This window comes from Erpetoichthys calabaricus, chromosome 5 (assembly GCF_900747795.2).
Source record: "Erpetoichthys calabaricus chromosome 5, fErpCal1.3, whole genome shotgun sequence".
Lineage (NCBI taxonomy): Eukaryota > Metazoa > Chordata > Cladistia > Polypteriformes > Polypteridae > Erpetoichthys > Erpetoichthys calabaricus.
The window spans coordinates 143,179,187-143,323,365 of NC_041398.2; the positions used below are offsets into that span (position 1 = coordinate 143,179,187).

At 39.0% G+C, this 144,179-nt stretch overlaps 1 protein-coding gene across 1 annotated transcript; it reads left to right on the forward strand.

Annotated features, from left to right (window-relative positions):
• Positions 1-350: 350 nt before the first annotated feature.
• si:ch211-197n1.2 (EF-hand calcium-binding domain-containing protein 6) lies at positions 351-117,255 on the forward strand. The gene is made up of 18 exons (XM_028802110.2): positions 351-955; positions 15,494-15,603; positions 30,196-30,296; positions 30,394-30,471; positions 31,746-31,919; positions 35,411-35,548; positions 41,220-41,353; positions 44,353-44,495; positions 51,609-51,802; positions 53,286-53,393; positions 58,996-59,061; positions 61,493-61,603; positions 100,869-101,007; positions 104,004-104,128; positions 110,160-110,403; positions 112,243-112,415; positions 113,852-114,020; positions 116,946-117,255. Exons 1-18 carry the CDS (start codon positions 622-624, stop codon positions 117,183-117,185), a joined length of 2,781 nt encoding a protein of 926 aa, XP_028657943.2. The 5' UTR covers positions 351-621; the 3' UTR covers positions 117,186-117,255.
• Positions 117,256-144,179: the final 26,924 nt, after the last annotated feature.

The following is a 144,179-nucleotide window of genomic DNA, read 5'->3' on the forward strand; positions in this document are numbered from 1 at the left end:
AACCTACTCAAAACGCTTTACATAGACAGCGGGGTCCAATTCAACCATCATCAGCGTGTAGCTTTCAGGACAAAACACCTCTATCTATCTATCTATCTATCTATCTATCTATCTATCTATCTATCTATCTATCTATCTATCTATCTATCTATCTATCTATCTATCTATCTATCTATCTGTTTTGTGCTGTCTGTCTTCCTGTCTAGTGCGCTCCGCAAGTCCAGTAGTTTTCAGTCAGTGGCGGAGTTTGCTGGCCGGCATCAGTGTCCCCATTCTTGAAAGACTTGTAATAGCGGAGCTGCATTCAAAGGGACGAAGCGTATGCAGTTGTCCCTGGCAACGGCTCGTATAGAGCAGAAGTGGAACTTGTCAACACGAGGCTGCACAGGCAGTGACCGCGGCCAGGAGCAGGAAAATTCCTCGGACATCGGCGACACTGTTAAATATTTAGTAAAAGGTGGCAAAATCTGAGCGTTGACATTCACAATAGTTTATATGGGAAAGACTTCTGAATGAGTGACAACTATAGGATTAAAAAGAACGTTTTCAGTTAAATTCTACTGGATTAAAAACTTAAAATAAAAACTTCTCAACATCTACTAAACTCGCAGTGTCTTTGATATGTCTACCGCTGGGATGTCACCAGTCGCATCTGGCCGACTGCCAGTTATTCAACACCCACTGTCAAGACTCGGGGATCCTGGGACCATCTCCCTGAGAGGCTTCTCCAGAGACAGCTTCGGGAAACCTTTAGATGAGGAGAACCAGCACGGGAGACCGCTGGCCCACGAGGAGAAACTGGGCCATTCAAGCAGGCAACAGACCTCCAGGAACTACAAGTCGCTGCCGGAACCAGAGAGGGGAGTCCCGACCACCCCACCACCTCATCACATTCCCCCTGGAGTAGAAGTAACACCGGCCGTCGACTCCAGTAAAACTAGGCTTCCTATATTCGGTAGGATAAGTGAAATAGAATTCTATTCATTCTATCCATTCTAATCTATCTATCTATCTATCTATCTATCTATCTATCTATCTATCTATCTATCTATCTATCTATCTATCTATCTATGAAATGTTGCAACGCCCATAAATCTGAAACTATTTTAATTAAAATTCTACATTGTTGTCCCACAAACGTATTTTCTTTACTGATCTCATTTACTGTCTTCACCCATCTAGACTCTTAAACAAAGTTGTAAAATGGCACTTCACTTGGTTGTGTGGTTCTTCACACAGATAAACAACCGTTTCATTCTATAAAGTGCTCTTTTTATATTAAGTTGGTTCGTTGGGCTTTGTAAAGGTTTCTAATATGTGAAACAATAAGAAATGTTTAATGTATGGTATAGCGGCAAAGCAGGATACAGCAGATCAAGTAAACGTGAACTTAGCCTTTGTCTTTGTATATAGCAATAGTTCTTTTAAAGTCAAGAACCCGTGATATTTTATAAATCTGCTATTACCAATTCATGGTCTAAAATACTAAAGCATCTCACCGTAACCTTCATGTGGACGATTCTTTTGTGGTTCCCCTATTGCATTGCTCTGTTGAACCGCTCTCGCACCTTTATTTTTAAGAGTGTAGTAGTTTTAGGAGAAAAGCAAGGCCACTAAAGAATCTCTTGGCTGCAGAGCCTACCTGAACGTCTACGGCGAAAGGAAAATTGTGCAAACAGTGCCTATAGGCGGGACGACAGTCCATCCCAAATGCACGCATTCTGAGACGAACCAAATTTAGAGGCGGCCGGTAAGCGTTTTTTATGTGGTGTGTGTGCGTGTGCGCATGCAATGGGGCTGGGGTGGAGCCTACTGTGACAGCACTGTGTGCAAGGCAGGACACCGCGTTCGACAGGACGATTGTACATAGCAAGGCCTACAGATGCAAACGTAAACGCAATCATTTTGCGCTTAAAAGCTGACGAAATTATACAGTAACCATCTTTGTTACATATCGTGCGTGGTGCTTTTCTCATAGGTATAGTCTACACTTTCCCATTTGTGCTTTCTTTTCAAACTCTGGCAATATGGTGTTATTCTCCATGTGTCTGGTGGGTTTTCTCTTGGTACCTCAGATTATTTGTATAACTGAATATAAACGTGTTGTTAGCGTACTTGGCTACGGATTGAATCACCGCAGTCTCACTATAACCAATTTTTATCTTAACATTACTCTTAAAAATACGCGTTCATTGATGGCACTTTACTGGGTTATGTGGTTCCCCATAAAACCGTTGCTTGACTAAGAACCATTTAATTCTGGGAAGGATTCTTTGCATATATGAAATTGGTTCTTTGGGCTTGGACAAAATTCGAAATATGTTCCCAAAACAGTAATGTTTAACGTAGAGGCAACCTAGAATTTGTATCACAAATCTGTAATCATCAGTTCATGGTCATTTTTTGAACATGTTACAGATTTAAATAAATATAAGTTCTTTCTGGAACCTTTATACATGTGGTTCGTTTTGGGGACAAAAATGGTTCTCCAGTAGCACCGCTCAGAAGAACCTGTGTGGCACTTTTGGGAGCGTAGAGTCATCGGAATGCACTCTGGTCTCGCGCGACTTTAAAATCTAATAAATGAATGGGAGGATGTGATGGAAGAAAACAGTGCATAGACTGATGTTTACCTTTGGTTGATGAGCTTTAAAAGCAAGTCTTTCCTCGTCCACGAGGTATGCCAAGTCAGCCAAAATAATTTACAAACTATTTCTTTAAATTACATTTTTATTTGTACTCCCTTTGGTAAGATTTAGGTGTACTTTTTAATTTAATCAGAATGCCGCTGCCAGATAATAATAATCGAATTCATATTTACAGTTTTGAAAGCGATAAAGCGGTGCACCGGCAATTCTTTTGTAAATGAAGCGATAGCTCAAATGCAGTTGCCAGGTTAAAACAGGAAAGAAAACAAACTAAGGGTAGATATTTGGCAATGACTAACGAGCTATCTTAAAAAATCTTTATATAACACGTTTCAGCACCACAAACAGCGCATGAACATCCTCGATTTCCCAAACCTTTTTAAGTCTTCACAAATGCCTCCGTTTCACCGGACCGGTTTGTTTTCGGCTTTCGATGTGTGCTTGTTCGCTAAGTTACTGCTAAGCGTTATATTCAAATGCCAGAGACGAAGGCGTTCTATTAGATATTTAATCAGTGGCAGCAACGGTCGGGCTTTTCTAGCTGATTTTTTTTTTTAAATTCGGATTATTGTAATTTAGATCCATTAACACAGATCAAGGAATTTCCAGAGTTTTCTGTCTTTACATAAGCGTGTTTTTCTTAAAATATTCAGCATTTTCAAAAAGTTAAAGGCAGCAGAGTTTGGATTATTATTTAACCCGTTCATATCTAATTTTCTTTCACAAATCAAAGAGTAATAACCTAGATGACAGTGCTTTCTTTAACATTTCTGTGAAATTTTACTTGCCCTGAAATTGTATGTATATTGCCATCGGTATTAAACCTATGATAACAGACCTCTTAAATTCCAAGATTCCTAATGGCGTATGTCAGTAACCAATAACCCACAATCTATCCGTGATAAGAAGCAGATCATCAGTCCTTTACTTCACCATATCAGAATAAACAATGTGCCCACCACGGTTCTTGAATGGAATTTTATGGTTCAATTACTGGGTTGCATGGTTCCTCGTAGAACTATGGCTTAACCAAGCACCATTTCCTTCTGGTAAGGGATATTTGTTTATGAAGATGGTTCTTTGGGTTTTGAAAAACTTTCTAATATGTAGAAAAAAACCCTGAAATCTTTCATGTCTGTTCAGCTGCCTGGCAGGATAGTAACACATTAAGAAAACCTTTTTGTTTTATTGTATGAAGCAAGAGTCCTGTTGAAATCATGGCCCACTGGTATCTCACAAATCTGTTACCGTCTCTTAATGGTTATTTACTGTATGGAGCCAGTTACAGATTTAAATAAATAAAGGTTCTTTCTGTAACCTTCATGTGGATGGGTCTTTAAGAACCCAAAATGGCCCCCCTATGACATTGCTCTGAAGAACCACTCAGGTGCCTTTACTTTTAAGGGCGGAGTGGTGGCTCTGAGGCTAGGGATCTGCACTGGTATTTGGAAGGTTGCTGGTTCAAATCCAATAAATGGCAATAGGAACTCTGCTCTGTTGGGCCCTTGAGCAAGGCCCTTAACCTGCAATTGCTGAGAGCTTTGAATAGTGAGAAAAGCACTTTATAGATGCAAAGAATTATTAAGGGTGTACCTTCTAATTTCATTTATCCAGTACAATGTTGTTGAGTGCTTGTGCCTAGTCCAGCAGTAAAAGGTGTAAGGCAGGATCAAACATCAACCATCCCAGGGCTCTGTCCTTAAGACACCCACTCTGCACCATTTTGAATTTTCCAATCAGCATCACTGCACCTTTGTGTAGATTGTAGAACATAACTGAATATACAGCAGGACATTTACAGGAACATGCAAAGAACGTCCAAAAATTACAAAGAACTCATTCCGGTTGGGAAATAATGTAACATCCAAGCATGGTTGCAGTTACCACAGGCTCCATTTTCAGAGTAATTTTAAATGTATTGTTACTATTTATTGACATTTCTGGTGTGCAAGTATTGTACTGATCCTTGTAAGGGCAGTCATCCACCAATACAGTCCATAGAAGTGTAAACACATAATGGCAATGAACTTAATTGAACTGGATAATAGTTACCTGTCAAAAACCACTAAAAACCAGAGGCCATGTTAAAAACAGAAGTTGTCTTTTTTGACAGCCCATTAACAATTCATATTATAGTAATCAATATCCCGGAATATATAGAATATATTATTCTGGTAATTTTATAGAATAGATTATGCAGTTACAAATAACATCCCTACCCTTAACCAAAGGCAACAGAATTACCAAAGTCATGCTTATGAGAAAAAATATATATATATTTTTTGGTATTTTAATTTTATTAACAAATTCATGCATGCTGTCCTTTACTCTTTGACCATAATCTAATCTTCTGAAATATCAACTGACCAGGAAACAGAGACAGAGCTGGAGGTAGCAGAGTTAAAGATGCTAAGATTTGCACTGGGGGTGACGAGGATGGATAGGATTAGGAATGAGTACATTAGAGTGTCAGCTGAAATTGGACGGATGGGAGACAAAGTCAGAGAGGCGAGATTGCGTTGGTTTGGACATGTGCAGAGGAGAGATGCTGGGTATATTGGGAGAAGGATGCTAAGGATAGAGCTGCCAGGGAAGAGGAAAAGAGGAAGGCCTAAGCAAAGGTTTATGGATGTGGTGAGAGAGGACATGCAGGTGATGGGTGTAACAGAACAAGATACAGAAGACAGAAAGATATAGAAGAAGATGATCCGCTGTGGTGACCCCTAACGGGAGCAGCCGATAAAAGAAGATTTAAAAACTCGAACGTATAGTTTTCTGAAACCAATGTCTTTTTGAAGGCCTTTATACAAAAGAGGTCCAGGTGGCAGTGTAGGAAGCTTTTTATTTTTCTTTAACAATTATGGGAGAAAAAAAAATCTATATTAATTAGGTTTCTTTGAAAGCTTCCCATGATTTTTGTAGGAAGGGTTCGTGCAGACAGATAACTCTGAAAAGCCAGGAAAGGTTGGGGAAGTCAAGAAAGGTTGGGGTACCACCATGGTAGCCCTGTTTAATAATAACTGAAAAGACAGCCGCAAACAGCTCAAAAAAAAACCCCAAAAAGTTAAATTGTTAGTTTCTCTGACAGTGGCATTTCACAGTAGGAGCTCAACCATCTGGAATCGTTAGTTTGACATCTGATGCCACCCTCCTATATTCTGAGGACTGGGAGGGGTGGAGTTTCATGCACAGAGAACGTTTGGACATTATTTTTTGGCTGTGCAGGAGGAAGGACAACATAAGGTTCGTGTCAGCGCCCTCTGTCATTCCGGAGTGGTATTGCTTACCTCATTAGGGCCAGGAAGATGGTTTCCAGACACGCAAGTGTGACACTCTGTATTTCGTATGGTACTCTTGTTACCCTTGTGGTGCTTAACTAATATCATAATAAACACTGAAAACACAGGTCAGAAACTGAATGGACTTTTAGACTCTGCTGAAGGAAATTTTTTCCTGCATTGTGGTTACTTAATTAAAATTATAAGGGTATGTTGCTTGCAGCAACCCCTTCCCCTTAATTATAGAAGAGCTATTGTTCAATCGTTGTTGATGGATGTGATGGTAGACCTCATTGAGTCTGCAGCTGCATGGATCTCCTGATAATGCATTAATGCAAAACAAGTGTTGGACCTGAATGATGCCCTGGTAGCAAGTGTAGCTGCAGTGGTAACATTGCCAGTGACACAAAGTCACCATCAGTAGTAAATGCAATGCCCCAATATAAAACATCTGGGAGTTAACTATTTCTGCACTATAAATGTAGGTAGTTTAGCTCTGGTGTCCCCCAAATCATTACATGGTAGCAGTGAAACTCATTAACTAACATATGACCCCCTGCTGCCCTTTACATTGGACAGGTAAGTGTAGTGTTGTGGGGGCTGCTGGGGATTTCCTGTTGCATTAAGCTGATGCTGGGGTCCAGGATTGTGGCAATACCTAGGGCGATTAGAGGGAGTCCTGGCAGTGATAGTAGTGGTTTTCAGATTCACAATTAATGTGAAATTTGGAGTTAATCAATGCACTTTTAAAGCAGAGCCTCAAGGAGTTCCATTAACAATGATTCCAAGGTGACAATCCTTTCTGGATTAGTTGAAAATCCAGTCAAGTCCTATATAAAGTGTGTCTTGTTGGCAAGCCTAAATAAATGAGCAACCATATCTGGACCCAAATTTAATTTTCATTTCCTTCTTGTTGTCCATTTCCATTTCTTTAATGTTCTGTTCTGTAAACTTGCTGGTGTTGTGTAGTGCTATATGATGGCGCCTGCTTTTAATGTGATCATATTGAACGTTGGATTTAATTAATGAATAACTGCCCTCTTCGGCTTGACTACTTTGGCCAAATACATTTTTCAGCTCTGTCATGTCTGTTCACTATCAGCCTACCATTTCTGTAGCTCAGAGGATCGGAGAAATAAATAGAAAAAAAGTGTGAAGATTGATATTAGTGAGTTACACAGCACACATTGAAGAAAGTCCAGTATGCTTAATTAGCAGAAGAAATGTCCTAATGTGTTTTAAGTCCCCAGTGTGATGATTAACAGAAGTGGTTCAAACCCATATAGAATAATACAAAAGATCACATGATCTCAGTGTGTACAATATTTACAGGGTATCAAACGTGCATAATTTTTGAAAAGCCCTAGAAAGCCATTTGCACTACAACATGTGAAAATATCCATCCATCCATCCATTTTCCAACCCGCTGAATCCAAACAGGGCCACGGGGGTCTGCTGGAGCCAATCCCAGCCAACACAGGGCACAAGGCAGGAACCAATCCCGGGCAGGGTGCCAACCCATCGCAGGACACACACAAACACACCCACACACCAAGCACACACTAGGGCCAATTTAGAATCGCCAATCCACCTAACCTGCATGTCTTTGGAGTGTGGGAGGAAACTGGAGCGCCCGGAGGAAACCGATGCAGACACGGGGAGAACATGCAAACTCCACGCAGGGAGGACCCGGGAATCGAACCCAGGTCCCCAGGTCATGTGAAAATATCCTCAAATAAATATATTTTCCAATAAGAAAAAATGTATGTATGTAAAATTAGCAGAATCACAACAGAGAAATAGTAACTGAATCATGACATTAAGCATTGTTTCTGACATAAGGAACAGTTTCCACCAATTATCAGCAAATGAACTGTTTTCAGAATCATGAAGTGTTTCATCTGCAGCGATGCTGGGCTTCTGAAATAACTGTCCTATAGATTGACAGTTGCAAAATTCAAAGGTGAGCCTATCCTCTCCTCAGGGACCTTCCACGTAGACCTGAATATTCCAAACCTGTGACTCCTTCTCTATTAAGTCACACTTACTGGCTTGTCACAGAGATGCAGCTGAAGTCTACAGCTCCACAAGTGGTCACCTCCAGGATGAACTCGGGTGGACTGCATATGTGGTCATAAACTTCCTCCCTCCTCTTATTTCTAGACTCTAAATGTTTTATTAGAAAGAGCTCAACTCGAAGCAGAGAAGCTGTTTCAAAAGTTTATTAACTCACTGTAGAATAACGTTCTTTAAACTATAGTTCTTAATGTACCAAAAGCAGAAGCAAAGCAAATTAGATGGCAGCTATTCTCACTAAAATGTTGTGTGTTTTGATATGCTTTGATATTAGGTGGCTCTTACATTCCTGTGTTGTGCTTCTAGCTGATAGGTCTTTGATTCAGTTTGGTACTCTGGATGAATGATGATGGAAGAGCAGACACAAGCAATTTCTCTCGGACACCAATATTTAAGCCAGGCTTTGTTCTTCCTTACTGTTCCTCTTGTACCAAAGGGATTTGTAGTTTAGGTGGAAACTCTTAACTCATGCTCTGTCCATGTGCCTCTGGAGTAACCTTGGCTTGGCATGACCGATGTTCTCAAACTTTCTACCAATCATTGTTCTAGATGTGGTCCAGGGCTGGGGAAAATGTATCACTTATCTTTTCTTCATCTGGAGCCTGTGCTAGTGTAGCTGCTCATGGGGTGTCAAGTTCTTTTCCACTGTCTTAACTGCTTCAGCTCAACATATTGTATAGCATTATTAGGGGGTTCTGCCTTGCTCGCCAACCCCCCTGCTCGCTTTGCTTGCCAGCCACTTCACGTCTCTGCCACTCGCGTTGTGAAGAGGGGGACTGAACGCACCCCAAGGAGATGCGTTCACTCCTCCGAAACCCCCTCTTTAATGGTGATACAATGGGAAACAAATATTTTGTTTTTGCCTCCCCTTTGCTCGATCAGCTGCTGGCTTGGTGCTGCTGCCGTGCCGTGTGATCTACATCTTGCACGACGCTTCAAACATTTAAAAGCCTGTACAGCAGCCGTCTTACTCTATGTCTTTTATGGTTAAATCTTTTGACACAAATTTTTGTCTCACGGGAGGTGAGTTCTTGATATTTTTTAGTTTAAAAAAACATTTAAAAACAGAATAAGAATCTGAAAATCTAACATCATCACATTAAAGTGTGATAAATTCTGAAAAGAATGATACCAAACATATACTGTATATGAAGGTTTTAAAATAAGCCAGTGTGGGAAATAGCCCGGACACAGACAGACGGACACCATGTTAAACTCCACCACACGTTTATTTACACGATATATAATGTCCAGTAAATGCACAACCCAGTGCCTCAGCACCAATCACCCCAATAGTCCAGACCTCTGTCCACAATATGCCTTCAGGCCGCCTCCTTCTGTCCTCTATCTCTCTCACTCTCAGACCTCATCCTCTTCCACCCGACTCCAGCCTTGATTGAAGGGAGGCAGCCCCTTTTATAGTTACCCGGGTGTGCTCCAGGTGGTTCCTGGCAATCTTCCGCTGACACGCCCCTGTGTGGCGAAGTGCCGGCTGTCTCTCCGGAAGCACTCCGGGTGTCTCTTTTTCTTCTTCCCCCTAGCACTTCCTGGTGTGGCAGAAGTGCTGGGGTCCCAAGTCCTCCAGGCATGGGGACGCCCCCTGGCAGTGACCACGGGCCCCTACAGGGTTGAGCTTCCAAGCCCTGTACCCGTGGCCCCCAATATAACCAGGGCGGTCGCCCCCTTGTGGTCCGGAGGAGGCATGAGCCTTCCTCCTGTCCTCCTGAGCATCCCGGCTGGGTACCACCCACTGCCGCGTGCCACACCAGATTTAAAGCGTGACAAAAAACATATATTTTAGGCTTAGGATTTTATATATACTCGTATATATAGAGTAGATTTATGCTAATGTAAGTGTGTTAAAATAAGTTTTTATTACTACAGACAATAATAATAATTGTTTACGTTTATTTAGCACTTTCCTCACTACTCAAAGTGCTTTACCTTGAGAGTGGAGATCAACTTTAGTCACCACCAATTTGCAGCACATACCTGAATGATGCGATGGCAGACAATTTGTGCCACATTAGCTATTAAGTGGTTAAGGGGAGAGAGAGAAAGATAGTCATTTAAAGACAGGGGATTATTAGAGATCAGAATGACCAGGCCATGTAGGGCAGTTTAGCCTGAACATCAGGATACACCCTACTCTTCACAAAGGAGGTCCAGGGATCTTTAATGACCACTGTGAGTCAGGACCTCAGTTTTACATCTCATTTTTACAGCACAGTGTTCCCATCAATGTACTGAGGCACTGGGATCCACACACAGGCCACAGGGTAAATGCCCCCCAGATATAAATGCATAATTTTTATTAATGAAATAAAAAATACAGTATATCATGTAAAACAGCACATCATATAATTGTTAAACGTCCATTCCCATATCAAGCAATTAGTAATCTAGCTTGGGTGATGAATTATGTTACTGCATTCCATTTTGCCCCACTCTGAATGCCATTATGCAATCATATTAGAACTGGATTCTGCAAAAAAATCAAATAAAAATAATTAATGTCTATATTACCTCCTCAGCAGCTGTATATACTTATACTGTCTGTCAAATATCCAGTTTATTTGGAAAATGTCTCATTTATATGTCATAAATTTAACTAAATAGCCATTGTTTTACTTATTGCATATGAAAAATATCCAGTTGATATGGCAAAGGTCTCACTTATACTTCAGGTTTGCTGGCTTGTTTTCTAAATTAATACTGTGAAGTTACACATAGCATTTTGCTTCATTCTTGGTTATAATAACATTGGAAAGTGGCAACGTGTTCCATGTTGGTTGGACATGCAAGTACAAATTTCAATACACTCTGTACATGTGACAACATCACCTTTATCTTCACCAAAATCTTCAACCTCTCCCTAACCCAGGCAGTCATTCTGTCCTGCCTAAAATCAGCCACAATCATTCCAGTGCCGAAGAAGTCTTCCACCACCAGCCTAAATGATTATTGCCCTGTGGCCCTCACTCCGGTAATCATGAAGTGCTTCGAGAGACAGGTTCTCCAGCACATCAAGGACTATCTCCCCCAAGACTTCGATCCCTACCAATTTGATATTGCGTGAACAGATCCACAGAAGATGCCATCGCCGTAGCTCTCCACTCTGTGCTGAGCCATCTAGAGCAGCAGCAGAGCTACGTCCGGATGCTGTTTGTGGATTGCAGCTCAGCATTTAATACAATCATTCCTGACATTTTCATCACCAAACTGGTCACTCTTGGCCTCCCCCCTCTCACATGTGTCTGGATAAAAGACTTTCTTACCAACCGGCTCCAGACTGTGAGACTCGGCCCCCACCACTCCTCCATTCGCATACTGAACACCGGTACCCCACAAGGCTGTGTGCTGAGCCCCCACCTGTACTGTCTCTACACCCGCAACTGCAGTCCGGCCCACAACAACAACCTCATCGTCAAGTTTGCTGACGACACCACAGTGGTCGGACTCATCTCAAAGGGAGACAAGGCAGCTTACAGAGAGGAGGTCCTAAAGCTGGCAGCCTGGTGTTCAGAGAACAATCTGGCTCTGAACACCAGGAAAACCAAGGAGTATCATTGTCGACTTCAGGAGGCACAGCACTGACTTAGCCCCTCTTTACATCAACAGCGAGTGTGTGGAGAGGGTCCATACCTTCCGGTTTCTCAGCATCCTTATCTCTGCTGACATCTCCCGGACAGACAACATCACAGCAGTCATCAAGAAGGCTCAGTAGCGGTTACACTTCCTGAGGGTCCTCAGAAAGCCTAACCTGGACTCCAACCTGCTACTGACCATCTACCGCTCGTCCATCAAGAGCCTGCTGACAAATTGTATCACAGTATGGTACGGCAGCTGCACCATGGCAGACAGGGAGAGGCTTCAGAGAGTAGTAAAGGCAGCACAGAAGAACATGAGCTGCCCTCTCCCCTCCCTGATAGACATTTACACCTCCCGCTGCCTCAGCAGAGCAAAAAACATCATCAAGGACAGCTCCCACCCTGGCTCTGATCTGTTTGACCTGTTGCCTTCAGGGAGGCGCTACAGGTGCATCACAACAAGGACAAACAGACTCAGGAACAGTTTTTTCCCAAAAGCCATAACCATTCTAAACTCACACATGCACTGACTACACAGTCTAACCCCCCAACCCCTGGACTTCCTTCTATCCATCAACTGTGCAATATACAATATCTAAATGGTACTGATAATAACTGTGCAATATCTGTATACTGTACAATATCATTATTCTCAGGGTCCAACATCCACTACTCACTGCACATGACCATCATTATTGTGCAATATTTAAATTATGTGCAATAACCCAATAGTGCAATAGTTATTATTCTTTCCATATGTATATAGCATCACAGAACTTTTTTGCAACTTCTTAGTAATTTGTACCATTTGTTTATTTACTTGTTGTGTTCTACATACAGTATATGTCTACACTGAAGGAGCTGCTTTTAATCTCATTGTACATGTGTATAGTGATAATAAAAGGCATTCTATTCTATTCTATTCTATTCACAACCACTATTACTAGATCTATTACTTCTAAAACACTGGGTGAAGCCTGCTATTGTTGGGGCCATGACCTGAATCCACTGACAGTGGCTTTACACAAAGCAAGCATCTACACCCAACAAGACAATCTATCATTTTCATTAGCACAGGAGAAAGGCTGCAGCCAACACCATCAACATGTTGCTAGAGACAGTTAAAAACTGGCAGGTGAAGATGCACCTAAAAAGGCAGCTCACATTTCCAGGCATGAGACTACCCTCAGACCAGATATTGTACCAATGTGAAAATGATAACCAGGTGACAAAGTACTTAAACATATATTTTACATATCCTCCAATAAAAATATTTTCCAATAAGAAAAAAATATATGTATGTAAAATTAGAAGAGTCACAACAGAGAAAGAGTAACTGAATCATGACATTAGGGATTGTTTAAGACCACAATTCCATAGCTCTATTAGTTTGGAATAGATTAACGATGGACACAAAGGATCCACATACTTCTACCAAAAATCCATCCATTAGATATCTTGTGGGTGGTTCAGTGGTAGCGCTGCTGCCTCGCAGTTAGGGGACCTGGGTTTGCTTCCCGGGTCCTCCCTGCGTGGAGTTTGCATGTTCTCCCCGTGTCTGTGTGGGTTTCCTCCGGGCGCTCTGGTTTCCTCCCACAGTCCAAAGACATGCAGGTTAGGTGGACTGGCGATTCTAAATTGTCCCTAGTGTGTGCTTGGTGTGTGGGTGTGTTTGTATGTGTCCCATGGTGGGTTGGCACCCTGCCCGGGATTGGTTCCCTGCCTTGTGCCCTGTGTTGGCTGGGATTGGCTCCAGCAGACCCCCGTGACCCTGAGTTTGGATTCAGCGGGTTGGAAAATGGATGGATGGATAGATATCTTGTTGCTCATTACCTCATTAATAGCTGGGCCAGATATTGTACTGATGTCGGGATCACGTAGGCAGGTGGTTTTGGTTGAGCTGACTGTGCCTTGGGAAGACTAGATGGAGGAGGCCAGTGTGAGGAAGAGAGGCATGTATGTAGACCAGGTGTTTGAGTGCTGCGGAAGTGCATGGAATGTGTGGTGTTTTTTTTAGACTAGAGTAGCTTGCAGAGGGTTTGCAGTTCATTCTCTCTCCAAGGCCTAGAGTCTATTGGGCATCTAAGACCTACACCAAAGGTCTATCATAACCATCACAGACTCTGCTGGAAGGTGCTCAGGATGGCTGTGTATCAGGAGAAGTGAGCTGCCAACTGGTAATGTTACTTGGACACAGGCTGGGCTTTGATCATCCCCAGTTAGGTCACCCTGGGTGAGGGTGTCTGATGCTGAAAAAAATAAAATACCCACACATCTGTTGTGTTAGTACTTAACATTATAGGCTGCATCAGTAATAGCAATGGGCATGAGCAAAGAGAGGTGGTGAAGGACTTTGTCAACCCAACATTACAAAGAACAAAGATTTGGTGGTGCGTGTTTGGCTTACCACAAGGAGGAAAGAAATATAGGCTGTTACAATCTCATAAATACTTCATATTCCATCTGTGCGGTGTAGCAGATTATATGGACATCACAAATATGCTGTGGAAACATAGCCAGAGAAAGCTCTTCTCTCTGAAATGTTTCAAGTCTTTAATTGTGTGAAAAGCTGCTGAGAATGTTCTGTCAGACAAGCGGAATCCCAGACTGATTCTGTACACTCTTGAGGAACTTGCACAAAAGAGAATGATGGCAAAACTACAGGCTTGAATACTTATTGACACATTGTTTTAGAGCATCTTTAGCTGTTGGCTTAATAGACCATGGAGGGCACTGCCAGAGTTCTTTTTTTGCCCTGTATCATGCGTCTTCACATTTCTTTATATTGTTATTATTGTTATCATTGTGTGTATATTCAGGGGTTTTGTACTTATGTAGTAGTTTGCAAATTTTTACTGTTATGCTCTATGTTTTATTCTATAGCAGGAGTAGTTGAATCCATCCATCCATCCATCCATTTTCCAACTCGCTGAATCCAAACACAGGGTCAATACTATCTATCTATCTATCTATCTATCTATCTATCTATCTATCTATCTATCTATCTATCTATCTATCTATCTATCTATCTATCTATCTATCTATCTATCTTTTATTCCATCAATATTTGATCAAGTTCACAGTTAACTGGTTATTAAGTTAAGGGCATTTGGCATCTTGGCGATGCCAGCTTTCTTTTAGAGGTAATGTGGCCATGTTATGTCAGCACACTGTAATCTTGTTGCCATGCTGCTCACATGATACACAAATGGCTGCCAACACCATAGTGCACTAATTCCTCATAAGTCTGAGCTCTGCTGTATGTCACGGCAGCTCCTAAAGTAAATGGGCGACTGGTGTGGTTTTCAGGCTGAATTACCAGCCCAAGAGGTTTCCTGCCTAAGCGTTCCTGTACAAATGCTTGTTTTTTTATTAACCTTATACAGATAACTATTGATTTCACATTACTGAATTTTATAATGTTAGATAAATTACCTCAAATTAAATGAGAAAATGATTGTTAGATACACCCTGAACCATCTGTAGTGCAACCCCAAAAAATCCTCTAATAATTCCTTAATTCTCACAGTGAGAAACACAAGTGCAGTGAGTCTGTGCTATGAAGAATTATTCAAAATAAATATTCACCAAGGACAGCATGGTAGTTTAGAGCCAAGGATGTTGGTTCCATTTACTTTCTGGTTTCCATATCTTTCCAGTTTGGTTTAGTGCATTACAGTACAATGGAAAGAACACTATTCCTTAATGGTATTTTATTGGGTTTTGTGGATCCCTCTATAAGTGTTGCTTGAAAAAACATTGCATTCTGAGAATATGTGAAATTGGTTCTCTGTCTATCTGTCACAATGGCAACTGTCAATTCCTTCACTGATAAAGAGAAAGAACCTCTGTTTTTGCTGCTGCTGCTATTTAAGGCCCCTTGAATCTCTTCATCCTGCAGGACAGCGTGCTGATTTAGGAAGCCGTGCTGAAAGCAGAGTGAGTCAAGCCAGTAGCAACGTCAGCAGTGTCTCCCGCCCAGGCACGCAGATGAGACTCGAGGTGGATGAGGTATGTTAGACTTTTTTACACACACTATTGATTCCATTTTGTTTTTGTTTTTTCTTGGACAATGAATCCAACCCAAGTATAACCCATCAGACATTCCATTTTGGGTGAATTTTGAAAATTACCACAAATTATATTGTGGAAATATTTAGAAGTAGTGACTTTTGATCCTGTTTTATTAGAGGAATGGTGTCCCATTCTGCCATTTTTCTACCTTGTACCCAATGCTTCAGGGACAGACCATTTATGCTGGTTTCAGAATAATTGAGTTTGAAAATTAAATGAAATGAATGAACAACTGCATTAATGTCAATATTGTGAATTTTGAGTATTTTGTCTTAAGCTGTACATTTATAAAGGACGTAAAAACAGTGAGTTAACACAAAACAAAATTAAAAATGGGAGAAATTTATGAGAAACCTTTTTTGAATAAAATAATGAATCAGTCAAAGGCAAATAAGTAAGTATCACACTGCCATGGGCAGAATACTTAAATCTTATTTCAGGTAAACACATTTGAAGGCTATATTAAATGTGCAAAATGCCCATGATATCAATAGAATTGTGTTATTAAACAGAGTAAAATAAAATATATTGAAGAATGCTAATGCATAAAATAAAAAATGTAATAACTAATACTTATAAATTATTTTCAACTAGTTTTGTTACACAGGTAATAGAATTAATTAAAAAATATTTAATATCTCTTTCCCTGTGTGTACCTTCAACGCCTCTCCTCTGTATCTCCATGTGCCTGAACCTCTATAGTCTGGTGGTCCCTCTGTGACGTGTGTTCCCATAAAGCCTGCCTCTCAGAATCTGTCATTTCAAGGTGCCCTGCTCGCCTCCTGTCTGTTTTTATGCCTCCCATCTTTGAAGGTGAATTTCACCAAGCTTCATCGCCTTTACTCCTCCTCATGTGTCTCACGCTCGCAATTCCTCTTTTCTTCGCATCACCAAAGCCAAACTGACCAATCAGATTACTTGAGGGACTGGACACCCACCCACACACACACACACACACACACATACGCACACACGCACATACACGCATGGACCTTAGCATTTTATTTAATAATAGACACTATTCAGCAAGAATATTTCTTTGATTTCAAGACCAAAAGTAGACTATGTCACTTCACTTTTAATGTATCCATCTAAGAACTTTTTAATATGGTTAATAAACTTATAGGGTCATGAAGCCAGAGTCTCACCAGACACTATTTGGCACAGATACAAGAAGGGGTCTTGTATGGAGTGCCTTTCAATCACAGGGCTTCATTTTATAAATAATGAAACTAATAATCCTCCTATTGGTATTTTTGGTTTGTTACTAGTTATCACAGTGGACTGATATTTAGCTATGTCAAAAAAAGTCAAATGTCTCATAATTTAAACATGTCGAAAGTCTTTACTATGTAACAAAAAACAGGAACTTTTAAAGCAGACACTAGATAGATAGATAGATAGATAGATAGATAGATAGATAGATAGATAGATAGATAGATAGATAGATAGATAGATAGATAGATAGATAGATAGATAGATAGATAGATAGATAGATAGATAGATAGATAGATAGATAGATAGATAGATACTTTATTAATCCCAAGGGGAAATTCACATACTCCAGCAGCAAAAAAATATTAAATTAAAGAGTAATAAAAATGCAGGTAAAAAACAGACAATAACTTGAATAATGTTCAACTTTTACCCCCCTTGGTGGAATTGAAGAGTCGCATAGTTTGGGGGAGGAATGATCTTCTCAGTCTGTCAGTGGAGCAGGACAGTGACAGCAGTCTGTCGCTGAAGCTGCTCCTCTGTCTGGAGATGACACTGTTTAGTGGATGCAGTGGATTCTCCATAATTGATAGGAGCCTGCTGAGTGCCCGTTGCTCTGCTATGGATGTCAAACTGTCCAGCTCTATGCCAACAATAGAGCCTGCCTTCCTCACCAGTTTGTCCAGGCGTGAGGCATCCTTCTTCTTAATGCTGCCTCCCCAGCACACCACTGCGTAGAAGAGGGCACTCGCCACAACCATCTGATAGAACATCTGCAGCATCTTACTGCAGATGTTGAAGGATGCCAGTCTTCTAAGGAAGTACAGGCGGCTCTGTCCTTTCTTGCACAGAGAATCAGTATTGGCAGTCCAGTCCAATTTATCGTCCAGCTGCACTCCCAGGTATTTATAGGTCTGTACCCTCTGCACACAGTCACCTCTGATGATCACGGGGTCTATGAGGGGCCTGGGTCTCCTAAAATCCACCACCAGTTCCTTGGTTTTGCTGGTGTTCAGGTGTAGGTGGTTTAAGTCGCACCATTTAACAAAGTCCTTGATGAGGTTTCTATACTCCTCCTCCTGCCCACTCCTGATGCAGCCCACGATAGCAGTGTCGTCAGCAAACTTTTGCACGTGGCAGGACTCCGAGTTATATTGGAAGTCCGATGTATATAGGCTGAACAGGACCGGAGAAAGTACAGTCCCCTGCGGCGCTCCTGTGTTGCTGACCACAATGTCAGATCTGCAATTCCCGAGACGCACATACTGAGGTCTGTTTGTAAGATAGTCCACGATCCATGCCACCAGGTATGAATCTACTCCCATCTCTGTCAGCTTGTCCCTAAGGAGCAGAGGTTGGATGGTGTTGAAGGCGCTAGAGAAGTCTAGAAACATAATTCTTACAGCGCCACTGCCTCTGTCCAAGTGGGAGAGGGATCGGTGTAGCATATAGATGATGGCATCCTCCGCTCCCACCTTCTCCTGGTATGCGAACTGCAGCGGGTCGAGGGTGTGTTGGACCTGTGGCCTCAGGTGGTGAAGCAGCAGCTGCTCCATGGTCTTCATCACATGTGATTTTAGAGCGACAGGCCGGAAGTCATTCAGCTCACCAGGACGTGATACCTTTGGGACTGGGGTGATGCAAGATGTTTTCCAAAGCCTCGGGACTCTCCCCTGTTCCAGGCTCAGGTTGAAGATGCGCTGTAGAGGACCCCCCAGCTCTGATGCACAGACCTTCAGCAGTCGTGGCGATACTCCATCTGGACCTGCTGCTTTGCTGGCATGAAGTTTCCTCAGCTCTCTGCTCACTTGCGCTGCTGTAATTGTGGGTGGGGTGTCTCTCCTATGCTGGTATCAGCAGAAGGATGTGTAGAGAGTGCAGTACTCCGAGGTGAGAGTGAGAGTGGGTTAGGGTGGTCAAACCTGTTAAAGAAGTTGTTCATTTGGTTTGCTCTCTTCACGTCTCTCTCGATGGTGGCACCCCGCTTCGAGCTGCAGCCAGTGATGATCTTCATCCCATCCCACACTTCCTTCATGCTGTTGTTCTGCAACTTCTGCTCCAGCTTTCTCCTGTACTGCTCCTTTGCCGCCCTGAGCTGGACTCGGAGTTCCTTCTGCACGCGCTTAAGCTCATGCTGATCACCGTCCTTAAAAGCCCTTTTTTCTGGTTCAAAAGGCCCTTGATGTCACTTGTAATCCATGGCTTGTTGTTAGCATAGCAGCGTACAGTTCTTACTGGAACTACAGTGTCCATACAGAAGTTGATGTAGTCAGTAGTGCAGTCAACAACCTCCTCAATGTTCTCACTATGTGATCCCTGCAGGATATCCCAGTCTGTAGTTCCAAAACATTGTCTCAGAGCATTCTCAGCCTCCGGGGTCCACTTCCTGAATGATCGTGTGGTTACAGGTAGGACTCTCACTTTTGGTTTGTAGTGAGGCTGAAGCAGAACCAGGTTATGATCTCCTTTCCCAAGCGCAGGCAGCGGGGTGGCGCTGTATGCGTCTTTAACGTTTGCATACAGTAAATCAATAGTCTTATTTCCCCGGGTGTTACAGTCCACATACTGAGAGAAGGCAGGTAATGTTTTGTCCAGCGTCACATGGTTAAAGTCTCCAGCGATTAGCACAAGTGCCTCAGGGTGCTGCGTTTGTAACTTAGCAACAGCAGAATGGATGATGTCACTCGCTGTCTCCACGTCCGCCCGAGGAGGAATGTATACAATAACAAAAATGACGTGTCCAAACTCTCTGGGCAAGTAATAGGGACGCAGACTTACGGCCAACAGTTCGATGTCCCTGCAGCAAGTGGAGATTTTGACTTTAACATGTCCAGAGTTACACCACCGTGTATTAACATAGAGAGTGAGTCCTCCTCCTTTGTGCTTCCCACAGGTACTTGCGTCTCTGTCCGCTCTAACTGTGCTAAACCCGGGTAGCTCCACATTAGCATCTGGGATGGTGTTAGTTAGCCATGTTTCGCAAAAGCACAACAAACTGCATTCTCTGTAGGTTCTGACATTTTTCACCAGCGCAGCCAGTTCGTCGATCTTATTTGAGATTGAGTTCACATTCCCCAGAATCACAGAAGGCACCGAAGGCTTAAAACGCCACTTTCTCGCAAGCCGCTTCATTTTTAGCTTAGTGCCCGCTCTGCTGCCACGATACCGCCTTCTTACCTCGTCAGGTAAATAGGGAACCACGGCGGCACTGGCATTTGTTCTCAGCGCTCGAAGTTGAGTACTTGAATAGGCGAGTCTCGGCGTGTAAAAATCCATGCCCACGTTGTAAAAGTAAGTGTGTCCAGGGAACAAATCCACATAAAATAAAGTGGTAGGAGTGATCAATAAATAAAAATAGAAAAATAAAAGTAGAAAAATGCACATACACATACAGTCATACACGGAGCTGCTGAAAAGGCTGCCACTCTCGGCGGCGCCGGATGTTAATTTACTATATACAGTATACTGTTAATGATAACAAGTACATGTTGTATCGTGTACCTTAGTTCGTGCAGCTACGCCCATTTTGCTATCCTATGATTAAAGAAATAATGAATGTATTAATAATTAATGCAATACTATAAGTAAGCATGATTTAATATATCAGGGTAGAGAGAGTACAAGGGAAAAAAACAACAGAATTTTTTTTGTATTTTACCTTAAAATTGTAAAAAAAAATTTCCTTAAATAAAAGACACTAATATTTACACTCCAAATTCTTCATTATTTTATATATTGTTTATTCATAGTTTATTATGGTGACTTTAAACTATTATTAAATAAGTCTTTATGGTGTTTTCCATCACCATACAAAGATAAATGCTCTATGGGATGAAATAATTAGTAATAAGCAAAAAAGAAGAATTTGTATTTGCATACAATTTTGCCCACTTACTCCTAAATTCATTTTGCATGCAATTTCACAACTGCAAAACACAAAAGTTTTTTTTTGGGTGGTGAAATGTAAGGAATATTGCTCACCAAAGGGTTATTCTACATTTAAAAACTGGTGTTTTCATTATGCGACATCTAATCTTAGCACCTTGAACATACACAGTTTAAATAAAATGTATTAGTAGTTTAATTATTATGGTCCATGCACTCTCACCTGTCTGGTGCACTAGCATACATTCATGATGCCAGTCCCCCTCATTTGTATTCAGTTTTCCCAAATCTGTAAGCTGTTCCCACATACCCAGGCCAATAGATCTGAGAGGCCCTTCAAAATGCTTGCAGGTTTGTGTTCTACAGCCAGGCCTCACTTTCCATGCTTTTGCACATAAAGATAAAGGATGCAGGTGACAGGGAAATATATGTGCCAAATGGAGCAGATTTCACATGGGGTGAAAGACCACTTTGCTAACCTTTTTTTTTATTGGACTTGATATACAGTGCTTTGTTATTGTGCAAGGCAAACTCAGAGTTTCAAGGCAAATTCCATTTCACACTTATGTTTTTGCTGATCATTGTTAATAACCAAACAGCCTTTTAAAATGCATATAAACAATTGTAATATTTAAAAATTTTGTAGTGTTTGGTGCAAACATTTAATTGTTGTCCTGTTTGTCCAGAAATGCTGAATTTGACAGGAATTCATACCATCAGGTTCCTTCTTATTTAATTTGATGAGGCTGTGACATGTTGGCCTTCATTGATGTTTTCCTAAGCAATATTCAAACTATAACATATTCAAATGCATTTAATCCAGTGGAGAGCTGGAATCTATCTGGGCATCATTCCTGTACAGTCCTGGACAGAGCACCAGTCCATGATAGTGTCCAAGCATTACCAATTAACCTATCCCAAACATTTCTGGGTATATTGGAGATAAACTGAAATGGGCACAGAGAGAACATTCAGACCCTACACAAGGAATGACTTGGCACAGAATCTGTTCCAGGGCGCTGGATCTGTGAGGCAGCTGTGCACAACCATGCTATGCTTAAAGTAATCTAACACAATGAAGTGAATATTTGTCATGAACAGAGATTAATATTAGGAATTTTGATTAAACTCACATTCAGAATTTAGGCAGAGATGAGGATAATAGTAGGAATAATTATTTATCTAAAATGAAACCATTATAGATGTCATTGGACATCTCAAAGGCGATATCCAGTACATTTTTTTACTTAGTGCAAGCTCTATAAAAATCTGCTTGAAATGTATTTATTCTTCTCTCCAGATAAAGATCAAATAAACTCCTTGTGTGCAGCTCACATGTAAACACAAGGGCTGCCATAATGTCACAAGCCAGCACATGTACACACATGCCTGTCAACAATGATTGTGTCCCCAGCAATGGCTGTAATGTGCAAGGAGACCAGTAACACGTAACACTCAAACAAAAAAAATAAATAAATAAATAAGAACTTCAAAAAGTAAAATAACTAGCTACAAATAAGAGTAAAAAATAAAAAGAACTAACCTAGAACCAGAAATTGATACCACAGAGTGGTGATTGGGAATAGAAGAGGGGGACAGGAAACACAGACAAGTAGAAGAGGGCTCATTGAGTTAAAAAGAGGTGACGTTAATAGGAACCAACCATGTAGTTCCACCTCATGCTTAATTTTATAAAGAGTCCATTTAACATGTTTCTTATACTAGAGCCGGTCAACCCATTAGAGGCGCCATTTATGAATGTTAAGGTGTGTGCTTTGGACACAAAGAGGGATGTCCCTCTGGGTCATCTACTCTCTAAATATAAAATCCTAAACCTAAAAGTGCAACGATTTTGTGCAACAATTTTATGTGACCTTTTTGTGTCATGTTTTTTGTCACACTTTAAATCGGGCTTATTTTAAAACCTACATATATATGTTTGGTATCATTCTTCTCCGTATTTATCGAACTTTAATGTGATGTTGTTAGATTTTCAGATTCTATTCTGTTTTTAAATTATAAACTAAAAAATATCAAGAACTCACGTCCAGCGAGCCAAGACTTTGTGCCAAGACATTTAGCCACGCCCGGAGCCAGAAATAAAAGACAAAGAGTAGGACAGCTGTTGTACAGGCTTTTAAATGTTCGAAGCGCTGTGCGAAACGCAGATCACTTGGCACGGCAGCAGCAGCAAGCCAGCAGCTGATCAGGCAAAGAGGAGGTAAAAAAAAACTGTACTTGTTTCCCATTATATCACCGTTTACGAAGGTTTTTTGGAGGAGCAACCACGTCTCCTTGGCATGCGTTCAGCACCCCCCTTCACAACGTGAGCGGCAGAGACGCAAAGTGGCTGGTGCGTAGCGCAGGCTAGGGGGGGTTGACGAGCGAACCCCTTATAAAAAATCATTTTTCTTTTGTACATTTACAGATTTTACTAATATTCTGGCTGCAACTGGGGGTTGGGCGGTGAAGGCGCCAGGGGGGCTTCCCCCCCAGTAAAAATATAATGATAATGTTCAAGGTATGTACACAAAGGCATGCATTCTCCAGACACCAAAGAGGAATGTCGTCAAAGTCTGATGATATTGAGTAGGCAATGTTTATGAAAGTAAACGTATGCATACTCTATACAGTAAGGGGCACACGCTCCTTGAAGCCTGCGGTATATGCTGTGATATATGGCCAGCAGTTTTTCCTGGCCAATACCCCCAAGCCGCCAGATGGGGCCCTCCCTGCAATATGGAGGTGCCCCGAATGCCAGCAGGACATCATGGGCATTGGAGTCTTTATTCACAGCACTGCTGGATATCATGGGGGCCGCCAAAGGACGCGGCAGGGAGGCTCAAGGACTTGTATTTTCCCTATAACCCGGAAGTACGTCCTAGTCACAGCGACAGAGGAAATGAAGTACTTCCGGGCTGAAGAAAAGGAGTTTTTACCCAACCCAGAAGTGTTATAAAGTCACATAGACTGAGGGACAGAAACACTTTCGGGTCAAGGACTGTAAAGGATTCTGGGAAAACCCCAGCGAACTGAGCTGAGTTGGGAGGAAGGGTGACTGAGCTGCTGGGAACTGTGGAGGATTATTGATTATTGTGATTGTATTGAGTATTATTGTGATTTATTTAAGTATAGTGGAGTGGATGTGCTTTGTGCACATTATTATTATAATAAAATCATTATTTGGACTTTTATCTGGTGTCTAATCTGAGGGTTCAAGAGGACGACAGCGCCCCCTATCTGTCACAATGCACAAAGGGGCGCCATTTGTGCTATTGAAAGGGCACTTGCTCCAGACACTGATGGGGGCAGACACACACACACACATCATCAAAGTCTAATAACACCGACTACCTTCTGTGGACAATGAGGGCAAATGCCCATCAACCCCTCCTAGGGCTCCAAATAGGCTTCAGCCAGCACTGTCCTATACCATGCATTTTGTTTACTTTGAGATATCAGGTTTGCAATTTTTTGTATTTTGACAGAATTACAATTTATAGATTGCTGTAACCTAAACAAATTTTAAAATGCCCACCTATCATCCTTGCTGTTCACCCCTTTGTCATTCTTGCACGTCCTTCCCCTGCTCTTTCCTGTGTCTTCCAGTCTTGATGTTTCATTCTGTGGTTGTATTCTATAGCATAGTGAGGTCTTTCTTTTAATTTTAATATGGTAGTGTACCTTTTCTTGTCCCTAGTGACTGGTAATGGCATGATATGAAACTGGCAGAGGATCAGAAAGCTGAACTACTTAGTGATTACATTGTAGGACTGTGAAACAAAAGACTCTGAGTTCAGTCCACAACTCTTGTCTCATTATGCAAACAAATCCCTTAACCTGACACTCTTAATTTGTGATTGTTAAGTCACTTGTGATAAAATAAACAAATGTAAAGTAAATATTTAAAAAAGCTGGCTTTCCTTGCAATTGTGTTATTGTTTAAAATGTCTTTCTTCTTATGAACTAGTTCATTTATGATAAGAAACATTAGCAATTCTTATACAAAAGAGTTGTATCAGTTAATCATGTTTTACAGGGCTTTGTCCAGAGCCAAATGTCTTAGCCTGGATTAGCACATGTATTCAATACCAGTTCATTTCAGGGCAGCCTCGTACTGTGCTGCAGGTGTCTGCTAAGGAAGCCCATCTTGAATTCTATAAGCCAGCACTGAAAAGAGATTTATATGATGCTGTCACTTCTATATCAAACTAAGACAGAAGGACGCGTGAGGGCTGTCAAAGGGATCCATTACTGTCTCACAAAGGAGTAAACACACAGATACAGTACACTGTATGTGAGGACATCACACAAAGAAGATTTTATGTCTGCGGAGATTTGTCTCACACTGGGAAGCCCTGACAATTGGTTGGTTTCAGTGTCCAACTGGGCAGCTAGTCAGATCTTAGCAATTTGAATCATCCATCTTATGGATTTAAGTTAACAGCACTTCAGAACATACTGAAAGAGTAGCAAATATGGAAAATATTAAATAATACTAAACACATTATAAATTATTGATTTAAAATCATAGCAAAGGAGAAATATATATCAAAGTTTTGTGTACTCCTTTTCAGCAGTATTTATTGTGAGTTAATGTTCATATCCACACTCCTACTGATACTGTTGCAAATCCAGTGATGGACTGGTCTATGCACTGCTGGCTTTGGATTCTTCCCCCAAAGGCCCTAAGAACACTTCATTGTATGTAGGTACGTACAGTATGTATGTCTGTATGCATTAACAATCATCATAATATCATCATTCCCAACTCTTGGTGATTTTGTAACAGTAAAAAACAATGGCACAGTTGTTAGTCATGCTCTCTTACATTCTTGATCTCTGGCTGGTCACTGTTCATGTAGATTTTATTATGTATTCTCTGAGTGGGGACTTTTTAAAATGCTTTCTTTTCTATATTCCTTTTAAGTAAACTAGGGGGCTTTGCCCCCTGCTCGCTGCACTTGCCAACCACCATACCCCCCCCCCCCAAAGCCAGTATTATGTGTCACTGTGAAGAGGGGGACTGAACGCACCCCAAGGGGATGTGGCCGCTCCTCTGAAACCCCGCGGAGGCGCGCAGGGGGTGTATATATACTGGTCGACACCTGGATGGGGGAGAAAAGTGGTGAAATCCTGGTCAGTAAAGAGCAGTCTAAGCAGGAGGATATGGCCACGTGAAAAGGGGAAGCTGATTGAGCTGGGACCCCGCAAAGGAGTGTTAGTCGGTGGTGCTATGGGGGCTAGTTCACCCCACTGAAAGCTCATGGAGTGGGATGAGCAGGGCAGGTGTGTGTCCCGAGGCCCCCCCCCCCCGAGGGATCTGAGGAGTGACTGTGGGAGTGCGAAAGGTGAAGGGAGGAGAGCCGACCTCGGATGGTCTGGCAGTGACGTCCGTAAGGAGGCCAAGACAGAGGTTGGCAGAAGGAGCTCGTGGCTGTGGGGTCTCTGCCGGCTGATGCAGCAATGGGTGAGCCGGGGAGAAAGAGAGACAGAGGTGGGCCAGACAGTAAAGGGAGAGAGATTGCATGGCAACTGCTGCATTTTTACCTCTGATTTTAAAGGATTTATTTATTGATGGTTTTTATCCTCACTGGACACTTGTTTTATGATGGATTTATTTATTGACACCTGATGCACTGCACTTTGGACTCTATTGTTTTAATAAAAGCACTTATGCGAAATATCCCCTGGCTTCATGTGAGATTTGTCCTCATTTTTCAGCTCATCTTGGTGACATTACCGACGGTATTGGGTTCAGAGCTTCTGGAAGGCATTAGGAGCATGGAGAGAACCCGCATTGTCACAAAGGCTATAACAGAATGTTAGGTTATATAGCACGATGTGTATTGTACAAATCCAAGGAGGTTATGCTCAACCATTATAATGCACTGATGAGTCCTCATCTGGAGAATTGCATGCAGTTTTTGTCTCCAGGCTACAAAAAGCACATAGCAGTGCTAGAAAAGGTCTAGAGAAGAGCAATATTAGGCTGATTCCAGGGCTACAGGGGTGAGTTATGAGGAAATATTAAAAGAGCAGAGCCTTATCAGTTAAAGCAAAATGAGATTAAGAGGTGACATGACTGAAGTGTTCATAATTCTAAAGGGAGTTAGTACAATGGATGGAGACTGTTACTTTAAAATGAGTTCATCAAGAACACTGGAACGCAGCTGCAAACTTGTTAAGAGTAAATTTCATGCAAACATTATCAGGTTTTTCTTCACACAGACATCCATAGGCACATGGAACAAGCTACCAAGTAGCATGGTAGACAGTAGGACTGTAGGGACTTTCAAAACTAGACTTGATGCTATTTTAGAGGAATTAATGAGATAGGCCTGGCAAGCTTTGTTGAGTTGACCTCATCTATTTTTTTCTAATGTTTTAATCTCTCAGTTGTGTTCTCTCCTACTCTCAGCAGTGAGCTCTTGCTGTAACTGATCCATAATCAGTTAGTAAAGTGTCCCAATTTGAAATTATACTGCAAAGTGAAATTAAGCGATCAGCATGCATAAAATTTGCACATTTGGACCCTGTTAATAATAGTTTTGCCAGTATAACCTATGGAAAATTGTTTACAAATAAACATTTTATGTTAAAATACTTGGTCCCTAAATAGATCTGCTTAATATTTTCAAAATTACTGTTATCACCTATTTTTTTAATTCATTTTGTGAACTTGTTTCTTCCAAAAACAGGATTTGGGGAAACTAAGCCTATCTTGGTAGAAAACTCCCATCTACCAGTATTGTATGACACATTTACATCTCTCTTGCGATGAGACGTGATCTTTGGAAGAGAGATCTTTTGAAGAGAAACACTTTCACATCCCGCGAGGCGGACAAGTCACGTCATACTTACAACCTTTGGAAGCAAATCCACACATACACATGCAGAGCAGGTTAGAGATAATGGAAGTAGGAAAATTCGAAAGTCTCAAGAAAATGAGAGTAAGGATTGCATTAGCGCAAACAAACAGAAAATATTACTGGGTGAAATAATGGAACAGCAAAAAGAGATCAAATAGTGTTTGAGGATGTCTGGGGAACAACAGAGATAAGGCAGTGAGACAAAAGAAAAACTGCTATACAGGCTTTTAAATGTTCAAAGCACCGCACAAAATGCAGATCACGCGGCACGGCAGCAGCAGCAAACCAGCAGCTGATAGAGCAAAGAGGAGGTAAAAAAAAAATAATATTTGTTTCCCATTGTATCAGAAGAAAGTCTGATGACATCATCAAAAACAGCAATTGAAAAGGAGCTCATGTTCTTAAGCTATGCTTTACTGCCAATTATCAGGACTTCAGTTTTGTTGCAGTTTACTTTTAAACAGTTACATTATATCCAGGTTTTAATTTTACTAAGGCAAGCTATGAGCTCAGAAAACGCTGATAAACTTTCACTGTTAATGCTGTAGTACTAGGATGTTGTACCGTGTTAGCCATTATGAATGTAGTGAGAAGTCAAGCAAAATTACACCTTTTATTGGCTAACTAAACAGATTACAATATGCAAGCATTCGAGGCAACTCAGGCCCCTTCTTCAGGCAAAATGTTTTTCAAGGAACATTACATCTTGTCTGAAGAATGGGCCTGAGTTGCCTCGAATGCTTGCATATTGTAATCTGTTTAGTTAGCCAATAAAAGGTGTAATTTTGCTTGACTTCTCACTACTGTTAATGCTGAAATAGATCTACTGTAAGTGTCGACCATATAAAAATGATAACTCGCTCCTAAGCTGTAGGTACACAATAGAGCAGAAGGCTGAAGACAGAACCTTAGGGAACTCCTTGTGTGACTGGTACTGAGCTGAACCTGCTAATACCAAGACTAACAAACTCTTGCCTCTCAGTCAGAAAAGACTTAACCACTGCAGGGCAGTGCCAGAGACACCCAGAATGTTCTCCATTGTGGACAGTAGAATATCATGCTTTACAGTATCAAATGCTCCAATAAGGTCTAAAAGAACTAATATACTGTTTTGCCTAGAGTCTGCTTCCATAAGCAATCATTAGACACCAGAAGTAGAACAGTTTCAGGAGCTGTTCTATGTTCTGAAAGCAGACTGAAAGGGGTCCATCAGCTTATTACAGGCTAAGTTACTAGTGAGCTAGGAGGCCATAACACAATACAGATGTTTAGACAGAAAAGGTAAGTGAGAGATGGGCTGAAAATTATTGAGATTGTCTGCATCAAGACCAGGCTTTTTTAATATTGAGTTACAGAAGTAACTAACTAGAAGAACTAAAGAACGCTACATATCCAATGAGAGATGAAGGCTGAATTCAAATAATTATGTATCACATCCAATGACATTGACAGCCCCAATGGTCGCAGTCACATAGCTATAGAAAGATGATAACAGATTATTTTTGTGATTCTTCTTAAATTCAAAAGTAAACCACAGGATTTGATCCCTCATAGTTGAAAGCTCAAAATAAACCCAAACACACACATGAACGTTAATATTATGACAGCAGACTTGGATGTTGCTCACTTTTGGGTTGCCTCTTCGAGACTTCACTTTTATTTATTTCTAGGCCTTTTAAAACTTATTGTTGTTTGACTTATCTGTCCCGTTTGAATAAGTTTTAATGTAATTATAAGAAGCCCCCTGTTTTGTTCTTGGGGCCAGGGATTTTAAACAGTTGGCTTTTCCCTTTAGAGTTTGTAAGCTTGGTCTTCTTTGAGGTTGAAGGCTGTAATCTGCTTAGGAGTTTTATGGCCAGACTTACTTTATGCATTAGAATATAAGGCTTTATTTTTTTAATTAAAGTCTTATTTTGAGTTTAATAAGGCCCACTTCATAACACCATCTGTAAGAATAATGATTTGGTGAGGTGGGTGTGGGGGTAGGTGTCCCAGGTGGATGGGGTGGGACCAGAATTAATAGATCTTGGCCAAAGAAAGAAAGAATAGGAAAACTTTTCATGATTTCCAAGGGGAAATTCACTTCAATATGGAACATTAAGTCTCTTTTCCCCCATTTTCTTTACAGTCTTCCTGTCTGCACAGAATACCTTGGCTATAACAGCACAAAAATGACATTCCCGACAATCTGATTTTTACACCATCCTACACTGTTGTCTTCATGAGCTGCATCTTCTCAGGCACCACACTGCTCTTAATTCAAGTCCTGCATCATTTTATTAACTTTTCCCACTGTGTGCTTTCTAGTTAGAGAGCAAATCATGACTGATAATTTTTGACGCATTATGTACAGAGTCTATATACTTCATTCACTTATTGTGCCAAACTTTATATTCTTTAGTATCTTTTAAAGTGGTTAATGTTATATTTTCTTTATATTCTTTCAACTGTTCATCTGGTTTACACCTTCAAACAATTTTGTTACTGTTTGTATTCATTAAACTGCTTCCACTTCACATACACACGCTGTCTCTCCCTCCCTCTCTTTCTATGACAGCTGGAACATTTGCTGCGAGAAAAGATGAAATCTGGAGGATTTTTCACCATGAGGCAGCTATTCAAAAACAATGACCCTGAAGGAAATGGGCAAGTGAGCAGGTAGGAGATCTGTGGATTGGGCAGGGGGGATACAAGTTGTTTACCTAAATGAAGTCACTCACATCTCTTATGTGGTCTCCTTGATGTGTCTTCCCAGGGATGTGCTGCTCATGATACTCACCAAGTTCTTGGGACGATTCATCAGCTCAAAGCAGTTCCAGCAATTACTGTTAAGGTATCTTTTTTAGTCTAACATTGTCATTAACTGTCATTCATAACATAAAAAGAGGTATCTTACTGGGATTGGCCTGTTTTTAATGTATTTTGTTGCCATATACTCTATTAATGACAAATTATTTTGTATTTATGGAGCATATTTCTTTGGAGTTAATACAGTATTTTGTATGACCCTAATAAATGACTGTTCCTGTAGATTTGACATTAATGGCTTCACCTGAATTTGTACAGAATCTTGAGTACAAAATGTATTAACTGGTCTTTATATAAGTTATATTCACCAGGAAATGAGGAAGGGAAACACTGGTGCGCAAACATTCAAAAACCATAGATACAGCAAGCAAGAAGATAACATATTTACATGGAGAAGATGGAAGAAGGTGCTAATGGCCTGAGATCATAGTAGACAGCAGCCATCTAACTATTAATATTTTCACATATTTAATGTCTTTTTCAGTATTGTGTGGCTTTTTTGTACTAACATCACACATAGACACCAGAGTAACACTTGAACCCTTTAATCTTGGGAGGCATCAGGCAGAAATGCTCGCCACTACACTATTATGCACCCCTGGGCCTTCCTAAACTTGGACAGTTACACTATCCTGTAGATGGGATGGTTGGCCCTTTCACTACCATCAGTACCACACACACAGAACTCCTTTCTCTCACCTTCTGTACATCTTCCACAGGTCCTTAAACTGGACTTCTGCCCACCAGTTGAGTGTTTGTCTCTAATCCCCCCCCAGCTCAAAATTCATAGGCCAGAAAAGGCTTTTAACTTTCATCCTGCAGTTACTTCTAGTGGCCCAGAATACCCTTTTAATCCTGAAGTCCATCCTTCTATAATTCCCATGACCATCCTGTGTATTCCTGCAGACCTGAGCCATAGTTCACATTTAAAGGAGTAGGCAACCACTGTTCATTATAACACACAGCTGGGTCCAATCATATGATAATGGGTCTCCCTGCTTACAGCTGTCGATCTGTAAGATGTGAGGCTGAAAACAAAAAGTCTGTTTACAAAGGCATTACTTTAGATGAGGTGTCACACATCCACAAGTTGCAGCCCTCAAAAGAATTGTACTTTCTCTTCTCCAAAATGACTCTCTCATCAAATGTTAATTTTTCATTGTACATGCAGTACTTTTCCCATTACTATTTTACATCCATATATGTTTCACAATGTACATAATGATAATGTGTACAGCTAATGCCAGTAACACACTGTGATTACACCTGTTTCATTTTTCTATTTCTGACCACTCCTAGGCTTCATCTGTCTGAGAAGACCATCATCAAATTTGAAGAGCTGTATGCAGCAGTCAGGGATCCAATCAGTGATGGAGCACCAACCTGGCTCAATCCTGTCCAAAGGCTAACTGAAAAGAACTTTATGACAGCTTCTCAAGTTCATGCCCAGTTAAAGGAGAAGGCGAAACAAAGGTAGTCAATTTGAATAAGACTGAAAATCCCATTTATTAAATATGAATGAAAATGTGTTTAGTGTGTAGCTTAATACAATGAAAAATTCTTAAATGCCTCACAATAACCCCGTGTAAGTAGTACCTTTTGATTTCCAGCTGAGGTGCCCTCTGGAGTTTGAAAGTTCTCCCCTTATTTAATTGGATATCCTCCAGAAATAATCCATTTTCTTCTTCATCCAGAAATTTTCTATTAAGTTGTGTGCCCAGCAATTGGCTCCTATCCTATCAAGGACTGGTGTGTTCCCGGAATCTGATACTCCCAGCTGTAGTTTCAGTGAATGAACAGATAGATACAGATCAAATGCATGCTACACCAATAGACAGACAAGCAGATATCACTGTGGACTTGGTCTGTTTCAACTGACAATGGACCCCCACAGGGTTATTTTTTTCATGAATGCTGCTGACTAGAGTTTTTGTGTTCCTCCCCTCAGTTGTCACTTGATCATAGTTCTATGATAATTTTAATGGACAAACATTGTTAGGTTCCATTTATGTTAATCAGGTTGGAACTTTGTTTTAGAGAATGTTTGACAGATCTGTATCTTTATGTATATGTATTGTCCTTTGGTACAATGTGCATACCAAGTGAAGAGCACTATACGAAAAGAAACTGAATTGAACTAAAGATGCACAAATTTCTCAGTTCCACACATGCATTTATTTTAAGTTCACGTCACACTACAAGTTCAGTTCCTCTTTGCTCATCATTGTTATAATAGCCAAAAATAAAAAAGTGTACAAGCAAGATTTGGGTTTTTCCAGATCAGGCTTGATCTCACCTCCTCTGGATACCTATCCAGTGCAGTCTGTGTTTTGCTAAATTATTGAAATATCAGGTTACTTTTCATGAGACCCAACATTGTTGGGTATGTTGACACACACAGCAAAATTTTTAAAAGTTGCATGTGCAAAATATGAATTGGGGCATCAAATTAATTTACAGATAACGTAAGTAAAATTCTGGTGACTGGAAATAATTGTCAACCACTAGGATAAGAATGGAGAAAGGCTTTGGAAGATAGAGGACTACAGATAAGTTGGGAAACAAACATAATATCTGAGGCTTAGTTATGGTCAGGTTTCAGAAGTTAGCATGCAGGGAGAGCTTTTGAAAAGTGTAACTTTAAATATCTAGGATGAGTGGTAGACCAAGATGGAGAATTGGATGCAGAGATCACCCACAGAGTGAAATGTGGATGGAACAATTGGAAGAAGATATCAGGAGAGCAATATGATCATAGAAGTAAGGTGAAGATTCAAAGTAAGGTTTTTAAGACTGTGGTAAGATAAGCAATGACGTATAGAGCTGAGACATGGGCAGTAAAGGGAGCACAGGAGAAGCTAGAAATGAAAAGGTTGAGATGGATGTGTGAAGTTACAAAAGGACAGAATAAGAAATAAGACAATGACAGGTACAACAAAAGTGGGAAAGATATCTAAAAAAGTACATTAAAGTAGCTTGAACTGGTATGGACATGTAATGAGGAGAGACGATGAATATGTTGGTAAAAGAGTGATGGAAATGGAAGTACAGAGAAGAAAAAGCCAGGGAGGGCAAAGCAGAGGTGGATGGATACAGTAAAAGAAAACCTGAAGGAAAACGGTTTGACTGGGGAGAAGGTTCAGAACCGACCTATTTGGAGAAGGTTGATTAATCACATTGAACCCACTCAGAATTGGGAAAAGATGAAGAGGAAGAAGAATTGTCAATCACTCCTAATGATTGTTTGCTAATGATAGTTACATGCAAGGATTGTAGAAGTTAATTTTGTGGTAATTTTATTAGAAATGTGTGGATACATGTTTATTAGATGTTATGTACAGTATTTTATTATGTTGCTGTGTTCTGAAACTTCCATAGCAAATATACTGTACAGTAATAATAATGTATTATGTGACTTCTCTGAAATTATCAGCGTTACTCCCAGATTTGGATTCTACCCTAATGCTGCAATAGAAAAAAAAAGAAAAGCTCTTTAAGAATTAGAGGATAAGAAGTTTGTACTTTGCAAAAAAAATGACTGTTAAAAACATTAAAAAATTAATGTTTTAAATTTGCAATAATAAATCCATGTATGATATCACACTAATTGTCTGTGGCCTACACATACATGTTGGGATGAACAGCCCAGAGAATCGGGTCACATTGGACATATCTGGAGCAGTTTACTTACTAACTCAGTCAGGGTTCAGTCCATTGTTACTACCACTTCATGAATTTGCTGCAAACAAAAATAAGTTCACCATTTTGCATTTACCACCTGCCAATGTTCATTGTGCCAACTCTTTAATCTTCCTGTGCTCAGGGATGTCTGAACAGCATCATAGGCCCCCAAGCAAAGTAGTGTGCTGTGGCCCCTGTTTTGATAGCAAAACAGAAATATACAGTACATAGGCATCAGAAACATTGTGGGCCACTATGCCCCTGGTGGCCACAGCCACTGCCCATTGTGCCCATACGTTAAGAGGGCCCTGCACTGTGCTCAGATTTTGGGGGCACAGCATTTCATTCATGGTCAGCAAAATTTAAAACAAAATGGAGAAATTTTGCCACACCCCAGACAAAGAAAAAAATTAGACACAGTGTGTAATGTTGTGTGCAGTACTGTATTTTTATTTCATTGTACCATTGTGTATAATAAATTTAAGGAAATACTATTGATGTTTCTGTCCAAGTGTTGTATCACCTCAAAGATCCTATATTGAGCAATAATGCATGTTATTAAGTATCTATCTATCTATCTATCTATCTATCTATCTATCTATCTATCTATCTATCTATCTATCTATCTATCTATCTATCTATCTATCTATCTATTTATTACAGAGAACTGGATAGACAGATAATGTGGCTGGTGATGAGGAACCAGTCAGAAGCAGGGAGAAATGTTTTGGGTACCACTGTGGTAACCCCTATTTATACAGAAAATAAAAAGGCTGAAAAGGGTGCTTAAGTGCACAACTATAAAGACACCAACGTAAGGTCAGAATTGTAGGCTCTCTCATTCTCTGCTCTCATTGGTCCGCATCTCTAGCTCTTACAGGACTCAGATCCAGGTCTGCTTAAAGATGCCACCTTCCCATTTGATACTTCAGCCAGAAGAGGCAGGAGCTGTTCTGGAAGTCGCAGTCGGGTGGAAGTACCCTGACTGGGTGCCATTGCTGGGCTGTGGAAAAGGGACAGGATACTATTAACAACAGTGCCCCCTCTCATCCCAGAGTGGTATTGCTTACCTCAGCTGAGCTTATCTATGGACCCCCAATGTACATGTGTGACAACAGATAGATATTTGATGTAGAGTACTAAATTCATATTTAAGGCACTATATTTAATGATAGATAACAAATGTTCTGCATTAGAGACACAGACTTGTTTTCAGTTAGAGTATGGCTGTATATGGTCCCTGGAAATATCACAGAAATTCATTATGTTTTATTTCCCTAAAGATTCCTGGAGCTTGGTGATTTGATTCCCCAGAAGAATCCTGGTGGAAGCAGCCGGATTGTAGCCCCTGAGTTCCAGAATATGTTAAATCAACTGGGCTTCTATTTGCAAGAGGAAGAATTTGAAAAACTCTGGAAAAGGTAGGTGGGAAAGAACATAATAGTCTACAATTAATCAGTGACTAAATCAAAATGTAGAAGAAGAGTGATGCTGTGAGGGTGTTGTGGTACCATGGTATCATAAATAAAAACAAATCACCATTTGTGTGATTTGTTTTTGTTTTGAGATTCTGTTTGATGTTTCTAAGTGACACTGCTTAAATCATATGGCTTTGTGTAAGTAGTGTGGTGTAAGAGATGGCAACTGATTTACCATAGCACACTTACATCATTTCTGTTATTACTCAAAATACTGCAGTCAAGTTGTTGGGAGTGATTTCATATCCAAGGATATCACAGAAATATACTGAACATTTGGCACATTGAAGCACATTCTCAAAACATGTGACCTTGAGAGGCAGGAGCTTGATGACATTTCTCACGGCCTGGAATATTACACCAGGTACACTTTAGAAAAATTTAGACGAGATATATGTGATCAAGGAATACTTTTGAGTTGAATTGTGGTGCACTCGGTGCATATTGAACTAGAGTGTATTTTATGAATGGCTAACTACATTTGAAAATCGTATTTGTCCGTCGTTCCCTGAGATCATTATAGAGTAAGTTTCTTAAAAAGTTCAGAGATACACTGGAGATGCTGTATGAATCTTCATTCACACAGGGCAGTATCACCTCAAGAAGAGATATTGGTGAAAGATGAAAGATTCTAATTTGAATGTTGAAGATAAAGTGTCTCGCTGGAAGATTAAATTTGGACCTTAATAATTCAACAGGTTCAAAGCCATTATCAATATTGATCTGTAAATGTCTCAATCTCTAAAGTCTTCCATTGATTGAATAGTGCATAGGTTAAAAAAAGGTTGAAATAAGTGATTATCGTGTTTAATTACATCAGAGAGGAGCTTCTTCACTTTAAATTGCATCCTAAATTGATCACTTATCTTTCATAAATTGTGAACCACTAGATTGCTGGTAAATTGTCAATAACTGTTATTGATCACATTTAAAAATGCATTGGTTTCATTTTTTAATAATAATATATTTTTAGGTTTACTCCATAACATTAGGCAGGTGATTTTAATGTTGTGGCTGATCAGTGTAGAGTTATTAGGATTTTATTGCTCTTGTCTCAAAGCAAAGTAGATATTTAGGTATGATATAATATTTTTGCTGCATCTGTGGGTACTTTTTCTTTCACGTTCACATGATAGCTAATTATAACTTAATAATTATAACTATTAATGATGAAGTTACAGGCAGCATTACCAGACTTTACCAGCTGTGGCCACAAGGTGGCGCACCAGCTCCCCAAACCTGAAACAGACAGATGGCTGGCAACACACACATTTTTTTTATACTGTTGTGGGAAACGTTTCCTAAGTATCCTATCTGCACAGCATATTACAAAGGTTGAATAAACAGCACAATAAAGCACTTTCTTTTTTTTCTCTCTTCCTCTTTTTGACTCCTTCCGCCTACACTCCTCTACCGGTAAGCTTCGTTCACCTCCTCCAGAGTCTGGCTTCCCAAATGAAGGCAGGCAACTCCTTTTATGGTGCACCTGGGAGTACCTGGAGCCCCCATGGAACCCAACAGGGCTTTGCCAAACTCCAATTCCCATGGAGCCCTGTGGGAATTCGAGGTGCTGCTGTAACCCAGGGGAGCTGCCCTCTAGTGCTCCAGGGAAGGCAGAGCTTTATGCACATCTGCTCCCCCAACCCTTCTTTTACAACAGTGTCCCAGGTAGGAAAGGGCCCTGGCCATTCGTCACACAGCTTATTTAAAAAAATCAACCTTAAATGATCTAAGGCAGAAATGAGAATATGACCTTTAAATTAGAATTTCAAATAATAAATGAAATTAAGCTATTGGCAAGATATCCTCTTCATCAATTTGTGCAAAGCATGGTGAAATGTGTATATAGCACTGATATATCCTAATTAAAATTATCAGAACAACATCCAGGACAAAATTAAAATATTATCAATGCCTGCCTTGGTAGGACATTTGTTTTGGAAGTCCCCTGCACTCAAATTATGATGGGCAAAGGCAGCATTATACTTACAATTACTCCAAATCCATCGACAGCATTATTTAGAGTAACCCCAGATGGGACAACATTCTGGCAAGAAAAATCTCACACTACGCTGCTCATTCATTGGCTTATTTTACTCAATCAGAAGGCTCCTTCCCCTCTATTTGCCAGTAGAAAAGTGATTTATTATTTTACTTAAAAGAACAGTTTTAAATCTTTTGAATTTGACTAGAATTAATTAATGCTCCACTAAAAAAATACCAAACAGGCCTCTTAAGCTTTTTGATGTCTTAACGTGCAGTAGCTACCTTAGTTGGATAGGAGTGAGGTGCAGATATTTGATTTGAAATTGAACATAAATGTATAAGAAGTGGCATTGATTGAATTATTTTTCGTTTTGCTCCCCGTTCATAATAATAGACATAGAAATGTATTTGGAATGTGTCAGCTGTTCAAGATGATATTTTTTTTGTATTTTTGCTTCTTTTTCAAAACATTTTAGTGTTTTGTTTCACTTTAATAATAACAATAATTTGCTAATTATTTTCAGCAAAAAACAAGAGAAGTACCAGTCACAGTGAGGAATTATGCAGGGGTATTGCTGTTGGTATAAAGGAGCCCCAGGAGCATTTTTTGATGCACTGCTGCTGAATAACTCATTGGTTGAAAGTTCTCACTGTTAGTGTGTCAGAGACAGAATGTGCAGCATTTTTCATAATGGCACTCAGTTTTGTTTTAATTCTCACTTTCGCTCCTACCTCCAGGAGGTCCAGAGTTTATCCCATAAATGAGCCTGCCCTTTTAATTAGATTGTTGATTCAGTGGGCCTTTCTTGAAGTGATGTTACCAGCACAGCATACAAAATCACACTGGCCATCACAAAGTTGTAGAAGATGTGAAGGATGTCACTACCCATAGTAAGGAAGAAGAACCTGCTCTGTGCTTTCTTTATATAGTTTCACTCTGTTCAGAGACTAGTCTAACCTGTCATTAATGTGGATCCCCAGTTATTGTAGGAGTGGACCACCTCTAGATCCACTCCTCGAATAGTGACCAGACATAGAGCTTCTTTGGTGCGGCGAAAGTCAATTACCAGTTCCTTGGTTTTACTGATATTAAAATGCAGGCAAATCTCAAACAATCTTCTCCACCTGACTCCTATGCTCATCTCATCCCCTTAATCAACACACCCCCATAAGTGCAGAATCATCTGAGAATTTCTGCAGGTGACTTGACCTGGTGTTATATTTATAGTCAGAGGTGTACAGAGTGAAGTGAAATGGAGACAGGACTGTTCTTTCTGGTGCTCCAGTCTTGCTGACATACGTATCAGAGACACAGTTCTTGAGTCTCAAACTGTGGTCTGCTGGACACCATAGGCTCCTTTACCTGCATATCTCTGAGTTTACCCTTTAACAGGGATGACCGGATGGTACTGAAAGCACTAGAGAAACAAAAAAAACAAAATGCTCACAGTGCTGCCAGCTTTGTCCAGGTGAGAATAAGCCTTGTGGAGCAGGCAGATAATTGCATCCTGCACTCCAATCTTTGTCCAATAGGCAAACTGCAGTGGGTCCGGGTGGTCATTCTGGTGTTTGTTTACTGGTTTATATTTCAATTTAACTGTACTGTTTATGTAATTAGTGTACAGCTCTCTAGCTTATAAGTTGAAGTGCAAACTGAAGAGAATTAATACAACACTGCTCATAATTTCATCCCCTCCACACACACAGACCAATTAAAAGTCACCAGTACTTTAAATCTAAATTAATTTTAAGTCAGTGTCAGAAAAATATGCTTGATTAATCTTTTGTGTCTATTTTTTCTCTTTGTGTGCCAATTTTTTATTCCACTTTGCTATAGCCTTTCATTGTTATTTCAGTAACATCTTTGTCAGGAAATATTAGTGAGGGGTTTGTGGATTTTTGGGTGCACTGGTGGGATGGAGACTATTCTCTTTTTGATGTTGTATTTTTCTTATCCTGTTGTTCTCCTTTTTTCTCTCTTTAAAAATAATAAAAACTAAGGGGCTTTGCCCCCTGCTTGCTTTGCTCGCCAATCCCCCTGCCTGCGCTACACGCCAGCAACTTCGTGTCTCTGCCGCTCCCAAACAAAATTTTTCATTCTCACAAATAGGCCTCTTCATTGGGAAGAAACACTACTTTTCCCTGATGGCAACATGAATCAGACGATCTACAATTCTCAGACTTAAAGTTTAAAGCCAAGCAATAGTTACATACTTCTGTCATATCACCTACGTCCATATATTCAATCTCTTTTTGCTTTTACCTTTTCGTCAATATCGCATTGAATTTTGATTCCGTGTTTGGAATTACATCGTGACAACGCAACATATAACTGCCCGTGAGTGAATATCGTTTCTTTATCTCTACATGAACTGTATCGGACAATAGCATTCACACAAATGAGAGATGATTGAACTGTGTGCATGGTTGTAAATGTTCTAGATGTGGGCAGGACTTTTCCAAATCTCTTTGCATAAAGTCTTTTCTCGTGGGGCTTGAAATTTTCTCTCACAGGATTTCACTTTCACCAAACAACCAATCTTTTAATTCTCGTGGATACGCCTCTTCATTGGGAAGAAACACTACTTTTCCCTGATGGCAACATGAGTTAGACAATCTACAAGTCTCCGACTTAAAGTTTAAGTCCAAACAATATATTCGATATCTTTTCACTGTTCTATTTTTTCACTGAGTAATAATTTCCATTTGTGCTAATGCGATCTTTACTATCGTTTTTTTTGAGACTTTCAAATTTTCGTACTTCCATTATCTCTAAACTCTCTAAACTGCTCTGCATGTGTATCGTGCCAATGTTTTTGAATTCTTTACGACATTCTATTTTGTCATCTACTCTTAGTCTTTTATTTCGAGCCCCGGCCATGGTTAAATCTCTTGGCACAAAGTCTCATCTCAAGGGACGTGAAAGTGTTTCTCTTCAAAAGATCATGTCTTGTTGTAGGATAAAAAGTCTCGTCTCCAAACATTTTTTTATTATAATAGCGAGAAATATTTACAAAAAATTAGCCAGTTAGTGTTTTATTTCTGATATATTCATATTGGATATACAATATGTGGTTGATAAGTAGTGCAGAATATTCTGATGGCCAGTTGTTAATGGAAACAGTGAGCTCTGATGAGCTGATGGAGAAACGTTTTGTTAAAACCTAAAGTAAAGTTATGGAAGAAAATGGATTAACCAAACACACAGAAGAAAGACTGGAGCCATACTTAAATTATATTAGTGTCTCTATTATTTGGTGGTTCTTTCTTTTCAAATGTGAACAGCATCTTTGGTTTGTACTTCTCAAATTGTCTCCAAATGGAAATGTTGTGTGTTGTGATCTGGAGTCCAAGGTATACAACATTGATTCTTAGGATTGCCATTTCAACTTCTAACTGTATCTATTATGCCTTCCTGTGCTCCAAGTGAAAGGAATATGTGAACAACTCTTAATTTGTAAAATAACTTGAGGTGGTCTTCATTATACAATTATACTTGAGGGCTGTTTTATTGACTTACTATTTTATGTTCAATACAACTTATTTTTGTATAGTGCTCTTCACTGAGTGCTATAGCCCCTATACTATTCTTCCTATACTAATTTCTAAATATATTTTCATTTAACAGATATGATAAAGAAGGACTCGGCATTATCAAGGGAGAAACCTTAATGAAGCAGCTTGGCATTGATTTTCGGAACAATTCTGCCACTCATTTTGCAAAACAAGATGAAAACTCAGATATCATGGAAAGCTTGATAAGTAAGAATGGAAACTATACTGCCTATAAGTTAGCGCTTTAGTTCCACAATACGCCTGAAAGTGAGAAATAAGTATCAACAATGCGATTTCCATTTATCTCTTCTATTATTGTGCTCTTTAAACTGTCTGTTCTGGTTACCACGTAGAGAGAGGCAAGGACCAACCCCAGATGATTTGCCAGTCAGTTACAGGGCAAATGTATACTTACTGTATAGTCTCCTGCAGCTTTGAGACAACAGCAATAAAACTCCTACACCTCCACACTGATCAGCCTCAACATTAAAACCACCTTCCTAATATTGTGTAGGTCCTCACTTGTGCTTCCAAAACAACTCTGACTCATCGAGGCATGGACTCCACAAGACCTCTGAAGGTGTCCTGTGGTGTCTGGCACCAAGATGTTAGAAGCAGATCATTTAAGTCCTATAAGTTGCGAGATGGGGCTTCCATGGATAAGACTTGTTTCTGCAGCACACTGCACAGAATCACAATCAAATTTAGATCTAAGGAATTTGGAAGCAAAGTCAATATCCTGAATTCTTTGTCATGTTCCTCAAACTATTCCTGAGCATTTTTGCAGCATGGCAGGGCACATTATCCTGCTGAAAGAGGCCACTGGCATCAGGGAATACTATTGCAATGAAGGGGTGTACGGGGTCTGCAACAATCTTTAGGTAGGTAGCACATGGCAAAGCAACATCCAAAGAATGCCAGGGCTGAAGGTTACCCAGCAGAACATTGCCCAAAGCATCACACCCCACAGGATTGCCATTTTGGAGATGCTTTGACCCAGCCCTCTAGCCATCACAATTTGTCCAAAGTCAAAGTCACTCAGATCCTTACACTTGCCCATTTTTTCTGCTTCCAACACATCACCTTAATGAACTGACTGGTCACTCACTGCCTAATATGTCCTACACCTTGACAGGTGCCACTGTAATGACATAATGAATGTTATTTGCATCACCTGTCAGTGGTTTTAATGTTGTGGCTGACCTTTGTATGCCACCCAGCTTTAGAATTATAATAAGCAATCAGTGATTCCTTCCATTCCCTGAACCTGGTTTCTTCAGTTCAGGGCTGTCATTACAGGAATTTATCCCAACATCTTCTGACACAAGGCAGGAACCTTCTATGGACAGGGAGCCAGTACAAACAATGCATGAATAGTAACTTTAATGACAATGTGAAGTAAATTATATTTTAGGCTTAATGTGAGTTAATGTCACAATGATTATCATTGCATTCTTATATTCTCATAAATTCCTTCAGTTTGCCCTTGTTTTGTTTGCAGGTCCTTCATGCATTGCTTTGCATTCTTTGTAAATTAATTATGAAGTGTACAAGGAGGGCATGGAATGAAGCAGAATACCTTGGCACACCACAGTTTTTTTTAACATTCAATGTGTTGTTTGCCAGTGTCAAAATAAACTGCTCAAAAAATTAAAGAAACACTTTTTAATCAGAGTATAGCATCAAGTCAATGAAACTTCTGGGATATTGATCTGGTCAGTTAAGTAGCAGAGGGGGTTGTTAATCAGTTTGAGCTGCTTTTGGTGTTAATGAATTAACAACAGGTGCACTAGTGGGGCAACAATTAGATGACCCCCAAAATAGGAATGGTTTAGCAGGTGGAGGCCACTGACATTTTTCCCCTCCTCATCTTTTCTGACTGTTTTTTCACTAGTTTTGCATTTGGCTGCAGTCAGTGTCACAACTGGTAGCATGAGGCGATACCTGGACCCTACAGAGGTTGCACAGGTAGTCCAATTTCTCCAGGATGACACATATGGCAGAAGGTTTGCTGTGTATCCCAACACAGTCTCAAGGGCATGGAAGAGATTCCAGGAGACAGGCAGTTACTCTAGGAGAGATGGACAGGGCTGTAGAAGGTCTTTAACCCATCAGCAGGACCAGAGGAACAGGATGAGCGCTGCCAGAGCCCTACAAAATGACCTCCAACAGGCCACTGGTGTGAATGTCTCTGACCAAACAATCAGAAATAGACTTCATGAGGGTGGCCTGAGGGCCCGACATCCTCTAGTGGGCCCTGTGCTCACTGCCCATCACCGTGGAGCTTGATTGGCATTTGCCATAGAAGTCTAGAATTGGCTGATCCACCACTGGTTCCCTGTCCTTTTCACAGATGAGATCAGGTTCACCCTGAGCACATGTGACAGACATGAAAGGGTCTGGAGAAGCTATGGAGAACGTTATGCTGCCTGTAACATCGTTCAGCTTGACTGGTTTGGTGGTGGGTCAGTGATGGTCTGGAGAGACATTTAATTTTTTTGTGCAGTATATAAATCCACCTCTAAAACAACAGTACTCACAGGAAGAAATAATAAAATGACAATGCAATAATGTCGATACCAGAATAGCATTTAATTTCTTAGAAAAAAAAATCTGATAAGAGCACAAATGATTCCTGACACCCTGATGTTTGAAGACAACATTACCTTTCACTGTCTTACCAAAACACTCCTTTATGAAACAAACTTACTTAAAATTACTTGCTGCAAAATCACCATTTCAGTGAGTGGAAGGATACGCACTGACATTGCATGTGAAGCCAGAACAAATATTTAGTAATGTCATGTGTTTAAAGGGAAGTGATGCTCTTAAAAGTTCATTCATATGAATTCTGCTGTTTAATTTTAGATCATCATCATGATATAATGTGAATTGCAGCAGGTTGAAGCAGTTGTCTTGATTTTATGAAGTCTTATGAGTTTAATTAAATCATCACAATACCAAACTACAAGATAATAAGCAGACCGATTCCATGTGTGTGCATGTACATTAAACCTTTGATTATGCTCTTTTACTTTATACTCATGTTTACCAATATTACTAGTAAATTAGGTGAGATAGAGCAACTGAGCTAATTGCAGTACTCAGTGCTTGTGCACAACCTTCTGCAATGGCTCCACTGGCCCATTTAATGTACATTTTGATCATTGCACCTATAATTGTTGTCCCTGTGCTGTTTCTCCCAGAACCAACAAGGACACTTTCAAAAGCAGAAGAAGAGCGGAAGGCCTCCATAACCATTGAAAAGTGGCTAAAGGACAAATTTCGAGAAGGTTTTCGAAGCATGAAGAAGGAGTTTGGAAAACTTGATCCAGGAAAAACTGACAAGGTAAATAGGACTGTATGAGGCATTTGCCCAATAGCCATCACTAATGGAGAGAGAGCAAGTTTTACACTCATTAAAATTGCTCAACATTCTTTTTGTGGCCATTGATAAATGTTGAGTATCTCACACTTGGAAGATGGGTGCAGTGATATTCCGTCCATCCATCTATTTTCCAACCCGCTATATTCCTAACTACAGGGTCAAGGGGGTCTGCTGGAGCCAATCCCAGCCAACACAGGGCACAAGGCAGGAACCAACCCACCACAGCAGTGATATTTCAGTTCTGATATTAATTGTAGTTTTAGTTTTTATTTTATTTTATAAAATTCATTTTTATTTCTTTCTAGTTTTCAGTGGAGTTAACAATTTTTATTTTTATTTAGTTCCGTGTTTAAAATTGTAGTTTTTATTTTATTTAGTTCTGTTTTTTTTACATAATATTAGTACATTTTTAATTTTTTTTCTGTTGCAAGACCACAAATGCTGGCCTACACACATTTCAATGCCAGTTATGTTTCAGTCAACAAAATACACTCACAGTTCACAATGCCGTTAAACACAGCAATGATCAAACAAATTAAGCGGTCTAATGAGTACAGTGACTAAGATCAAATGCTTCAACCCAAGAAACCAGTCTGTGCAAGTACGTTGCTGTTAAACTTTAAACAAGCATGCATTTCGAGAGATTTTTTCATGTTGCAACGACGTCCATTGCGCAGATAACCACACAGTGAAAATAGGCGCTTGACGGGTATCTGTAATGCAGGTGCACAGACAAGGTCCTCGGCCAGACTGTATGTTGACGATTTCTGCTGCCAGTACTGAAGCACTGACGTGCGGTGAGGTCCATGGCTAGTGAGGCACAGACTCCATCAGTGACAGATTTACAAATATACGAACCCAAAAGAGTAGCTTATTGACTATTCAATTGACAGCATGCACACTGACTGCTGGTTATGTTTCATATCTCATCAGCATTGTTTACACACACATAGGTAAGGTACATATTTGACTAAGAAAGAACGTTACATTTATAGTGGCGAGAGACAGCGGAGAGAGCGCATTTGCTCTGCACCCTCCATGTGTTCTACATTTGTCGTTGCAATTTCACAATTCAAACTCATTCGATACAAGTGAAAGCTATTGCATTGCCGCACCCACCACATGACAAACCAACTCAAGATCCAGATTAGGACCCAAGTGCGGCCATGCAATGGGTGGATAACAAGATAAACAAAAGAATATTTTATTTAAGGTCAAAATTTAGTTTTTAAAAATTTGATGTTTTTCTTAGTCTGTTCCCATTTTTTATAAAATTGAAAACCGTTTATGGTCTTTATTTGTAAATGAAGTCCATGCGCCTATTCTTTTCCACGAAAATCTCCGTCATTTTTTTGTAAAAGTCCTCATTTTTCTTTAGCTTTAAAAGTTTTAATCTTGCATTTTGGCAATAAGTCGAAATAACAAAAATAAACGGACCGCAGCGGTGCACTTGACTTTCTGATATCGCTAACTTATTGGCACCGAGAGTCTCTGCGTTGAACAGTAGCAACAAGCACCTGCTGGGCTTCAGTGCGGCACAGTATTATCTGTCTCAGCTTGTGCCTTTTTACTGTCGTCTTATGTCCTATCAGAAAGACTAAATATGTCACACACATTCATTAAAGATATTAGCCAGACTGTGGAAAGTCAGGTGTATAATAAACGTGCATGCAAACATTATACTGTATTGCCAACATACAGAGAGACAGCAATAAGCACGCGGCAATATGCATTAACCCAGCGTTGCTAGACAGCGCTGTCCAAGATAAGGCTCGGCTTGTCGCTGCCGTACCTTGCGTTTCTCCCCTGTATTTAATCAGGAAATGCGGAAATTCAGCGATTTTGACTATAAAAATGATCATAATTATTAGAATAATACAGCCCAGTGGACACATGCATTTTATGCAGGGCCGGATTTTCCTATAGGCTAACTAGGCTTCAGCCTAGGGCCTCAAGATCAAGAGGGGCCTACATTCAAATTGTTAGCAAAATTTTATTATCTCTCATGTAATTTACAAACTTAAAAATGGAAGGTGAAAGGGCCTCATAAGTGGAATAGCCTAGGGCCTCTTTTCATATAAATCCGGCCCTGATTTTATGTTATCATTATTAGTTTGGTTTTTTTTTTACTTTTCATGATGACAGGTGTGACCGCACGTCCCTGTATGAAGTGCAGTCTTGGTACCAGAGAAGTACCAGACTTTCACTAAGCATTGATCCAACTGGCCCTACACTGAAATTCCGATATTCTTTTCTTCTTCTCACACGCTACAATTGCTTTTATTATCATCTGCGCTGTAATTAAAGTATTTCTACACGTTACTTTTTCTCTTTCTACCCACAAACACTTGTGCAAAACTCGCCATCATCACCCACACGTGCTTACTGCTTCAAGCTGACAAACCAAATGTACACAACAAACAAACAACAGTCTTTTACGGAAGTTGCGTCACATGACTATGGTAAGCCTAAGGTACATAGTAAAATGCGCAACGTAACTGAAAACTCAGGGCGACCTACAAACAACCCCTCTGCACGACTGAACTGGATTGAACGAAAATGCGATTGCTATTTTTTTGTTTTATTCAATTTTCATTCTCGTTTTAGTTTGTTCACATATCACTAATTTTTATTTTTATTTAGTTTTAGTTTCTCTGTTTGCATTAATTTCAGTTCTCGTTCTTGTAAAACGAAGAACAATATTTTTAGTTCTAGTTCTCGTTTTCATTATGAAAATATCACTGGATGGGTGCACTTTAATTATAAAGGCAGCAGTAAGAGCTTACAGATAAATTGGTGTTGTACAGCAGTGAAGTGAAATCCCAAAAGACAGAAGAGATGAGATACCATTGGGCCATTAATATTTTTGATTTACTGTTTTTATATTTAGGGTGGTAGGTAGTATAGTGCTTAGGGTTCTAGGAGACGGTGCTTAATCCCAAGCCAGCCACTGTTGATATGTAGGTTCCCAATTATGCAAGTTACTGGCCCAGTATGAGTGAGTTGATTCTTGTCCCTATGATTGTTGTTTGGGATTAGGCATGTTCAGAATTTCAGATAGAGAAAGAGTGAAATGAAGAGTCCATATCAAAAGTTCAGCAATTTTTGAACACAATGTCAGGAGACAAGATCAAAGCATGGCCATGGGAGAATACATGAGGTGAATTGATTAAATGGTATAATAAGATCAATCCCAAGAAAAATGTGACTTCATTTGCAAAAGTGTAATTCTAGTAAAGAGCACAAAAAACTCTCACAAATTTAAAAAATTGTATTATTTCAGAAATTAGTCTTTATTTTATATAGTGACTTAAGCTGAATGTGTCATCACTTCTTAAGTTAGAGATCATGCGATATACAAACTGATCAGTCAGTCAGTCATTCAGTCTTCTTCTTCTTTCGGCTGCTCCCATTAGGGGTTGCCACAGCGGATCATCTTCTTCCATATCTTTCTGTCCTCTGCATCTTGTTCTGTTACACCCATCACCTGCATGTCCTCTCTCACCACATCCATAAACCTTCTCTTAGGCCTTCCTCTTTTTCTCTTCCCTGGCAGCTCTATCCTTAGTATCCTTCTCCCAATATACCCAGCATCTCTCCTCTGCACATGTCCAAACCAACGCAATCTCACCTCTCTGACTTTGTCTCCCAACCGTCCAACTTGAGCTGACCCTCTAATGTACTCATTTCTAATCCTATCCATCCTCGTCACACCCAGTATAAATCTTAGCATCTTTAACTCTGTTACCTCCAGCTCTGTCTCCTGCTTTCTGGTCAGTGCCACCGTCTCCAACCCATATAACATAGCTGGTCTCACTACCGTCCTGTAGACTTTCCCTTTCACTCTTGCTGATACCCGTCTGTCACAAATTACTCCTGACACTCTTTTCCACCCTTTCCACCCTGCCTGCACTCTCTTTTTCACCTCTCTTCCACACTCCCCATTACTCTGTACTGTTGATCTCAAGTATTTAAACTCATCCACCTTCGCCAACTCTACTCCCTGCATCCTCACCATTCCACTGACCTCCCTCTCATTTACACAAATGTATTCTATCTTGTTCCTACTGACCTTCATTCCTCTCCTCTCTAGAGCATATCTCCACCTCTCCAGGGCCTCCTCAACCTGCTCCCTACTATTGCTACAGATCACAATGTCATCAGCAAACATCATAGTCCATGGGGACTCCAGTCTAATCTCATCTGTCAACCTGTCCATCACCAATGCAAATAAGAAAGGGCTCAGAGCCAATCCCTGATGTAATCCCACCTCCAACTTGAATGCATCCGTCACTCCTACCGCAGACCTCACCACAGTCACACTTCCCTCGTACATATCCTATACAATTCTTATGTACTTCTCTGCCACTCCCGACTTCTTCATACAATACCACAGCTCCTCTCGAGACACCCTGTCATATGCTTTCTCCTGGTCCACAAAGACGCAATGCAACTCCTTCTGGCCTTCTCTAAACTTCTCCATCAACATCCTCAGAGCAAACAGTACATCTGTGGTGCTCTTTCTTGGCATGAAACCATACTGCTGCTCACTAATCATCACCTCACTTCTTAACCTAGCTTCCACTACTCTTTCTCATAACTTCATGCTGTGGCTCATCAACTTTATCCCCCTGTAGTTACTGCAGTCCTGCACATCCCCCTTATTCTTAAATATCGGCGCCAGTACACTTCTTCTCCACTCCTCAGGCATCTTCTCACTTTCCAAGATTTCATTAAACAATCTGGTTAAAAACTCCACTGCCATCTCTCCTAAACACCTCCATGCTTCCATAGGTATGTCATCTGGACCAACAGCCTTTCAATTTTTCATCCTCTTCATAGCTGTCCTTACTTCTTCTTTGCTAATCCGTTGCACATCCTGATTCACTATCTCCACATCATCCAACCTCTTCTCTCTCTCGTTCTCTTCATTCATCAGACTCTCAAAGTACTCTTTCCATCTGCTCAACACACTCTCCTAGCTTGTGAGTACGTTTCCATCTTTATCCTTAATCTCCCTAACCTGCTGCACATCTTTCCCAGCTTGGTCTCTCTGTCTAGCCAATCAGTACAGGTCCTTTTCTCCCTCCTTAGTGTCCAATCTCTCATACAACTCATCATATGCCTTTTCTTTAGCCTTCGCCTCCTCTCTCTTCACCTTGTGCCTTATCTCCTTGTACTCTTGTCTACTTTCTGCATCTCTCTGACTATCCCACTTCTTCTTTGCCATCCTCTTCCTCTGTATACTCTCCTGTATTTCCTCATTCCACCACCAGGTTTCCTTTTCCTCCTTCGTCTTTCCAGAGGTCATGCCAAGCACCCTTCTTGCTGTCACCCATACTACATCTGCTGTAGTTTCCCAGCTGTTTGGTAACTTTTCATTGCCACCCAGTGCCTGTCTCACCTCCTCCCTAAACTCAATCTTTCAGTCTTCCTTTTTCAACTTCCACCATTTGATCCTTGGCTTCTTCTTCTTGATCTCCAACATCATCCTACAGACCACCATCCTATGCTGTTTAACTACACTTTCCCCCGCCACCACTTTGCAGTCTTCAATCTCCTTCAGATCAACTCTTCTGCATAGGATGTAATCTACCTGTGTGCATCTTCCTCCACTCTTGTATATAACCCTATGTTCCTCCCTCTTCTTAAAATATGTATTCACAAGAACCATGTCCATCCTTTTGGCAAAATCCACTATCCTCTGACCTTCTTCATTCCTCTCCTTGACACCATACCTACCCATCACCACATCGTCTCCACTGTTCCCTTCAGCAACATGCCCATTGAAATCTGTTCCAATCACCACTTTCTGTCCCTTGGGTACACTGTTCATCACTTCATCCAACTCACTCCAGAAATATTCTTTCTCACCCATTGCACACCCATCTTGCGGAGCATATGCACTAACAACATTCATCATCACACCTTCAATTTCCAGCATCATAATCATTACTCTGCCTGACACTCTTTTCACCTCCAAAACACTCTTGACATACTGTTCCTTCAGAATAACTCCTACCCCATTTCTCCTCCCATCCACACCATGATAGAACAATTTGAATCCACCTCCAATCCACCTGGCCTTACTCCCCTTCCATTTAGTCTCTTGCATGCACAATATATCAACCTTGCTTCTCTCCATCATATCTGCTAACTCTCTCTCCTTACCAGTCATACTGCCAACATTCAAAGTTCCTACCCTCAGTTCCACTCTCTTTACTTTCCTCCTCTCCTCCTGCCTCCGGACAAGTCTCCCCCCTCTTCTTCTCCTTCTTCTTCTTCGGCCAACAGTAGCCCAATTTCCGCCAGCACCCTGTTGGCTAACAGTACTGGTGGTGGTCGTTGTTAACCTGGGGCTCAACCGATCCGGTATGGAAATTTGTATTGTTGGCCGCATATTTGACTTGGCAAAATTTTACACTGGACGCCCTTCCTGACGTAACCCTCCCCATTAATCCAGGCTTGGGACCGGCACGAAGAAACACACTGGTTTGTGCTTCACCTGTGGATTGGTTAGTCAGTCAGTCAGTCAGTAAACTGATCAATACAATAAAAAGACAACATGAAATCATGTAGATATTACGTACTGTAGATATTAAGGCAGATTTCATACTCAGAACTCTAGAGTTGCAGAACGTAAAGGCAATTTGAAAATTACATGGAAAACGCAACGGAACAAAGCTGACGCAACACAACATGTTTGCAATGGCTTATGGGTAGTTTGAACATGCATAGCACAGCACTCTGCCATTAGTCTTGTTGAAGCCAAAGTCAAATGAACAACAAATCAGGTGCTGGATTGCACCATTGTTGAACAATGCAACATAGTGTGATTTCTTTGAGCAGAGGGAGTGAAATTGGCTGAAACAGATAGATTCCAATTAAATTGAAAAAGTTAATTATTTTCATAGAAATTTAAAAACATGGCCATGTTAGCAAAAACTATACTTATTGTTGACCAAGATGCTTTCTAGTGGAAGGTGCCTTTATCACAAATACTAAAGTCTTTTTTTTTGCTCATTTAAAATCACTCTGAAGATTATTTTCCTCTTTTGTTTCTTTGTTAAAAAGGTGACACAGGAGCAGTTTTTATCTGTTTTGGAGGCCTTTGACTTACACATGAAAAAGGAGCACCTGGGACTTTTTTTGGCAAGATGTGGCCTGGAGAACAAACCAACAGTTAACTACGCTGAATTTCTTCAGAAGTTCCAAGATCGCAGTGAAAAGGGAATCACACACAATATTCTCTCCAACCCTAAACACAAGTGAGTGCCTTTGCCGAGTACTGTTGCTGTAAAGATTTACAAGAGAGGAAATTATGTTATTAACATTACACTTCCTGACAAAAAAATTAATTGCACCTAAACACCAATCAAGTTCACAAGAAGACAGGTGTATCAGGTCATCTTGGTAATATATGCGCATGATTACACAGTAGAACTGGCACTGTTAATTTGTCACTTACAGAATTAAAGTAACCATTAATGTATTGTTTCTATCATGGGCAGCTGAAAGCATCTACAATGGGGTGGGGGGGGCGGGGAAACGTTGTGGATGAGGAGGCTTGGTTTCTCATAGAGATTGCTGCAACTTAGCACACATTGAGGTATTTGGTAACATTATTGAGATGATTCAAAGGTGATTCATTCCAAGTTAATTTAATATTGCTTCAAAATCACAAAGTCATATTAGTACCAAGCTCTAAAATCATAAATGGATTTTAATAAATATCTTCAAAGAAGAAGCAGTAAAAGCTACAAATCAATTTTACTCATTCAAACACAACACCCTCAGTTGATCTGTTTCTACCATCATCTAAATAAAAGTGACTTGGCATAACACTGAGTGTTAATTGGTATTGTAAACTTGCCATGTTCAATGTGCAGGAGTGCAATGGCACAGGCTTTTTAAAAATATGCACATAATAACAAATATAGCCTCAACAGCTCATTTCAGCTTTATTATATTGCATACACAGTACAGTAACATTCTTGTTTATCCACACAAGAAACACACACCACCATGCTGCTACTTTGCTTGTCCAGTGCCCAAATCTTACTCCATAGGTTATATAAAATATAACATCACAAAATCTTACATTGGTTCCATTAAGTTGTGCCAGCCGAAAAATGAGCTGGCATCCCACATTCAAATCAGCAGCCACAGGGGAGCCTAGAAATACTCCAAGCCTGCCAAAGCTGCATTTGAATTCTAGTCTGGAAACAGCAAGTTTATAAGTCAGTGCTTATTGAAAAATTGTTTCTCATGAAATGTTTTTGTGGTCACTAAACATGAGTCTCATAAGCAAATTTCTTCAGTTACATTGGAGCCACAGAGAGTGTCAGTGTTGTAATTTGGTCTTCTTGCTCTCCACCACTGTATTATAGTACTTTATGCTCAAAAAAAGATTTTTGTGTTATTTGAGTAATGAATTTAAGAAAGTCTTGTACAAAGTTGTTTTCTATGGTATATTTAATTGTTGAGTTACATACAGTGTGTTATTGACAGGAATTAATATACAATTGATTACAAATTGAATGAGAAATGGCAGTTATCGTTACCTATTTAAATCATTAAGCACTTGAACAAGGATATCAGAATTTATTCAAGAGTACTGATATTCTGAATTTAGCACATAATATCTCTATTGCAAGACATGAATGAATGTCATCTGAAAAGAAAGATTTTGCTCCCCACGTGAAGCCACCACCTCACTGTTAAAAGAAATATTCTTGTCTGTTTTTCCAGATTTAACCAAGACGAGCAAAGTAACAGTGCCTCTACAGTAACAGCAATTGAAGCTCGATTGACAAACATGTTTCAGTCTGACTTTTTGTCTCTCTTAGCCACATTTCAGTAAGTATTCCGATATATAAGGTCAAAACAATGATAAATCAAAATGTGCTACTGGAATTAAATTTCACAGATGTTTTTACAGATTCTATAGCTAAAGTTTGTTTTACATCTGGAATGACCTCTGTGTGGTAGGATTTTCTCATTGTATTCACACAGGTTTCTCCAGATTTTCCCAATATCTTCCAACCTTCAAAGGTTTGCTTCAGGTTATTTGGTGACAAATTTCAGTAAAATGCATACAGAGTGAACTACAATGACACACCTAATCACAAAACTAATGTGGAGATTTTGTAATAGAAAAAAGAGAACTCAGAAAATGGAAGGATGTGTGAGTCCTGAAAAAGACAGCATGGTAAAGCTGCCCTAGTTTTTCTTCTAGAGAGATCGCAAGTTAGCAGTTTATATATCTGTTGTCCTTAGATTGATGTTTATTAGATAAAATCCATTATATATAATTATGGCATGATAACATAGTACTAAAGTTGTGTTACACCCTGGTCCTGGAATAGTGTAGTGGACAGCTGGCACTGCAACTATATGCAAACATAAACACAGGGAATTCTTATGTATTGAATATCCTTAGAGTCCACATCAGGCTTTATCCTATTTAAGGCCCAATGAACACACCCATCCAATGTGTGCTCAACAGTTGACATACATATCTAAGTCATTTTGAGTGTGTCAGATCCATTAAACATTGTATGTGCCCAGAATTGTCATTTAGATTTTTTCAGCCATTTTATGTAACAACTCACTTCAAACATGAAATCCACATCTCTTTTCTACAAATTCTCAGTAATGTGTTTGTTACAATGCAGGAATTCACTCTGTGGTGATACCAGCTAAGCACTGCTTGCCAGTCAAAAAATGGCAAACTTTGTGTTTTTATAGAAATTCTCTCACCTCAGAGAGCAATTAGAGGATTCCCACGAACCTACGGATGGGACAGCTGTTAGTCCGAGCTCTCTCCCAGACCTCCACTCCTACACACAACTATGGCACTAAACATGTTAAATGGAGGCAGCAAATGACAGGCTGGTGGTGGGTAAATGTGAGTTAAAATTGTAACATGACCACATTTTTGTCAATTATACATTTTGTCTATCATTTCTGTTTTGTGTAATCTGTGCCTTCTAAAGTGAAGTATGTTCTCGACCCAGATATAAGGATGGTGCCAGAGCAGGGTAATGGGATAATGTTTATGAATTAGCATGTCTGCTTTGATTCCTGGTAAGGGCAATAATAGTGCCCATCTAAAACAAGAAAAAGAAAAAGAAGGAAAAAAAAGAGTCGAAGTGTCTGCCGTAGCCATTGATAAAATTACTTCATAGACAAAGGTGTCAAGCATGACGAGGTTTGAGCTTTGGACAGGAATGTCAGGATCTTCTTAAATATTGTCATGAATTGTTTGCATTGTTATTTTTGTTGTTTTTAGGGCTGTGGATTATTTTTATCATTGTTTCTTTACACTACCATTATTTTATCATGACCTGGGGCCTCATGTATAACGCCGTGCGTAGAACTCACACTATAACATGGCGTAAGCACAAAAGCGGGATTGTGCGTACGCACAGAAAAATCCAGATGCAGGAATCTGTGCGCACGCATACTTTCACGTTCTTCCACTACATAAATCCTGATCAGCGTGAAAAGTAACGCACGTGCACGCGCCTTCTGTCTCGCCCCAACTCCTCCCAGAATTACGCCTCTTTGAATATGCAAATCAATATAAATAGCCTTCTGTGAAAAGACAATGGGAAAAGCACAGGGGAAAATATAAAGAATTTCAGCGAATACCAAGTGGAGGCAAAGGAAAAACGTACTATTTGTTGGTTTAAACAGTGGTATAATCAACAAAAGAAAGTTGATCGAGTGACAGAGTGTCGGAGAAACTCGAAAGATCTAAGTTCACAAAGTCGCACAGTGCCCGAAATAAAAAAGAAATCACATATCAAAGTCGCCGTGAAAAGGCGAGTCGTAGCCCACCGTCTGAGTGTCATATGAAAGCTTATTAGGGTACAGACAAAACAAATAGGCACACGGTGGGAAAAAAGCACGAAATGTCAACTTTAATCTCGAAATTTCCACTTTAACCACGTAGTTTATTTTGCCATTAAAGTAAAACATCATAAACTTCATCTTAAAATCGTTTATTTTACTAGTTTCTCAAGCAGCACGTTAAATGTTTTGTTCTGTATTTGATCTTCTATGTGCTCAATGTGTGTCAATCACTACGTGCTTCTGTTCTTTCTCTTTCTCCGACAGGACACAGAATCCATTACATTCGTGATATTACAGCTCTCTGAATAATTAAAACACTGAGATGTATATGTGATATCATTTTCATGATGATAGGAATGAAAGCATGTTATTAAACATGGGAACACGGTGGCGCAGTGATTGTTCATATCTCACGCAAGAGGCTTGCTGCACCATGTGCGACCTTCGATTAAATAATTTATTACAGAAGTACTGTCTCTTTCAAACGTACTAACCTCCAATTCCTCTCCAAACTTTTCTTTCTCCAAATGCCCAATCGCCACACAATCAGCTCTGTAATAGACGTTAAGCCATCTGTAAGCTTAGAACGCCGATTCTTCAAAACTTTTAAGGAACATCAAAATATCTTCGTAGTACATGTTTAATTATTATATCCTTCTATCTTTCCAGTGTCGCGTCAGTGCAAGAATACAACGCAATGCAGGAACAATCCGTGAACTAGCTAGCGCTGCGGCACCGTGTCCTCACATGTTTAATTATTAACAATACAGATTATTTAAATGAAGTTAAAGTTTTAGCTGTATAATATAATGAACATATTTTGCTGCATTTCATCTTAAAAATGATATCATCATATGTAAATACACGTTTCATAAAGTGGCGCAGGTTGTGCAATATTATAACTGTAGTGCAAGTTTACAGTGAGGTAATTGTACTTATAAGTACAAACAGTTCTACAAGGAGCACTTGATGGACTGATTGAGTGCGTTTAGAGTTCTTGGGATGAAACTTTTTCTAAACCGCGAAGTCCGTACAGGAAAGTCTCTGAAGCGTTTTGCCATGGCTCAGGCAGCGTCTGCTTCATGCTGTGTACCGATATTTCTCTTTCCGATCATCTGCTGCTGTGATTCACACTCAGATACAGTGATATAAATACTCCGAGTGGTGCAGTGAGAGTAATATGGAAAAAGATGATCCGCAGTGGCAACCCTTAACGGGAGCAGCAAAAAGAAGAAGAAGATGCAGTGACAGTAACAACGCTAAAGCAGTTCTGGTATTTGGAATACTATGGCTATTCCCTGGCCCATTATATTACTACAGGTTAATTACAATCAGATGCATTACACTAATAAACAATATGCGATTAGTTTCAGTGTATTTATAAAGCCGCGTCAGGAATGTGGATCTAAGAAAGAAAGGGTGATCACACATGAACAGTAGCACTGCTTTTGACGCTGGGTGCCGCTAGTCTGCAAAACCGAGCGGAGAAATTGCGTACGCCAAGGTATGAGTTACCGTGGAAATGTGCGTGGCTTTACGCCAAGTTTAGGTTTTGTACATCGCGATTTGAGCGTGGAAAGGTTCGTACGCAACATTTCTGTGCGTACGCACCGTTTATACATGAGGCCCCTGGTGTTATATTTATAGACAGAGGTGTACAGAGTAAAGAGAAAAGGTGACAGGACTGTTTCTTCTGGTGCCCCAGTGTTGCTCAACTGCGGTCAGCACGTCAGATAGTCCATTATCCCGGACACCACAGGCTCATTCATCTGCATATTTCTGAGATTACTACTTAACAGGGATGGAACAGGAGAAATCTGAAAGCATAATCTTCATCACGCTGCTGGCATTGTCCAGGAGAGAAGAAGCCTTGTGGAGCAGACAGAAAATTGTATCTTGCACTCCAATCTTTGTCCAATAGTAAAAACTGCAGTGGATTCAGGTGGTCTACCACAAGAGGACTCATACAGTCCAGGACTAGTCTCTTCAAGTTCTTCATGATGTCAGACGCAAATGCCACTGGTCTGAAGTCATTAGGTGAAGAGGTACCTGCATTCTTTGGAGCAGGAACAATTCACAACGCTTTCCAAAGCAGCAGCACTTTCTTGAATTTCAGAGACAGACTGAACAGGTGACAGAGGACACCAGCAAGCTGGTCACCACAAGCCTTAAGAACTTAAAAGGCACAGTTGCAAAGAAAATGTCATATCTGAAACTGGCAAATAAAAGCAGAAGGTTAAAATGGGCAAAATGACACTGACATTGGACAGAAGATGAGTGGAAAAGTGTATTATGCTCAACATCCTGGAGCCATATTATCTCTGTTGCAGATGACTCCGTTCTTTGGTGTGTTTTTAGTGCCGAATACAACTGCAGAACCTTTATGGTGTTTGTTTCTCAACCCACCTACTCAGATATCCTTATCATCCTATGCAGTTGCCCATCTGTGCCTTCCCCCTCTTTTTCTATCCTGGTTAGATCCTGACAGCTTTGCATGAATTCTTATGTTTTTTGACAATCTGCCACATGGCATAGCCTTCGTTCTGTAAAAATACACACAACAGACAGTATCTTGCAACCCAAGGGATCAGAATAACAGGTTTCTGCAGTGCTAACGCAATTTGAAAGGTTTCTCTAATAACCAATTACTATGTAATGACTAATTAAGAATATGCTAATGGGGTTTACCATTTGAACAGTAAAGGAATTGCGGCTGAATATGGGGCAGTAGCTGCGTTTTCCCAAAATTACCAAAGTTTAGCAGCTCTAGCATAAAAAATGGGATTCAACAATAGCCTGACGCTTTGAAATGATTTTAGTTAATTTAGTTATAATTCAAAGTAATACCATTCATACCAAAAAAAATGTTAAAATAGCAAAAATTAGAAAAGTTCTTGTTTAAGAGAAGTTCTGTTCAAAGCTTAAATCTTGTTACATTTCTAATCATTACAAATCACTTGTAAACGTTTCTGAACCATTTCAAAACAAAAAATTTCTAAGCTGAAAATGAGTCTTTTAAGCTCCTGTTTACTGGGACCTATTCTGAACAACAATTCAGTCAGTTATCACACTGTATCTCAGTTATAGCAAGAAAGTTCTATCTCATACTAACTTACAGGAGGAAAAGACTATACCATTGTCTATGACTATAAAAGGAATTTATATTCTATTGAAATTAAGCAAACACTAATATGAGTTTAACTCAAAGTTTTACCTTTCTAAGATTGGCTCTTACAGGGGCTTTATATAATAGATTAAAAATCAGTCATTTTAAGCACTGATAGCCATTAGCAACACTTGGCTGTATTTTAAAATCAATTTAATGGTATTTTAGTAAAAAAGGTATGAGTTTTTCTGAAATCTTGAAAAGTTCTGGGTGTGTTCAAACTTTTCACTGGTAGCATATATCAATATCTATATCTATATCAATGTCTTTAAATATAGGTAAATTCAGCGTATACAGTATGTGTGTGTTTATATTATCATTGTCACCTGGTTATTCCACATTATCTTGCTGACCCTTGATTTGTGTACTTTGGCTGTTATCGTAAAACATTAATGGAGAAACTGTTATTCTAATTGTTTCTTCTCTATCCTTTAGTAAAATTGACAAACTTGAAAGAGGTGTCATCAGCCAACCAGAATTCAGAGCGGCAATTGAAAGCAGGTAAGAGTAGCTGTCTGGCTGACTTTTAGTTTCATTACAGCATATTTAACATCCTACTGCTAGAGGAAAGGAATCTGAAATTATTTTAGCAGATTTTCTTTTGTCTGAGGGTAAGATCCCTGAGTGTGGGCCTGCTCCTGTAGAAACAGTAAGGGGCTGGAGGGAGGACTGCAGCCGGTGTAACTAGACACAGAGTGCTTTGCCTGATTTTTACAGTTCAGCATTGATTGACCGTCTTCTTAAATTATCTTGATAGAGATTTCAGTAGCTATTGTTTTCACGCCACAGCAGATTATGCCCCAAGTATAAATGTATAGGGGATGATAAAGAATGAAGTATCAAAACTGAGGTCTGCAATATTTATAACTCCATTGAAAAGATGTTGTCAGCCCCAGTCATCCTAAAGGATTAGATTATTGTCTATTGCAAGATTTAGGAGGTTCATTATCAGAAATATGTAATGAATGATAATGCTGATATCTGATGTAAAGATTCAAGGGCAAGTTGGATGAATACTGCTTTAGCCATTTCGTTAAGTAGCGTAGGAAAAAGTCTGGTAAAGGGACTGAAATTTCAACTGTTCAGTTTTTCAATGGTTTGAGATGTTTAGGCATCTCTTAAGAAGATTTGACCATATCTGGCATGATGTCATTGTGCATGTGTGTGTATGTTTGTGGTATGCATAACTTGTAAATTGATCAATGGATCACAATCAAATTTGATACTCCTTTGATAATTTGATAATTTTTTTCAAAATTGTTATATAGTGTAAAACATGAAGCAGGCAAGAGAAAGGTTTGGGGCACATCCATGACCTCATATAATGTAAATGCACGGAGGAAAGAGCAATAGTTTTACAAAGAAAGTGTTGACATCTTTTCAGGGGAGAGTCAGATGTAGAACTGATTCAAAGATGGCCAAACTGGCGGTCCTGTGTTTCCTCTTCAGAAATATGCTTGAAATAAAAGTTGTACAAAACTGAACAGTGTAATTAATTAATTTTATTTCAAGGAATTTCTGTGATTTCATTCACTGATCTGCTATCATTGAAGGAAATTGGAACACACTTGCACACCAATGTTACATTCATTATTCATACCGGTTATTCAACAAATAAAAATGGTTAATAATAAATTATCAGTCAGTCCGTTCATTTATTTTCTAACCTGCTTGTTCTAATTCAGAAATGCAGGAATGAGACAAAGCAATCATTTTAAATAAGCTATTCAGAAGAACAATTTACTGACATCATTAATCTCAGTTCCACACTTGGTGGAAGATGAGAGTAAGATGTGTGTGTCAAACATGACAAACGGACAGTTCTGTAATGTAATCAGCTGCACAGATTACTTTAAAATAGTTTTAAAGAGTTAAACACAAACACTTTGTCGTGTAGTAAGATTGGTTAATGACTGTTTAGGCTCACACATGTTAAGTTACGTTTAAAATGTTATTGGAATTTAATTCTGCTTTCATTGTGTTGCTTTCTGTACCTGTGATACTAATGATACATTTCAAAGATTGTGGCATTAAGAATTCCTCTTCATTACTGTGTCTGTCATCAGTGGGGGTCAAGTTGCTGTAGCTGCCAAAAGATGGAAGAGGGCAGCAGAGGAGAGAGAAAGCTGAGTGTCTAACGCTTAAAGCAGACTGGCATTTAAACTGATCCCTTAAACACACTTGCAAGTCATTTGTGTAGCTAAAATCATTCCAAACACTAGCATCATTTTCTAATCCAAATTTTACACGTATATTTATTTTTAATGAGAAGTTGAAAATAATTTTTTTCACAGAATATTGTTGCATGATGGCAAGCTTACAAGCGGCAGAAATAAATGTTTCATGATAGTAAAAATATTTGTGTTTTAGGCTTTAAATGGTTTATATTTCAGAGTAGAAGGGTACTGCATAGCATTTTCATGAGTTTCAATTAATAATAAATGAGCCACTTTACTCCTTTTCACCTTAAAGAAGTTAATTCTATGTGAGGTCAAATTTTAGAGAAAGCTTATCCTATTCAACAGATTCCTCATTGCAACAAACTGATGGTTTCATTTAGTTCAAACTAAACAAACTTGAGCTAAAATAAAATAACAAGGAACTACTACAGCTTTTGGATATAAGAATATGATACTAACTTTAACTTGTTTGCTGAGGGTCCCACATCTCTTTGTGATGCCTCCAAAGCACTAAATTCAGACATTTGATTGATAAGTTAGACTTTCTTTTCTTTTGGGTTGCTAAAGCTGTCAAAACCCCGATTAACCTCTGATATTCATGTGCACCCCTGCTGCTGCTCTTGAGGTCTGATACCACAACAAAGAGTTAAATGCCAGCATATGCTTACAGCATTGTGGCCAGCACTGCCCCAGACGTGAACTCGTGCAGCATGGACCTACTGACCACTGTCATTTATGTCTTGTCCCTCAAGGTTCAGCCTGGAAATCAGTGATGATGAGTTTGAGCTGCTGCTGGACAGAATTCCTTTGGATGAAGATGGAAACGTCATTTACCCACAGTTTATGGCTATATTTGATTCACGGTAAACTTTAAATTAGAATTAAAATACCAATTATCACATCATCATTATTATAATTATTGTAGCTGTTGGTTTTGATGCAGAGTAAATTGTATTTTATGCAGAATGGAAAAAATGTATCACATTAAGCATAAGAGTGAAAGTGCATTTGTAAGCAAAAAAATATCTGAATTGAATTATTTAGTTTATTTTTATATATTTATCCTTGCTATCATGAAAGAATATAATTTAATAACATAATTTTCATTTTAAAAATATTTAAACAAAAAATGTTTACATTTTTGTTTCTCTAGGGGCATGTATGATAGATAGATAGATAGATAGATAGATAGATAGATAGATAGATAGATAGATAGATAGATAGATAGATAGATAGATAGATAGATAGATAGATAGATAGATAGATAGATAGATAGTGTTTTCACTTTTACAATACGTAGCTTCTAGGAACAAGCTAGTTTAATGTCTGGTTACATTAGTTTAAAAAGCAATTAAAACCTTAGCCTTTTTAGAGAGTGTTCAGAATTTAACCTAACCATTTTTATAAACGTAGTTTGTAATTAAGTATTTGATTACACAATTAAACAAAAACAAAACAATAAAAATGAATCAAAATCTATAATATTGTTTTTACTGATGCCCATTTCACTTTGAGCAGGCAGCCATTCATGATGTAGAGGACTCAGATGTAAGTTAAGAAATAAAAGCTCCTGGTAGTTTTTTTTTAGGTTTTAAAAAAGCCATAGATTTCAATGTATGAGATGAATAACTAAAAATGGGAGAGATGTGTTTGAAGGAGCTGAAGGTTAATGTGATTAAATAAGTGTAAGGCAAATAGACGAGTGCAGAATCAGGAAAAATAAAACCAAGTTACAAACTTTTAAAACTAAACAGAAAATGCAAAAACATTGACGTAAATATGTCTAAAAAAACAAATAAACCAGAAAATACAGACAGATTGAAAAACTTAGTGTTAACTATTAAAGATCAACTTAAGTAAGTAGTACTTTAATATCAGAGCAAAGAACACTGCAACTGGTTGAGTCTACTATTTCACAATTGTTGTAATAGTGCTGTTATTGCTGCCATAAACCAAGCCCATAAAGGGAGTGAAGGCCTCACCATTAACAAAAAGCCAGGCCTGCCTCTACACAAGTCTGGGTCCTCTAGATAGGCCTCACCCCTGGCAGCCCATCCCCAAATGCCAAAGGTAGGCTTGCGGCCTATGTTGCCTTGTTTTGTGTATGGTATTTTCCCTATTTATGACAGCCATTGCACACCCAACCTACATGGAAGGGCGTCTCTCTCTCTATCTCTGTTTCTAAATTGCCTCTGAATCTTTCCCAAGATTTCCTCCATTTTTAATTCCCTACAAAGTTTTCTGGGGGAGTTTTTTCTTGTTTTCTTACAGAGTCAAGGCTGGGGGCCATCAAACTGGGCCTGTTAAAGCCCATTGATTCATTCCGTGTGTAATTGTGGATTATACAAAAAGTAAATAGTTGTTGTTGTTATTGTTGGCCTGCACATGTCAAAAATTAGGTCAACAATCAAACTATTACAATGTCCACAAAAGTAGGAGAGGAAAACCATAAATCTCTGGTCCAAGAAAAACTAAAGTTCCTTTATATTTAAAGACTTATTAAAGGTGATTCAAAAAAAGACAAGAAATGGAGGCCAAGGTGAGCCTCCATGCTCTTGAGACTGTGCTGGGAGACGCAGCATACCTTCTTGTGATGGCACGAATGGATGTTCCATCCTGAAGGAATTGCTCTACCTGTGCTACCTGAATCCTCTGCAGATTCTGCCTCGTGCTGCCAGTAGTGACATGGACACTAGCAAAATGAATTTTTTTATCTATCTATCTATCTATCTATCTATCTATCTATCTATCTATCTATCTATCTATCTATCTATCTATCTATCTATCTATCTATCTATCTGTCTGTCTGTCTGTCTGTCTGTCTGTCTGTCTGTCTGTCTGTCTGTCTGTCTGTCTATCTATCTATCTATCTATCTAGCTATCTATCTAGCTATCTATCTAAAATGAAAAACTATACAAGAATCAGTTGGCAAAAGTAAGGAGAGAGCAATTTTCTGTGGCTTACCACCTGTTGTCACTGACACTTTTCCCTCCTTATCTATTATGACTGTTTTTTCACTAGTTTTGCATTTGGCTACGGTCAGTATCACTACTGGAAGCATGAGGTGATACCTGGACCCTACAGTGTTTGCACAGGCAGTACAACTTCTCCAGGATGGCACATCAATATGTGCCATTGCCAGAAGGTTTGCTGCGTCTCCCAGCACAGTCTCAAGGGTATGGAGGAGCTTCCAGGAGAGCTGGGCAGGGCTGTAGAAGGTCCTTAACCCATCAGCAGGATCGGTATCTGCTCCTTTGGGCCAGGAGGAACAGGGTGAGCACTGCAGGAGCCCTACAAAATGACCTCCTGTAGGCCAGTGGTGTGAATGTCTCTGACCAAATAATCAGAAACAGACTTCATGAGGGTGGTGTGAGGGCCCAATGTCCTCTAGTGAGCCCTGTGCTTACTACCCGGCACCGTGAAGCTTGATTGGCATTTGCCATAGAATACCAGAATTGTTAGGTCCACCACTGGTGCCCTGTGCTTTTCACAGATGAGAGCAGGTTCACCCTGAGCACATGTGACAGACGTGAAAGGGTCTGGAGAAGCTGTGGAGAATGTTATGCTGCCTGTAACATCATTCAGCATGACCAGTTTGGTGGCATATCCATGGAGGGATGCACAGACCTCTACAGGCTAGACAACGGCACCTTGACTGCCATTAGGTACCAGAATGAAATTCATAGGACCCATTGTCAGACCCTGTGCTAGTGCAGTGAGTCGTGGGTTCCTCCTAGTGCACGTCAATGTCCGGTCTCATGTGGCGAGAGTATACAGGCAGTTCCTGGAGGATGAAGGAATTGACACCATTGACAAACCCCCACGTTCGCCTGACCTAAATCCAATTGAACACACCTGGGACATTATGTTTCAGTCCATCCGACACCACCAGGTTGCACCTGAGACTGTCCAGGAGCTCAGTGATGCCCTGGTCCAGATCTGGGAGGAGATCCCCAGGACACCATCTGTCATCTCATTAGGAGCATGCCCCGATGTTATCAGGCATACATACAAGTACATGGGGGCTGTACAAACCACTGAGTATGATTCTGAGTTGCTGCAATGAACTTTCGGCAAATTGGACTAGCCGGCTGCATCATTTTTTCACTTTGATTTTCAGGGTGTCTTTGAATTCTGCCCTCTGTAGGTTGATAATTTTCATTTCCATCAAATGATGTGGCATCCTTTTGTTCCTAATACATTACCCAGTCCATATCAATATAGATATCTAGAATGATTTTTTTTTTCCACATTGAGATCTGATGTGTTGTCAAAGTGTTCCTTTAATTTTTTGAGCCTTTTTTAGAATTAAGGCTATGGGGGAGCAGAGTGCTGCAGCATCAGGGGGCCTGTCCCCTTTGGCTCAAAATATATAGCTCAATCAAAATGGCATGACAAAAAGCAAACTAAGCTGGCCTTTTTAACAATTATATATATTCATATCTAATAAAGACAAAAACTGAATACAGTAATAGAAATAAAGAAGACACAATCATATTCAGAAACATTAAGCATAAAAGAGATTAAAAAGCACAAAATCAACAAATTCAATAACACAAAGAAAAGCCAGGAATAAGTAGAAGGCAAATAGATGAGGCCACACCATCACAACTATAATCAGGAGATGAGGCCAATATATACAGTATCCCCTCCACAACACCATTGGATCCACCTGGGTCCAAAGATATGTAGTATTTCTGAAACTAAAGCAAAAGTAAAGAGGCTATGATGTCTCAAATATGTAAATTGCACATATTTACATATTTCATAAAATATCTGAAACTTAAATTATCCTTCTAGCCATCTTCAAATCTGCGTAAACAAGTGCTGCTATCCTGGCCACATTATCTGTGATTCTATTAACCTCCTTAATGCGCATTTTGAACTTGTGAAACAAAAAAATGGAAATGGAAATGTGAATTTTGAAAAACCACTCAAAAATTGCAAAAATTTTAATATGCTCTCTTAATGTGGTTTTTCAGGCAATTTGACAAAGCAATGATTTAAAAAACTGCAATGGAAACAATTTCTTTGTATTTAGGTTGCATGACAAGACATAAAATTAGATTTTCAAATACCTGTGCAAATGTGATGTGGTGAATACAGCAGCATCATGAGCACTACCGAATGACCCAACACAAATGTCCCTGATCATTAATCTGTCATCAACAACCACCTACAGAAGAATAGATGTCCAGCCTTTCCTGTTAACATAATCCCGATACTCGTCACTTGGTGCACGAATATTTGACCCATCGATTGCACCATACATTTGAGGTATATTCTATGCCTCATAATTGCGTTGTTAAATCTGCCATGCCTCTTCCACGTCAGGTAAAGTGACGTATTGCTTCATTAGTTTGGAGCATATGGCCTGAAACACCCCATGCACTTCTCGGTTGGGACTGGTTTCCTTGTGTATGCTATGGCAGGGGACACAAGAGGGCCTGTTTTGTTGCATAATTCCATGAATGTTGTGCTGCGTATTCTAAAATGTTGTACTCACAGCTCCTCAATAAAATCACTGCAGATAATTTCAAAGAAATCCCAAAATATGTGGCCTCTGACAAGTATAGGGAGTTTGCCTTCCCTTTATTGTATTCACTCGCTCTTGTCCCCTTCTATTAAAAATGAACACGACGATTGTAGATGCGAGTGAAATAACAAGAACCAACATCCATCATATTGGTTGCCATTTTAAATTTCAGGTGATAAAACAAATGTTATTTGCATAAAATCACTCAGTGGAAACACAGGCAATTTGCATTTGCGTTTTATTGATTTTTCACAAGCATCATTTATATTTTTCGCATTACTGCAAAGGAAATGTGGCCATGAACTCACTCACTCACACACTAGAGGTTACAGCACAAACACTTTTGAAATGTGGAGAGAGATCATTGTATACACAGAGAAGACATACAAACTCCAAAAAGGAAGTCTGTGCTGAGGTTTGAAATCAGAACATTCTAATTGTGAGTTGCAACACTAAGCATTCTGCCATCATGTTTTCAAAAATTAAACAATTTTATTTCAATTATTAATGTACCTTTGTAAGTATTATTGTTTATATATTCACACAAGTCTTAGGCCATAAATAGGTGATTTACAGCAAATGATGAATTGAAATACAGCATTTAGACATTATTAAACCGTTTTTCAATGTACTTCAGTCTATATATATGATCAGATCCTAATTTAAATTTAGGTTCTTATGTAAACAGTATTTTTAGCACTATGTGAAGCATGGAGCACTTGATCAATGATCTTCCTCCACCACTAGTCCTACAGATTCAAAAATAAGGTTTATGAAATTTTGTGATAAAACCATCAGTGGAGTTGACATTTAGGCATTTGTGGCCGATGAACCATAAATAATAATTGCACAATCATCATGCTATGTATTTATATTGTAAAGCGAAGTCAGATATTAGAAATTATTCATAATATATAGTTCTAAACTAAATCTCACTTACATCAGCACATTTAAAACTTTGAAATTAGAAAAAAAGTATAAAAGTTCCATTAACAATATTTAAATAACAGGAAACTTTTTTATCTTTAGTTTGTTAGTATGCTTATTGTAATTGTGGCAAAATAAGCAAGTCAAGTCAAGTTAGGGAGCATGCACTGGTACAGTGCGTTGCTGCACCCACTACATGGTGAAGCAACTCAGGATCCTGGTTGGCAACCCCCCAGGCAACACGCGGTCCAGTCCCACCCTCCAGAAATGACCCTCTATCTGCCTCAGCCAGATGTTATGTGGGTGACCCCTTGGCCTGGTCCAGCCACTCGGGTCCCCAACAATGAGGATCTTACGAGCTGGATCACCCTCGGGAAAACGCGCTACATGGCTGTAGTGCTGCAACTAACGCTCCCTCACAATGCAGGTAGTGTGCCTCATTCGGGACTCCAACAGCAACTGCTCATTCAACACAAAGTCAAACCAACAAAATAAAATAAGCAAACTGTGTTATTTAATCAAATTAGAAAATGTACGCATGATGTAACATTTAGGTGTGTTCTGAGATTGGATTAGATAGATTGATAGTTGGAGCATCATTACTTTTTTATTTACTTCATCAAAGTGACATTTTCGTTGATTAAATATTTTATTGCAGGGGTATGTGTGACATGTGAGAGAAATTTGCTCAGACCACTGCACTACTATTTGTACATGTAACACATTCAGGCATAACCCATGGGCACAGAGACACTGGTGCAACTCTGTAGCTGTTTCAGTATCACAGACTGCCTACTGAAGATTTGCTTGCCTGCAGAAGTGGCTGTGAAAGAGGAAAATATTATATACAAAATAAAGAAGTTTAAGTAGCATCTCTAAAGCTAAATTTGAGACAGTAAACTAATCCATAATCGAAAGTTGCGCAGAATGTTTCTGTTTGGTTTAAGGATGGGTAATATGCAAGAGAGAATTGTTTAGGACATGACGGATTACTAACATTGTATTCATTTATTATTGTGATATTTACATTAACTCTGGCCTTAAAAAAACATTTGATGGAAAAAAGTATTCTTTATTGGAGATCTATTTTTGTAATATAGTGGACATGTTGGGTGCCAGGGCCACCAGGACAGACTTTACACTTCGCCCTTCCAACTCAACTGACTAAGATAACAAAGAGCTTCTGCCATAAATGTTCTTCTCATCAGCAAAGGTTCTGACTCTACACCACAGTTACACCATCCCCTGTTCAAATTCTCTGTCAATGGCAAATGACTCATGCTTTTGATGCAATTATAATTAATGTTTTTTAACTCTACCAAATTCATCACCACTGTTCATTGCGCACATGGGCTCACACAGTTCCAATAGCTTAGGTGGCAAGCATAACTTACATCTGTGATGACAGTGCCATTGAAGTGCTGATATGCAATTGCATGTGTAACACTGTTACATTATTTTGTTTATTCTCATCATTTCGAACATTAGGGTTGAACTGTAATATTCTACATTATTCTTGTTAGAATTTTCTGTCACAAAGAGGTTCAGAGTTATTGTGAACAAAGTCTCCGCTTCTGATGCAATGATCAACTCTGATCCTAACCCAAGCCTTTTGCTTTCATTGCATGTCGGATCACTGTCATGGTTAAAGTGATGGTATTATAACAGGTGCACACCACAAGTTCTGTAGGTCATCCGCTACTAGGACTCAAGCCTATGACCACAAGTTTCACATACCTCATTCAGAGCAGAAAAAAAGAGGAAGATACTCTTTTAGTGTGAGATGCCTTCTTCAGTGTAAGTTACTTCACCTGCTTGTTCTCTATTTGTATAGCTTTGTATGGGGACAGCACCTTGAAATTATATTGATGGAAATATCTATTAGAAAATAGATATTTGTTTGTGGGCGATGATGTTACTACACTTTTTCTTGCAGCAGATTCCCCCATAACTCTGCTACAATATTTTCCCTCAGCCTGTCAGTTCCAAAGTGCACAGCGTTTTGAGATTTTTCCTGATTTGTGCCTTTACTTTTTCTTCCTTGTGCCATGTGTACAATGTCACCTCAGCCAATGGTGGCAGCTGCAAAAAAGAATGCTGATGACTGTTACACTGGTATGAAAATGGGTACTGAAGTGACCTTTTCTGCCTTTAAGCCTTTGTTTGTTAATGACATTGCATCCAGTCAGCTTTGTGTATTTAGCTTTGCTATCGCAACGTGAACAGATGTTCAGAAAAAGGAGTTTATCACAAAGTGTGTTTCATTTCTTGGTGTTCCGGACTACCAGTGCAAATACATCAAAAAGTTTTAAAATGTTTGAAAGCCACTCACTGTTAGGAGTACTTGGTTTCCTATTGGTCCACTTGATCAATATGATAGACCATAACAAGCAAGAAACTATTTAGAGCAAACCAGAGTACATTTTGAAATTGGTGCATTTGTTTCAGCAGTGTGTGCAAGCTCTTCTGTTTCATGGAAGAGAATATCAATCTGCTGCATTCACACAGTGGGGAGTTAATGTAATTCTGTGAACATAAGAAACAGAATAATGTACAGGGTTGAGGACCAAGGGGGTTCACTGTTTAATAAAGGCATTCAAGTCAAAAGAAGAAGAAAGCAATAATAAGGATGTCTTGGGTCCTTGGGTCCTTCAGGCACAAGTTCTGATTTCACTGAAGAGTTTGTTGTGCTACGTAAGTGTGGTCCAAATGGGGGCTGCCTACCGGTACCTCTGTGGTTTAAGTAGCTCTTGGAGCTCTTGGGCTGAAGCCTCCTAAGTCAGTCTGTCCCTGGGCTCATCATCTGCTCTGTCGGAAAGACAGAAGAGGTGGTTAGCAGCTGTTTCTGCCCCTCCCCTGTGGTCGACTGCCCTGCCTAATAGAGCTGGTAAGATGTTCCCTACATGCTCATGTGCGACGCTAAGTAAACACTCCCATCAGACATTATCATTTATAATGCTATGTCAAAGCACAATACAAGCAAACTTTCATATTCCTACATGTGGAGCACAGAGAGGCTCGATCGTTGTTTGCTGTCATAAGGTAAAGACCATAGCCTTGTAGCTTTAATCCCATATGTGGTTATATGCGATTGCCTTACTACTAATTTAAAGCAATACAATAAGTTTATTTCCTTACACACACTGAGAACTGATAGAATAAATTTAGTATAAGGTAGCATTGACAATTCTATGTTTAAAATTACATCTTGCCTGAAGAAGGGGCCTGAGTTGCCTCGAAAGCTTGCATATTGTAATCTTTTTAGTTAGCCAATAAAAGGTGTCATTTTGCTTGGCTTTTCTCTATTTCCAGAAAATGTGAAATCACATTCAGTGGAAGGCTTTGATTTTGGGAAGCATTAAAATTGTATAGCAAAACTCATAGCTTGGATGTGGGTGAATCTGAATTTTATTTAGAGTAGTACTTTAGTACTACTTCATTTTTTAATTGAATTACATTTTTATGCTTATCTACTGTATAGTAAAACACTAAGGTCTGTGTGTCCAGTCCCTCAGAGCAATCTGATTGGTTAGTTTGGCTTTGGTGATGCGAAGAAAGAGAAAATGTGAGTGTGAGATGCATGAGGAGGAGTAAAGGCATATGAGACATGCTGAGAGACTTGCCTACACTACTACTACTTTAGTATTTTTAAATGAAGGTCCAGAGTAGGGGTGAACAAAGTTCATTTCAGGAGATTTTTTAAACAAATAAACATCCTTCTCTTTTATTTTCTGGTTGAAGAGGACAGCCCCTCATCCTGCTGTTATATGGAATGCAGTTTCAGTCACAGACACCCAGGGGCACGCACATTAAACTTTGTAGCCACAGTACCTGTCAAAGTCAGGTAATAGAATAATTTAAAAATATTTGCTAACTCTGGCCCTATGTGTACTTTTAGCACCTTTCCTCTGTATTCACGAGTGTCTGCACGTTTCTTTACTGAGGCTCCCTTTGTCTAGTGTGTTCCTGTAAAGCCTACTTATCAGACTCTGTCATTATTTTCAAGGAGCCTCTCTACCCTTTTGTCAAGTTTTATACTTTCTGTCTTTGAAGGGGACTCTCTCTGCACGAGTATTTACTCTTCCTCATGCATCTCACACTCACAATGCCTCTTTCTAGGGACTGAACACACAGACCCTAGTATTTTATTATATAGTAGACTAGCCGTTCCCTGTGGCTCCGCCCACATAGTAGTGAAACAGGACAGTGAGGAGGGCCACGCCCGGCCCCCTACTCCTGTCATCATGCTTCCTCCTCCCTTTGGCCCACACCCTCTGTCTCAGATTAGTGTGAATAAATCACTCCTGCAAGCGAACTACGATTCTTAGTGCAATGAGAGAAGTCGCAAAATCAACCGGAATGTTCAACCAAATTATAGAAAAAAACCCAATCTAAATCTGTTAAGTAGTTCTCTTGTTTGCCAGCTAAGCAGAGGTAAGGAACACGCCCCGAGACTGGTGCATGAGTGAGGTGGTCCCCGACCCCCTCTCCTCGGCCCACTGTGTGTCTCTCAGATTCGCGCAGATAAACCGGTACAGCAAGTGAACCATGATACATAGCGCAATGAGAGAAGTCGCAAAAATCAACTGGAATGTTCAAGCAAATTATAGAAAAAAAACCCGATCTAAGTAGTTATCTCGTGAAAAGCAGACAGACAGATAATTGATTTTATATATACAGTGGACCCTTGACTTACGAACTCAATTCGTTCGCGACGGCTGGTTGTAAGTCAAGTTGGTTGTAAGTCAAAACTATTTTTCCCATAAGAAATAATGGAAATACCCATAATGCATTCCGAACCTCCCACAGCAACACTTACTTAACCTTTTCATAATAAAAAAGGGTTGTATAATGTGCATAAGTTACCAAAACACCAATAATTTTTCTAATGTACTAACCAAAAAGTTATAAAAAGTGCCTAGCCTACCAGAAACAACAATTTCATACTGTACTCACCATTTAATTTGACATCTTTGGGCTGCAGGAAGGGAGGAAGAGGAGAATGAAATGGAAGGTGGTTATTGTTTGGAAGGAGCCACCTTATACAAATCTTTTCTTTGTAAAATTGTCGAGATTTTTGACATGCTGTACATATTAGCGAGATCGGTCACACGAACATCACTCTCATATTTCCGCACAATTTCCTTCTTCGCTTCGATTGTGATCACTTTCTTTACCTTCGTTACCTTCTCTTCCTTCATTAGCAATTATCGAAAAAAATTATATAAATCACTGCACTGACCGAAATTACGTCCACAAACACATGTATCTGGGCTCCGACTGACGCTTACGAACGCTCTCGACTGTTGTTTACAATCGCACAAGCGGATACACGTGACCGCATTCAGGTCGTAACGCAAGATGTTGGTCATAAATCAAAACAAAAATTTTGGTGGTAAATCAAGTTGTTCGCATGTCAGGCTGGTCGTATATCAAGGGTCGACTGTATAGAGATAAGCATAAAAATGACATTCAATTAACAATCATAACAAGCATGTATTTTTGCATCGTTACTGCACATGAAGCCTGAAGCCAAATGAATCAGTACTGCGTTTGCAGCTATCATGTTAATATAGACATTTTGTGTATCAGGTTTACATTACCATATTTTTAAAAATATGATTGTCTAAATATTATGTGATTTTCTAATATTATTAAATATTAACACATATGAGACAGTGTGACTGAATGAGAATGGTTCACCAACCAGGGCACAAAATTCTTAAGTATGTTTTCAAATTTTTCTAGTTAGGGATGCCTTTATTTGATAACTACAGCATCTTGTTGAAGAAATTTATGGGCACTCCTCACTGAGTGTCCCGTCTAGGCAATAAATGCAGGCAGGAGAAAAGTGTTATTATTCTTATTTATTTATTCTTATTCTTGCTTATTATCTAAGTCTTGCAAGAGGCAACACTTAACTGTGCAAGCAACTTATTAGTAAGTGTTACAAAGGAAAGGAGTGTCCTCTGTGCTATATTTATACAATTCAATGATTAGATCACAATTCCAAGGAATTTGTTACATAATCAGAAAACTTTTAACATGTTTGGTTACACCCATTTGCTAACAGAACATGATAAACATTGATACCTTATATAACCACAATTAACCCAGTCCACTAGGCCAGTTTAAACTTTCCGTTTAGGAGTATGTGACTTTTTAAATGTGTTTATGACCCTGAGATTTTGTACCTTTTTCCTGTTCCTATGGTTTGTTAGACAATGGTCTATTTTTATAATCCAGCTGGGTACATCAACAGGAAACATAGCTTAAGCATTACAATAAATCAATGATGTTACCTTAAATATAGCCTTTTATATATTTTGCTATAACATAAAAAATGCATTATCTTAATAGCTCAGAATAGAAAAATATGAAACTTCATCTTGCCTAATTTGACATGGTTAGGATCCCTCTCGATGGAGAGCAATCTGTGTGTGGTTGAAGGTAGACTTCTTCCCCTTTTAGGTGCCAGAAGTGAACTGCTGGATCTGTGAAGTGTTCCTTTTATGTAGCTGAGTAGAAACCAGCCGACTGACGGTGATGAGCCATATCCTTGTAGTCACCTTCTTGGGTCAGGTGGCCTACCTCAATAGACATGGCTTCCTTGGGACACCTGTGTGGTGTTGAAATGCTATGGCTGTTTTTGGAGTTCCTTCTTGTGATGTTTAACCTTTCCTATTTTTTAAATTGGTGTCAATTTTTGGTCATATTTTTTGAAAAGAGCAAGAGGTCTCTGTTGACTTGCTACTTGGGAAAAAAGCAAATTAAACAGATTTAAAAAAATTGCTTTAAATACAACTTGACTGTGAAAATGACACTTCTGGCTACCCGGTTGCTGTGCTGAGATGCCAGTTTTGCATCACAATGCAGAGAATTCAGGTAACCTTGTTTCCCCTAAACTGTCCAACTGGGAACCTCCACTATGAAGGTTGCTTATGTGACATTACAAACTGGGAAACTCATATTTTCTCTGGTCGAATAGCTCATGAAAGCAGTGCTATGGTCCTCCACTACTGTCAGTGAGAGAAATATCTGGTCTACATGCCCTTTCCCTGTGCTATTGATACTTGCCTCCTGAGGAGTCATGGGAAATTGTGAGAACCACAATAACGCAATTCTAATAACATGTCATACAAATGGTTATTTTAACTCATGTAAATGTTGTGCATGCCCTACACTTGTTACCTAAATGACGTTCTAAATGGTTGTGGTGCTACTTGTGAGCAGTTTGCTTCTAAACCAAAATGCAAACCAATGGCCTCCATACTTCTCAATTCTTTCACTAAGAGCACAAAATATAAAGAATCACATCATTTAGTAAAAAGCATATTTCTTTCACCTGAGGGTCTCTTTGTACTTTTAATTACGTGATGGATGACGTCACAACACCTTTTTCTTGTGGCTCCAGGCTGAATTCATGTCTTTCATTGTAAAGTAAAACTCTATCACGGTGGACAACTCTGAAAGCGTTCATCACACATCTGGAATGAACGTTGAATATGAAAGACCAGAGATAGGACAAAAAGAGGATCTGAGAGAATTGTCATATCACAAAATGTTGACTGGAGTTTGCTAGATGGTGTGAGTCTTTCTGTTTAGTCGACTATCAATCCATAAAGGTGGGTGAAGAAACCAAATCCATCCAATCGTGTTTTGAATTCAATTTTTCCAATATACAGTTGTAAGAAGATTCCTAGCTATAATGGCCACTCATAAGATTTTAGGCCAGTGCAGATTATTCAGTTAACTTAAGATTCATTTTAATTTTTTCGTTATCTGTTATACTGAATTAAAAGTATTAATGAAATAAAATTAAGCAACACCAGTATGTGTGAACTGGCAGAATCGCTGCATAAACACGTGCTGCCATCATTATAAAATGTCTTAAGGATAAAAGAGGACAATGAAACAAAAACCTTACATGGACATGGAAGAATATGCAAACTCCACAAGGTGTTGGGAGCTGAACCTGGAGATCTTATGTAGTCATGTTAACTCATGCGCGTTCTTAGCCCAGTCATGCTTTATTAATGTGCCTGTGTGCTTTTTTGCATAAATGGGAAAAATAACTTGCATCCAATTCCATTCCAGGGTTTCCCCACATATCACATTGAGCCTTTTTAGTCTTTGCAGTCTTCAGAATGTGGCTCTTGCCCACCCCATAGCCTCTGTAGCCACTTCTGCTCCCAGCCCAGTCCTTGGCTTTTACTTCCTCTAGAAAATAAGTGTGGTCTGGCTGGGCCTTTGTGATGGGTGACTCTGAATCAGCAACCAGCTCTAGCCATGTGCTTATATGCATGCGGGATAGAGACTTATAAAACACAACTGGCTTATCTGACAGGTGACAAGAGTTGCACTGAATGGGGATATTGTGGTAACCCCAGGCAAGTCAGTGGAGGAGGTGGTCTGAGGGTGAAGTCAGAAAAATGAAGGGCGGCTTTACACTCACACGCCCACCCTTGGTGGCTGAAAAAGGAACAGGCATTTACAGCTTCCCACACCCAGGGTCTCCATTTACTTTACACCATTTAGCTGGCCTCATCACTTAATAAAAACAAAACGGACTTCAAATGCCCCACCAAATGACTCACGAACGATATGTTTGATGAGCTCAATAGTTTCATGGGCAGTTTCACGACAGGAGTAATATTCTAAATAATTTGAGAAAGGTTGACACAGCGTGGAGTTGACCATGTTAATATGCAGAGTACAGATATGGAGCTGGATAGAAATGTAAGTAAAAAAAAATAGCTATCAACAGTTAATAAATAAAAATTGAGAAGTACAAGAGAGCTCAGCGAAAAATGCTACATACTGTGGATCATGTTAGTAGACATTTTGGTAGTTTATAGATGAGGAGTTACAATTTGTTTTTACTTCAAAGCTGAAAAAGATTTTGTGATGTACAGATTTCAACTCTAAGTTGCAAAAATGAATACTGTATATATATGTTTACTGCCGAACAGGAACATAGAAATCCTATCAATCTAATTATCCTGATTGAACAAAAATGGAGCGATTTCATCATTAAGAAGCCGCTCATCTTATCTTATCTCATCCCATACCTCGGTCGGTGAAATCATCTCTGAGTCAAGGCCCCAAAGAAGAAACAACGTTTGTGTGGTCTTGCTTTGGTGACTCCAAGCCCATTGCAATTGGAAGGATGAGAGGTTCACTTTTTTTTTTCTCTTGAGGCAATGGTAATATTGTGTGTGGGAACTGAGGGAAGGAATTTCAAGCAGATTTAGCATCAGTTTTTCATTTTTCCTTTTATTCATAAGGGGGTAAAAAAAAAAGATGACGCTGGGAAGATACTGGTAAAAAGTTAGTCCTCGTCCGACCTGGGGGCAACAATGGCTCAGTGTTGTTGTGGGCTGCATCCAGGACTTAGATATTCTTCCCATGTCAGTATAATCACTACTGGGAGGTAGCTCGATTAAGGATTACCATATCATTAATAGTATCCATGACTTTTGTTCAAAGGCTACTTGTGTAATGTTGCCTTGTGGATGAAGCAGTCCTAATCCTCTGAGCTGCAGCTGTAGAGAGGGGGATTCCTCCGAGCCGCCCACACTGACTTCCCTGTCCCTCCTGATCACTTCTCAAAAAAACAGACAGAAACAACAGTCAACTGAAAGCCAGAAAAAAAGAAACATCCATTCTACATTTCCACATTCATCCCCAAGCTTCAATCCCTGCCAATGTCTTCCATTCATCCCCCTTCGAACATCCAGATCACCACTCAGATGGTGGGCCAGCTTAAAGGCGAACAATACAGTTTTAAATGTAAAAATGTGCATGTGAAGTAAAGAAAAAAGAAAAAGTATTTTAGGCTGCAAGGATGTCTGCTCTTCTAATGTAAAGCAAGCTATATTAAGTATTCTTGTTGCATCCTCCTCATGCATACATAACATTTATTGCTTAGGATTTCTCATCAACACAATAAGACAAATTATAATCTTCAACAAACTAGTCTTGTAATAATAATAAGTCTTGTACTTTACTGTGAACAAAACATTTTTTCAGATTTTGCTGCTCATATAACTTTAGGTAGTGGAGTTACCGCAACCTGAATTATGAATACGAGAGAAAATTCTTTTTTGACACATGACAAATGTGATGTTCCTTCTCTTCTTTAAAACCTAATAACAGAAAACATTGTGAAATTTTGCATTAACAGAGGATAAATGTTTATCTTTATGTGTTGGTATAGGTCAAGAGCTCCACTCTACATTCAGAATGTGAGACTATCCACAATTTGTAATATTTTATTGAAATGAAGGATCCCTCAAAACAAGCTGGTAAAGTGTGACATGGATCTGAGCAACCAGTCACTCCAAATATCTATTATTACTTTAATACTTTACTTTAACCACCCAAATGTATTACATTCTGAATAGTTTAATACACACATGCACATGGGCACTGAAACACCCTTAGAAAAAGACCAGGCAAAGTCAATGGCTCAACAGAAAATAGTGGACATTAAATATTTCCTCACTAACTTGTCATGATGGATTCTATTTTGGCCTTCCACTTACAGTTTTAATTTCTACTATACTTAAGTAGGCAGTTTCTCAACTTGAATGAATTTTATGTTCAGCTTACAGTGTAGATTGTAAAAATGTTTAGTTTTATTAATGTTGAGCAGCAGAGTACTCAGATGACCAACTCATTAAAGTTTTCACTTGTTGCAGAGTAGCTAAAGATGATGGTCAGTCCACTAAGTGGTTACTACAGCCAAGTTATAAAAAAAAAAACATCTGCAATGAAGAACACAAAGTTCTCGAGCTCCCCATTTATAGTGACATTTTCAGACTGTAAAGAAACTAGTGCAGAAATTCTGGCAGGGATTCCATACCAATTCTCTGGAGCTTTAACACAGTAGTACTAGCCACTGCACCACCATACCACCCCAGTTTCATTTCTTACTCTTCATTACTTGAATTCTGCAAAACCAATTAGATGTGTTTTATTTTCCAGTCTGCAAACTAAAAAAATGGCCTGTTTTCTTATCTTAAGACTGGAAAAGAAATGCCTTGCTTCCAGTCACTATGGCACATGACTGTTTTTCCTAATGTAACTGCAATTGTGAGAGCAAATATGGTGTGGACAAATTTGTTGGTAGCCCTCCATGATAAAGAAGAACCCACAATTGTCTCTGAAATAACTTGAAACTGACAAAAGAAACTGACACCCATCATTGTTTTTTCTGTATTTATGAAAAATTAGACTTTGCTTTGATTCAGCTGAATATTTAAGATAATAACACAATTGAAAATGGCATGGACAAACATGATGGGACCCTTAACCTAATATTTTCTTGCACAACTGATTCCTGTACTTCTCTCTTCTAGTTATGCCTCTACTTCTCTCCTCTAGCGATTCCTCTAGCTCTCAATGAGATTTCTGCACCTGTGAACAGGTAGTTTGGCCCACTCTTCCTGAGCAGAATGTTCTAGCTGTGTCAGGTGCCTTCTCCAGACTGCATGTTTAATTTCTTTCCATAGATATTTGATAGGATTCAAATCAGGGCTTCATAGAAGGCCACTTCAGAATAGTCCAATGTTTTGTTCTTACCCATTCTTGTGTGCTTTGGATCCATAACCTACGACTGAGACAGAACTTTCTGACACTTGGCAGTACTTGTCGCTCTAGAATGTCTTGATAGTCTTGAGATTTCTTTGTTTCCTGCACAGACTCAAGGCACCTTGTGCCAGATGTGGCAAAGCAGCCCAAAAACATAACCAAGCCTCCTCCTCCATGTTTCACAGTAGATATGGTGTTCTTTTCTTTGAAAGCTTAATTTTCTCATCTGTGGACATAGAACTGATGTGACTTGCCAAAAAGCTCCAGTTTTTGTCCTTCTCCCAGAAGCATTGTGACTTGTCAATATGCATTTTAGCAAATTACAGTATGGGTTTTTTTTATATTTTTCTTTCAATCTTCCATTGAGCCCATTGTCACTCAAAAAGCGATGGGTGATGTGATCAGACTCTGATGGACCTTGACCTTTGAGTTCAGGTTGTATCTCTTTGGAAGTTATCCTTGGCTTTTTGTCTGCCATTCTCACTAATCTTTTGCCCATTCTGGGGTCGATTTCCCTCTTATGGCCACATCCAGGGAGGTTTTCAGTCCCGTAGACCTTAAACTTCTTAATAATATTTGCAACTGTTGTCACAGTAATATCAAGCTGCTTGGAGAGGGTCTTAAAGCTTTTGCCTTTAGCATACTTGTCTATAATTTTCTTTATGATCTCCTCAGACAACTCTCTCCTTTGCTTTCTCTGGTCTATGTTCCATGTGGGAATCACAATGATACTATACAGCAGAGTGACTGCTTTTCTCCATTTACAGTAAATGGGCTGAACGACTGATTGGAGATATGTGTGATACTAATTAAAGAAAAACAGCTGGTTTGAAAAATCAGTCTAATCCAATTATTTATGATCTTTCCTACTGTAAGGGTACCAACAAATTTGTCAACTTCTATCCTCTATATCCGTATTAACTGAGTATATAGTCATGTCTGGAGTCACTGCCATACTGTCAACATGCTTCTCTTGCCCATTGGAAAATACCCTAGAGATACCAGAAGTCTTGTTGTTATAAGGATGAAAGGATTTAATCTTCTTGTTCGATTAAGCAGCACCAAGTTAGATAAAGTTGAAGAATGTCCAAGAAATGATGGATGAACAATAGGCTGAGTTCACTAAAACTTTGACTCCCTCTGTTATAATTTGCTGTGGAACCAAAATGAATTTGGTTGAAATGAAGGAGCAGTTTTATAAGTTGGTGAGTTTAGAATTAGAAAGTAGACAACCTTGTTATACCTCCACCACCCCATCCACTATCCACTTTTAGTCCCCTTTAGGACAATTTGAATTTTTGTACTCTTTATAAAGTGTGCACAGATCAAAACAGTTCATGAGGAAGCTATGGAAACAATATGATTTCTAATTTTGGATAACTGAACTTAAAATGCTACTAAGTTTGCTTCAGAAACCCTTTTCTCTGGCAAATGAAGAAAATGGCTGACAATAACAGAAAAAGAAAGAATGATCTCTGATTTTCAAACATTTATTGTGCAAAATCTTCTAGAGTTTCTGGCTAATTATATATTGATTATAAGGTTCTTTTCGCAGAGAGATTCCAGATCTGTGGTTTGTTTATGTGTTTTTTTGCACAAAAAGTTTGAAATTTATTCACATTTTACTATGATGACATTTTGTCTTTTCTTTTGGGTGCCACCATTTTGTGGATCCCATTGCCATGATGTGCCCTGGGGGGCGTGTTCACAGAGGTCATGACCTTGACCTCATTAGGTCAAGAATTTAAATGTTAGCTCCAGCGGCTATGTTTTACTTCACTTTCATGGATAAGCCTTGAATCATTGTGTAAAAGACTGTTTTTGATTTTTCCCAGTTACTGAATTCTTATCTTGCCTTTTTGACTTTGAAATTTTAATTGCATTTTGTTATTGACAAAAGAATTTTTTTTTGTCTTCACAGTTTCTGATCTCTTGACCTCAGTTCTTATTTTTTATTACTTTCCCAGTTTGTTTGAAAGATAGGATTGACTTTCCCTTCTGACCTCAGCTTGCTTCTTGACTTTGCATTTCTCCCGGTCCTTACCTAAAAGGCACATGTAATCCATCTATCAAAAATACGTCTTTCAGTAATGCATCAAAAGTAAAGAGACAAATCCGCTCCAAAAATGATGTATTTTTATTAAAGCAAAGACTAAAATGGTTACAGCCCACAGTACTGAGCCTAGATACTGTAGACAGAGTATCTGTTCAAATTATTCCGTTTACTGAGTTACTCTAAGATGTAACCTGAGAAGGTTCCTTTCCTAAACGTAGAGGTAGTTCAACAATGGCTCTTCTGAGTGTCAGTGATAATGTGCTATACTGTTATGCATATGCCACTTTAGATGGCAAAGACCATGCTACATTACTCGATTTTCAGTCACAGACTTCATTTACATAATCTTAGTGAGTTACAGGCTGTTGTTGCATGCTTCCTTGACCCCAATCATGTAATTTAATATACCCAAAGATTTAGTCCAACCAGTCCACAACTCGGCCTCACATAATCAAATTGTTTGTTGTAGAGGCAGACTTATATGCATTTGAGAACTGACAACCAATGAGCACACACCAAGAAGTATAATGCATATAATGCAGCTACAAAGAACATGGAAAGTGGGTGCTTTGAACCTGACAAACAGAAGAAGGGGCCTGAGTCACCTCAAAAGCTTGCATATTGAAATCTTTTTAGTTAGCCAATAAAAGGTGTCATTTTGCTCGACTTCTCACAACTGATTTAATGAAACATGAATAGACAGAAATGGTAATAAACAGTATAAGGCAACGGCTTTCATTAAAGTTTGTGGTGTACGTCACCATTTAGGATTGACATCATAATTTGAAGTCAGACAAACTTGAGCTTGACAGAGTTTTCCAATTGGAAATCCGACATAAGGGGGCGATCTAGTGAAAATTCAGACCAGGAACTTGGAAATTCCAATTTCCCACTTCAAATGGAAGGCAGCATAATTCCCAATGATGTGATACCTAAAACGAGAAAGCTACCAGAAAAGAGAAATCAGAAATCTGAAATAAATTCAATATCTTTAATTATCAGAATCTAAAATTATAAACACTAAATGATGGAAGAATCACATTATTAAAAGACAAGCCAAAGTTGTAGCCAGAAAACTAACAAAACAATAATAATTTGCAGAACTGCTGAGGGACCTATTCAGAGTTAGAAGGGGTCAAAAGCAATGTCTCAGAAAAGAGCTGAGGATTTAAGGGTTTATTTTTATTTCCCTCAGGCAACTGCAGCTTAATTATCTGCAATACCTGAGAGCCATAAATCAAATGGGGGTGCAGACTAGATTCCCATGGATGAGGAAATGGGTGGAGCTAGGGACGGGAACCAAACAAGAATGTAACCTTGATGATGATGTCATGTTTCAGACACTTGAAAGTAGTGCTAATCATCTCTCGACTGAGATGTTTTGCCTTTATCTCCTGTGAGATACAGCTGGAACTGCAGGATAAAACTAACTCATCAGGAATAAGATGATCAAATAAAGGATGAGAATATTTCAATAAAAAGACAGGAAGCTGTAGAACAAACAGAATTACAGTCAGGCAAAACAAATCAGGAATCTGATTGCTCAAAAACAGAAAAAAGGAGAAAGCAAGGGTGTGATTAAGTGTGGGTGGAAAAAAGGTCAAAAAATAAATGCAGGCAGACAGAAAGCCAAAATAAAACAAAACACAAACCACATATTATGATCTTAGATACAACATAAACATTAAATCATTGGAAACAACAGGATAAACTTGCAGTTACGAACCATCTGAGTAAATAACAACAGGATGGAGATGTAAAACAATGGCGGGTCATGAGATACAGCAGCCACGCCCACTGTTTCAGACTTCATTAAATATGTGGGTCTCAGAAAGTCAGGCGGCCTCTGTTCTGGTAATAATGGCATAATGGCTCCTCAACTCACCTTTAGCGAAGATAAAAAAGTTCAAGAATTCTTGGTAAATTTCTGCTCTATTATTTAACATAAGAAAGCATTGGTACAGATCAGTTACTTGTCTCCAAAACCTTGGTTCTGGAAGTCAGTAGTATCCACTATGAATAAATTGTTCTAGATCAAACGTGTGAAAATGTTCCAGGTCAAATGCATAATTAATTTGCGTTTCTGTAGCAATCTGTTAAAAAGAGTGGAATAAGATGGTGGCCATTCCTGCTATCTGTATTATAGAAATTTATGTAATTGGCACTTCTGTTCATGTGAGTGTCTGCTGACGCTGTGGACAGGGGTTGCCATATTTCCCCTACTTATTCTGTTTTAATATTACAATGGTGATTATGTATCTTGTGAATGCCATATCCCAAAGATGTTGTCAACCTTGAACATACAGAGGATTCTGAAACTCCAGGAGTCTGGTCAGTAACCTCACTGATGGACATTAATTGGAAGTGGGAGTGGGAGGAGTACTTGAACAATGTAAAAGATGCAAGATTACCATTATATCAGCCTCCATCACCACTTCCTATCACCCAAACCTGTTTAACAATCCAAGGAGGCAAGAGCCAGACCCAATGCTGACTCAGTTCAGAAGGGGTAATGATTATCAGACACTAGTAGCACAATATTTTCCATCCATCCATGAATCCATTAATCCATTTTCTTTAATAATTTGATTAAAGAAGAATACTTGAAAAGGTCTTTATATGTTTTGCACTTTAGTTAAGATTTAATTTTGAGAGTGAGTGAGGACAGTCAGGACAAAGCAGAGTTAAAAAAGTTAAAAAGGTATTGAATGACAAAATGTCCTCATAGTCAGGGACAAAATGAATCGACATCAAAATGCAAAAACCTGACAAAGAAATTGCCAGAGGAATTTATTTTCTTATGTGTTTAAAAAAAGTTCATTAATTAAAAACAAAGTGTGGACAAACAGCTCACTCTTAGATAAAATTTTTGCTGTGACAGAGATGCAGGTATGCACATGTTGTCCACGTCTCTCATGATGCATGGCACCTTAGCAAACAATTCTGAAAATCTAAGATGCTTGATGATGTCACCAACATGTAAACGCATACTGGTAAATAAACAAATAAATAAAAACAGCACAATAAGATTTATGAGATGACCATGAAATCTACCCACCCATCCATTCATACTTCAGGCATTACTATGGCTTTTCAATGTGCTCCGTTGTTTGCCATGCTGAAGGTAAATCTGAGCATGGTTCATTTACGAGTTTAGGCATATGGTACCCTCAGCTTTGCCTCCTTTCTGATCCTTGTTTCACTGATTTTAATTTTTTCTTATTATTGTGCCACCCACACTGCTCTGTAGCTCATCCATAGTCACCACAGGTCTCCATATTTTCCAAGACAAACTGGCTGGTCCATCCTGTACTTGTGGATATCTACTATAAAATGGATGGATGTCTATTAGTTTTGTGGTTGTTTATAAGAGTTAAATATAAAGTAGTATATTTTGCTCACCTTCAAAATGGATTAAGCAGGCTAGAAATGTATAGATGAACACTTTATTCCATGTAGTTTACATTCTCAAATCAGTTATCCATAACCTTGGTGAAATGGAGGCTATTTGTGCAATATCAAGCAGTAAGAGGGAACCAAGCAAGAACTGGAAACTAGTCGTATCACAGGAAAGGTACACAAAGCTCAAGCTAGAATGGTATATAACTTAACATACAGTATGTCTTTGGGAGAAAAGGCAAAATACTCAGAGAAAAACCCATGCAGGCACAGAGAAAATGTGCAAACTCCACTCGGACACCAACCCGACCTGAAACATTAGCCCAGATCTAAAGTCTTTGAGGCAGCAGAGCTAGCCATTGCTGTCATCGATTTCATTTAAGCCCACTCTAATTTACATGTATTTTATAATTCAATGGTTTAATTTGAACAGACTTTAGCTAAATTGTGGAATGATATACAGTATTTCAACAACTTAAGAAAGTATTGGTGTTCCGTTCTGCCATACACTATTAATTATGCCAATATATGGTGTTTCGCAGAATTTTAATTGGTTCACAAATGATCAGTTAAAACTTAATGATTTCCTTGTGTTTGGAAACTTTGACGCTTCTGCCTACAGTATCATTTCCCTCTGCCGTTTCCTAATGCATACACAGCTCTTGTTTAAAATGTAAAACCTGAACCTGAAGTGATCTTTTTTTATCATCCATTTGCTTCTGAGCTCTTGGTACACAAGCAGTGCACACATACTCGCTGTCTTACTTGCATGTACAAACAGAGATGAGGGCAAAAAGGATACATTTTAACAAGCAGGTCTAAAGCCATAAAGGATTATGGAAAACCAACCGACTTTTTAAAAAGACAATTGTTCTGATCTTTCCTCCTTGGAGAAAAAGAAGCAATTGTCTCCCAATTCCTGCCTTCACTCGCTAAACCGTCTTACCCAACTTTAAAAAGGATTTGTCCCTCGTCCTCTTTGTCTGTGGTACTTCTTTGTTTCCTCCTCCCTAGCATTGTCTTTTTCATCAGCAGCTATATTTCCTTGGATTCTGGACTGCAGAATTTTTGGGAGATTTTTTTGCAGTATTTCTTTGTAATGTAGTGTTTAATTAACCTGTTACATATATGGTCAAGAATTTACCACTCTCATGCATCAATTTCAGACTTTTAATTTGTCTCCTGTTTTAAGGAATAGCCAGCTATCATTTACTGTACCTGTTAATCCAGTACGGGATCATTTGGGAGGTCAATTCACAAACACCATTTTCTAAAACAGGGTCACACTAGAGTCACTGATAGTGCGACTTATCATAGATATTTGACTGAGGGATAAAGCTTTATTTGAGGATGTCATTTGCAGGATTAAGCAATATAGTATTTATTATATTTAAAGCAGCTAGAAATTAACTTTAAAGCTGTTAAACAGTTTATTCCATCCATCCATTTTCTGATCATACCTTTTTCATCACAGGAGTTCTGGAAGATTCACATTGGGTACAAGACAAACTGTACCACTGCTCGGGATTCTAGTCCATCAACATATACCAGGCCAGTTTCAAGATGCCATTTAGTCTGATTTGAAGGCTGATGAGGATACTGGGTGAATGTGGAAATCCACACAGACAGTAATTAATAAGTGAAAGCCATACTGAAATAAACTAGACGTCTATATGTAGCTGTAGCTCTGGGGTGATCTGTATGTAGGTTTTTTATTAGAAGGTGCAAAGAAGGTATACATATCTTTCCATAGGCAAAAAAATACCACATGGGTTTAACAACAGCAACTCAAGTCCATTTCTTTTTTCCCCACAGGTTAAATCACTCCATATAGCCATGTAAGTCTTTCCTCTGTAAATATTGTTTTTTATGTTTCATATGAAAACACTCAGAGACAGACAAGGAATCGAGGAAGCATTCCTCATTTTAGTTATTTTCTATTGGTGAAAATGAAGTAGTTAATCTATTTAAGTGATCAGACTTTACTTGTTGGCAGTTGCCTTTTCAAATACTGTCCATCCTGAAGAACAGTCTGGTCCTGTTGATCCTCCTCTTCATTTGGCTATTCTCTTTCTTTATGTCTGTCTTAATCCTATTAATCTTGTTTGAGTCACTCATAAAATATTGGGTGGCCCCTTTTGAAAGAAACAGACCAGGTATGGTTAGTATGTTTTATATACCTTAGGGAGAAAACAGACACAGCATTAGCACCTTCATTTGATGACACCACCATATACACCTGTTGATGTTCCAACTGCATTTGTCCTGTTTTGGGCTTCTATCATAGAACAGGGTGCAAGTTGGGAAACAGCCCTCAGCAGGATGGCAGTTCATTGCAGCTCACTTGTGAAATACTTTATATCTATTGTAATTACTGACCCAGCCAACAAGGGATATTGGAAAGTTGAATGACTTACAAAATAATGACAGCTAAACTAGTATTTGTGTCTAGGTCACATTACCAGAGGAGACAATGTGTAGTTAGTTGTTATTGTAGGCTTCGTGACTGTTTGAATGCATCAGGCCAGTTACCAAAATATAGAACTTACTAACATACTCTCTGCTTCCCTGTTATTGAGAAACCTTTTGTAGTTCACCTATTTAATCTATTTTATACTAAAAAAAAAGCTGAATTCTCCAAATGGAACAAAAAATTTTGTATAATACTTGGAGAGGTGAATAATCGTACCTGCTTAGCCTGTGTATTCTTTACATTTTTAGTGAGGTTTCTGGAGCTGTATGACAGTGTTAATTCCCATATCCCAGAGAGTAGGAAGTGTTCTGCAATGGCCAACAGTGAGAATGAATGCTGTCTTTATCAAACAAAATTGAAGACTTTACAGTGTAACTGAGATTTCTCATTTAGGAATGTCTGCCTGCCCTGTTTCACATGCTGTGCTGTTCCTCCTAGCTTTAAGACCTGAGAGGAAGAATCAAGAGGAGCTGAAAAAAGTGCTAGTCATTAGGTTCCAGAAAGAACAGGGTTTTCTCCCATTTAGCTACACAGGTTCACCTGTTGATTCCAGTTTATGCCGTTAAAAATGTCCAAATGGAAAATTATAATTTTTTTTAGATTTTATGTATGAGAACCCTACACAACATTAACTACCTTGGTTTCAACCTTAGATAAGTTCCATACACAGAAGGAAATCATAAAGATCTTTAAAGATCTTAAATGAAACATTTAATATTGGACAAGTTCATTATTTTTAAAATCAAACTTGTTTTTTCACAATCATGGTATATATTAATTTGTCACATAAAATTCTGTTCTAAAGTAAATCATTTTTAACCAATTTTTAAAATTCCTTGCCTGTGTTTGCAGCTTACAGTGGGACTAATGGATACATGGGTCCATAGGTGACTGAAAAGCCTTAAAACTTACTAAATAAGTCAATTTTTCAAGCCAAAAATGTTATGAAGCATTGATCCATGTTTTGAGGTTACACACATATTGCAAAACAGCATATCCATGTCGTTTTAAAAAGGAAAAAAAGCAAAACATCGATGTGACATTTAGCCGCTCTTCTTCTTCCACAGTATCCAAGTGCGGCTATTGAGACTACACATCGATGGCCAGATGTGCCTAAGTCTGCTTACCCAGAGTCAGAGGTGACCCTTATACTATTCTTTCCCCTGGCTCTTTGCTGGTGGCTATGCATCAGGAAGACTATCTCCGTCAGCATTTTTCTAACCAAACTTGCAAACTGTACTAGTAATTAGTCATGCAAGGTACAGCTAATACAGCCTCCAAACAAGGTGATAGTCTGCAGGCTCAACAAGTGGTGCGTCTATGGCCTGTGCCCTTTTATGGTCTGTGTAGCTCCTTTTATGCTAATTTTAGCAGGTAGCGCAAAGGTGTCATTACTGCCTTACAGCGCCAGGGTCTGCATGAGTTCTGCATATTCTAACCATGTATTTATGGAATGATTGTTATTTGTTCAAATAAAATGCCCTGACACTCAATGTGAATCTCATTGTGGGCTATGTAAAATAACAACATAGAATATAATAGGTGAAAAGTAAGCACCATTTAGGAAAAAAATAACCATATGATGTGAGCACGCATCTGTCTTTTATTACAAGCCATGGCAGAACATACCTTTTGAAAAAGTAGAATTACAGAAATTAAGTTGGATAATAAGCAGAATGTAGCCCGGCACCTGGGGGCTTGTCAGGTTGTCATAACTCCACCCACAACAGAGGCTGTGAGCAGACAAGTGAACAAGAAATGTATTCTTAACTCAAGCAAAATAGTTTTAAAAACTCTGTAGTGAAATGACTATTTCTAGTTTTCTTTCATAATCACAAGAATCCATTTTAAACATGAAAGATATACTTTGTTCAATCAAAACCTTTGTTGCTTCAAAGTGGACGTATTTGGTAAGTTTTAAGTTTATTGCATTTACCGATGTGTTCATTTGTCCCATTGTACGCTGCATATTAAAAAATGCCTCACTTTTGAACACAACTTTATGTGGCAAATTAATATACACTATGATTGTGAACAAATAACTAACTTTAAAAATACCAATCTTATCCTTTAAGCTCCTTAAAATACTTATGAACTTATACAGATCCTGCTCCTTTAAGAGGTAACCTTCAGGCAGCCATTAGGAAGAAAAAATGTTTATTACATATTATTACAAAACATAATAAATAAATTAACAAATAAATACTGTATATGAAAACAGCCAAGTATTTTTCTTCGTCTCAGTTTAACCCCACAATGATCAAATAAAAAAATGGATAAGGAGTGGGCATAATGAATGAGGTCATCCAAAACAATCATACAATTTAATAATGAAAAAAAACTACCGGATATCCTCAGCACATTTTGGTGAATCATGCAATTGCCATATTTTCTTTGCACCAGAATGTTGCTCCAAGTTCTGCTTTCTTTTACTAATCCACCCATCCATTCTTCCAAACTGACCCTCATTTAAGGGCTAGTTCCAAGTTAGCACCCCACTCTAATTACACTTTAGTGAAGAAGGATATATTCAATCTTATTTCTTGAGACTAGGGGTCAAGGGTTATCCTAAACACATGTCTTTTACTATGCAGCTGTAGCTCTAGCTAGCAAACAACAGTTAAACACATGCTGTTTAAAAGGGCAGGCAGACTTCCATTTTGTAAATGTACTGCTGCAGTAGCCTAAGAAACAGGCTGACAGCTCTCCAACCATTCGCTACTTTACCAGCACCCCACTTCAGATTTAAACTTATAAAACATACTGTATCGGAGATCACTCCTTAGCAGTTTTCAGAAAACACCATTTAATGCAAAAGATCAAGTGTTGTTTCCTTATTTTGTTAAATTTACATTTTTCTCCTCCACCATCCATTTTTCTATTATTCTGGTTGTCTCTTGCCATTGAATGTATTTTATTATAGGCAATTAAATTACATGTAATGATTTTCAGCTTATGTTAAAAACACACAAAAATCATGATAGACTTCAGTCTAATGCACAGTGTATTTCTTAATGGGCAGATTGTGCTTGCCAAGTCTTAAAATGGGATACATTAGGCACATGACACATATTCAGGCATAATTATATATCACTAATCACTATAATGGCATTTCCCTTTGTCTTGGGAGGGCATATGTACACACATCATAAATAAGATTCCATACAATAAACTACATAAAATGAATATTTCCTCTCTCTCTGTAGCAGAGTGCTCAGTGCTCAGCCCGCTCCTCTACACCCTCTACACATATGACTGTGTTCCCACACACCATAGCAACAAGATCATAAAGTTTGCGGATGACACGACGCGATCTCAGGCAAGGAGGGTGAACTGGCATACAGGAACGAGGTGGAGCAGCTGTCAGAGTGGTGCAGAGTCGATAACCTGCTCCTCAACACCACAAAAACAAAGGAGCTTGTTATTGACTTTAGAAAAGGCAAAACTGACATCCAGCCACTCATCATTGGCGGGGCCTGTGTGGAGAGGGTCTGGGTGTTCAGGTTACTGGGCATTGAGCTGGAGGATGACCTGATCTGGAGCGCCAACACTAAGGAGCTGCTGAAGAAGGCACAGCAGAGACTGTATTTTCTGAGAATCCTCAGAAAGAACCATCTCCCCAAAAATCTCCTCTTTGCCTTTTATCACTGTTCCATTGAGAGTGTGCTCACGTACGGACTGTGTGTGTGGTACGGTAGCTGCACTTCCTCAGAAATGAAAGCGCTCCACAGGGTCATCAGGACAGTGGAGAGAACAACTGGCTGTACCCTCCCCACTCTGGAACAAATCTACACCTCCCGATGTCGCAAAAAAGCAATAGACATTTCACAGGATTCATCACATCCCGGTCATTGCCTCTTCCAGCTTTTGCCATCGGGCAAGAGATACAGAGCAATGAAAACCAGGACAAACTGCCTTTAAAACAGCTTTTATCCAAAAGCAATCATGCCCCTGAACTCAGAATAAAACTGCTCCATATCATTCTCCAAATGTGCAATATAGACATTAAGTCAACCAGTGCAATTTGTACTTTTATTACTATTTGGTTTGTTATTATTTTCTATCTTCTTGTCTTTTTAACTCTTATGCCTCACACTGAGTCGACTGCACCTTCAATTTTGTTGTTCCTTTGTAAAAGTGACAATGATAATAAAGATCTATCTATCTATCTATCTATCTATCTATCTATCTATCTATCTATCTATCTATCTATCTATCTATCTATCTATCTATCTATCTATCTATCTATCTATCTATCTATCTATCTATCTATCTATCTATCTATCTATCTATCATATGCTTTGTAGAAAAGGCACATCCAAAACAAAACAAAAGTCCTCACTTCTGAAGTAATTAGTAGTGATGAGTGAGTCTTTTCTGTTAGTTTGGGGAAATCACAGAAATATTCAGAAACTTTGCAGAACTTGACAAAATGCATTGAAATTAATGAGGAAGGAGGAACTGAACTAGATTTGAGTGGATTATAATGGTGCCATGGTCTTTTAAGTGTCTCTGAGGGCTAGGGAAATATTTGCCAACTATGTGAGGTCACACATGTGTATCTGAGGATTGCCCTCCTGGCTTATCATTGATAAGCAATACTACCCAAGAACTAGAGGGGGCACTGTCTCTTTCTGTTCCTACAGTATGCCCAATGAGGGCAACTGACCCTGCTTCTTCCAGTCAGAGGTCTATGCAGTGTATACGAGATGCTCACAAAAGCTGAAACAAAATGTTTGTCTAAACTGCATGGTATATTTCCAGAAAAATATTTGGCGAACAAGGTCACCAAGGAACACAACATATTCAGTGCAAATAACGCTTTGAGAAATTTCACTGATCAACACTAGTAATTACTATTATATTGTTATCTTGTCAGCCTCCATCCTTGTTCTCTCACCGCTTTACTTCCTCCATTTGAGACTTCACCCTCTTCCCACAGTCAGTGTTTCTTCCCTTTACTGATAAACATCATTGACTTCCCTAAAAAATGTCTCCCTTCCTTCTGTATCTCAAAGTCTTGGGTGCTGTATTAATTGTCAGCTCTAAATTGGCTCAGTGTACAAATTGTCTGAGTGTTCACTGTAAAGGAACAGCACTCCATCCAGGTTTGGTTCCTGTGCAGTAGGACAGCATCATACAAACCTGTAAAGAAATAAGAGTTGAGAAAACAGGTGGAATGGTTAGATATGTGTATGTGGTCAAGCATCTAAATGAAATACTGTATACCAAATGAAATACCAATATTTATTATCTGTATAGGCCTCCACCTTCAGGTATCATAGTTATATCAAAGTTAAGTTTTGTAAATCCATCAGTCATTTGTTTTTCATATGTATTTTGCTCAGAGTCACAGAGAGTCATAGCCAATTCTAACAGTAGTTAGCAGGCAGAAACCAATCCTGCATCAGTCCATTACAGGTTCCATTTATGTGCAACCACCAAGTTCTGTCTACCCTGCTCATTGTCAAACTTGCAAAATTCAGTTTAGAGCTAACACATAAGGCAAACTAAAATTAACTGAGACGTGCACTATTGTATGGATTGACCTAAAATGATATTTTTATAACTTAATGCAGCTTGAAAGTCCAACAAGGACCAGTACATTAAAATAACTAAATCAATTTCCAATGTCCAAATGTATCTGTCTACATCATTACTTGAGAAATAAATAAAAGTATTTTTTATCTTAAAAGTAAATAACTTCAGGTTTGGAAGAAAAGGGAAGAAATGACACTTTATTCATTTTAAAAAGCACATCTTCAGATATGCTGACATCTGAGAAACTGAGTCCCGTATGTCTTATGGTGATGCTGTCAGACCACCTCCAATCTATGTCTTTAGAATCCTTTCTCCCAGCTGCAGTGAGGCGTTTCAGAGGGAGAGTGAGAGAGACCGACAGAGAATAAGGAGTTCAATCCCTCTTTTTTTTGTGTTTGTTCAGTCAGGGCCAAGCCTTTTCAGACTCATAAGTGAGAAGACATCTTGTGCCAAATTAGATCAGAATGCATAGTGACTCTTGTGAACTTGACTGCCGTAGGTCATCTAAACACCATTCTTGTTGGTTTGCCATGTTGTTGCCCGTTATTTTTTAGCCTCAGTTTTTAATGTAACTGGGGTGGAGGAGTAATATCACTGAAGAATATTGCTGTCATTTGTTCCATTGCATCCCTGAATGAGTACATTAGCTTAATATAGTGAGTGTTAGAAACTTCATTGAAGAGGATTAATCCATTGATTACACCATTGATCTTCAAGTAGCAACTTTCATGGTGAGCATTATCCCAAAGGACGTGCAGCACTTATTACAATAACTTCAGGATGCATGTCAGCAGTGGATATATTCACTCCCTGTTTAAGTTACATCAAAGCATGAATATATGCTAACTTTTTAATACTAAATACAAGAAAAATGGAGCAATGTCTTGTGGAATCTCCAGCACCTTTAAATAGTCTTAACACATGCTAGTTCATTCAAACCCACATGGGATATTCCAGTCTCCTTATACACTCAATCGTCCCCATTTCTTGTCCTTGGCTACACCTCCTCCAGAGATGCTTTTAGCACGTTAGTCTGGATTTTATTTATGGAGGCTTCTATGTTAGTGAGCCTTTCATGTTTAGCTTTTGGATTTCTGTGTTTTTTCGTGATTAAGATGAAATTTTCATCAAAGGAAAAAGTTGTCTCATGTACTGTATGTTGTGAGGCAGTGATGAAGTTAGGGCAAAACAGAAAGCGAGAACCAAAAAGCAGAATGTAGTGATATATAAGACACAGAAAAGCAGGAAAGAAACAACTAAACCAAAGGGGGACTTGACAAACTCAATGTTGAAGAAAAGGTAAGTACAAGACCAAAAGACAGCAAAAACTTGAAAAGAATCACAGATAAACATATTTCTAATAGCTAGCCTATGGTTGAAATCTTTAATTTATTTTGCTATAAAAAGACAACTGGTGTGAGCATGCTGGCATCTTATATATGCCATGTATGGCCATGCCCCATGTAACATTAGAGCAATAAAAAGATTTAGACGAGAACCGTCCCAACAAATCTTGCCAGTCCTATCCACTTAATCCCCCAAAACAACATCAGGTCTAGTTTTGAAGATCCCTAAAATCCTCCTGTCTACCACCATTGTGTATATTGTTCTCTGCATGAAGAAAAACTTCAAAATGTTTGTAAGAAATTTACTCTTAATAACTTTCTGTGTCCCCATGTTTTTGATGAACTAATTTTTAAGTAACAGTCTCAATCCACTGTATTAATTCCTTTCAATTTGTGAATACTGTACTTCAATCATGTCCAGTGGTGCTGCTTTTCCAGCAGAGTTAAATAAAAGCTAAAAAATGAACATCGAACAAGTGAAAACAAATATGCCAAGTTATTTTTTTGTGTTGGTCACCTTGGACTTGATTCACATTAGATAACTGACCACATCATTGTTCTCTCCTTTTTTTTTAACTTTATTCCTTTTTTGTTAGTTGTTGTTTTGGTTAATCCAGACACATTTCTACACCATCCAGTTGTTAATTGGATAATACCGAATCCATCTTTTATAAATTTTATGAGCTGCTTTCATTCTTACACACTCAAGCGTATTGTCAGTATTCACAACAAGCAATCTACATGAGATGATGAAGATCTGAAATTGTTTGGGCTTTAGTTGCATTATGCACGGAGTAACCTACAGTTTATAGACTGCTTGTGAAGATAAACCTACTCATTGCAATTATTTATAGCAAGCAAAGTTTTGAATAAAACCTTATTGTGAATATCTACACACACACACACACACACACACACACATATATATATATATATATATATATATATATATATACACACACAGAGATCTTTGAGACATTGCCGAATTTTTGAGAGATCAAGTTTTAGCTGGCATTTTAATTGTTATTGGTCAGACTCACTATACAAAAAAACATTTGACAAAAAAATTATTTTTGGTATATGGATTAAACATGCCATATTAAACAAATAATGAAATTACTTACTATTATGAAATCCCTATACATGCTGCAACAGTTGGTCGATTAAATTGTGTTTACGCATTTTTATTTATTTCTTTTTATCTAATGACCTGATCTCTTGGACAAAATCAATTTCAATGGCTTATAGTGTTCCCAATCAGATTCATGCTGTGCTGTTATGCTCTTCTCTCACCCAGGACTTAGATTTGACCACAATGTGAATGCAGCATCCATCCTGGGTCACTTGAAACATCACGTAACATTTTCCACCCTTCATTATTCACCCTTATAACCATTATAAAAATGTATTGCAATCGATTCTTACTGGTCTCTGCTTTTCTTTTCTCAGTACCTGCTCGACAACTTAAGTGCTTTATCCTTAATGCTAAGTGATCGGTTCCCCCGTCAACTCTGCTTTTCATGCACTAACCTTCTGTGATTTTGTTTTTGAGTTCAGATTTTCATGGTTAATATGAGAAACTGTTTAAGCAGACAGAATAAGGGCTTTGGTTTAGACTAGGAATTTGCACATATTTAATCACTCTGCCTCAATTTTTGTCTGCTTGTCTGAAGTTCAAAACTTTCAAAAATAAAATATTTAAAATGCTGCACAAATATACATTTAAAATGGTTGTCTTCTCATCTTTTTTGATGAATATAAGTTGCTTTTTAAATGAGTTAATATAGTGGAAAATGAAAAGAGACTATATTGATTTTTAAAGTCTCTGGAGATTGATTTATCGTTGAGTACACACCAGTATGAATAATTACTACTATTGTGAAGTAAATAAAAGTAAAGCAACATAAAAAGATAAATCCATGGCTGTACAGACAACACAGAAAAGTGGAAACTCTAAAGAGAAGAATAATGTGTCGCTTTCCTTTCCTTTTTTAAGGCAATTGCCAAGCTTTCTACTCTGTTTGAACTAATCGGGGATTATTCACATGTATCCATTACTATTCATTTTTTTCTACCTAAACTATGTGCAGTCCCTTTGATCTCATTGATAAAATTTAAACATGTAAACTTTGTTACTGTGACTTCCATTTATGACAATTTTCAGGAAAACATACATGTGAAATGTAAAGCTGTGGAGCAGTGGTTCAAAATTCTCATCACCTGCATTTACACGGGCAGGTTGTTTTAGCAATGGTGTGTATTCCACTAATCTCCCTCTAATTGAATCTTCTACTTTGCAGATTTTTAGCCTTTAGATTTTAGGTGTCCCACAGCAACTATGACCGTGCCTAATTCGTTGTGATAAAGTCTTCAAATGCTCACCCACTGTCAGGCTAATTTTCTTATTGTCTTCGCTTGATTAATTCTGCATGACCCAAGGTCAACCTGTAAAACCCACATCCCTCTCTGTCTCTGTCTCTTAGACCCCAAGTGGCTTTTAGTTCCAAAGGGATGGAAAGTGGCCTGCGCTTTTCTTGGACAAAAGCCGGGAGGTTTTCAACCACTCGCAACCCCGAAGTAGCCATGTTGATCAGTCAAGCGCACCAAAAACCCATTAGGGATACCTTTTTGTTTTCTTTTTCATTTAGATTTTATAAGGTTGGCAAATGTGTCAGGTGCTTGAAATACCGCATTTCATGATCTCCATTTACAGACTTGGCAAGCTATTTCATCCCACCATCGACCCCATTATCTTAAATAAATTATGCTTAGTACACGAATGACTACATTGCACATACTTGCTTTGAACTAATGGTAATTATTGATTTGAGAAATATTTAATGGAATTGAAATATACATGTACATTTTTGACAGTGTAATAGCTGATCAAGTAAAGTATTTTATATAAACATTCCTAAAAATAGTTCTAGTATATCACACTAAGTTTAAATGATTTTGCCTTAAAAAGTAATAATTTATTTATCCATTTTCTAAATTGATTCATTCTGATTTCAAATTTGTAGAAATACAGAATCAGAGTAGCAACAGGCATAAAGCAGGCAGCCCATCCTAAAGATGGAGTAGTCCTTGATGAAAAGCACACACACACACACACACACACACATGCACACACACACACACACACACACACACACACACACACGCACACCTCAACACTGGCTCATAAGGGCTAATTTAAAGTCACAAGTCACAACGACATGCATGTCTGTGCGATGCAGGAGGAAATGTGTAAAACAAACGTGTCAATGGTACAAAGTGGCTGTCAGTTACATCGCACATCAATGCAGGCCAGAAAACTGTAATTTCATAGTAGATTTATTTACATTATCTGGTTAAGGTTTATATATGGGGCATCCATTTTATTGTCAATATGTTTTAAAATGAATGTAGAAAACCAGAAGTTAAAGACATTATGTTAAGTGATGTCCTGCGGTGGGTTGGCACCCTGCCCGGGACTGGTTCCTGCCTTGCGCCCTGTGTTGGCTGGGATTGGCTCCAGCAGACCGCCGTGACCCTGTGTTCGGATTCAGCGGGTTGGACAATGGATGGATGGATGGATGGATGTTAAGTGATTTTATGAAAAAAGGTTCTTTTTAACTTAAGGTGAGGGAATATTTTATTCATTGTCAATAATCATCTCTCATCGAGAGTTATTTGGGTTGTTGTTAGGAAACACAAAACACAATCATAAGAGATCCATGGGTTTTTCCAAAATAAAAGGTAGAAACTTTGAGAAAGTATGAGTGACAGTAAAGAGGTTCTATAAAAGAGCAGATCCATTTTAAAATGTTATAAACTAGTGCTAAATGAAATTAAATTAAATGACTTTGTAAAAGTCTGAGTAGCAGAGAGATAGTGTCTTTATTTTGTTCTAGTGATTGTTGTACAAATGTAGATGTTGGGTACACACTAGTTAAAAGATCTTTTCACTATTACCAGTACACTCTTAAATATAAAGGTGCCAGAGTGGTCCTTCAAGACAGTGCCTTAAGGAAACCATTTTTTGTTTCCAAAAGAGCCATGCACATGAAGGTTTCAGAAAGAATGTTTATTTATTTAGATCAATAACATTTAACATAATGAATAGATGATAAAATGGGCTCCTAATTTTAAAAGGACTATTGCTGTATACAACACAAGCTAAGTTCAAGTTTTCTTGATCTGTTACTATCCTGCCTCTTATAATTGAAGATTTTTGTTTTGTCCACATATTTTCATACCCCCAAAAAACTAACTTCATATGCAAAGAACTCTTCGCAGAATGAAATACTTCTTGGTCAAGTTATTGGGTCTACAAGCAACCACACAACCTAGTAAAGTACCATTACTTTTAAGAATGAATGTTACATACAGTATATTCAGAATTCTTCAGCAAATGTCAAACCAAACTGAAACTATTTTGTCTTTTTGTTTTCTTCTTAAGTGGCTCCTTTCTTCTTAAGTGGCTCCAGCACTGTTTTGAACGGAAGATATAATAATAATAATAATAATAATAATAATAATAATAATAATAATGCATTTTATTTATAGGGCACTTTACATTAGCAGTAAATCTCAAAGTGATACATAAAAAAGATATTATATTTTTATTCTCATTACTGTTATGTATTTGGCCAAATTCAAACTCTATTTAAAGGTAGTTTGAGTCACGGAATCTGTTTTTTAAATTTATTCCTGGCTGCAGACTTTCATTTAGGTTTTGTAAATTTAATTCAAGTCTTTGTAGCCGCCATTTTATTTACGGTACAATCATTACCATGTTTGTTTACCCGTCGTTAAAAAGGAAATGTGGTTACCAGGGAGGAGTCACAGGGGTCATGACACTTATGCTAATTGTGTGACAGAATAAAAGGTCACCCTTTGATGCACTGTTGTGAGCTAGAAGTCCCAAGCATTTAAAAGTTCCAAAGCACTTCCAATAATGCCCACTAGAGGGTCAATGTCAAATTCCAGCAAGTAATAAAGGCAAGAACAGAATCTTTGTAAGTGAAAGATTTATTCTTAACAAAAAAGTATTTCAGTCACAATTATGCTCCATAGAGCATAAAGACAAAATGGTATTGCCTGTAAACATAAAGGCAATTCAAATATAACAAGTCCCAATGCAGTTTCCAAAAGCAAGGTCAAAAAACAGAGCAGAAAGTGCAAAGAAAATACGAGATCAAATATATTCACAAAATTACAATAAACACAAGTATACTTACCACCTCCTTAGCGTATTCACATTAGGTGGAGGGCAGTTCTTGGCAGTGGTTGGAAGGTGGCCCCGCTTCTTGCCGAACCACCCACAAAATACATAAAACATAACACAGGCAGCTTACATACATTAATAAAATCCATAGATTTTAGAAGAATAATGCACAAAATAAAGAAAAGTAACAGTAGCATAGTCAACATAAATTAGAGAACCTAAAATGAATGAAAGAACCTTGAATTTGAACCCCAGCCAGGGAAGAAACCTTACTCATTCAAGCTTCTACATATTTCCAACCTTTATGCTCCTTTTTGCTATAAACTATTTACATTTCAAATACCTTAGACCTTTTCTTATATTTTCAACCAAGATTTTTGATTCACTGACCTGCTTTTTCGATCTCCTGGGTTAGACTTTCATTTCATTTTGACTACATATCTCCTCCTGATCAGCCTCAAAAATTTTTCCTCACTATTTTAACTAGCATAACAAGCACTAACCTATCACAAATCATTTTGTTAATTTGAACTTTGGAAGCAGGTATTTTATGGGCATTCGGATTCAACGGGTTGGAAAATGGATGGATGGATGTTATTATCCTTTATATCAGCAGCGTGCTGTCATCACAGTTTGCGTTATGGTGGATCTCATGCCTTGCAAGCAGACCCATTGGCATCAACAACACGGTAGCACTAATTAAAAAAATCAAAAAAATGTATAACAATGAAAATTAACACAGTAATAATATCAAGCATTAAATATAATTAAAAGAAATGTTTTTGGATGACATCCTGATAGAAACACTGCCATTTTTGTGTTAAAATAATGGGGGAATAATGGAATTTTGTATCTTGAAATATATTAATAGGCCTTGATGTAAGCACCAATTTAAACAATTAAATCAAAATAATGCACTCATGAAAATGAGTCTTTGTTTTATATCCATTTCTAGTCAGTCCTATTTGTCATGAAGATTACTACCACGGCAAATTTGTCTGTTATCTTCCAAATCAACATGCATTATTATTCTTTATTAGTTGCATAGGAATCGACAGATTTGGAATAGATGATAATAATGCTTAGGTGCATTATCTTCAGGAACTTGATTGCAGCAATGAGTATACAATAACTCGTTACACACAATTTGAATTTTTTGCTAACATTGTACAAAAATCAACAGCTTTCTGTTTTCATCTTAATTCATAATCATAACCCATCTAACTCACTAATAGCAATAATGAAAATGAAAACATTTTAGTTTATTTTTCAAGAACAGTAACATCTCAGAAAGTACCTTTTCTTAAAAATTTCGCTTTTTCAAAAACATGTTACATTAGGGTTGTGTTAGAGTTAGTAAAAAAAGTTCCAATCTTCCATTACACTTGTCATATACTGTATAGGGCCTGTTTTGGTTAACTAGTATGCTCAGCCACACACTATTGACAAGTACATATATAAAGGTACAGAAAAAGACAAACTTTTATTTTCATTTTTATCGAGATTACGGTGTTTTGTGGAGCCACACACATTCATTAAGGCAGTTTTCTATTCCTGCCTGGGAATACCTTCAAGCCCTCACTTCTCTCTCTTCTGGCATCTTTTATCCTGGATGTGGGTCAGCAGACTGGAAAAGATCATCAACACTCATCTTATAACTTTAATAGACAGCTCCCTTGGTATATCTGGTAATGTCTAGGATATGTCCTCCATGTAATGCTTTTGGTGCTCCCCAGAAAAGAGAAAAGAGCACACTCATGCATCTGGAGTTGTTCTTCTCTCCATTTCTTTCATGATTTCTCCATGCTTCAAGGAGAGTTGGGGTGACCTGTAACACCATGGTGAGCCTTGATGCTTTGGAAAGGTCACATTTTATCATGGACAACCCTCTACACTGTATTTTTTTCTATTACTAAAGTTCAAATTTTTCCTCCTTTGTTCTTTGTTTCTACATAAATGTGGCTAATTTAAGCAACACATTACAAATTTTAATTTCAATGTTCATGACATATTTATTTTATTCTGATTATATATATTCACAGGAAAGGGGCCCCCAGCCTTTTTGATGCTAAAACTGAAATAATGTCTGCAATATCAACCAGCAGCATGGAGGAGATAAAGAAATCCTATAATATGAAAACAGAGAAATTAGACAACAGAAATATGAGAACGCCAGAACAGGTATGGTGAATATATGGGAAGAAGACTTAATATACTTAAACTCATTTTAGTTAAATTGTATTAAATATTTATTTAAATTTACTTCTTATTTTTATCAAATCTTTGCATTTATACATCATTGCCTTGACCTAAAAAGAATTTACTTTCATATAATGAATCTGAATCTGTTTATTTTGAAAAAAAAAAAGAGAGCATAAAAACTCAATTCTGTTTGCATGGAGCTGTAAAAAATGAACCAAAGTCCTTGGAGCTGTGAGATGGAAATGCTAACCACCATACCACCAATTAATATTCAGGCATCCGTATTCTGACCCCACTTTCTTCACAGGTTTGAATGAGGTGAAGCCTTTCCGACCATATTGAATGTAGGGCTGCAACTAGCAGCAGAACTTACAGGGCCTCACAATTTATGTTAGGTTTTATGAGTTTAAGAATGTGTAAAGTTTTTAGAATACAGAACATAAAATTTGTCAGCTTTCTATCTAAACATATTCTAACGTGTCTGTCAAATTTAAAACCTAAAACAAAAGGTCACCAAATACAAGTGGTATGGTTCTGCTGTCCTCCTGCTTCATGTAGGAGGGTTTAGTTGCCAACCTTATCACTGCTTATGTGGAGTTTGCACATTCTCTGTGTTAATTTCATTTTCACTAGGTACTCTGGCTTCTTCCCACACCATAAAGTTCAGGAGGTTAGTTTATTTGTTTGTGCTTTTGTGTTTGTGTGTCCTGCACTAGCCCATCAAAATTTCATTCCTGCTTCCCATAAACCTGAAACCAAGAAATTATTTCAACTCATTTTCTAACCTACTGAATCCAGACCAGAGTCACAGAAGGATGGAGCCTATCCCAGCTAGCATAGGGTGCAAAGCAGGAACAAATCCTGGAGAGAGTGCCAGTCCATCGCAGAGCAAACACACACAAGGGCCAATGCAGCATCACCAAATCGCCTTAAGCTGCATTTCTTTGGACATTGGGAGGAAACCCATGCTGACACAGTAAGAACATGCAAACTCCACACGGGGAGGACCCAGGACATGAACCCTGGTCTCCTTACTGTCAGGCAGCAGTGCTACCACTGCACCACAGTGCATAGCAACATAACATCTCAGGCAAGGTATCTCTTTTCTAAGAGAAAGAATAATATTTTCTCTGTAACACTGAGCCTTTTGGTTAATCAACTCTGCTGATGTACAGTAAGAAATTATAAGGTGAGAGCAAAACAGTGTACCCTGGAAGGTTAGCCCTAGGATGATGGTAATGATGAAGTCTGAACCTAAGGCATATAACAGAATCATCTGATTGTCATTTTTTTTTATTTTTGGACTATTTTTGGATAATTGGCCTTTTAGCAAACAAATCACTGACTGCTTACACCGTGATGGGAAACTTGTATTATTATTCTTTGTTACTATTGTCTCTCAGAATGCAAATAAGATAACAAAACTTATAATTCTTTCAAACTGGGGGCTTGTAAATGAGCAAATAGAAAAGATCACCTTTTTAATCTTATGCAGTGTTTTTGGAGATACAGGAAAAGTAGATGAATGTAAGTTGGAAGTTCATACAGCTTTCCACAGGGGAATGACAGAAACGTGAAAATGAAAACTGAGCTTTAGCCTCCTTTTTATTTTTATTTTTTTGAGCAGTTGTTACGGTGACATGGTGGTACAGTAGTTAGTATTACTGCCTTAAAGCTCCAGGAGACTGAGTTTGAGGTCTATGGTTAGGTCTGTGGAATTGTTTGATCTTCTCATTCACTCAGGGTGCTCTGACTTTCCTTAAGGTATACATGTTATGTCAATTGGCCAGTCCACATTGGCTCCATTTGAGTGAGTGTACTTGTGTGTAGTTGTGTGTGTGTGTGAATGTACCCATTGTTAAACAGGTACCTTGTCCAGGACTTTATCCAACACTGCCAGAAAAGACTCTGGCTCCCACAGCACTGAAGTGCTTTTAAGCCACTTTGCTGATGGATGAGCTTTTCTTTGTGTTCAGAAGACTTACTTAATGAGTGCTTTGAAATCACTTCCATTTAATTTTTTTTTGTCCAGCACCTCCTGACTTACTGGTATGAGGAATCTTACACATTCAATCCACATTCTGATGTGATTTGACGTCTGGATATGCAAGACGTCAAGTTTGTTGGGGTTCACTCCAATTTTGACCCTCTGGTCTCAAAAATCTTTTATTTTTAGGTCATTTTGGACCTTATTTTGTGCAGGAAATTACACCCTTAAAATAAAGAGTAATAAAGAATAAACCAATAGTTGTCTTCAGCAAAAAATATCAGAAGGACTTGAAGTTGTGCATGCAACATCAACATTCCCTCCCTAATGGTATATAAGGAGTCAAAATTATTGATTTGCATGAAACTTTGAAAATGGAGATCAGTAAAATAAAGATGTGGAGTGTCATTTTATGTTATTTAGAAGTTGCTGACCAGATATTTGATAACATTTTTGATAACGGATTTTTTTACTGGTGGTCCTAGCCTTCTAAAATGCACTCGCCATAGGTTTAAAACTGCAAATTTCAAACATTATTTTGTGGGGTATCGTTTAAGACTATTTCAAGATCAGCAATGACATTTTTTATTCTTTACTAGAGATCTAGCCCCCAGTGGCCCTATATAAGAAGGTGAAAAATGACAAATTTCTATTACAATCAAGAAAACATAGACTTTAAACATTTAAAAACAAACATACTAAAATTCAATTAACTGTTGTTGTTTATTATGTACTTCTGCCTCATGAAGCATATCATTACACCCCAAATTAGGGCGTTCTATGCTAATTCCGACCTTTTTGTAATATTACAGATGCTAGAAATACTACTCTATATCTGTTATTAATGCAAAACTCCCATACCCATTTATTAAGTACTGTATTTTGGCTTACATGTGTCTGTTTTTCCAGTATTTTTACAATGAAGAGTTTTAATAGAACATCTTCAACTTTAGTCTTCACCTATAATACCTTTTTTTTTTATATACAGCTATTCCACATTATTAAACGCCTTCTCAACAAACAGTATCAATCGATTGAAAAACAATTTGAAGACCTGGATGAAAAAAATACAAGGCGACTAACACAAGAAGTCATGTACCAGCTTTTAAAACGGTATTTTCACTATGTCAAAAGAAAATGATGTCTTGAGCCTTGTGTGTATGGTGTTGGGGCAAATAAAAGCAGATATATTGACCAAACAAGGTCATGTTTTTACAAAGGTTTTACAGGTCTAAACTCAAAGCAGTTTCTTTTTATTATTAAGTTAGCTCTTTTTTGGTTTCCAAGCACCCAGTTAGAAATATTCTTTAAATCTGTGTTCATCTGTGAGGAAAATATTTGGGCTGGGGTCTTAAGCAGAGCAGGGCTGAATAGAACGTGCAGGCTGATTTACATAATCGGAGTGGTAGCACAGTTTTCTGTCTGGTGAACACGTCGGGGTTGTGCCAGCTACAGAAAGGTAAGCCTCGCTGGCAAGTGCACCAGAAAGATTAGCAATATGCTGAAAGGCCAGTACACACTGAGGTTAAACAATTACCACTCTTTATCCATTTGTGTTTGTGTTGGTTCTCCAAATATGTTTTTTTTTAATTCAATATATATTTTTAAAATGCTTCTGAAACATTCTTATCAAAATATTTATTTTTAAATAAAATCAAAATTCCATGCACTTCATATATGAACATACTGTATATTCAGATGCATATATACATCTTCCTTTTAATTTTGCAGTTTTGCTGATTCTGCTACAGATTAAATATATACAAAAGTATACATAAAATAATGTTATGTAAGGTAAGGTAAGGCCCATTTGCCCATTTTCTTTTAAAAGCCCATCAAAGGGCTCTGATAAATAAGAAACATACCCAGAAGTTGTATTTTTTCACTTATTGAAGTTGCTTCTGAGAAACAAAATGATGTAATATTATTGAGTATTATATCAAAAAATGTATACTGGAATAATCAAGAAATGCCACACAATAATGTAAAAGGGGTCTGGGTTGTGGGCTGCTTTCATTTTAACAGAGCAATCAATTTAACAATATTTTGGTGAAAAATGCACATGTTTTGTGCATTTTGAGTATTCGAATAAATGACTTTGCATGGATTATGTGACACAAGCAGCTTGAATTTTTTTCATCAATGTTTTGATATTTTGCTTGCTGTTTTCAGCCTTGTAAACTTTAATAGCTTAGTTTTGCATGAAAACATGAGATTAAATTTTTTTTCTCAGCCATCACTGCAAAGTACATTGGGTAAGTAACATTTAAAAAAATCATTTTTTGATGCAATATTCTTTTAAAACAATAAATAAAAATAAACAGCCAAAAGCATAAAAACAAATATAAAAATACTAAGGAATACACACTTCATAAGTAAAGACAAAGCTAGAAACATTACTAAGATTAATATTATCAAAATGACATGGGTTTGGTATTTCCAAAAAGCATATAATAATAATCTGACACCTTATTTATTTTTTATGACTTTATAGACTTAAGACTTTATTCAAAAACCCTACAAATAAACTAAAGTTTTGAAACCCAAGGAATTAACATTTATTTTTCATTCGATCTTGATTATATCCCTGTCTGTCAAGACACTGTTGTGTTCTTTGTGGTTGCTACCATTTTGGAGAGTTTATTGTTGATGGTTGTCAGGTCTTTGCTATACAAGGAAGACCAGAAATGTGTGACACAAGTCATCATTGTCATGATATGGTCAGTGTCCTGTTCTTTTTGTTTGTCCAAGATTGCGGATTTGCTGAAAATGTTCATGGACTGTTACTTTGGAAGTTCTGGTTCACAAATGAATGCTCATTCTCTGACTACAATTTAAGGTTTTGGTGACTTAGTTGCTGATTTCCCTGTTACAAATCTCCTAATTCCTTATTCCAATTTTATTGCTGCATTCTTTGTGCATTCGGAACATAATTTTAATGAGGGATACGATTGCTACCAAGAGCTTGTAATGTATGTTGAGTGGTAAGATATAGGTCATTGACACAATTAAGTAAAATTATCAGGTACACCAGCCTGATACAGACACAAAGGTAGTAATGTATGCAGTGCAGCCCCCTCAATGCCAGCTAATCCTGAAGAGATGGGGAAACCTTTGTTGGTAGCAGATTTAGATGAGCTGACAAAACAAGAGGTATGACAGTGATAAAAAACAATCATCAACAAAGCCTGTAATGTAAAAGAAAAGCAAAAAAACTACCAGAAGGACATATTGTCTTGTCTTCTTAATCTTAGTTGTGGCACTTCTTGAAGAAAATAATGTCTTGTGCACATGTTTAAAATACAATGTTTATTCCAATTGTCAACAAAGCTGTATTTTTTGCAAATAGTAGCCTGGAGCAGCCTTTCACACTGAGTTCATTTCTGGTTGATGAACTGTCCTTTGTCCTCCATCTTTTCTTCCATTTCCTCTTGTACTCTTTCTGAGTCATATGACCATATGATGGTTTTCTCTCTTCGATCTTCCCTTCCTGGGCTGTGCTAGCTCAATGAATTGGAGTGAGTAAATCTGATAATGTACTCATTTTTGGTATAATAAATTAGGTCAAAATACAAAACATGATGCCTTGTTCAATGCTTTATGGAGATGTACCATGCATCCATTCATTTTGAGCCCAGATATTCAGCTACATCACAATCCTGAACTGAAGTTCAATAATGTATGGATGAATTATTCTATTTTTGGGATATGGAAGGCATTGTCTATCCTATTGCGAGGGCACAATCAAGCACAGGATTTAAACCCAGGACATGGGTAGAAGTGCTAATCACTTCAACAACTTGTCACCCTTTGCTTTTTTATATTTAGACTTTTCCATATACCAGTATTCAGTTTTCTGTAACACCTGATGGTCAATGTAACAAATATTCTTATATTCTGCACTGCTGTTACCTTTCAAATTATCAAACCACATATTTACTTACAGGAAAATAATGTGTGGCTGTAGGGCATTAGCTCTTAAAACACACAGTGCAGTTCTACCCTCGCTACAGACCTAGCATGACCCCCTCAATTTGTTGCAGTTTGAGAGACTGGCAACTCTATCACCTATCCACGATTTCTAAATACCTCACAGTGTATGCCCAGCATTGTCCAAAACCAACAATTCCTGAAGCAATACTTCAAGTGGAACCAAATTACTGGCATCACTCCCTTTATGGTGATACAGTGACATTTGATTAAAGAGTTTTGGATCCCCATTTAAGCTTCAAGTGTCAGAACACATCAACACTCAATTGAAGAATTGGGGGGAGTATGCTAAGAAAAGGGGGAGCTACCCTATATTAAAATAAGATGTGTCTCACTTCAAGCCCCCTAGATTGTAGAGATGTTAATGCCACTGGCCACAAAACTGTATGATCAGTACATTATTTGCCATTTGCACAAGTAGGCAGCATTCTGACTTAACCAAATACAATTTAAATGCATACAGGTAAGCAACAAAACAAGCACCTCAGAAAGCAGGTCTTCTATGACTGCTATGGTGGGGTATGGCTTTCTTCCATGAGGAGTGGCCAATCAGGGATTGAGATGTTGCAATGAGCAGAATCCAGTCAGGGAAGAGAAATGTAATACACACAAACAAAACAGAGCGCAATTGAATTCAGTGTTTTCACAAATCTTTCTTTTTGCCTGTCTGCAATGAAATGCTGTGGTTGTATTTTTAAAAGTATGCGACTCTGGAGAGCGCTTTCAAAAGTATTCGTTTTAGTGTGTCGAAAATACCACGGTAATGTGGATGAAAGGGGAAAATTGACACAACTGCCTTCGTTTCTACATGAAAATGTAGCAGTGTGGACATTGGCTTAATTGGCTTATTGATTCGGTGGGCTTCTTATGAAGTGATGTTACTGAAAATCTCCTTAGATTCAGTCGCTTTACTTGTACACAGACTTACAGACTTCTGAATTTTCATGGGAACATCAAAGACGTAACAAAAGATTGAAGTGCATGTTGGGATATGGAACTACATAATATGCATAATGCTTACAACATTTTCACACTAGAATGGACAATAGAGACGTTACATCACAAGGAACAACAATATTTAAAGTTAATATCATATATTTGATCTTAAATTTCCAGGATACACAATGTGGATCACTTTGCTCCATTTAATCTTAAGCTAGAATTACATTCTCTCCATTAAACATTCTCTGTCAATATGCTGTAAAACTGAAAAGTGTTTTTTTTTTCAAAGTAAAGCTTGAAACCTTTATTTTTTAATAAAGATGAAGCTGGCCTTAATACAATCCTGAAGTAAAAGAAAAAAAAAAAAGCTATCAAGTAATGTTGTAAAATAACACTTAACTCTGGTACAGATGTGGCAGTATGGTAAAATTCAATATACTCAATTTACATTTTAATTCAATTACAATTAAAATTTTACAATTCAATTGCAATTACAATTGCAATTTTAATTCAATGTAATTCAATTTACGTGAGTAGGCGTGTGCAGTTCAACCCAGGTATGGGATGCAGGTCAGGTAACCACATTTACAGTACTTCCACAAACATTATGTGAGATAAAATGCCAGTCCTTCAAGGAATTTACACTATCTACATATGATTTGGTTAGAAACACAAGAGTTTAAACTGTAACAGGGAAATGTGATTAGATTACAGTAACGCCTGACTTACCTCAAACTCTGGTGATAAGAACATTTTTTTCATGAGCTAGAGTACTGCTTTTGAACCTCTGCCTTCCCATTTCTGCTCAGTGTTTTCCATTATCATGTAGGACTATTGGCAGTTTGTAACACTGAACTGTAAATTTTTATAATTGACTCATTCATAGGCAAAGCTTGTTGCCATTTCTCTTTAACTATAATGAAAGTTTACATGAACTCTTTATATATTAATTGATGTAAATGAATGATGCAATACTGTGGTGGGTTGGCACCCTGCCCGGGATTGGTTCCTGCCTTGTGCCCTGTTTTGGCTGGGATTGGCTCCAGCAGACCCCCGTGACCCTGTGTTCGGATTCAGCGGGTTGGAAAATGGATGGATGGATGGAATGATGCAATATTAAGTTTTAAATTATTTTAATTATTTTATTAGATATTTAATTTGTTTTAATATTTATATTGAAAAAGCATAAAATCTGGTATATGCATGTCTGAATAATTGGTGCCTAAAAACTTGAGTGCACCTTTGTAATGGACTGGTCTTCTATTTAGGGCTGGATTCTGTTTTGCATCCAGTGCTATCAAAATACTCTTCATCTTCTTGTGGCTCTGTAATAGATAAACAAGGTCAGCAAATAGATATATGGTGTCTAAGCATTACATTATTCAAATCACTTGCATGAGTGCATTCTATTTTGCTGATCGATGTTATATTTCATATATTTTTCCCATCCTCCTTTTTCTGTACTTGACTTGTCCAACATAGTGACAGGGTGCCAATCCACACAGCTCCTACATAAATTCATTAATACAAGAGCCAACGTAGTGTTGAAAATCACTTCAATAATCTTCCTTGGGATCTGAGAGGAAAACAGAAGTACCCAAAACCCTTACAGACACAGGGAAATTTGTGCAAACACCCACAGAGAGAGCACCATTCTAGATGTTGACTGTCCATACTTAACATAACTTGCACTGATTTTCCTAAATGTGAAATTGGTTATGTCATATAAACAGACTCTCATCTGTTTAGTTTCCTGCTGCTGCACTGAGAGAAGCATTTGCTACATGAAACACTGAACCCATTCATTACACTTTACAATAAAACCTCTTTTAAGACCCCTTTCCACCATTTTCACACTCAAAATAAAGGGCAATTTAAAGCCCTGGTAAAGGCTCAGTGTAAACAAAGTACTCACTTTGTTTTTCCTAGTTGAAAAAAATATTAAACTATTATTAAATATTAAAACTATTTTTTAATCTTGGCAAATGTTTTACTAACTATTCATTCTGGAAACCTGTTTTCTAAAACATTCTACTGGGAGACACTTGCTTATTTTCTCAGTCTCATTGCCAAGTTTGGGCATTGTTTTTCTTGTTGGGGAAAAGAAATGCTTTTTCCACCCCCATTCTGCCCCTTTAACCGTGAGATACTTGCATTCATTTTGCCACAACAGAATATCCCTGTTTGTTAAGCTTTGCTTTTTATGTTACAGATTTGACATCCAGCCTGAAGTTAGCCGGGGGGAGATCCGAAGACTTTGGGAAACTTTGATTACCAACCAAGACAAAACGCTCGATTTCTTGGAGTTTGTGAGACATTTTGGCTACTCTCCCAAATCAGCTTGTTTTCCTAATGCCAAGATCAGTCCACCAAAGAAAGGAGATGATAATTTCAGGCTCCGTTCCAAGAAGCTCAACTGCGCCTCAGATATCCTTGTTGATAGTGTCCGTGCCAAGGTGAAGTAGCTAATAGAAGTTTTTCATTTCACGGTTGGTGTGTGCATGTCTCTTTGTTTTTATTGATTAATTAAGTGCTTATTAAAGGTGGCAGACTGACAGTCACATGGAGTGAAGCCCTCTTTTCATGAACAGTGCGGCCCTTGCTTTCTTGTTCAGTTCGCTCACTCCTTTTATCTTTCTGAGTACAGAGGGCTGTCTTTTATCTCCCGTTTAAAAAAACAATACATTAAATTGGCCACTAAATGTATTATCTTTTTTAAAACAAACATACATAATAGGAACAAAAGATCACAAACAGACTGAAAAGTAATAGAGACCTGTCTTCCTAGTGATCCCTGCATTTTTACAAACTAAATCACTCTAAGAAGGTTGTTTCTTTATCCATCAGCTGAACTGACCCAATCTTTTTTCATATAAAGTTTCACCTACATTACACAGTATTCTGTTATGTATTCCTGGGATTTTAGTAAATAGGAACAATCCACAACAAATGTTTTTAGACATTTTATGGTATTGTATATTTGAACAGCCTCTTTAATGCATTTTGAGAGCAGTTCAAGAGTAGCCCTCCAATCACGTTGTCTACATTTAAACCTCCTCTTTGTCTATAATTTTATATTTATATACAATTTTCCCATCCATCATCACTACTACATTTTGCAACAACCTAAAAAAACCTAAAAGATGATGAGTAATGATGATACCCTCACCAACTGCTGAGGCTACTCCTCCTTGGTTTTAAAGATGTAATTAAATTTAAACATCAATCTGTATCAGCTATGTATGCTTTATTATCTATTAACTTATCAAACTTATTCTATCATCTATATTTGGTTTAATGACCCTTCTCATTATAAAAGAAACATATGCTGGTGCATTGTGCTTAGGAATGTATGGTTGCCTTCCAAAAACCCAAACTATCGGTTATCACAGCTACAGGTCATTCATAGAACATTCCTTACACCTAGAAGACAATACAAAATGGGCTTGGTATCTGATCCATCATGTCCTTCTTGCTCACTACATGATCCTGGTACTTTCCTTCATATTTTCTGGAAGTGTCTAAGTGTCTTGGCCTTCTGCTTTGCAGTTGCCTCTTTGCATTCCTGGACACTAAACTGTAAAATTCAATTTTTTCCTTCAGCTTCCTTTCTCTTTACTGACAATTCTCCTGCTCCTTTTAATAATTTAATTATTATGAAAAGGGAGTCTTCATGCAGGTTACTGTAGTGGCTAAACTTAATGTTACCTCTAGATGGAAATCTCCAGAATTGATGAAGATTCGGTTGTTTCATTTTTAGATTTAACTAATTTAGAAATGTCTAGTGGTAGAATTAATAATGCTTCTTCTAAATCATCCAATCTGTGAGGAGCAGCAACTAATGCACTGAAACATTATATATCTTTGTTCTTCTTCTCTTTTTCTTCTTCTTATTATTATAATTATTATCCCTTTTCCATTCTTAGCACCTTAACTTTCTTTGAAGTTTTTTGTATAGTCTTATGTCACTTTAGCTGAACTCCAGAGCACTGGGTTAATTTTGTTTTGTGGCTTGGATTTCATGTTTCAGATGGAGAAGGTTGCAAATGGAATTTTATCACAGTGATGTTGTTATTCTTATTTAAACATTTTGATTATTTTTATTATTTTATTAAACATCACTCATATCTTGAGCTCAGAAAGCTATTTTTCAATTTTTTAATTTCAGTTTTTCTTAAACCTTTTAAAGTTTGTCCGCAGCTGATGAAATCAACATATATTTTGATTACTCTGTAGAGTTGCCTCTGTGCCTCAATCTCAATCAAGCAGTGCCATTTTGTTTTTAACCCTTTCAGGTTGAGTATCTGTTGGATGACCTCCAGAAAGAATTTGAGGACCTGGATCCATTCCATACTGGTTTCGTCAGCAAAGCTGAGTTTAGAGACATCCTCACAGAGCTCTGTGTGCAGCTCAATGAGCATGAATGTAACATGCTGGAGAAAAAGTTTGAAGTTAATGGAGATGGCCGGTATGTTGATAACAGCTTTTCACACATTTGTAGTTTAGCCAATTTCTTGTGGAAGTTTAGGAACAATTATTGTTTTTGGTTACATATTTGACTGGCGATTTTATTCAAGATGACTTACAATATTTGAGAGATACAATTAATTGCACTACTTTGGCAGAATACTGCGGTGGGTTGGCACCCTGCCCAGGATTGGTTCCCTGCCTTGTGCCCTGTGTTGGCTGGGATTGGCTCCAGCAGACCCCCGTGACCCTGTGTTCGGATTCAGCGGGTTGGATAATGGATGGATGGATGGCAGAATAGGCAGGTGAAGTGAGTTGTTCGTGTGTCAGTAGCAGGATTTGAACCAACAACATCAGGGTTTGAATTCTGAAACCTTATAGCTGCTATGCTACACTGTCTGCCGCTATTACACTGTCATTTTCTTTTCATGAGCCTGCTAATGGTGAGGCTTGTAGGTATGTTTTTCTCAAGTATGTTTTCCAAGTCTATTTGAGTTGACTGGCAGAGAAAATCAGAATTGTAGATTTTTAAACTTTCAAAGGTAAACACTAGATGTTGTGCTCATGTGTAAGTCATTGTGGATAACATTGTCAGCTAAACATATACATTTTTATCTAAATGTAGTTTTTTAAATTAAGTGTATCTTTGCATTGCACTGCTTGTCAGTGTCATTTATAAGAACTCTATCCTTAGAAACTGTCACTAGCCATTTTTGTTCCATTATATTTGGTCTCCACCTCCCTGCTCACAAAAGGCTGTTTACCCAATGGGAAGATTTAGCTATCAGTTCAAAAGAGAAGTTGACGACCCATTCTGTATGGGAGTGGGCATTAGACAACACAACACTAACACCATCTGAGACACTTGTAACAACACATGCAGAATAGTTAGGCACCTTGTGAATACAAGAAGTGTCTTTAGAAAGGACGTTCGTTGGTTCTGGGTGTATGTTTTACCAAGGTACTATACACTTCCAGAAAGAAATTAAATTTAGCAACAGGAATAAAGGTTCTACAATTTTCTTTTCCAAAGATCCAATTATGTATGTTACTTAAAGGTTAGAAAAATGCAAATCAATTCAATTCGTTCTTATTAAATGCTTTTAACAGCTCAATTTGCTTCTAAATAATAACAAATATAGCTAAATGCAATATAAATCCATCCATCCATTATCCAACCCGCTGAATCCGAACACAGGGTCACGGGGGTCTGCTGGAGCCAATCCCAGCCAACACAGGGCCCAAGGCAGGAACCAATCCTGGGCAGGGTGCCAGCCCACCGCAGGCAATATAAATACAAAACAGAATGTTAAAATTTATATGTAATACAATAATAATATTCTTCATGTGTTACTTATTCTCACATCTTCTCACAGACTCTCTAGCTAATCATCTCATATGTTTACAAAAGTAGTAAGTCCATTTTCTTTTTTTCAGTGTTTCCTACCAAGAATTTCTGAAACCCTTTACTATGCAGCGACAAATGTGGAGAGGTGGGCCCAATATGGCAGGCATTCTGCACCATTCTTACAGGGATGACAGTGAACAATCCAGTGACAATAATGTCTCTGATCTTGGGATACTTACTTCACGGCTACGGAATAAGGTATCAGATTATTATGGCATCTTAGACATTTCACATTCCAGAATGTCTCTAAACTATGCTGTTAAAGAACCCCTGAAATGGTTAGCTTTTGAGTCTCATTGAACAGCAGGAGTAACTGGAATATCAAAATAAAACATTTCAGCAAAGGTCTCTCATCTCCTTCCTCTAGTTATCTCCAGGTATTTCACTTTGCTTGTGGTTTTTTTGGTGCTCTGATTTCATCTCAAATCCCAAATTTGTGCAATCATGTGCAAAAATGCACAAGTTAATTTGATGTTTCTATTACTAACATTTCAAGTATGAACATAGTCATCTTGCACCCCTTCACAACAGTTTTTCACATATACCTTGTTATTCACTAAACACTACTCTGTAAGAAATGTTAGTTAATTTAACGGTGAAAAGGTGAAAGTAAAATATCTTGTCTGAAAAAAAGGAAAGTTACCGTATGTTCTACTGAAAATTACCTGTATATCTTAAACAATACATTTCATTATTTTTTGTAGCCAAGTTCTGTAAAATCATTATTTTTCTACCTTCAAAATATGCTACATACCATTTACTGATACATTACAGTTACACTGAAAAAATCTCTGTTAATTTTACAGTGTAAAACTGTTAAATAGCGAAGGTAAACAACTGTAAAATGTAAAACAGTAAAGCGCTGTTTCAGAAACATTGAAGTTATGATATTTGCATAAGGAAACGCTCCTTTTTACCATATTGTTGAACCTCATACCTTTGAACAGTAGGCAAAAAATTTTAAACAGAGTTAGCAGACTTATTTTTCCCAGTGTGCTGAAGGTTTTTTGAGGTTATGGAAGCTGATTTTATGGTGGGTTGTATTCAGTAAGCTGGCACACCTGCAGGGCACTATACACCACAAAAGCAAACTTTACTTCTCCACTAGACAATGTGCCATAACCTTCTTAAACACTGAATTCTTTTCAATGTATATAATGAGCTGATACATGTTTGCTATTGGTTGGTGTTACTTTACTGATGCAAACTGTGTACAGGTGTTTGATCCTGACAGTGTTTTCTAATGGTTTATCAATTATATTTATTATATATATATATATATATATATATATATATATATATATATATATAAATATATATATCAGTGGTGGACCGTCAGGGCCTGCAAGGCCTTCTCTGTTGGCCTAAAAAAATATCTGAATCACAAACTGATGTTAATTATATTTTGTCCATGAATACTTATTAAATAATTCCAAATAGTCTGTCCGCTTCCTTTCATAGCTTTTCCGATGGTTGTGCTGCTTCCAGACATGTATTTTCGTATTAAAGCATTTAACCAATCACAATTCAGCAATCATTTGTTGCCAGGCAGGGTCAAAGTCAAAGAAGTCTGCCTGGGAGGCCTTCACAATCCGTTCTGCATGCCCTCTAACACAAAATAAATGTCGATTACACTGTTGCTTCAACCAATCAGATTTTGAGTTGGTTTCACTAGGGCCCTCTAGCAGGCGTACGGCAACGTCACCGTATTCAGACCCATTGATTGGATAGGATGGTGTAATATAAAAATCTGAATGAGAGCATCATGGGGCAGCTGTACACATTGGTATGTTTGGCGGTGACCATTCCCGTGTCCACTGCTTCTGTCGAGCGGACATTTTCAGCCCTAAAGCAAATTAAAACTTATGCCAGAAATACGACAGGACAAGTTCGACTTTCAGCATTAGCTTCGATGGCGATAGAAAGGGACTTCATGACGGAACTGAAGTGCACGGATAATCTGTACGACAGAGTAATTGAACTGTTTCTGAGGAAAGAGAGGAGGATGGATTTTGTTTACAAATAATCCGAATTTTTGGTGAGTAAAATGTTGCGATTTTCCTAAATAATATTGCAAGTTTATGAGTTATTATCGATGCTTTTTATGTGTGTCACGGGCTGTAGCTGCAGTAGAAAGGAACTTGTTCACCCCTGGTATGTCTATTCAATAAAGGCATTTATTGTGGCTACAGGAGTTATCTATCTGCGATGCAACGACTCTTTATACTGTATTTCTGCATATTAAGATGGTTTTTATAACCATAAATTAGTTTTTGAGGGGCAGGTTGATTCAAATGGAGCAGCTACTGAAGGCCTAGGTGTGAAATGCACAGTCCGCCACTGATATATAAAATAATATATACTGTATATTTATTATACCATGCGGTTATGATTAAATGTTCACTTCTGTTGGAATGCATTGTAAAGAAAAAACAGTTATTTGCAACAAAGTTATACCGTAGACCTAAAAATATTGTCACCTTTTTTACGGTAAAGTTCTAGCAACCACAGCTGCCAGTACTTTACCGTAAATTTAACATTATTTTTTACATGTAAGACATTGTTGTTGCCAAAGCAAACACTTTTTAGTAGTTTTAAATCTCTTTCTTGAATTGTGTACAGCTAACTTTGCTTGAAACTATAGTGTATTATTTTTGTCACAGATATGTTTGGTCTTTTCACACAACAAGAAAAGCTTTAAAAAACTTTCAGTCAGACATGGAAACAGCATTGTTATATGTAAAATAATTCTGATTATCCAAACTGAATTCATCAAAAACACCTGCTTTAACTTAAAGCCTAGCCCAAAACCAAAAATGCTCACTTAAGTAAAGTATACTGTAAAACCATTGTATCTGACAATGGCGCGAGTGAGTGTCAGAGTTTATGTATATGTTTCTGGTATAAATTCTGTGTTGCCACAAAGCTGCTGCACTGACCACTGACCCTCTGTGACCATGGAATGGAAAAGCAGCCTTGTAAAAGTAGGTGAATGGACAAATGTGTTGTTTGTGGTATTACATAATGACTTGGTGTGACTGTTGAATGCCTGAATTAATACGTCTCTAATTTGTTAAAAACAATATTTCACCAGAGAATTTTATTTTATTTTCTTCCATGCAGCTTCAAGGAGAATGGAAGAATCTTCGTCGAGCTTTCAAGAAATTAGACAGTGATTCCAGTGGCTTTCTTTCCATAGCAGAGTTTCGATCAGTCATGAAACTCTGCAACCTTCTTCTTGATGAAGATGAAGTCTATCATCTCATGTCAAAGTATGACCAAAACATGGATGGGAGAATCAACTATAAGAAATTGCTGGATGATGCATGCAAGAAACAAGCCAGCACTACTGAACATGCTTAATAAGCCACCTACATGAATTGAAACTTTTGTTTAATTTTATAATGTACTAATCCTCAAATAAAACATGAAAATAATAGAATATTATTCAGATAAATATAGTTTTGAAACACAAAAAAAATATTTTGCTATGAGTGTATGGTCATTTTGCATGTGAATTTTATATTATTAAAAACTTACATGTACAGTATCCAGTTTATAATAGCAAACTTATGTGGAAAATTATTTACCTTCATTTCAAAAATATTGAGCTAATCTATTCAGCTTTTCCCCTATTGTGTATAGTATCATATCACACCATATTCTAAGTCTGCTTAATCCTCAGTAGCGTCATGGGGGGCTGAAGCCAGTCTCAGCAAGCACTGGGTTCAAGGCAAGATCATTCCCAGAACAGGGTGCCAGTCTATTGCAGGGTGAAAACACTGACACACATGTACTAGGGCTAATTTGTAACTTCAATCCATCTACCCTGCATGTCTTTGGACTGTGGGAGGAAACCTATGCTGACACAGGGAGAACATGCAAAGTCCATGCAGGGAGGACCAGAGACACAAACCCTGCAAAGTAGCAGTGCTATCACTGCACCACCACTATATTGTCATAAAAGATTCAAAATATTATTACTTAACCCAAGCTCAAAGTGAATCTCACATGGATTCCTCGCTACCTACAACATACATTTCCCCCACATTGATCTTGGAAGAATCCCATTTCACTTGCTTAATCTGAAATGATGCTGTCCATTAAAAAAATCAAATATGAATCTGCTGTATATGCAATATTAACCACAAGAACAAAAAGTCTTTATTTTTATTTTTTGTATTTAATGCCCAGGTTGAATCACCACTATAAAGGAAATGTTTAAAGTTTGTATCCTGTAGCTGTGACACAACTGTGTTAGTTCCAGGAATAAAGAAAAGTTATTTCAAATGGTTCATGAAATAAAAAATCATAAAGGAAAAACTAACTTCTAACTGCGAATAAGTGCCGTATTCCTTTTGTGGGATGGCTTGCTCACCATATTTAACAGTAGCTCTACTCCTTCTCATCTGCTTCTTCTTCTTCTTCTGACATTCCCCAAAGCAAGTTGTCATATATTAGATACAACTGTAAACCTGTTCTCAACGTAAAGTGACAGAAACCTACCTAATAACAAAAAATGTTAGCTGTGCATCTGAACAACACAATAGGTTCTGTTATGCTTCCTCATTGTTTAATGGGAGTGAGGAAGAGGAGGGTAGAAGGATAACAGTCTAGTGATCATCTTTTATGACACCTTGGGCTTTCTGAATCCATGCTTTTTGGACACTTAGCAAAACTAACAGCTATGGTAGCAGTGTTACATTAGTTAATTAAAACTAAGGCTAACTCACTGGTCCAGAGACCATACTTTAATTTTTAGTCCACTCCCTGTATACACAGAATGTACATGCTCTGTGTTTTCATGTGTTTTCCCCAGTTACTGCACTTTTCTTCCACATGCTAATGTTATGCAGGTAAAGCTGATAAGAGTCTGTAATGGGCCTGATTTATGTGTGACTTTGTTCTTTGATGGACTAGTGCCACATGCATTGCTCATTTCTGCCACATGTTCATCACTAACTTGGTGAGGTCCAGCTCTCAGAGATCCTGCCATGAAAACAGTGGGATCAAAAATTTTCACTATATTATATTTGTATATTTACCTGATATGAGTGAATATGAGAGTAATGCACTAGCATTGTTTCCAGATAGGACCATCCCTGGAAGGATTTGCTCTGCCCCCTTATCATGGTTATATATACAATATAAAATAAAACCTCTTGAGAAATGGGTGTATGAAAAGTATTAATTTTATTTAAAAATAGACTTCAGCAGTAAAAACAGTGGAAATTGTCACTTTGTATGTATAATATATCAACAATAGCAGATTTTTTTCGGTCTTGAAATAACTTAGATAATGAAACGCTACAACTGTTTTGATTTATGTGACTCTCAAACTGAATACAAACGTTACATCAAACATACTGTACGCCACAAGATTTCACTGAGACTTAAATCCAAGGTGATCCTTATCCCTAACTTGAGGATCAGGCTTTTGGCTTGCAAAAGCATAACAAAATAAATGTGTTAAGGTTTCTATTTAAAAAAAAAAAATCAGATTCTCTAAAGGAAGGCTGGGAACCATAAAAATTTCTTGCCCAAATGACAAAAAAAAAAGTTCCTTAAACATTTAAAGAGTTATTAAAATATATCCATCCATCCATTATCCAACCCGCTATATCCAAACACAGGGTCATGGGGGTCTGCTGGAGCCAATCCCAGCCAATACAGGGCGCAAGGCAGGAAACAAACCCCGGGCAGGGTGTCAGCCCACCGTAGTATTAAAATATATATTTTAGGCAAAGTTAACAAAGAAGCAAAAGAGGTTGTGCCAGAAAGGAAATACTCAAGGCAAACAAATCCAGTCCTTGAACCAATAATCAATATCCAAACCCAAAGAAAAAGTTTAGACCACCAAGTGATCACAAAGAAAACACTATAATAATGCAAAATCCAAAAGAGTTTCACGAGTTTTAAGCTTATAAAGGCCTAGAGGGCAGTTCCCAACTGTGGCTTAAGGGGGTTCCACCTCCTTGGGCTCAAAATAAAGTCAACAAGGTACATAACACAAAAAAAAAAACTAATAAAAATATAATTAACAATATAAACTAATAAAAGATAACAAATCAACAGAACAATACTTATAGAAAAATGGATACTCAAAAAGAAAACAAAAAATAACAAAATAATATTTAAAAGGCAACACACAGCCTTCCCATTATGACATGCTGAGTTCTCCTCCCTCTCTCTGCTTTGGGATTTTTCAAAACCCTGTACTGTTCTGGAAGTACAGTAGGTTGTCTGACACTGTATTGTAAAACTCAGGGCTTTCTGTAACAGTTTTATGATTTTACACACAGTTAAAGTCAACCTCCACAATGGTGAACAACAAATCAAATCAACCTAAGTGAAATGACTTTATTGTCATACCATCCATACACGGCAATGCAACACGCATACATAATAATACAAAATAACATTCTCTGGGACTACAGTGCAACAAATATGATACAGAAAACATGCAAGAGAATTAAACAAGTATACTATACTATAATAGATAATGAATAGATAGTAATGAATAGAAATAGAAGTAATAAATAAATAATACCAACTTATAATTAAATAACAATAGTAACAAATGTACTGCATATAAATAAGCTATTAGGAGAAGATCTGAGGGGAGGTGGGCAACAAAGAGTTCAGAGTCCTGACAGCCAAGGGGTAGAAGCTGTTACAAATGGACGTGGGATAAAGAGTCCATGGGATTGGTGGGGGCAGTTCTTCAGAATGCTGTTGGATTTGCAGATTCAGCACTTGATAAAGATGTCTTTAATGGAGGGTAGAGAGGTCCCAGTGATCATTTGTGATGTGTGTGCATTCTTTTGGAGGACCTGGCAGTCAGAGACCCTACATTTCCCAAACCAGACTATCATGCAACTGGTCAGAATGCTCTCGTCGGTGCCCTTGTGGGATGTGTGAGAATGGGGGTAGGCAGGTTTGCCTTCCTGAGATGCTGAAAAAAGTGGAGATGCTACTGCACCTTTCTTTGGCTATGGAGGTGTCATTCATTGACCAAGAAAGGTTAGCTGTCAGGTGCATACCAATTAATTTTTCCTTTTCTTGTGCACACAAAGCTGAAGAAAGTAACTTGTGGTAGAATAACCAGTACCTCCTGTAAATATAGTAGACACACAAGAGCAGATCTACACAGACCTTCATCTTTTTAGGCCAGCCAACTCTATCTCGGTAGAGGTCATGCAGTGAAGGCTTTGTTCAATCTGCCATTGGTTATTCCCTTGCCTTTTTTAGAATATTTAAAATAGGATATTGACATCTGAAATCTTGCTGAATGATATATATATGCCATCATATTGTTGATTATGTTGACATACTTTTATCATATTAATTATTGAAAATATTGTGCAGTCATTTGTTACCATGACCAGGTAAATAATTCCAATTTTGCAGCTTATCCATATTAGGCATTAGATGATTCACTTAATCCACATGTAATACATACTCCCTTCACAATTTAATACTCCTGTGATACAGTATACCCTCGCAACAATAGCCAAAATAACACATGAATGTTATACATTATTTTTGGAAAAAAATTAAAAGGATTACATTTAAACTAATAAAACAGACAAAGCATGCATTAAAAAATTCAAAATATATACATTTTTCACTACTTCTGTTTGAACCTCCAAAAAATATCATTATTCAGTTTTGCAATTGCAGAGTTAAATGTAAAATGACACTTGGCTGTTTTGCTGACTCTGTCCCTTGACACTTTTAGATCTGTCCTGTCCCTTTTAACGAAATACGCATTGTAAACTTTAGTGCCATTTAGCAGACATTATACATATGACCGACACCTTAATAACATTCCATACATTAATCACATTTTATAGAAATGACACAATTAGTATAAACAGCATAATATATGCAAAAATCATTAAAAAGAACACCAATATTATGCCTGAACTTGTAGACTCTAAATTTGCATACACCTTTTTGAATCACGATCACTCATTGTGCAAACTGCATTATGCAAAATGTGAAACTTTCAAAATTAAAGTATATCTAAAATGTTTTATAGTAACAAAAAAAAAAGAAATTGAAGGTGTAGGTGAGGTTCATAATTAACTCTAATTTGTTTGTATTATTATTTCATAATGTTAAACAATAATGTTATTTAACGAAAATGACACCCTTCCAAAACTCCGAGGTAATCGCCTTGTCACCTCATTCCACCATCCTGACCATGACCTCTTCTGTTCAAGGCGTTCGATACTTAACATACACTGACGTAGAAAAGCCGAGGAGATTATTAAAGAACTCAAACCACCTTAAGTCAATTTTCTGCTCTGCACAGTTCTGGCACTATACCACTTTACTAGATTCAGGGAGTTAAAATCCAACTGTCATAAGGCTACTAAACACCTACTCATAGCGACAAGTGAATGAGTGTTTGTTGTATACAGTACTGTATATAGTCTGATGTTACATTCATTGTCTGGGGTTGGTACTGAACTACTGTCACCAGTCTGTGGAACACATGTAAGGAAGAATTTCACTGTATTATGAATAAATAAATAAATGACAGACTGCTGTCACTGTCCTGCTCCACTGACAGACTGAGAAGATCATTCCTCCCCCAAACTATGCGACTCTTCAATTCCACAAGGGGGGGTAAACGTTGAACATTATTCAAGTTATTGTCTGTTTTTTTACCTGCATTTTTATTACTCTTTAATATTTTTTTGCTGCTGGAGTATGTGAATTTCCCCTTGGGATTAATAAAGTATCTATCTATCTATCTATCTATCTATCTATCTATCTATCTATCTATCTATCTATCTATCTATCTATCTATCTATCTATCTATCTATCTATCTATCTATCTATCTATCTATCTATCTATCTAAATGACAATACATTTGATCTTGAACTCACCAAATGAATCGTATTGTAGGGTAGCTCTAAATTCTCACTGGGCACTTTCCTACTGCCTGTCTAATGATACATGTTACTGATATTTTTAAACACTTTAATCAATAAAATGTCCGTTGTTGTTATAATGACTCCTTTTGCATTGTTGTCCTTTTGACTTCTGCTCCAGTGGTGCAGCAGTTAATTGTAATGTAATGGGAAGCAGTATTATGTCTTGCAGTCATGAGTGCTAACAAAGCTTCCATATGAAATATGGATTGATTAGGGCGTAGGGCACTGCATTTATTCATATTTAGACTATGTTCCTTTGTTCATATTATTAATAAAGGATATGTTTTGAATTTTGGTCAATGTAGTCAGACAGCAGTTGCAAGAATATGTCATTACTACAATAGTAAACAGGCAGATAAGAAAGGCTACAAGTTAACAAAACAAAGAAGGGCTTGTTATTTGGAGTTTGTGATGTATAAATACAATTGAATGTGACCTTCCTATGTGCAGATGAGTACTGGTGGCTTGCAAGTTACATGAAAACTCTATATCTTCTGCAGTAAAAATATCTCTGTACTGATAGCCATGGTCACCAGCTGTGTGTCTCTGTTGCCTCGACTCTTTAGATGGGCATGAATGAAGGCTTACGCTTGAGAATGTGCTCCTCGAGCTAAGAGTAAGCCCAAAATTCAATAAAATATCAATGTAAAGTAGCCAGCTAAGGACGCATGGTATGGCCGAGTGGCAAAGTTTCAAATAAGTTCTGTGCTCTGCACTAGCTCACCTTGAGCAAGTCACCTAACTAGTTAACAATTAAATAGTTCAAATATGCAAACAATTGTAACACACACTTTTGATATGTTATTTTAAAAACATCAGGCCAAATATATAAATACTATCCATCCATTTTCCAACCCGCTGAATCCGAACACAGGGTCACGGGGGTCTGCTGGAGCCAATCCCAGCCAACACAGGGCACAAGGCAGGAACCAATCCCGGGCAGGGTGCCAACCCACCGCAGGACACACACAAACACATCCACACACCAAGCACACACTAGGGCCAATTTAGAATCGCCAATCCACCTAACCAGCATATCTTTGGACTGTGGGAGGAAACCGGAGCACCCGGAGGAAACCCACGCAGACACGGGGAGAACATGCAAACTCCACGCAGGGAGGACCCGGGAAGCGAACCCAGGTCCCCAGGTCTCCCAACTGCGAGGCAGCAGCGCTACCCACTGCGCCACCGTGCCGCCCTATATAAATACTAATGTAATTTAAATAAATTAATGATTAAATGGTTTTAAAGTGGATATATATCTGGCAGCAGTATTTTATATTAGTCTATTACATTTTTTCACAAAAAACACAATCGCATTTGTCATTGTGTTTGTACAGACTGCCATTGTGTCTATACATATTTCACTACTAAAGACGTTTTGTCCTTGTGCTTATTACATTTCTCATATGACTCCGACAACTCATGAAACAGATTGCACATTCATCAGTCACACCTCTCACTCACCTTGATACTGTCCTGCATTGCATAAGTGTTTTCAATCAAACTTTCTTTAGATATGCATGAAAAACTAAGGCCAATTACACACCGTCAGTGGTAGTAGTAAAACTGTCCTTCAACCAGGAAAAAATGTAATCCCATACTCTCAGAACAGCTTCAGTTAAAACAAATGGAAACACACATTCTCAATCTTGTATCACTGGTGCATGTCACGGCACTGGATTAATTACACACAAGCAGAGATGCAATGAAAAAAGTATTACATTCATGTTGTTCATTCAACATAAATTTTCTCTTTCAAGCAACTTAAGATTAGTCATTTAGTGTTGTAGCTTGAAATATTTGGTTTCAGATCTTAATCAAAGTAAAAAAAATGTTTGTACCAAAGTAAGTTATGGTGGAGAGAATAAACATAAAAATCCTATTTCAGTTAACCTAATATTTTAGGTTGTTCGTGTGCTGTGTGGGAGGGACCATTTGTATATTCTTCCGGTTGAACTTTCCAGTATGCTGGCTTTCCAACTGCTAAAAAAGAAGAACACTTTCCCTAGTGGAGTGGACATGGCTATACAGGTCTGGTCATTTTCAGCAGCAGACTTTTATAACGGAGGATTTCTGGTAAGTAACCCTGTTTCTCATCTCTTCATTTTAAGTATAAGAACTTGTAATAAAACATACTTTCAAGAAAGATACAGAAACGTTTAATAATTTTTTGTTGTATATTTAAGATTTACACTGCAAAATGCTTATGTATTTGCACTAGATTTTTAAATAAATGTAAAAAGTACAGCATTGGAATATGTTATGTTCATAATATTTCTAATAGAATAAAAACAAGTTACAACCAATAAACCATTTTAAATTGTAAAAACTTAAAAAATAGATTTACTTCAGTATAAAACAAGTGAATTAAACCCAATCACTCTAAATGATTTGCCTCAACTTAAAAATTGTAGGTTCAATAAGATAAAAAGAATTTTATTGGTTCAGATTGAAAATATTAAGTGTGAATCATTACCTTAATAATTTTAAGTTGAATGGAGGTTATACTTTTTTCAGTGTGGATGCTCAGGTTTCACCCTAGTGAATAGTGTTGAAAATGGAGCAGGAAGCAGGTTCTATGCAGGTGTGCTGCCATTGGGCACTGCAACACAGACCAGCTCCGTCACTTCTTGGATGGGCTCTATAATACTCTCATTCCAAAGAATGAAAGGGGGATTGTGAGGGCCAGTATGCCATGGCATGTGGTGATTTGGGACAATGAAGATAGAAGGTATATGATCACCATCTTAACTGGAGGCAATGGATGCTGCCTATGAGGCCATCATACTTGAGGCTTGTCAGGCCTGGGTGGTGTATACCAAAACATTTTTCTCTCTGTGTTTCAGAAGGAAGACGTCAGGCGTGATATAGACATAATATAATAATGAGATGAGATGAGAGATTGGGTGCCCCTTGAGGGATTTCTTATTTTGCACTGGATATATCCATCCATCCATCCATTTTCCAACCCGCTATATTCCTAACTACAGGGTCACGGGGGTCTGCTGGAGCCAATCCCAGCCAACACAGGGCACAAGGCAGGAACCAATCCCGGGCAGGGTGCCAACCCACCGCAGGACACACACAAACACACCCAACACACACTAGGGCCAATTTAGAATCGCCAATCCACCTAACCTGCATGTCTTTGGACTGTGGGAGGAAACCGGAGCGCCCGGAGGAAACCCACGCAGACACGGGGAGAACATGCAAACTCCACTTAGGGAGGACCCGGGAAGCGAACCCAGGTCCCCAGATCTCCCAACTGCGAGGCAGCAGCGCTACCCACTGCGCCACCGTGCCGCCCGCACTGGATATATATATATATATATATTCACAGCATTCGTAGTCTGAATCACAATCTGATTGTATGGATGGTTACCTACAAGGTAACCACAGGCCGTGGCGCAACGTTAGGGGCTTCGCCTCTAGCGCTGACATCCGAGGTTTGATTCCCGAGAGGGAGTGCAGTAGAGTGTGTACGCCTGATGAGCCCAGAATTAGGGCGACACACGTGTCACGTACTCTTTGCATTATTTGACAGTAAACTATTTCAACCATATATATATATATATATATATATACTGGCTGTGTAAGCCCATACTGTAAAAAGCCTGGGCTCCTAGAAACTATTGAAGTTGTCAGAAAAAAATTGAAATGCAGAGTCGGCGGTTTCTTTTTGCGGATGTGCTTGCCCCTCTTGTCTATCAGCGGCTAAGCAAGTTTCTCTCTTGTTTGTCTTTCCTCAGCGGTTTCACTTTGGCGACGGAATCGCTTTCTTTCAGCTTCATGCTATAGCCTCGTACTTTGTTCTTACGACTCGTTAACTTGGGGCAACCTTGCCAGCTCTTTGAGCTTCATGCTGTAGCATCACACTTCCGGGCCAGACAGACAGACACACGCACTTCCACATGTAGACGCTTCTATATAAGATACATTGTCATGGGGACACCTCTTTGCTGAGAGAACTGGGGGAGCAAGCCTGGTCAGGACAGTACCTCCCCCAGAACGCTAGATGGAAGCCCCCCCTGGGTTGCAACGGTGCCTCGGACTCCTGCAGGGCTTCATTGGAGTATGAGTTGGATACAGCCTTATTGGGGTCCGGGTGCTGCAGCTGCTCCGGAGCCTGAATGGGTGCTTTCACCACACCTGGAAGTGCTGCCGGAAGTAGGTCAGCAAGCACCTGGAGCACTTCTGGGTAATGTATAAAAGGAGCCAGCTGACACTACTTGGAGAGCTAGAGTCAGGAGGAGGGAGACAAAGCTTGCCGGGAGGAGTGGAGGAGAAAATGAACAGAAAGAAAGAAATTGTGTTGTGCTTGGGGCTGTGTTGAGCTTGTGGAAACGGGGAAGGCATTGCCCATAAGGTAAAAAAGAGAAGAAAAATCACGTGTGCTCTTATAAGTGTGACTCCTGCGTCTGTCTGTGTAAGATTGCGTGGCTGGTACATTGTCACAGCATATATATGCAGTGTGAATTTACTGCACTATATTTGGTGGTATGTTATACTGTAAGTTTGATTTCATACTTTTCTTTGTCTATTTTCCAATTCATAGTTCCATGTTTTTTGTTTTGCTTTTCTCAGTTAGGTCTACATCAATTGTATTGTTTAAATTTACAAATAAATCATTAACATTTCATTTTGTGTCTGAGCATATTTTTATTGTATAACATTTTTTGCAGTAATCTTTTTCTAAAATCAGTGAGGTTTTAATTAAAATATTACAACATTTAAGATCTAAGTCTTATAGAAAAATACTGGTGATTGGGTTTTATTCATTGGTGACAATGTTGAAGTGTTTGACTGACTTTGCAAGTTTCGACACATGAGAACGAGGTTTTGATTGCTTTAGTGGCTTTTACACAGGTGAGTTAGTGTTATGAGAAAGGCCTTAACTGTTTTGAGAACTGCATTAAAACTTGTGAGAATGATGTTTCTGATGAGTGAATAGCATCAAATCGGTCGAGATAAACTGTAACACAATTTATTAAGGCAAATGCTGCAAAAATGATAAAGAATGATCAAAAGTAAAACAAATTAATTCTGGTATCTGAGACCTAAAAAACTGATACAATTTGAAGGAAATTCTTAGCTGTCCAACAGTGATCTTAATGTTATGATTACATGCCTTGTGATAAAAAATTAGGCAGCAGACAGAAAAAGGTTTGGGGATGGCCACCCCATATACTGAAAACAAAGCAGCAAATGAAAAGAAACCTGTCTTTACAGAAGCGGAGTACACAAATGAACTACCTAACAGATTAAGACTGCTCTATAAATATGGTGGGTAGGAGGAAGAGGTGAAGTCAGGACAGTCATAACAGGAATTGATGTGGCAGGAGGGGGAATTCTGGGTAGTGGAAATGATATCATAAGGGTTGGCCGGACTTGATGTCAACAGGGGGTTGGATCAATGATGATGTCATTAAAAGTCAGGGTCTTCAGCTGGGTGGCAAAGGAATAAGAGGAGAGAGGATCAGGTGAGAGCGCCAACTCCTGACCTGGCTGACAAATAACACTACAGTATTTGAGCCTGTAAACTGTCCCCCTTACGTGACAGCTTTTAAAATTATTTTTGTGTTTCCTGGTTATTTTTATATACTTTTCAATCAACTTTTTGTATTATTTTCCATGAAGAATTTCTGTCTTACTTCATTTTATTTTTCGAATGTCATTATGTAGGCTTTTATTTTTTCTTTTTTGCTTATGCAATGCTATCTAGATATCACATGACCACAACTGCCACACTGAGGATCTAATGTTTGATTGTGTATACCGTAAATACAGTGTCGCTAATGCATAGAATTATCCCTCAGTGTATAAGAAATGATTTCTTGGGGTTTCACAGTAGTTTAGCCTGAAATTTTCAACCAGTGAGGTTTGTCTTCAGTTTCTGACTTTAGCTTCTTTTTGGATTTCCCTTTAAAATTTGATACTCAGTATTATTTACCGTCAGCTTAGGCTCTGCCTTTCATTTTTTGTCCATCTAAATAACATTTGCTGATTATTCAATCATGTAGTTAACACCTCCCAAGTACTCTTCCTCATAATAATCTTCCCCGAGTACAGTACTTAGTGTACTCACAATATTCAACCTAAGTGTCGACTTTGACTACATACGTCAGGGTGCTACCAAGCATAACTCTAAGCAAATTTAGAGAAGAAAGGTAGAGTAGCAGGCATGAAGTAGTAAACATTTTTCAGTTGTACTAAGAATACTATAACCTGTATTTCTTAACTGGTGTTGTGTTCAGTTCATCCATAGTTAAACACTGTCACCAAGGAGTACATCAGTGAGATAGTCTATGGCAGAGGTACAGTATATTCAGTATTGCCATATTGTCCAATGCACAATAGTAGAGAGTGCATTACTTATTTATTTATTTGGGAATGGTGAAAAGTTACTTAAAACTTACTTCTAAAAAAATAGTGAAACAGGTCAGGTCTGAAATGTTAAATTCAATACAGCAACAAAAATAAGAGGGATATATTAAATCTGAACAATAAAACTTAAAAAGCAAAACACAATTACTGCAAAAACGTTCTTTTCTTCTGCCATTTTTTTTTTGGAACAAAGTGTAAACATCTTGGTGTTTTATAACCAGTCTAATCATACACACCTGAAATGAGCTTTAGAATATGTCAAAGCATCCAAGTGCACGGCACCATGAGCATCAAACCACAAAATTACTCTGGAAATATGATAATACTAGTATTACTGCTATTACTACTGCTACTATTACAACCAGTAAAACAGTAAAAAAAATAACAGAAAAGTTGCTTAAAGCCTAATAGAACTCCTTGCCTAATGTGTGGGCTTCAAACACACAATAAAGTTTGTCAGGACAACACTGGTGAAATTGTCGTAGCAAAAAATGGCATTGAATGTTCTTAGCAGAAACACAAAAATATTCCTCAGAACCATGACTTCACCAATGAACAAAATATATAGTCTTGATCTGAGACTACAATAATGTAGATTAGATTAGATAAACTTTATTAATCCCATCGGGAATTTCACATGCATACAGCAACAGAAACATACAGCAGCAGAAACAAGGATACTAACTCACAGGACAAAAAATAAAGCCAATCAATCAATCAATCAATCAACATGTAAACAAAATAAATAAATAAATAAATAAATGTTGATCACATATTTCAAAATGGCATTTCAAAATAAACTTCACGAGTGCCCCAGGAGGAAGCACTGAATTGCCTGATAGCAGTAGGCAGAAAAGACCCCCAGAGGCGCTTCTTAGTACACCGCATTGGAATGAGCCTATTGGAGGGGATGGAGGGGAATTTTCATGATGACATCCAATTTCTACAACAGCTTCTAGTGTGTCCAGGGTTCATCATGTGATAGCGTGTTCTTTCCTGATAAGTTTATTCTGGCATTGTATTTCTTTTGAGCTGAGGTTACTTCCCCGGGAGACCACAATGTAGAACACCACACTGGCTACTATGGACTGATAGAATATTTCCAGCAGCTTGCTGCACACATCAAAAGACCAGAGTCTGCTTAGCAAATGCAGTCTGCTTTGGATCTTCTTATACAGCGCCACTGTGTTGTCAGACCAGTCCAGTTTGTTGTTTATATGGACTCCTAGGTACTTGTAGCTCTGCACCATTCCCCCGAATGGTGACTGGTCTCAGAGGCTCCTTGGCATGCCGGAAGTCCACCACCAGCTCTTTTGTCTTGCTGATGTTGAGTTGCAAGTCATTGTCCATTCACCACAAGACGAAATCCTCCATAAACTTCCTGTACATTGACTCATCTCCATTATTAACACAGCCTTTGATGAACAAGTCATCTGAAAATTTCTCTAGATGGCAAGATCTGATATTATGCTGGAAATCTATTGTGTAGAGGGTGAACAGGAAGGGAGACAGGACAGTTCCCTGAGGTGCTCCAGTATTACACACCACTATTTCTGACACACAGTCCCTTACCCTCACAAACTATTTCAGGAGATTGTGAGGGAGTCAAGATGCAAAGCTTTTTTGAGCTTTTTTCTCAGTCAGTTATTCTGTTTCTCTACTAAGACAAGACAAGGAAGAACTTAGGGAGAGGAACAGATAGATGAGAACATGATTCAAACAGGAAATATGAAAAAATAAGTGTATCCTTTGTGAAGGATTGCCGGCTTTTTACTCCGGCCCTCACCCACAGGCCGCCAGGAGGAGCTCTCCCAGCAGCGTGGATGTGCCCCAAGTTCCAGCAGGGCCTCATGGACTATGTAGTTTTTATACACAGCCCTGCTGGATACCTTGGGGGCCACCGGGAGTCGCTGTAGGGGGGCTCGTGGACCTTATGTGCCCTATAACCCGGGAGTACGTCACGGTCACGTGACAGGAAGGAACGACGTGCTCCCGGGGTGAAGAAAAGAACTGTTTACCCTGACCCGGAAGGAATACGGACTTGTCGGTATTGGAACAGAGGCACCTCCGGGTCAGGGTGTATAAAAGGACTGTGGGAAAGCCCAGACACTGAGCTGAGCTGGGAGGTAGGGTGGCGAAGTGTCTGGGTGAGGAGGATTGGTTTATTGTGAGAGTTTATTGTGTATATGAGTGTGGAGTGGAGGGTGCTTTGTGCACTGTGCTTAAAGAAAATAAAAAAGTCTTGGACTTTTATCCAGTGTCTGGAGTGGTACCTGAGGGTGTTAGAGGTGGCTCCACGCCTCTACTGCTACACCTTTTATGAATCAGTAGTGCCTTAGTATAAGTAACCTTACTAATTTGTTTCAATATCTTTAAAGAGCCAATAAAATTTGGTGTCAGATTCAAATATGGAAGCCTTAACCAATGAATCCTTGTAGAAAGATAAACCCTTCAGTTGGAAAAATATATATAGGATGTTGTTTGCGGTAACATTTAACCAATTTCTTTGGTAAGGTTTTTGTGTACTTTGGCCATAATCAGTTTGCATTTTTGATACTCTGGAAACAGTTACTCTGAAAGGATATGGAGTGAATGTTTTGTATGTATATGAATCCATTATACTCATGTTTCTCACAAAATAATTTTCTTACAAGCCAAATAAATGAACAAATAAAATGTCATGTACGCACATTTATTGATAGAGTCAAATTCTCTAAAGATCGTCTAACCTCATGAGCATTGTTGGCTTAAAACACTTCTGCTGGAATAATTGGTTTTGCTTGTTATTTTTTTCTTATTGAATTGTCAAGACAGTATCAAATTTGGTATTCTTTGACCTATAAGATTATGAAATTAAATCTAATGGAAATCAATGCTTACTATATTTTACTTGCCTTGTGTTCAGTCTCTTAGCTGTTTATAAATAAACTAGCCAACCCGCGGCGTAGCATACGCCGCATAATTATTTATTGATGGGTGAACACTTCCTGAAAGACACAGTTGTCCAAATGGGGTGGGTTTGAGGATACGACTGTGAGTGAATGAAAAGATGGAACTCTGGAGAGAGCAACATACAATTGTCTGTGACTGAAAACTGGTTTTGGCAGATACAGGCATATCGTTTTGAAAGTTTGTCCCTGTGCCTTATTAATTGTCATTGCAAAGGCCAATCTAACAGGAAATTGTCTGCGTGTAAACATAAAAGGCAAATTTGAATCTGATGGGGTCAGGGAAATCCGGGGAATATGGACAGTTTGTGAGGTAGCAGCTGCGATTGTTTTGCACTCTAGTACATTGCGGTGAATGCTGGTAACAGTCAGTCTAGTGCCTTTACAGAGACTTCTTGCTGGCATGAGGTTTCTGAGAAGCATGACGACTGAACCAATTTTAAGTCTGAGTTTATGCGGAGGCATGCCAGTGGGAGCAAGACTGCTAAGAAATTCTTCGGGGAATAAAAGTTGATGTGATGATGGAGTCAACGCTAGTGAAAGTTACTTTGTCGGTAGGGATAAGTTTCAGTACCTGTTCGTAACCTGACGTTTAATATAGCTCGCGTACTGAGTTGTTCCGGAGTCACAGTTGAGAAGTCGATGTTGCCACATAGTTGTTGAATGGCATCAGAAATAAAAGGAAAACAATGTGAAGGTAATGTTGCAGGTGCTCCGTTTTTTCCATCTTGCGAAATGTTGTTCGTGAGGAAGAGCTGTCATATTTGTCGTCAGTGTAAGTACATGCATGTGACGCCACAAAGGTTGCTTGTTAATGCAACCGGCAACAGTAAGTGCTAGAGTTGGCGAGCGGGGCTCTGTCGTGTGTACCCCATGACGCAGAAGGAGGTTTAGAGTTGGCGGGCAGGGCTCTGTCTTGCGTGTGTGCGTATCCCATGGTCGGGCGACTTGGTGGATTATATATAGAAAAGCAGCCATTACCGAAAAGAACAATGAAAAGTCAACGTGGCTCAGTGGTGCATGTGGACTGTAGCAGAGACGAAAGCGACTGAGGCGATGTTTTATGAGGTGTTGTGGGCTGGCACATGCGGCACTGTCATGTGTATCCCATGACGTTGGAGGAGGGTTAGAGTTGGCGGGCGGGGCTCTGGCGTGCATACCCCATGACGCGGAAGAAGGGTTAGCATTGCCGGGCGGGGCTCTGTCTTGCGTGCGTGCGTATCCCATGGTCGGGCGACTTGGTAGATTATATATAGACAAAGCAGTCGGAACCGAAAAGAACAATGAAAAGTCAACGTGGCTCAGAGGCGCATGTGGACTGTAGCAGAGACGAAAGTGACTGAGGTGGTGTTTGGTGAGGTACTGGGTGCCTCGAGAACAAGGGTGGACTTGGGAGGAGGGTTAGAGTTGGCGGGCGTGGCTCTGTCGTGCGTATCCCATGGTCTCTGTCTTGCGTGCCATGGTCAGCTGCTTAGTGAATTGTTGGTGGGCGGGGCTCTGTGAGTTGGCAGGCGTGGCTCTGTCTTGAGTGCGTCTTGCTTGCCATGGACTTAGTGAATTATATATATAGATTCATTTTTTGTAATCAGTAAAAACAAAGAGGATTAGCTATTATACCTTCGAACCAAAGCTGCAAATCTTCTAAAGATAACTTAAAATAATTCCCTCACTCTAGCATCATAGAGCTTCACTACTGTGAGTTAAAAATGCTAAGATTTGCATTGGGTGTGACGAGGATGGACAGGATTAGAAATGAGTACATTAGAGGAACAGCTCAAGTTGGACGGTTGGGAGACAAAGTCAGAGAGGCGAGATTGTGTTGGTTTGGACATGTGCAGAGGAGAGATGCTGGGTATATTGGGAGAAGGATGCTAAGGATAGAGCTGCCAGGTAAGAGGAAAAGAGGAAGGCCTAAAAGAAGGTTTATGGATGTGGTTATAGAGGATGCATGCAGGTGATGGGTGTAACAGAGCAAGATGCAGAGGACAGAAAGATATGGAAGAAGATGATCCGCTGTGGCAACCCCTAACGGGAGCAAGCGAAAGAAGAAGAAGTACTGTATTTATTAGAAAAGAAAATTCATGACTCTAACCTTTGCATGTCTGAAAAACACTGAGACAACATTTCCCACATTCTGTAACAGGAAGTGTCAACTTTGATGTTGGACTCAAAGTAAGGAACTGATTGTCTGAGTACCAGGGCCTTAATAAATGATTATTTTAAGGATTTCAATGCTGCTCGAGAATCAATGGTCCAAAATAAATGTCTTATTTGTTTTGTTAGTCAAATTAGTAATTGACTGTTGTGACAGATGGCCGGGGCCCATGCCTGGCCGGGACACCCCTTCACCACATCTGCCAGGGTTACAAGGGTGGGAAGCCCAGTATCTCCCCCTGGACGCTAGATGGCAGTATCCCTGGGTTGCAGCAGTGCCTCGGACACCCCCAGGGCTTCATGGGAGTTGGAGTTCTGTGCAGCTCTGTGGGGTTCCGCAGGCGCCAGCAGGGGGTGCTGCAACAGGAGTGGCTGGCCCCTTTTGGGCACTGGTTTCACCACCTGGAGCACTTCCGGGTGCCTGATAAATGGGAGCCAGCAACCCTGCGAGGCCCCAAATACTAGCTTCTGAATTCATTTGGAACAGCCTTCAAAAATATGGACCTGTCAAAAACACCTATTACTTCCAAAATAAAGTGAAAGCCACACAAGAGGAAGAATAACCTTCAACTCTCTGTATTAACCAAACAAATGAAGAATCCTTATAAAGCAACGATTTATTCACAAAAAATATGTAAATTTCAAGAAAAGCTTAAAAAAGCAAAAACAAGCACAACAGAGTTGCCTAAAAGGCAACCTTAAGCAAACATGTCCCAATATGTTAACGAAAAGAAAGAAAGAAATAATCAGAAAACCAATAAATCCAAACAGCAAAAGTGATACTGACAAACTCCACAAACTACAGTCTATGTGTCAAGTCCCTCAAAACAATATATTGGTCAGCTTGGTTTTGGTGACACAAAGAAAATGGCAGTGCGAGTAAAAGTGTACACTGAGAGAGTTGCCTTCAAAGACAGAAAGTATAAAACCAGACAGGAGGGGAGACAGGCGTACTGACAATAATGACCGAGTCTGAGCTACGGGCTTTATAGGAATGCCGGTGAAGAGAAGTTCACACACCCACAAATTCTGAGGAAAGGCACTGAAGGTACATGTAAACCAATAGATAGCAAATACTTTTAAATTATTATATTGTGGCTAATGATTAATAAAGTGCTTGACTGTTAAGTCCTGCTTCTGGCTGGAATATAAAGTCAGAAGGAGGACAAAGCGGCTGTGACGTCAGAATGTCCTCATCTCTTGGAAACCAGTAACAAAGAATAAAGAATGAGGTGTCACGCCCATGCATTTGGGGGACAGTTTACGGGCTCAAATAAATGCAGTTACCCGCCGAACCAGTGGTTGGTGCTGCCCTTGTGGAAGCGAAAAATACGCTGAAGATTCTCACTTTAAATAAAGGCTAAAGGAGTTGAAGGATAGGCAAACAGAATAATTATATTTATTGCAATAAACAATAACACGGACTCAACCCAATTAAGCCATACTGAGCTGAGCCCCCAACAAGCCAAAAATCACAGTTTATATAATCATTTCTTATCATGCTGACCTCGCTCAAGACAGCTCATTCGCTGCTCCTTCTGACTCCCTTCTGCAGCTAGCTTCCCAAGTTTTCATGGAAACCACCAATATCTCTCATATTTTGTTATTCGCCTTCACCTTTTGCTTCGCTTATTTTTAGGTCGGCCTTGAGCTTGCAAGTGTTCCCCCTCTTCTGCTCTTGGGCTGTCTCTATCTATCATTCTCCCCCTTCTCTGTTCTCACGTTGATAAGGTATTGGTGGCTACAGCTAAGCTTTAATTAAAAAAGAAATATGGCATGCACCTTTATTTAACCATTTGCTTGGTATGCCTGACTTGTATTAATACCTGCACTAAGGTTAATGCTTATAAGTTTTCGTATCTATTTCTGCTAATATATGAATATGCTAATTTCTTATTTTCCATACCCTCTAACTCTTTTTCCTCTCTCCCTGCAGAACAACTGAAGAATCCACACAATAACAATCCCCACCTCTTCATGATGTCACTTCCGGTTCCAGAATGCCTTTCACCCATGACATCACTTCCTGCAACTAACTATATTTACTGTCTCCATTTCTCTTTTTGTCAGTTCCATTTTGAACTCTGTCTGTGAAGACGTCATTTCCTTTGCTTGTGCTACAGTATATGGGGGATCCCCCCAAACCTTTGATGGTTTTTGTGTCCTTATTTTGCAGGGTGCACATCCTACTACTGTCAGAAGGGTTCCTACTCTGTTGGGCCCTTGAGAAAGGCCCTTAACCTGAAAATTGCTCAAGGGGTGCTGTACGATTGCTGACCCTGCTCTGTGACCACCAAAGGTCATGCGAAAAAACAGCTTTGCTTCAGAGATTAACAAAATATATCGAAAAACAAAATTTGCCCATAGACATATGTCTTTTACAGTAAATTAACTGGTGTCATAAAACTGAACCCATATAATTAATAGTGTAAGTGTGCATGCTTGTATCCTGCAACGGACCAGTGTCCTATCCTTCATTACATTTGATGGTCTGTTTGCCTGCAATCCTATAATAGAAAAAAGGTTCATAAAATGGATGGACAAAGGGATGCAGCCCAGTCATAACACTAAAAAATGTACAGTTCAGGGTCATTGTGTTAAAGGGATAATAAAAACTGTAAAAGATGGCCCTGGAAGCAATATGACTTTTCAGGTTTGAAATAGGTACATTGATAAAAAGTGACAACTTAGATCAGTGGTTTCGAACTACAGTCCTGGAGGGCCGCAGTGGCTGCAGGTTTTCATTCTAACCCTTTTCTTAATTAGTGACCTGTTTTTGCCACTAATTATGTTCTTTTGAATTAATTTTAGTTGACTTCCTCTTGAAGACTCACATCCCTTGTTTCTTTTTCCTTAATTAGCAGCCAAACAATAACAAGATATAAAATAAACCAAAACATGGCCAGCAAACTGTGTCCATCACACAGTATCTGAAAATAAGGAAAGATGAAGGTTACAGGAATGCTGATCTGCTTAGATCCCCAAAACATTTTAACAGTACTCTTAGAAAACAGAAAATCAGAAATTCTGGGGAACAAATCTTAAAAAACAAGTCAATTAAAATGAAAGGAAAAGCAAAAATTGGCCACCAATTAAGAAAAGGGTTAGAATAAAAACCTGCTGCCACTGCGGCCCTCCAGGACTGGAGTTTGAGACCACTGACTTAGATAGATAGATAGATAGATAGATAGATAGATAGATAGATAGATAGATAGATAGATAGATAGATAGATAGATAGATAGATAGATAGATAGATAGATAGATAGATAGAAAGCTGTGAAATGAGACAAGATAGATATGGAGTCTAATTTCTCCACTTGGAATATGAGGATCAATTCAATTTTAGTTTGATTCAATTTCAGACTTTCTTGCCTCTCTCTATATAACAGGAAATCCTGGAATGGAAAGCAAATGCAAGGCTACGATACGCGATAATCTCGAAAGACATTTAAAAGACCCACGAGACCAAGGAGACTTGCCACGGTGCATCTCGCGGGAACCGTAAACATGAGACTTGGTGCCAAGAGATTGTCCCAGGGCCGTAGCAAAAAGGACAGCGGCTGTACAGGCTTTAAAAAGATCGAAGGGTAGCGCGACGGCAGCTACCCCAAACGAACGCGAGCAGCGTTATACATCCTGCAAAAAAGAATTCAAACACGCACGGGGCCAGAAATAAAAGACAGGTATTGCTTTTACAAAGTCACGCGAGAACAGGTAGTGAGCCATCATTTAAAACAAGTCAACAGACCTCTAAGCTAGCAGTTGTTGGATTGCTTTTGGCAGGCAAGCATCATGTGTTTGGAGCTCTTAAAACAACGACATGCGACAGGCAGAACAGGCAGCTAGCAAACAGCAAAAAGACAGCAAATGATCCAAAGGCATATCCTTAGCGTACGTTCAGCCGCAACACCCTTCACAACACGAGCAGTATTATACGTCTGGGAAGAAGGAGATGTAACCTCGCGCGGGGCAGGAAATAAAGAAACAAGTATTGTTTTTACAAAAGGTTTTAAAGTAAAAGTGAAAATAATGCATATGTAACAATTCACAAGAAAATAACAATCTCTTTAAATTGTAGATTGCCTGCCTAAGGTAAAGTCATCCCTGATGAATGGGGACTTGGGAATGAGGAGTTCTTTCATCAGATTAGCGCAATTTCAGATGTTGAATGGCAAAATGGGGGAGGCAGCTTGATGAATGAGGTCTCCAGGACTTAAAACAAATCCAAATCATATTATGTGATATCATCTAATGTGAAATTCTAATCCGTACTTCTAGAATGTTTATTTTTATATTGTATTGAGGATTTATTCTGTTCTATGTATTGTACTGTACAGCTCAGAATTAAAAGACAATGAGTAAAATGACAAACTAGAACTTCATAAAGACGTTTACAAACCAAAAAAAAAACGGCGCTATACACATATGGAGAAAGTTAAAGGATATGAAAGTAGGAAAATTAGAAAATATAAAAAAAAAGAAAGTAAAGATCGCAGTAGCGCAAACAAACAAACTGCCTCATTTAACTATGCACCAGTCTAACTTTGGTTTTACACAATAATTACTACACTATTGCACCTTAACACTTAATTCTACTTTATTCACATAATTTTACTTATTTATTATGTTCTACTATACTGTTATCTTTCAATCTATGACTTTTTGTTAATTTAACTGATATTCTTCTAACTTTGCACAGTTTTTGATAAGCAGATCAGGATGCATTTCACTGCATGTTGTCCTGTATAACTATGCATGTGACAAATAAAGAATCTTGAGAATTTCAAAAACGGAGTTTACCACACATGCCTTTATTGGTTACTTTGTTCATGTATATATGTTTATCTATCTGCTTATTTAAAAAGCTACATTTACCCCAGGAGTCAAAAACGTTCTGTCTAGCCCTTGTACAAAAACCTAGACAAAAGTTGGGGTATCACTTTGGTAACCCCATGTACCTTTGGAACTGTGAGAGGAAAATAGCAGGACTTTACAGACAGGAGTCCAATGCAGAACTCTACTTACTTTTTTACTTTGTAAAAAAAGATTATTAACTGCTGATGATGTAGATCATTTTGTCTGTGCTGAAATTCCAAACAGAGAAACCTGTCCTGACCTCATTAAAAAGATTCAGCATATTGGGAGTCGCAAGATTACAAATATTGTTTTTACAGAAGTACTGAAATAAAAGTGAAACTAATGAAATAGCAACAATTCAAAGAAAAAAAAATCTTAAAAGTTGGCGAGTGAAGCGAGCAGGGGGCGAAGCCCTCTAGTCTTTTACAAAATAAAGATATCCATCCATCCATCCATCCTCTTCCGCTTATCCGAGGTCGGGTCGCGGGGGCAGCAGCTTGAGCAGAGATGCCCAGACTTCCCTCTCCCCGGCCACTTCTTCTAGCTCTTCCAGAAGAATCCCAAGGCGTTCCCAGGCCAGCCGAGAGACATAGTCCCTCCAGCGTGTCCTGGGTCTTCCCCGGGGCCTCCTCCCGGTTAGACGTGCCCGGAACACCTCACCAGGGAGGCGTCCAGGAGGCATCCTGATCAGATGCCTGAGCCACCTCATCTGACTCCTCTCAATGCGGAGGAGCAGCGGCTCTACTCTGAGCCCCTCCCGGATGACTGAGCTTCTCACCCTATCTTTAAGGGAAAGCCCAGACACACAGCGGAGAAAACTAATTTCAGCCGCTTGTATTCGCGATCTCGTTCTTTCGGTCACTACCCATAGCTCATGACCATAGGTGAGGGTAGGAACGTAGATCAACTCGTAAATTAAGAGCTTCGCCTTGCGGCTCAGCTCCTTTTTCACCACGACAGACCGATGCAGAGCCCGCATCACTGCGGATGCCGCACCGATCCGCCTGTTGATCTCACGCTCCATTCTTCCCTCACTCGTGAACAAGACCCCGAGATACTTGAACTCCTCCACGGGGCAGGATCTCGCTACCAACCCTGAGAGGGCAATCCACCCTTTTCCGGCTGAGGACCATGGTCTCGGATTTGGAGGTGCTGATTCCCATCCCAGCCGCTTCACACTCAGCTGCGAACCGATCCAGAGACAGCTGAAGATCACGGCCTGATGAAGCAAACAGGACAACATCATCTGCAAAAAGCAGTGACCCAATCCTGAGTCCACCAAACCGGACCCCCTCAACACCCTGGCTGCGCCTAGAAATTCTGTCCATAAAAGTTATGAACAGAATCACTGACAAAGGGCAGCCCTGGCGGAGTCCAACTCTCACTGGAAACGGGTTCGACTTACTGCCGGCAATGCGGACCAAGCTCTGGCACCGATCGTACAGGGACCGAACAGCCCTTATCAGGGGGTCCAGTACCCCATACTCCCGGAGCACCCCCCACAGGATTCCCCGAGGGACACGGTCGAATGCCTTTTCCAAGTCCACAAAACACATGTAGACTGGTTGGGCAAACTCCCATGCACCCTCCAGGACCCTGCTAAGGGTATAGAGCTGGTCCACTGTTCCGCGACCAGGACGAAAACCACACTGTTCCTTCTGAATCCGAGGCTCGACTATCCGACGGACCCTCCTCTCCAGGACCCCTGAATAGACTTTTCCAGGGAGGCTGAGGAGTGTGATCCCTCTGTAGTTGGAACACACCCTCCGGTCCCCTTTCTTAAAGAGGGGGACCACCACCCCGGTCTGCCAATCCAGAGGCACTGTCCCTGATGTCCATGCAATGTTGCAGAGGCGTGTCAACCAAGACAGTCCTACAACATCCAGAGCCTTGAGGAACTCCAAGCGTATCTCATCCACCCCCGGGGCCCTGCCACCAAGGAGTTTTTTGACCACCTCGGCGACCTCAGTCCCAGAGATGGGGGAGCCCACCTCTGAGTCCCCAGGCTCTGCTTCCTCATTGGAAGGCATGTTAGTGGGATTGAGGAGGTTTTCGAAGTACTCCCCCCACCGACCCACAATGTCCCGAGTCGAGGTCAGCAGCGCACCATCACCACCATATACAGTGTTGACACTGCACTGCTTCCCCCTCCTGAGACGCCGGACGGTGGACCAGAATCTCCTCAAAGCCATCCGAAAGTCGTTCTCCATGGCCTCCCCAAACTCCTCCCACGCCCGAGTTTTTGCCTCAGCAACCACCAAAGCTGCATTCCGCTTGGCCTGCCGGTGCCTATTAGCTGCCTCTAGAGTCCCACAGGACAAAAGGGTCCTGTAGGACTCCTTCTTCCGCTTGACGGCATCCCTCACCGCCGGTGTCCACCAGCGGGTTCGGGGATTGCCGCCACGACAGGCACCGACCACCTTATGGCCACAGCTCCGGTCAGCTGCCTCAACAATAGAGGCACGGAACATGGCCCATTCGGACTCAATGTCCCCCACCTCCCTCGGGATGTGGTCGAAGTTCTGCCGGAGGTGGGAGTTGAAGCTTCTTCTGACAGGGGGCTCTGCCAGACGTTCCCAGCAGACCCTCACAACACGTTTGGGCCTACCAGGCCTGACCGGCATCCTCCCCCACCATCGAAGCCAACTCACCATCAGGTGGTGATCAGTTGACAGCTCCGCCCCTCTCTTCACCCGAGTGTCCAAGACATGTGGCCGCAAGTCCAATGACACGACCACAAAGTCGATCATCGAACTGAGGCCTAGGGTGTCCTGGTGCCAAGTGCACATATGAACACCCCTATGCTTGAACATGGTGTTCGTTATGGACAATCCGTGACGAGCACAGAAGTCCAGTAACAAAACACCGCTCGGGTTCAGATCGGGGGGGCCATTCCTCCCAATCACGCCCTTCCAGGTCTTACTGTCATTGCCCACGTGAGCATTGAAGTCTCCCAGCAGAACGAGGGAGTCCCCAGAAGGTATGCCCTCTAGCACCCCCTCCAGGGACTCCAAAAAGGGTGGGTACTCCAAACTGCTGTTCGGTGCATACGCACAAACAACAGTTAGGACCCGTCCCCCCACCCGAAGGCGGAGGGAGGCTACCCTCTCGTCTACCGGGGTAAACCCCAATGAACAGGCTCCAAGTCGGGGGGCAATAAGTATACCCACACCTGCTCTGCGCCTCTCACCGGGGGCAACTCCAGAGTGGTAGAGAGTCCAGCCCCTCTCAAGGAGATTGGTTCCAGAGTCCAAGCTGTGCGTTGAGGTGAGTCCGACTATATCTAGCCGGAACCTCTCAACCTCGCGCACAAGCTCAGGCTCCTTCCCCTTCAGAGAGGTGACATTCCACATCCCAAGAGCTAGCTTCTGTAGCTGAGGATCGGACCGCCAAGGTCCCCGCCTTCTGCCACCACCCAACTCACACTGCACCCGACCTCCTTGGCCCCTCTCATAGGTGGTGAGCCCATGGGAAGGAGGACCCACGTTGCCTCTTCGGGCTGTGCCCGGCCGAGCCCCATGGGTGCAGGCCCAACCACCAGGCGCTCGCCATCGAGCCCCACCTCCAGGCCTGGCTCCAGAGGAGGGCCCCGGTGACCCGCATCCGGGCAAGGGAAAACGCCGTCCAAAGTTTTCATTCATCATAGGAGGTTTGAACTGCTCTTCATCTCATCCCTCACCTAGGACCAGTTTGCCTTGGGTGACCCTACCAGGGGCATAAAGCCCCGGACAACAGAGCTCCTAGGATCATTGCGACACGCAAACCCCTCCATCACGATAAGGTGGCGGTTAAAGGAGGGGCAAAATAAAGATATTCTATAGTTAAAGTGATTAGCAGATTGAATCATGCTATGATTTCCACCAACTTGGGCCCCAGATTAGTGGCTAAGAGGGTACAAATGTACACTAATAAATACCTCCCTCAGTAAATCTCTTGCCCTAATTGTCCTTCAGTTTTGTGTAAACGTTGTGCTCCATAAAGCTTTCAGATGATTCTAAGCAAAAGCCATGTCAAGTAAAGTTTCTTGATACATGCACCAGGTGTTTATTCCAAGAAAAGCATGTCCTTAAATAAAGATGGATCTTCAGTCACTAACATAAAGGTATTAATAAAATAAATCTTATAATGCTTAAATAATATTTAAATAATAAAAGATATGCATAAAATATTAATGAAAGCTATATACATAATGCTCCCTCTGAAATATCACAGTAATAATATTTGTTCATTTGTGGTATAAACTTTATTGTGCAAGCAACTGTGCTCAGATCCATGGATTTAAACTAATAGATGAGGTTTTCACAAAGCAAAGGACTGCTGGAGACATCGTTTTCTTTTAAGATCGTCAGCTTTCAACCCCTTATCCCCCTTCCCATCTGCATACACCCTTCCTTTTGTTGTTTTTTCTTTTTATTTTGGTTTATTTTACTTCTCTGCTGATCAGATTAATGCTTCCATCCTCTGGTGTGCAGCTGACACCTGCATGTCGCCTTTACAAGTCCGATAGCTCTGGGTTTGTCCACTGATTTGTGTGTATAGCTGGAACACGTCAATTTGTTTGCTCAATAACGCTTGGGAGCACAAGTGAGCTCTGTATTAAGGACACGTCCAGTTCAAGCAGTCCTGGCTGAAGGCTCCTTAAATCAGCTAGGAGCTCTGCTGGGACCCAAAGCACCAGCAGCCAGCTTTGTTCCTAACTTTCTGCAGAGAACCTTTGATTTCATGGGGGTGATTATTTTTATTCCTGCCCAGTCAAGGATGAAGCCCAAGGAACCAGAGATTGTCTCCTTTCAAGATGATTACAATGAGACAACCCCCAGCAAAAACTACTATGAGTTTTTCAGTTTTTGTTGGGGCTCTCTTGGAAACTGATGCTATACAACTTACTTAAAGAGAGAGAGAGAGGGAGAAGGAAGGTGGGGAAAAATGATTTAATTCATTGTGGGAGAAGGAAAACACATTTAAGGGACAAGCTGTATTGAATCAATTCCCTCCTGGTTTTTAAATGACATTTTAAATCTTTTTGAAAGTCAGACTTTCTGCAGGTTTGACTTTTGGCCA

Coding starts and splice junctions, on each gene's coding strand:
- si:ch211-197n1.2 (XM_028802110.2), top strand. CDS start 622: ATGTCTACCGCTGGGATGTCACCAGTCGCATCTGGCCGACTGCCAGTT. Junction 956..15,493: donor AACTAGGCTTCCTATATTCG/GTAGGATAAGTG, acceptor TTCATCCTGCAG/GACAGCGTGCTGATTTAGGA. Junction 101,008..104,003: donor ATATGAGAACGCCAGAACAG/GTATGGTGAATA, acceptor TTTTATATACAG/CTATTCCACATTATTAAACG.